At 46.5% G+C, this 144,179-nt stretch overlaps 1 protein-coding gene across 1 annotated transcript; it reads right to left on the reverse strand.

The window, feature by feature from the left end:
- Positions 1-37,427: 37,427 nt before the first annotated feature.
- Positions 37,428-117,537, reverse strand: smtlb (somatolactin beta). Its single transcript, XM_070892815.1, has 6 exons — positions 117,430-117,537; positions 105,162-105,245; positions 102,680-102,898; positions 67,123-67,230; positions 54,261-54,440; positions 37,428-37,622 (listed from the first exon to the last, which is right to left on the reverse strand). Exons 1-6 carry the CDS (start codon positions 117,535-117,537, stop codon positions 37,428-37,430), a joined length of 894 nt encoding a protein of 297 aa, XP_070748916.1.
- Between the last annotated feature and the right edge of the window lie 26,642 nt (positions 117,538-144,179).

The following is a 144,179-nucleotide window of genomic DNA, read 5'->3' on the forward strand; positions in this document are numbered from 1 at the left end:
AGCTCCTGGTCCTTTCGCACTGTCCCTACTCGAGTGGTCTCACCTTCCCACCCTTCACCTGGGGCTTTGTTATGGACCGTTGTCCAGCCAACGGTTGCTATCTTTCTCTCAGTCGGATTAGTTGTGGCTTGCCATTTAATCATTTGGGAACACTTGCTGCGTCCCATTTCTGGTCCTTTTGTCTCATTACTCACTAGGCATATTATACCCTCAGGATTTCTTATTCTGGGAGTAATGCTTAGGAAGGGAGGCTGATGGTTATTATCATAATTGGGCTGGTACCATCCCTGGAAGGCTGTAAGTTTATACCCTGCCGACCTCCATTCTGTTTGCTCCTTCGTTTCTGGCCCCTTAGTTAGTTTTGTCCTGTTTTGCACTGTCAACCATTCTACCATTTCTGATTCGTTAAAGGGGACAGATCTCAGGGGAATACCCCCCCTGGAGTGGACAGGTACATGGGAACATATCCAGCAACTCGACAAGTTTCTTTCTTGAGCATACCTATGACTCAGTGCCATAAATACGTTTACGTGCAATTCCCTTCACTGGTGGGTCTGTACCCCTGGTGTAATCAATAATGCGAAGTAAAACCCTGTCAAGCCCAGCACCATCAGTCCCCATAGTCCATACAGTTCTTTATTCAGTCTTCCTTTTTCTGTTCCTCTGATTCCTTCGTCCCTTCCTCCTGGTCGGGTGCCCGTTTGCAATGGGATGCGTGGATCCATGTTGGTCTTTCCTTTACCTTGATTGCAGTATTGGTCGCCAGCAGGACCTGGTATGGTCCTTCGAATCTTGGCTGTAGACTGCTTTTCCTTTTAAAAATCTTGATGTAAACGAATTCCCCTGGCTCCAGGTTATGACACTTCCCTTCCGCTGGCTTGACTTGGGCTTCCTTTACCTGTGAATGAAAGCTGGAAATACATTTGGTTAGTGCAATACAATAATTCAACATATTTTCCTCCATTTTGTGGATGTCCATCTGTTTTGCAGTAAATGGTGCTGTAAAAGGTAGTCGTTGGGGACGTCCCATAACTATCTCATGTGGTGACAAGCCTGTTGTTCTGTTGGTTGCAGATCGCATTACCATCAAAGCTAAGGGCAGCAGTTCTGTCCATTTCAGTCCAGTGTCATTGCATAGTTTTGCCAGCTTATTTTTAAGCATTCCATTATATCTTTCAACAAGTCCAGCTGATTGTGGATGATAACTGCAATGAAAACGTTGATTAATCTGTAAAGCTTTACACATTTCTCTTATGACAGTTCCCGTGAAATGTGACCCGTTATCACTGGAAAGCTTAGCAGGGATTCCGAAGCAAGGTACAATTTCTTTTAACAAACATTTAGCAACAGTAGTGGCATCGGCCTTTTTACATGGAAAGGCTTCAATCCATCTAGAGAACACATCTACAATAACTAATACATACTTGAATCCCATACACATAGGTAATTCAATAAAATCCATTTGTAAATGTACAAAAGGCCCGACTGGATTTGGGTGGGAGGCAGATTCTACTTTTTCCGTCTTACCCGGATTCATTGTCTGACAGGTAACACAATTTTCACAGATTTGTTTTGCAATTGCCGAAATACCTGGTGCATACCAAGTTGCCAAAATATAATCTGCCAATCCCCCTTTGCCTGCATGTGTGAATGTATGAACACATCGGGCAATCCATGGAAGTAAGGATCTAGGGGCCACCACGCGGCCGTCATGGTGAACCCATATTCCTTCTGGATTTTTATAACATTGATCCTTCGTCCAGGTCACCACCTCCTCCGTACTGGCCTGTGTCTGAAAGGCCAGCACGTCATTAATAGTGGGTGGCGGGTCTGAGCAATTATTTTTCCTTAGTGGGAACAATGACACCTGCATCCCCCCTTTCGACAGAGCTGCTGACTTAGCTGCATTATCAGCTCTGGCATTCCCAAGTGCCACCTCATTCGACTGGCCTGTATGTGCCTGGCATTTGATAATGGCAAGTTTTAAGGGGCATTAAATGGCTCGCAGGAGATTTTCCACTTGTTCTGCATTTTTGATTGTCTGAGCCTGTTGCATAGCATAATAAGCTGCTGCCAACGAAGGAAGACATCCCGATAGTCCGCGTGCCACTGGGTCTAGTTGGGTACTGAAATGCCTGTCCCCATGTAACTGAGTCAAAACAGATTGTGCAAAACCCGACTTGTGATGCACAAATAAGTTGAATAGCTTAGTGTAATCTGGTAATCCCAAGGCTGGTGCTGAAGTGAGGGACTGCTTAAGGTTCTGGAAAGCATTCCGGGATACTTCATTCCACATCCTTTAAGCATTGTGAGAATATAGTAGATTCATTCACAGCTCGTAGGTCATGGACAAACCTCCATTTGTGTGGGCTTCTGAACTGGACAAATCTGTGTGTTACACGGACTTCTCATTTATGCTTATAGTGATTCACAGATCACAGAATGTAAAGTACTTGTTTTCTAATTTTATTAAAAGGCTTCCAAACCCAAGATTTTTTCCCAATACACCCAAAATGTTGATCAAGAGATCACCTGAAATATCTCAAAATCCCAATTCAACTGTTTTACTGCCACTCTTTATCAAAAAAAAATCCTCTTACTGAGCTAGAAGCTTTTGTACCAAGAATTTACACCAAGGACAATGAGAGTGTACTCCCCCAGCCTGCACCTCGAGAGACCCACAAAGGCTTTTTAAAAAAAAAACATTACAACTTTTAACCACCGGGACCATGTCTCAACAAACCTATCCTTTGTGCATTTCCTAGCTCCGTAACCTCTCATCCGAATAAATCCACACCTGCGCTTCTAACTTAAAATGTCTTAAACTTCCCACATACAGGACAACACTATGAAGGGTTAAAAAACTTCACTTTGCTTGAAAAAGTGGGCGGAGCTAAAACAAACAGGCAGCTCCACAACTTTTCCAAACAGGTTTGCAGACACAAGGAAAAAAGACAGAAGCACTCTCATTCAAAGACAAGACATTCACGCACTCTCATTCAAAGACAAGACATTCACAAGTCTCTCTCCATTCAATAAAGCTTTTTCTTTTACTAGCTTCATTTTTTTTTTTCATAAGTCACTATCAGGTTCTCTTTTTTTTTTTACATTTGATTTACTTCCTCTGTTAATTTTACATGGGCTTGAAGAATCGGAACCCAGGCCTTTTCTATTACTTTCCTTTTTTTTTTTTTTTGATCTCTGTTTATAAGACATTCCTCTAGACAAGTTGTTCTCTCTAAATTAAATGAACCATCGGGTGGAAATGGCCTGTTTTCACCCTTAGTCCACTTTACTGGTTTTTGTTTCTTTGGTCAATTGAAGACTGACCACAATTCTGGAGCATGACATAGGCTGGTGTGCCTTTTGTGGTGTTTTAACTTGCTCCGGCACCCATTCTGGATGATTAAGATTTTCCCACAGTTTCTGATCTCACAATCCTTTCGGCCAACCGAGTTCTCTACGCCCACTTCTCCTGGCCGTTACGTGGCCTGAAAAGGCTCTTAATTCGGGCTCAGTCTGGGTGTGTGAGATATGTTGGCACGAACCAACCGTAGTTGATCAATCAGTCACTGTTTCTTTTCCTAATCAATCCTTGTGTTTTTTTTTCGAATCACAATTTTCCCTAGTGACTCTTCCCGTTTCTCTAATGGCAATGACTCACAAAGGTATTGCACACAACAGTAATACAAGGACAACAAACAATATTCCCGTGAGTACACAAATCATAACCTCTAAACAAATTCTCAGTCTGCGTTGTACGCCACTACAGACCGAGTCCTTAACTTATCCTAATAACAGCTGATAAAACTTAAGGTTCCGTACCCAAACTCTTTGATCGATTGCGCTCTTTTTTTTTTAATAGTCTTATCACAAAAGAACCCCTTCCGAATTAAAAACAATAAAAATCTTATCACATAAGAACCTTCGATCGATTATTAGCGCTTTCTTTTTTTCTTTTCTTTTAATAGTCTTATCACATAAGAACCCCTTCCGAATTAAAAACAATAAAAATCTTATCACATAAGAACCTGGAACCCTTTTCGATCGACTAGCGCTTCCTTACCTACTGAAACCTTCCCCGGGCTGTCTCGAGATTTTTTTTCAGAACCTGTTCTCTTCTGCTGGCGAGCTGAGAAAGAAATGGTTATAAAAAAAAATACCTTTAACTTTTAAATGCCGAGTCTTGTAGATGCAGTACCTCAGCTGTGGACAACAGATTACATCTGCGATTCAACAGTGAAGAAAACCTCTTGTGAGCAAAGGCTCACCTTGTTTGGCCACTGAAGCCTTTCACTGGAGAGGCACTATGCCTGTATCCGTTTTACTCACAGAACAGAGAGTATGCATCTCGGTGGAACCTCCAATAACTGTCGAAATCTCGACCTCAGAAAAGAATGACTCCGACACTTACAGCTCCGATGGAAGTTTCCCTTTTAATTTACTTGCTCGCAAGGGGTAAGTTTCACTCAGTCAAGGGCTAAAATGAAACCTCCGCAATGGTACAGCTTCACAAGATATTTATACAGTAAAACCCAAGTTCTGGCCTCTCCCTGTGTATTGCTCTGTCTCACAGTCAGTGAATACAGATAAAGAGTTAATTACTATATCCTGGTACTGAAATGGTGTCAAGATATTCCCTTTTGTCAGGGTTATCAGAAAGCCAAACGGCCATTACTCCATGAGTCATAGGTAATGGGCTATCACCTGTCTTGTATTGTGAATACAGATTATCCCATTTCCTGGTCAGTTTACCTGTTTGCTTCAAATGGATGAGGTAAAGGAAAGAGATAATGGCTAGAAGATAAGGGTGGGGTGACATGGAACTCCTGTAGTGTAGACAATAGGAGAGCACCATGGGGGTTACTTGTCTCAGCATGACTTGTCTCCTAGCTGTCTGATAACCATCAGCCATCTAACAGCAGGTTTAGCTGTTCATAATAAGCTGGCTGCTAAAATGCAGAAAGTTCTGGAAGGGCCAGGACTCCATTTTAATCAAAAGGCACACAAATACCGTTTGGTATCAGCTTAGATAAAAATACATTTCCACAGGCCCCAGCACAGAACCTTGCGGTACCCCACTAGTCACTGCCTGCCATTCTGAAAAGTACCCATTTTCTCCTACTCTTTGCTTCCTGTCTGACAACCAGTTCTCAATCCACGTCAGCACACTACCCCCAATCCCATGTGCTTTAACTTTGCACATTAATCTCTTGTGTGGGACCTTGTCGAAAGCCTTCTGAAAGTCCAAATATACCACATCAACTGGTTCTCCTTTGTCCACTTTACTGGAAACATCCTCAAAAAATTCCAGAAGATTTGTCAAGCATGATTTCCCTTTCACAAATCCATGCTGACTTGGACCTATCATGTCACCATTTTCCAGATGCACTGCTATGACATCCTTAATAATTGATTCCATCATTTTACCCACTACTGAGGTCAGGCTGACCGGTCTATAATTCCCTGTTTTCTCTCTCCCTCCTTTTTTAAAAAGTGGGGTTACATTGGCTACCCTCCACTCCATAGGAACTGATCCAGAGTCAATGGAATGTTGGAAAATGACTGTCAATGCATCTGCTATTTCCAAGGCCACCTCCTTAAGTACTCTGGGATGCAGTCCATCAGGCCGTGGGGATTTATCGGCCTTCAATTCCATCAATTTCCCCAACACAATTTCCCGACTAATAAAGATTTCCCTCAGTTCCCGCTCCTTACTAGACCCTCTGACCCCTTTTATATCCGGAAGGTTGTTTGTATCCTCCTTAGTGAATACCGAACCAAAGTACTTGTTCAATTGGTCTGCCATTTCTTTGTTCCCCGTTATGACTTCCCCTGATTCTGACTGTAGGGGACCTACGTTTGTCTTTACTAACCTTTTTCTCTTTACATACCTATAGAAACTTTTGCAATCCGCCTTAATGTTCCCTGCACGCTTCTTCTCGTACTCCATTTTCCCTGCCCTAATCAAACCCTTTGTCCTCCTCTGCTGAGTTCTAAATTTCTCCCAGTCCCCAGGTTCGCTGCTATTTCTGGCCAATTTGTATGCCACTTCCTTGGCTTTAATACTATCCCTGATTTCCCTAGATAGCCACGGTTGAGCCACCTTCCCTTTTTTATTTTTACGCCAGACAGGAATGTACAATTGTTGTAATTCATCCATGCGGTCTCTAAATGTCTGCCATTGCCCATCCACAGTCAACCCGCGAAGTATCATTCGCCAATCTATCCTAGCCAATTCACGCCTCATACCTTCAAAGTTACCCTTCTTTAAGTTCTGGACCATGGTCTCTGAATTTACTGTTTCATTCTCCATCCTAATGCAGAATTCCACCATATTATGGTCACTCTTCCCCAAGGGGCCTCGCACAATGAGATTGCTAATTAATCCTCTCTCATTACACAACACCCAGTCTAAGATGGCCTCCCCCCTAGTTGTTTCCTCGACATATTGGTCTAGAAAACCATCCCTTATGCACTCCAGGAAATCCTCCTCCACCGTATTGCTTCCAGTTTGGCTAGCCCAATCTATGTGCATATTAAAGTCACCCATTATAACTGCTACACCTTTATTGCATGCTAATAAAGAAATAATTTCCTGTTTGATGCCCTCCCCAACATCCCTATTACTGTTTGGAGGTCTGTACACAACCCTATTAACGTTTTTTGCCCTTTGGTGTTCTGCAGCTCTACCCATATAGATTCCACATCATCCAAGCTAATGTCTTTCCGAACTCTTGCATTAATCTCCTCTTTAACCAGCAATGCTACCCCACCTACTTTTCCTTTTATTCTATCCTTCCTGAATGTTGAATACCCCTGAATGTTGAGTTCCCAGCCCTGATCATCCTGGAACCACGTCTTCGTAATCCCAATCACATCATATTTGTTAACATCTCTTTGCACAATTAATTCCAGTAGAGTGGACAAGGGAGAACCAGTTGATGTGGTATATTTGGACTTTCAGAAGGCATTCGACAAGGTCCCACACAAGAGATTGATGTGCAAAGTTAAAGCACATGGGATTGGGGGTAGTGTGCTGACGTGGATTGAGAACTGGTTGTCAGACAGGAAGCAAAGAGTAGGAGAAAATGGGTACTTTTCAGAATGGCAGGCAGTGACTAGTGGGGTACCGCAAGGTTCTGTGCTGGGACCCCAGCTGTTTACACTGTACATTAATGATTTAGATGAGGGGATTAAATGTAGTATCTCCAAATTTGCGGATGACACTAAGTTGGGTGGCAGTGTGAGCTGCGAGGAGGATGCTGTGAGGCTGCAGAGCGACTTGGATAGGTTAGGTGAGTGGGCAAATGCATGGCAGATGAAGTATAATGTGGATAAATGTGAGGTTATCCACTTTGGTGGTAAAAACAGAGAGACAGACTATTATCTGAATGGTGACAGATTAGGAAAAGGGGAGGTGCAAAGAGACCTGGGTGTCATGGTACATCAGTCATTGAAGGTTGGCATGCAGGTGCAGCAGGCGGTTAAGAAAGCAAGTGGCATGTTGGCCTTCATAGCAAGGGGATTTGAGTACAGGGGCAGGGAGGTGTTGCTACAGTTGTACAGGGCATTGTTGAGGCCACACCTGGAGTATTGTGTACAGTTTTGGTCTCCTAACCTGAGGAAGGACACCCTTGCTATTGAGGGAGTGCAGCGAAGGTTCACCAGGCTGATTCCCGGGATGGCGGGACTGACCTATCAAGAAAGACTGGATCAACTGGGCTTGTATTCACTGGAGTTCAGAAGAATGAGAGGGGACCTCATAGAAACATTTAAAATTCTGACGGGGTTAGACAGGTTAGATGCAGGAAGAATGTTCCCAATGTTGGGGAAGTCCAGAACCAGAGGTCACAGTCTAAGGATAAGGGGTAAGCCATTTAGGACCGAGATGAGGAGGAATTTCTTCACCCAGAGAGTGGTGAACCTGTGGAATTCTCTACCACAGAAAGTTGTTGAGGCCAATTTACTAAATATATTCAAAAAGGAGTTAGATGAGGTCCTTACTACTAGGGGGATCAAGGGGTATGGCGAGAAAGCAGGAATGGGGTACTGAAGTTCAGCCATGAACTCATTGAATGGCGGTGCAGGCTATGTTTTCTATGTTTCATCCACCTTATTGCGGATACTCCTTGCATTAAGACACAAAGCCTTCAGGCTTGTTTTTTTAACACCCTTTGTCCTTTTAGAATTTTGCTGTACAGTGGCCCTTTTTGTTCTTTGCCTTGGGTTTCTCTGCCCTCCACTTTTCCTCATCTCCTTTCTGTCTTTTGCTTTTGCCTCCTTTTTGTTTCCCTCTGTCTCCCTGCATTGGTTCCCATCCCCCTGCCATATTAGTTTAAATCCTCCCCAACAGCACTAGCAAACACTCCCCCTCGGAAGTTGGTTCCGGTCCTGCCCAGGTGCAGACCGTCCGCTTTGTACTGGTCTCACCTCCCCCAGAACCGGTCCCAATGCCCCAGGAATTTGAATCCCTCCCTGCTGCACCACTGCTCAAGCCACGTATTCATCTGCGCTATCCTGCGATTCCTACTCTGACTATCACGTGGCACTGTTAGCAATCCCGAGATTACTACTTTTGAGGTCCTACTTTTTAATTTAGCTCCTAGCTCCTTAAATTCGTTTCGTAGGACCTCATCCCTTTTTTTTACCTATGTCGTTGGTACCAATGTGCACCACGACAACTGGCTGTTCTCCCTCCCATTTCAGAATGTCCTGCACCCGCTCCGAGACATCCTTGACCCTTGCACCAGGGAGGCAACATACCATCCTGGAGTCTCGGTCGCGGCCGCAGAAACGCCTATCTATTCCCCTCACCATTGAATCCCCTATCACTATTGCTTTCCCACTCTTTTTCTTGCCCTCCTGTGCAGCAGAGCCAGCCACAGTACCATGAACTTGGCTGCTGCCCTCCCCTGATGAGTCATTCCCCTCAACAGTACTCAACTTGCTTGTTATCTCACCGGTGCTTTCTTTAACAGTTATACCGGTAGATTCTTATTACTCCCGGGTGTTACCGAGCCTGTGCCTCTTTTAATAGCTGCACAGGTAGATTCTTTTCCTTACCCCAGTAACTAATACATATATACTTGTCATTACACATAATTTTACACTACTCTAAATTACTCACTAGACATTCTTAAATTCCTATTGTACTACAAATGTACATCTGCCACCTGTCTCCGGGTGGCCAGGTTAATTCTTGACTTCTTTTTTTCTTCTTTTGCCTCCGGTTGTCGAGCGGGGCCTGTAGTAAGTCGGCTTGTACCTCCAGAGCAGGAGTGTCCTGACTGGACATGGGTTTGAGTCCCACACTATCGTGGGAACGTCCCCTCTGGTGCTACAGCACACCGCTCCTTTGGGGGTGGCTGTCTGGTTTATTTCTTCCCTGGGGCTTCTGCCTGGTTGAGGGCTACGGGCTGGGGCTTCTCACTTGGTGGCTGGTCCACCACTATCTCTTCTGGGGATCCCTCATTGCCCGAGGCTACCGGCTGGGTGTCACTGCTCGCGGGCTGGTCTCTGACCTTAGGTACCCTTTTGCGGCTGGTCCCTCTCCCGGGGCTGAACCATTCAAATTGGAGCACTGGTGACTACGGTGTCTTTAGCCGTGGTGTGCGTGGAGTCCTTCTTAAGGCTCCTGCTGCTGGGGGTGCGTCCGATTCCCAAATGATTGGGGGGACAGCTCCTCCAGTAACACAGTCCACTGCCCCTCTAGGTGCAGTCTGTGGGTCTGCCACATCCCCTGTGGGATTTCCACAGTCGAGGGCTGCTGGCTGGGGGTCCCTGTCTTTAGTACGGTTTATGATTTTTGGCTGTCCCTTACGTTTAGCTGCAGCCCCGGGGTTGAAAAGTTTGCACTGATTTATGTGGAACCACTTTGTTCGGCGGGGCAATTTTATGGCATAGACCATGGGGCTTGCCTTGTTGACAATGTGGTACAGTCCCATGTACAGTGCCTCAAAGACCCCTACTCTAGCGTAGTTCTTTACCTTAACCTGGTCCCCTATCTCCCACTCATGGTGTTTGCGGGGCTCCAGCAGCAGTCGGTTGCTCCAATACTGTTTTCCCATGTTGTTAGCAGCCTGCCAGTGAAACTGTTTAAGGTGTTCAAACAGATTCCTGACAAAACTGTCCCAGTTCGCTTCCCTAAGCTGACCTTCCGTGAGTCCCAGAGCTAACACATGGGTGGGGGTTCGCATGGCTCTGCCGGTCATGAGCTCGTACGAGGAGTACCCCGTGCTCTTTGACTGGCTGGCCCGGATCCCCATGAGGACCAGTGGTCGGACCTCTACACACCCTTTGGCTGAGTCCCCTGTCTCTTTGCACAGCCTTTCTTTGATGGTGCGGTTTAAATGCTCCACAGGCCCGGATGACTGCGGGTTGTGGGCGACATGCCATTTTCCTTTGATGCCGAGCACCTTAAGGGTCTCCTGCACCACCTGCTCGGTGAAGTGACTCCCTTGGTCGGACTCCACATATTGTGGTAGTCCCCATCGGGAGAACACTTCTCTGACCAGGATCCTGGCTGTTCCCAGGGCAGTGGCTGTTTGGCATGGGAAGGCTTCCACCCATTTGGTGAATACATCCACCAATATTAGGCAGTATTTGTAGCCTCCCTGGGCAGTGGGTAGGGGCCCGATATAATCGATTTGGATCGACTGCCAGGGTCCCTCTACCCTCCTGATATGTCCCACAGACACCTTTCTTTTCTGGCGGTCGGGGTTGTTGACCGCGCACACCAGACAGCTAGCACAGAACACATGGACGTTTTCCGTGAGTCCTGGCCACCTCTCTGCCTGTTCCACTCATTGCCAAGTGGCCTCAGGTTCGGGCAGTCGTGCTCCTGGACCCTCGTGGGCCAGTTGGAGGAATTTTCTCCAGTGTTGTTGCGGTACTACCCATTGCTCCCCCTGAACAGCATGACTTCTTTAATGGCAATTGCTGCAGTGCCGTATGGGCTGTCTATCTTTTCCCCTTTAGCTAGCGTGTTCAGGACAGTTTTGAGGACGGCGTCTTGGGTTTGAACCGTTTTTAGGTCTGGGGGCAAAGCTATCCCTGCCTACCCTACGGTCCCCATTCTGCCCCTGACTGCTGCAATAGGTCCTGGGTTGTACGGATCCCAGAGCTTGCCTGTGCGGGCCCCCTGCTTGGCCAACATGTCAGCCTGCTGGTTTCCCTTGCAACGGGGTTCGGTGGTGGAATGAGCCTTTACCTTATGTATATAGATATTCCCTTCCTCCCCTATGGCTTTCATGATCTTTTCCAGTAAGGGCTTACTTGCCAGGGGTCTCCCGTCTGCGGGTGTGTATCCGCGACAGGACCAGATGGCCAGGTACCACAAATTCTTTCACTTTTGCTCCACTTCAGAATGATAAGCATTTTGTAAAGTACAAATGAAAAATTAATGTAATTTATTCACAATAAAGTCCGAGGCAGTGCAGAGCTCCCAGTAATGCTGGCAAACATTAAAAGATAACAACAACAACTATATTTATACATAGAAACATATAGAAACAGAGAAAATAGGTGCAGGAGTAGGCCATTCGGCCCTTCTAGCCTGCACCGCCATTCAATGAGTTCATGGCTGAACATGCAACTTTAGTACCCCATTCCTGCTTTCTCGCCATACCCCTTGATCCCCCTAGTAGTAAGGACTTCATCTAACTCATTTTTGAATATATTTAGTGAATTGGCCTCAACAACTTTCTGTGGTAGAGAATTCCACAGGTTCACCACTCTCTGGGTGAAGAAGTTTCTCCTCATCTCGGTCCTAAATGGCTTACCCCTTATCCTTAGACTGTGACCCCTGGTTCTGGACTTCCCCAACATTGGGAACATTCTTCCTGCATCTAACCTGTCTAAACCCATCAGAATTTTAAACGTTTCTATGAGGTCCCCTCTCATTCTTCTGAACTCCAGTGAATACAAGCCCAGTTGATCCAGTCTTTCTTGATAGGTCAGTCCCGCCATCCCGGGAATCAGTCTAATGAACCTTCGCTGCACTCCCTCAATAGCAAGAATGTCCTTCCTCAGGTTAGGAGACCAAAACTGTACACAATACTCCAGGTGTGGCCTCACCAAGGCCCTGTACAACTGTAGCAACACCTCCCTGCCCCTGTACTCAAATCCCTTGGCTATGAAGGCCAACATGCCATTTGCTTTCTTAACCGCCTGCTGTACCTGCATGCCAACCTTCAATGACTGATGTACCATGACACCCAGGTCTCGTTGCACCTCCACTTTTCCTAATCTGTCACCATTCAGATAATAGTCTGTCTCTCTGTTTGTACCACCAAAGTGGATAACCTCACATTTATCCACATTATACTTCATCTGTCATGCATTTGCCCACTCACCTAACCTATCCAAGTCGCTCTGCAGCCTCATAGCATCCTCCTCGCAGCTCATACTGCCACCCAACTTAGTGTCATCCGCAAATTTGGAGATACTACATTTAATCCCCTCGTCTAAATCATTAATGTACAGTGTAAACAACTGGGGCCCCAGCACAGAACCTTGCGGTACCCCACCAGTCACTGCCTGCCATTCTAAAAAGTACCCATTTACTCCTACACTTTGCTTCCTGTCTGACAACCAGTTCTCAATCCATGTCAGCACACTACCCCCAATCCCATGTGCTTTAACTTTGCACATTAATCTCTTGTGTGGGACCTTGTCGAAAGCCTTCTGAATGTCCAAATATACCACATCAACTGGTTCTCCCTTGTCCACTCTACTGGAAACATCCTCAAAAAATTCCAGAAGATTTGTCAAGCATGATTTCCCTTTCACAAATCTATGCTGACTTGGACCTATCATGTCACCTCTTTCCAAATGCGCTGCTATGACATCCTTAATAATTGATTCCATCATTTTACCCACGACCGATGTCAGGCTGACCAGTCTATAATTCCGTTTTCTCTCTCCCTCCTTTTTTAAAAAGTGGGGTTACATTGGCTGCCCACCACTCGATAGGAACTGATCCAGAGTCAATGGAATGTTGGAAAATGACTGTCAATGCATCTGCTATTTCCAAGGCCACCTCCTTAAGTACTCTGGGATGCAGTCCATCAGGTCCTGGGGATTTATCGGCCTTCAATCCCATCAATATCCCCAACACAATTTCCCGACTAATAAGGATTTCCCTCAGTTCCTCCTCCTTACTAGACCCTCTGACCCCTTTTATATCCGGAAGGTTGTTTGTGTCCTCCTTGGTGAATACCGAACCAAAGTACTTGTTCAATTGGTCTGCCATTTTTTTGTTCCCCGTTATGACTTCCCCTGATTCTGACTGCAGGGGACCGACGTTTGTCTTTACTAACCTTTTTCTCTTTACGTATCTATAGAAACTTTTGCAATCCGTCTTAATGTTCCCTGCAAGCTTCTTCTCGTACTCCATTTTCCCTGCCCTAATCAAACCCTTTGTCCTCCTCTGCTGAGTTCTAAATTTCTCCCAGTCCCCGGGTTCGCTGCTATTTCTGGCCAATTTGTATGCCACTTCCTTGGCTTTAATACAGCGCCATGTACGTAGAAAAATATCCCAAGGTTCCTCACAGAGACAAAAATGGACACTGAGTCAAAGAAGGAGAGGTGAGCCAATGCTTGGTCAAATACGTAGGCTTTAAAGAGGGTCTTAAAGTGTAATGGTGCTGCTCAGGTATAAAAGGCCAGCCATTTTGAGAGCCAGGCACTTTGGGCCTAAATAAAGCAGAAGTAAGTTTGTACCTTGCTTAGTTGAACAGTACTCAGTTTGAACCTTTATTGCATACGTAACATTAGGCGACGAGAATACAAGAATCTTTGTTTACAAAATGAACACGATTGGATTTTTATAGCGATTCGTGGAGGGAGAAGATTGGGCAGACTTTGTGATCCATTTGAACCAGTACTTCATGGCCAACAAAATGAACGGGGTCGACGATCAGATCGGCACCGGGCCATTTTCCTCACTGTGTTCAAAGATCTATGGTCTGATAAAGAATCTACTCATGCCTAGTGATCCAACAGAGACAACGTATGAAGAGTTGTGTACATTTGTACAGGAGCACCGTAAGCCAAATGACGGCATCATCATCTCGAGATACAGGTTTTGTACACACGTTCGATCGGAGGGCCAGAGTACGGCGGAATTTGTTGATTTAGATGAAGGAATTGAGTGTAATATCTCCAAGTTTGCAGATGACACTAAGCTGGGTGGAAGTGTGAGCTGTGAGGAGGATGCTAAGAGGCTGCAGGATGACTTTGACAGGTTAGGTGAGTGGGCAAATGCATGGCAGATGCAATATAATGTGGATAAAGGTGAGGTTATCCAGTTTGGTGGCAAAAACATGAAGGCAGAATATTATCTGAATGGCGTCAGATTAGGAAAAGGGGAGATGCAATGAGACCTAGGTGTCATGGTACACCAGTCATTGAAAGTTGGCATGCAGGTACAGTAGGAGGTGAAGAAGGCAAATGACATGTTGGCCTTCATAGCTAGGGGATTTGAGTCTAGGAGCAGGGAGGTCTTACTGCAGTTGTACAGGGCCTTGGTGAGGCCTCACCTGGAATATTGTGTTCAGTTTTAGTCTTATAATTTGAGGAAAGACATTCTTGCTGTTGAGGGAGTGCAGAAAAAGTTGACCAGACAAATTCCCGGGATGGCTGGACTGACATATGAGGAGAGAATGGATCGACCGGGCCTGTATTCACTGGAGTTTAGAAGAATGAGAGGGAATCTCATAGAAACATATAAAATTCTGACGGGACTGGGCAGGTTAGATGCAGGAAGAATGTTCCCGATGCTGGAGAAGTCCAGAACCAGGGGTCACAGTCTAAGGATAAGGGGTAAGCCATTTAGGACCGAGATGAGGAGAAACTTCTTCACTCAAGAGTTGTCAACCTGTGGAATTCCCGAACGCAGAGAGTTGTTGATGCCAGTTCATTGAATATATTCAAGAAGGAGTTAGATATGGTCCTTACAGCTAAAGGGATCAAGGGGTATGGAGAGAAAGCAGGAAAGGGGTACTGAGGTGAATGATCAGCCATGATCTTATTGAATGGTGGTGCAGGCTCAAAGGGCCGAATGGCCTACTCCTGCATCTATTTTCTATGTTTCTATATTTCTATGTTGCCGACCTGAGACGTCAAGCTGCATCTCTCAATAGCAAGAATGTCCTTCCTCAGATTAGGAGACCAAAACTGTACACAATATTCAAGGTGTGGCCTCACCAAGGCCCTGTACAACTGCAGTATGACCTCCCTGCTCCTATACTCAAATCCTCTCGCTATGAAGGCCAACATGCCATTTGCCTTCTTTACCGTCTGCTGTACCTGCATGCCAACTTTCAATGACTGATGAACCATGACACCCAGGTCTCGTTGCACCTCCCCTTCTCCTAATCTGTCACCATTCAGATAATATTCTGCCTTCCTGTTTTTGCTACCAAAGTGGATAACCTCACATTTATCCACTTTATACTGCATCTGCCATGCATTTGCCCACTCACCTAACCCGTTCAAGTCACCTTGCAGCCTCTTAGCATCCTCCTCACAACTCACACTGCAACCCAGCTTAGTGTCATCTGAAAACTTGAGATATTATATTCAATTCCTTCGTCCAAATCATTAATGTCTATTACAAATAGCTGTGGTCCGAGCACTGAACCTTGCGGGACCTCATTAGTCACTGCTTGCCATTCTGAAAAGGACCCATTTATTCCTACTCTTTGCTTCCTGTCTGCCAACCAATTCTCTATCCACATCAATACATTACCCCCAATACCATGTACTTTAATTTTGCACACTAATCTCTTGTGCGGGACCTTGTCAAAAGCCTTTTGAAAGTCCAAATATACCACATCCACTGGTTCTTCCTTGTCCACTCTACTAGTTACATCCTCAAAAAATTCTAGAAGATTTGTCAAGCATGATTTCCCTTTCATAAATCCATGCTGACTTAGACCGATCCTGTCACTGCTTTCCAAATGCGCTACTATTACATCTTTAATAATTGATTCCAACATCTTCCCCACTACCGATGTCAGGCTAACTGATTTATAATTCCCTGTTTTCTCTCTCCCTCCCTTTTTAAAAAGTGGGGTTACATTAACTACCCTCCAATCCATAGGAACTGATCCAGAGTCTGTAGAATGTTGGAAAATGACCACCAATGCATCCACTATTTCTAGGGCCACTTCCTTAAGTACTCTGGGATTCAGACTATCAGGCCCTGGGGATTTATCGGCCTTCAATCCCATCAATTTCCTTAATACAATTTCCTGACGAATAAGGATTTCCTTCAGTTCCTCCTTCTCACTAGCCCTCTGTCCCCTAGTATTTCCGGAAGGTTATTTGTGTCTTCCTTAGTGAAGAGAGAACCAAAGTATTTGTTCAATTGGTCTGCCATTTCTTTGTTCACAATTATAAATTCACCTGATTCTGACTGCAATGAACCGACATTTCTCTTCACTAATCTTTTTCTCTTCACATATCTATTGAAGTTTTTGCAGTAAGTTTTTATGTTCCCTGCAAGCTTACTCTCATATTCTATTTTCCCCCTCCTAATTAAACCCTTTGTCCTCCTCTGCTGAATTCTAAATTTCTCCCAGTCCTCAGGTTTGCTGTTTTTTCTGGCCAATTTATATGCCTCTTCCTTGGATTTAACACTATCCCTAATTTCCCTTGTTAGCCACGGTTGAGCCACCTTCCCCATTTTATTTTTATGCCAGAGAGGGATGTACAATTGTTGAAGTTCATCCATGTAATCGTTAAATGTCTGCAAGTTTGGGACGGTGTTGGCAGACATGTTGCGGGACTTCTTTGTTATCGGTATCAGCCACGAGGTGATCCTGCGCAAACTTCTGGCGGTGGAGGAGTTGGTTTTAAAAAGGGCCATCCAGATCGCTCAATCATGTATGATGACGGACAGGAGTCTAAAGCAAATAGCGGTGAAGAACTGAACCTCGGCAAGTTCTGTAAATGCGACTGATTCGGCGTTCGGCAGAGTGGCACATGGCAGGGCCTATCCGGCTGCGTTCGCGAAACCTGTGGCTGCCCAAAGTCTGCCAGCGGGAATGCATCTGATTTCTACGTGTTGGCGTTGTGGTGGAAATCATCGGCACAAGCAGTGCCGATTTAAGCAATTTAGTTGCAAAGGCTATCTGAGAGTGGGGAATTTCCAGTGCAAGAGTCCGCAGATGACCAAACGAGCTGCGACACACCAGGATGAGAGTCAGACTAGCGCAGATCCGAATACGCAATCTGAGATGCCAGAGGAGGAAGTGTATGGACTGTACTCCTTCATAACCAAGAGTAAACCAATTTTGATTAACGTGAAGTTTAATGGGATACCTGTTTCAATGGAACTGGAGACGGGGGCGAGTCAATCGATTATGAACGAGAGGGCAATTTATAAGCTGTGGAATACTAAGACTGTGAGGCCCAGTCTGAGCCCTGTTAATGCCAAGCTGTGCACATACACCAAAGAACTGATAAAGGTGATTGGCAGTGCACCAATTAAGGTGTCATATAATGGTGGGGTTCATGAGTTACCGCTGTGGATTGTTCCAGGCAATGACCCAACGCTGCTCGGCAGGAGCTGGTTGGAGAAAATCGGATATGATTGGAACAACATAAAGGCGTTGTCATCGGAGGAAGATACATGTGCCCAAGTATTAAGCAAGTTCCCCTCGCTGTTCGGGTATTGGCAATTTCACAGGAACCAAGGTGCAGATCCATGTGGACTCAGATGCAAGACCCGTCCATCATAAAGCTTGGGCAGTGCTGTATATGATGAGGGAAAAGATAGAAATTGAACTGGGCAGATTTCAGCGTGAAGGGATCATATCACTGGTCGAATTTAATGAATGGGCCAGCCCCATTGTTCCTGTGCTGAAAAATGATGGCACAGTCAGAATCTATGGAGACTACAAGGCTACGATCAACAGGGTTTCGAAACAAGATCAGTACCTGTTACCGAAGGCTGATGACTTGTTTGCAACGCTAGCCGGAGGGAAGTCGTTCACAAAACTGGACTTGATGTCAGCCTATATGACACAGGAGTTGGTCGAGACGTCGAAGAGACTTGCGTGCATTAACACACACAAAAGATTGTTTATTTACCACAGGTGCCCTTTCAGAATTCGCTCGCTGTAGCAATATTCCAAAGGAATATGAAAAGTCTACTGAAGTCTTTTCCCAGAACCGTCGTGTTCCAAGATAACATCCTGGTCATTGGTCATGACTCCAAGGAACATCTGAACAACCTGGAAGAGGTTCTACTGAGTTTGAATAGATTGGGACTCAGACTGAAATGCTCGAAGAGCGTCTTCATGGCACCAGAGGTAGAATTCCTCAGGAGGAAAATCGCCACTGATGGCATCAGACCTACTGACGTGGAAACCAAGGCCATCAAGAATGCACCCAAGCTGCAGAATGTGACGGAGCTGCATTCGTTCCTGGGTCTACTCAACTACTTTGGTAACTTCCTACCTAAATTGAGTACCTTACTTGAACCACTGCACATGCTATTGAGAAAAAGCGACAACTGGGTGTGGGGCACATCGCAAGACAGAGCTTTCAGGAAAGCCACCAGTCTGCTTTGCTCGAACAAGCTGCTGGTACAGTATGACCCATGTAAACGTTTAGTTTTGGACTGTGACGCATCGTCATATGGAAATGGCTGCGTGTTACAACAAGCCAATGAGTCGGGGAAACTTCAACCTGTTGCGTATGCATCTAAAAGTTTGTCTAAAGCGGAAAGAGCCTACAGCATGGTAGAAAAAGAAGCTTTAGCATGTGTGTACAGTGTTAAAAAGATGCATCAATACCTGTTCGGTCTGAGGTTTGGAGTAGAGACCGATCACAAGCCGCTCATTTCATTGTTTTCCGAGAGCAAAGGTATCAATACCAACACTTCATCCCACATCCAAAGGTTGGCACTGACATTATCTGCCTATGATTATGTCATTCGCCACAGACCTGGCACAGAGAATTGTGCCGATATTTTGAGCCAGTTGCCGTTGCCCACACCGGAGGTGGAAACGTCACAACCAGCGGATCTAAAGTTAATCATGGATGCTTTTGAGAGTGAAGGAACCCCTGTCATGGCTCAACAAGTTAAGACCTGGACCAGCCAGGACCCGATTTTATCAGTGGTAAAGGGTTGCATCCTCAAAGGGGATTGGTCTGCCATATCTAAGCAAATGTGTGAGGAGGCCAAACTGTACAGTCGTCGCAAGGACGAACTGTCTATTCAAGCAGATTGCATATTGTGGGGCAATCGCATTGTAATGCCCAAGAAAGGGAGAGAGATGTTCATGCGTGAGTTACACAGCACACATCCAGGTATAATGATGATGAAGGCCATCACCAGGTCCCATGTATGGAGGCCAGGAATTGATTCTGAGCTGGGCGCATGCGTGCATCAGGGCAACACCTGCATGCAGCTCAGCAAAGCACCAACGTAATCGCCACTGAGTCTGTGGTCATGGCCATCCAAACCTTGGTCCAGATCCATGTAGATTTTGCAGGTCCCTTCCTGGGCAAGATGTTTTTAGTGGTGGTGGATGCTTATTTGAAGTGGATAGAATGCATAATCATGTGATCCAGCACGTCCACGGCAACCATAGAGAATCTCAATGTCATATTCGCGACACATGGTCTGCCTGACATAATGGTGAGCGACAATGGGTCGTGCTTCACCAGTCAGGAATTTCAGCAGTTTGTGAAACTTAATGGCATAAAACATGTAAGGTCAGCACCATTCAAGCCTGGTTCCAACGGGCAAGCAGAACGTGCAGTACAAATTATCAAGCAAAGCATGAGGAGATTAACCCAAGGGCCACTGCAGACCCGCTTGTCTTGCATACTGCTGAGTTAGAGGACAAGACCCCACACACTCACAGGGGTCTCGCCTGCTGAACTCATGATGAAAAGAGGTCTTAAGACCAATCCATCTCTGGTACACCCGGATTTAAATAATCATGTTGAATATAGAAGACAAAGTCAACAAGGGTACCACGATCGCGCACTGTGTCACATGATGCTGTATATGTGTTGAACTATCGTCAGGGTCCCAAATGGATCGCTGGTACGGTCATGGCCAAGGAGGGCAACAGAGTATTCATTATAAGCTCAAGAATGGGAAAACTTGCAGGAAACACATGGATCAGACAAAGCTGAGGCACACAGACGAGCCAGAACAGTCGGACGGAGAAACCATTGAAGATCAACCAACCTACCAGCAGTCTTTAGAGGACTCAAGGGTCATCAGTGTACCCAGAATTTCCATCACGGATTTGTTCAATAAAAATGGACTTGCAATTCCTGACATGGCCACTACCACCCCCAACAAGTCAGTCATCGAGTCTTCAGCCACAACAGACCCCGCACACTCACCCAAGGCTGGAATCGAACTGAGATGGTCAACCCGGGAGCGCAAAGCACCAGACCGTCTCAGCCTGTGAAAGACTTTGATAAGATCTCAGAGGGGGGGGGCGAAGTGTGTTGGAGGGGCGGGCCTGGGGGCTCTGTGCCTCGGTGCGGGGAGTGTTCAGAGTGGGGTGGACGGGTTGACTGCGCAGATGGCGGTTGGTGGATGTGGTGTGGTTGGCGTCGCGGGGGCGTGGCTCCGGGGTGGCCGGGGCTGGGGGCTCGACATCCGGAGGTGTTCGGCATTTGGGAAGGATTCTGATGGGATGGGGCGGGTTGGGTGCGGGGGGAGTGTTCCCGGTGTTGGGTGGGTCTGGAGCCAGGGGTTGACACGCTCTTGGGATGGGGGGGTGGGCTGTTTGGGGCCGGGATTGGGAGACTTCTTCACTCGGGGAGTTGTTGGCCTGTAGGGTTCCCTGCCGCGGAGAGTTGTTGATGCCAGTTCATTGGATGTGTTCGGGAGGGAGTTGGATGTGGTTCTTGCGGCTGGGGGGCTCGGGGAGATGTGGAGGAGGTGTGGAGGGGGCGCAGGGGTGAGGTGTGGAGGGGGCGTGGGCGGGAGGTGCTGGGGGGGTGATCAGCCATGATCTTGTTGAATGGCGGTGCAAGCTCGAAGGGCCGAATGGCCTACTCCTGCACCTATTTTCTATGTTTCTATGTTTCTATGTCATGTATATATATTCTGTTTGTAGTCACCAGATGGCGTCATTGTTGGAGGCCACTGAGCAGCACACACATGGTGCTGATCAGGTCTAAAAGGCCAGCCATTTTGAGAGTCAGGCACTTTGGGCCTAAATAAAGCAGAAGCAAGATTGTACCTTGTTTAGTTAAACAGTACTCAGATTGAACCTTTATTGCATACATAACATAAAGGAAGTGAGAGAAGTGGCGAGACGGAGAGGTTTAGGGAGGAAATTCCATAGATCAGGGCCTAGAATGCTGAAGGAATGGCTGATAATGGTGGGGTGAAGGAAATCCGGGATGCACAAGAGGCCAGAATTGGAGGAATGCAGAGATCCCAGAGTCAGAGGAGGTTATGGAGATAGGGAGGGGCGAAGTCATGGAGGGATTGCAAATGTATCTTTGCTTCCATTTGTCTTATTTCTCCACAGCCTACTGGCTACTGGCTTCATGAGTATTCTGCAATAATGGAGGCAGAGGGAGGGGGAGAGGTAAAGGGGTTCAGGGAGGGAATTGTAGAGTGTGAGACCAAGGCAGCTGAATAGTGGGGCAAAGGGAAGAGATGCACAAAAGGCCTGAATCAGAGAATGGAGAGTTTGACAAGGTAGCGGTGGGTGGCAGGGGGTGGGGAGGGGGGAAGCTTTGGGGAATAGGGTGGAGCGTACAGTGATATGGAGAGACAAGGCAAGACAGAAGGTGCAATTACGTAGCATCTTATCTCATCTCTTCGGACTTCACAAAGCACTTCACATTCAATGAATTATTTCCATGGGCATTCATCATTGCGATGCAGAAGATTGCAGCAGCCATTCTGTGAACAGCAAGATCCCACAAATGGCAATGCTCCCTTGGCCTGACCCTGGGGTAAAACATGACACCAACTGAGTCAAACTGACAGTATCTGGGGAATTTTAACCTAAAGAAATGGATGGGTCGGGCGCGTGGGAGTAGTTAAATTATTAAAAATGGGATTCTCGACTGGAACCCGCCTGCAACCCGTTCACTTCAGGTTTTAACGGAGGTGGGATGGCGGGGGGGGGGGGGGGGGGGAATGTGTGGAATGTTAATTTAAATATTATAATGCGGCTGGAAGCCTCATCTTTAACCGCCATTATTTTTTTAATTTCATGTGGACGGGTTTGATACAATTCATAAAATCCGGAAGTTACAGCGAGGCCAAGACTGCTGGATCCAGAAGGTAAGTGGCTTTATCCATGGATCTAGGGTCCCTGCTTAACCCATCTCCCATGATCGGAGTCGTCTTTGCCAGGCCTCCGATTGCCTTCCCAGACCGACCACCCCCTCCCCCCACCCACTGATGATGCTGAGGCCAGCCACGATCTTCCCTTCACCCACCCTGATCATCCGGCTCCGATCCTCTATTCCCACCTCCCCCGCTCCCCGCCGATCCTTGGCCGACAACTCCCCACCCCCCCTATCCTATTAATGGGCCAGCACAATCCCTCCCTCCCTCCTCGCAAATAAAAAAGGTAAGAAAACAAGCTTAAAACTCTTTATCTAAATGCACGCAGCATTTGTAACAAAATAGATGAGTTGATGGCACAAATAGATATAAATGCATATGATCTGATAGCCATTATAGAGACGTGGTTGCCCGGTGACCAAGGCTAGTAACCAAAGATTCAGTGGTATTTGACAACTCAGAAGAATAGACAGAAAGGGAAAGGAGATGGGGTAGCATTGTTAATAAAGGATGAGGTCAGTGCATTAGTGAGAAACAATACTGGGTCAGAAGATCAAGATATTGAATCAGTTTGTGTGAAGATAAGGCATAATAAAGGGAAAAAGTCGCTGTTGGGCGTAGTCTACAGGCCCCTAACATTTTGACACTGTTGGACGGAGTATAAATTAACAAAATGATGGAGGCTTGTAAAAAAGGAACGGCAATAATCATGGGTGATTTTAACCTTCATATTGATTGGATAAAACAAATTGGCCAGGGTAGACAGAAACATAGAAACATAGAAAATAGGTGCAGGAGTAGGCCATTCGGCCCTTCAAGCCTGCACCGCCATTCAATGAGTTCATGGCTGAACATGCAACTTCAGTACCCCATTCCTGCTTTCTCGCTATACCCCTTGATCCCTCTGGCAGTAAGGACTACATCTAACTCCTTTTTGAATATATTTAGTGAATTGGCCTCAACAACTTTCTGTGGTAGAGAAGTCCACAGGTTCACCACTCTCTGGGTGAAGAAGTTTCTCCTCATCTTAGTCCTAAATGGCTTACCCCTTCTCCTTAGACTGTGACCCCTGGTTCTGGACTTCCCCAACATTGGGAACATTCTTCCTGCATCTAACCTGTCTAAACCCTTCAGAATTTTAAAAGTTTCTGTGAGATCCCCTCTCATTCGTCTGAACTCCAGTGAATACAAGCCCAGTTGATCCAATCTTTCTTGATATGTCAGTCCCGCCATCCCGGGAATCAGTCTGGTGAACCTTCGCTGCACTCCCTCAATAGCAAGAATGTCCTTCCTCAAGTTAGGAGACCAAAACTGTGCACAATACTCCAGGTGTGGCTCCACCAAGGCCCTGTACAACTGTAGTAACACCTCCCTGTACTCAAATCCCCTCGCTACAAAGGCCAACATGCCATTTGCCCTCCCAACTGCCTGCTGCACCTGCTTGCCAACCCTCAATGACTGATGTACCATGACACCCAGGTCTCATTGCACCTCTTCCAATCCTGTCCATTCCCACCCTTCTGCCTGGCCCTGAAATTCCAGAAAAACCATTTTACCCATATTCACGGCTACCCCCTTGACCTTGCAATCTCTCGTGGCCTTGCTGTTCCAACCTTATCAATTAAAGGTAAAGCCATGCCTAACTATTTTCTTGTATCGCTCTCGACCCACATCCTCCTTCCCCAATTCAAACCTACTTCCTTCTGCACCTGCCCCTGAAAAAAAACTCTCCAAACTCTCTTACAACTGCACTTACCAACTCAAAACTGTCCAACCTTTGGCCCTCTTTTAACAATGACATTTCTACAGCCACCGATCTGCTCAACCACACCATCACCACCTCCTTTGATTTCTTAGTCCTTGTTCGAAAGATTACTCTCGCCCATGCTGGCCGTTCCCCCGGTACGGCCCTCATCTTCACTCCCTCAAGTCCAAAAGGCGCAGACTTGAACGGATGTGGCGGACAACTGGTTTAGCCATTCACCGTCAGATCTGGCAGCCTTGAGGAAGAGTGCATAGAGTGTATCCGGGATAGTTTCCTTGAACAGTATGTTGCGAAATCAACCAGGGAGCAGGCTATCATAGATCTAGTACTGTATAATGAGACAGGATTAATAAACGATCCCCGAGTAAAGGATCCTCTAGGAATGAGAGACCATAACGTGGTTGAATTGCAAATTCAGTTGGAGGGTGAAAGTTGGATCTCAAACCAGTGTCCGAAGCTACAAAGTTATGAAGGCAGAGTTGGCTAAAGTGGACTGGGAAAATAGATTAAAGTATGGGACGGTCAATGAACAGTGGCAGACATTTTTGAAGATATTTCATAACTCTCATCAAAAATATATCCCAATGAGAAGGAAAGACTGTAAAAGAAGGGATAACCAACCGTGGCTAACTAAGGAAATAAGGGATGGCATCAAATTGAAAACAAGGGCATAAAAAGTAGCCAAGACTAGTGGGAGGCCAAAGGATTAGGAAACTTTTAAAAGCCAGCAAAGAACGACCAAAAACATAATAAAGAGAGGGAAGATAGATTATGAAAATAAATTAGCACGAAATATAAAAACAGATAGTAAAAGTTTCTACAGGTACATAAAAAGGAAAAGAGTGGCTAAAGTAAATGTTGGCCTCGTAGAAGATGAGACTGGGGAATTAATAATGGAGAACAGGGAAATGGCAGGGACGTTGAACAAATATTTTGCATCGGTCTTCATGGTAGAAGACACTAAAAACATTCTAAGAGTGAATAATCAAGGTGCTATAGAGATAGAGGAACTAAATACAATCACTATCACTAAAGAAGTAGTACTCGGTAAAATAATGGGACAAAAGGTGGACAAGTCCCCTGGACCTGATGGCTTGCACCCTAGGGTCTTAAAAGAGATAGTGGATGCATTGGATATAATTAAAATTCCCTGGATTCTGGGGCGGTCCCAGCGGATTGGAAAACTGCAAACGTAACGCCCCTATTCAAAAAAGGAGGCAGACAGAAAGCAGGAATCTATAGACCAGTTAGCCTAACATCTGTCATTGGGAAAATGCTGGAGTCCATTATTAAGGAAGCAGTAACAGGACATTTGGAAAAGCATAACTCAATCAAGCAGAATCAGCATGGTTTTACGAAAAGGAAATAATGTTTGACAAATTTGCTGGACTTCTTTGAGGATGTAATGAGCAGGATAAGGGGGCACCAGTCGATGTGGTGTATTTGGATTTCCAGAAGTTATTCGATAAGGTGCCACATAAAAGGTTACTGCACAAGATAAAAGTTCATGGGATTGGGGGTAATATATTCGCATGGATAGAGGATTGGCTAACTAACAGAAAACAGAGAGTCGGGATAAATAGGTCATTTTTCAGTTGGCAAACAGTAACTAGTGGGGTGTCACAGGGATTAGTGCTATTTACAATCTATATTAATGATTTGGATGAAGGGACCGAGTGTAATGCAGCCAAGTTTGCTGATGATGCACAAATGGGTGGGAAAGCAAATTGTGAGGAGCACACAAAAAATCTACAAAGGGATATAGACAGGCTAAGTGAGTGGGCAAATATTTGTCAGATTGAATATAATGTGGGAAAATGTATGGTTATCCACTTTGGCAGAAAAAATAGAAAATCAAATTATAATTTAAATGGAGAAACATTGCAGTACAGAGGGACCTGGGGGTCCTTGTGCATGAAACACAAAAAGTTAGTATGCAGGTACAGCAAGTAATCAGGAAGACAAATGGAATCTTGGCCTTTATTGCAAGGGGGATAGAGTATAAAAGCAGAGAAGTCCTGCTACAACTGTACAGGGTATTAATAAGGCCACACCTAGAGTACTGTGTACAGTTTTGGTCTCCGTATTTAGGGAAGGATATACTTGCACTGGAGGCTGTTCAGAGAAGGTTCACTAGGTTGATTCCGGTGATGAGGGGGTTGACTTATGAAGATAGGTTGAGTAGGTTGGGTCTTTACACATTGGAGTTCAGAAGAATGAGAGGTGATCTCATCAAAACATATAAGATAATGAGGGGGCTCGACAAGGTGGATGCAGCGAGGATACTTACACTCATCGGGGAAGCTAAAACTAGGGGACATAGCCTTAGAATAAGGGGCTGCCCATTTAAAACTGAGATGAGGAGGAATTTCTTCTCTCAGAGGGTTGTAAATCTCTGGAATTCTCTGCCCCAGAGAGCTCTGGCAGCTGGGTCATTGAATATATTTAAGGTGGAGAGAGATAGATTTTTGAGCGATAAGGGAATAAAGCGGTATGGAGCGTGGGCAGGGAAGTGGAGCTAAGTCCATGATCAGATCAGCCATGATCTTATTAAATGGTGGAGCAGGCTCGAGGGGCCAAATGGCCTACTCCTGCTCCTAGTTCTTATTTTCTTATGTTCTCTGCGGCCTAGTGCCACAGGCCTACCCGGCCACAGCAAGCCTCTCAACCTGGCTGGCAGGAAACCGAGGCCTCACTGCAGGTAACCCAGCTTCCAGGGTTTCACACCGGCCTCGGAGCATCACAACCTGCCCTCCTCACTAAAATCCAGCCCCAAAAACCCAAGTAGTAAAGCTTCCAATACTTGTTACATACCATTATTTAAATAAGATCCAGTTGGCATTTACAGGTAAACCCTTTCCGATTAACCTTTGCGCAGACTATTATTACAACAAACTAAAACTTCCCCTAAAGTTGATAGATGGGTCTATGGAAAGCTTACCGTTTGGTTCTCTCACGAATAGATTTGTGGCAGTTTTTACTTTAATACTAGAGGATTACGGGTGAAATTGCCCCTTTTTATAGCCTCGTTAATGCCTCTGGGGAGCAAGGCAGTTTTTGCCCCCCGGGGGAAGGGGCGTTATCGCCTCACGGGAAATTGCCCCAGAAGTTTGGTGCAGTTAGTGCCCCTGTCCGCCATGCAACCGGCGATGATATCGCCATGCGCGACGACGGCTCGCCACCCCGCGATAACTCCTTAACGCCCTGCGGGGAAAATGCCCCGCGACTCGCGAGGCTGGCCAACATCCGCTCGGGGGGCGGAACTTAAAGGGGAGGCTTGCAGTGTCCCGGGCCGCCATCTTTGTTGGTCGATCGACTCTTGGTCAGCCCGACCATGGCAGCCCCAACGTGGACTGCGTCACCATTGTGCAGCCTTTAATGGAATGCATTGTAGCACGTCGGTACAACGTGGAGCATCCGTGTAGTGCTGGACTTAGCGCCGTGCTTCCGCTCCGGGACCACCCCCAAAGGACGCAGAGCACCGGTGACAGCACTCCACTTCCTTTGAGGGGCGTAAAGCCCAATTTGGCGTCGGGGGTGGGACTTCCAGGCCGGGCAATAAAAGTCCCAGCCTCGGAAGTTTACCATACCCGATCGGGGCACGGGGTAATTTGTCTCAGAGTATTTTGCAGATTGATCAGGGCTGTATTGATCTTTGAGGATACTTTGAAAATTCCCACTGGCTTTATTAACTTGCTTGGGGCTGAAGGGCTGCTGTTGAATAGGTTCTTAGGCCTTTGGTCAGGGCACACTGTGTTCCTTTGTACTGATGCTGCCCAACAATCCACAACACTGACTGGGTTTGGGGAACTGATCAGTTCTGTGCTGCCAAGTATCCACTTGGAACCAATGGAAACAAACATTCAGGCTATACCTGGGTAACCGGGCCTTCTCACCTGGCCACTGCTGGTCTGTCAACATCCACTCACGGCAAACTTTCTGATGGTACAGAAATCTACTGCCACGTGGAAATTATAACCGCAGCTTAATTTTAGTATTTTAAAATATCTGCAGCCCTTAGATGACAGCTTATACGTGGCTTGAGAGACAGGTTTATAGCAACCTTCACCAAATATTGGCCCCTATTTTCCCCAGTAAAAATTTCTTGCGTCTATTTACCTTTACGTACGTTTTTCTCACCACCGTCAGCGCCAAAAATAAACGGGCAGTTTCCCTGAACTGAAAGCTATTTTTAGCGCCACGCTATCCGAGTCCATTTCGGGAGGCGCGGAAAATTCATTGCATATGCACTTTAAAAAAAAATTTCAGCACGCGTGGAAGACCATCGGCCAGGGATAGCAGCGGATCGGGTCGGCTGCGTTGAAAAGTTTTTCTCTGTCGGAAACATAGAAACATAGAAACATAGAAAATAGGTGCAGGAGTAGGCCATTCGGCCCTTCTAGCCTGCACTGCCATTGAATGAGTTCATGGCTGAACATGCAACTTCAGTACCCCATTCCTGCTTTCTCACCATACCCCTTGATCCCCCTAGTAGTAAGGACTTCATCTAACTCCTTTTTGAATATATTTAGTGAATTGGCCTCAACAAATTTCTGTGGTAGAGAATTCCACAGGTTCACCACTCTCTGGGTGAAGAAATTCCTCCTCATCTCGGTCCTAAATGGCTTACCCCTTATCCTTAGACTGTGTCCCCTGGTTCTGGACTTCCCCAACATTGGGAACATTCTTCCTGCATCTAACCTGTCTAACCCCGTCAGAATTTTAAACGTTTCTATGAGGTCCCCTCTCATTCTTCTGAACTCCAGTGAATACAAGCCCAGTTGATCCAGTCTTTCTTGATAGGTCAGTCCCGCCATCAGGGGAATCAGTCTGGTGAACCTTCGCTGCACTCCCTCAATAGCAAGAATGTCCTTCCTCAGGTTAGGAGACCAAAACTGTACACAATACTCCAGGTGTGGCCTCACCAATGCCCTGTACAACTGTAGCAACACCTCCCTGCCCCTGTACTCAAATCTCCTCGCTATGAAGGCCAACATGCCATTTTCTTTCTTAACTGCCTGCTGTTCCTGCATGCCAACCTTCAATGACTGATGTACCATGACACCCAGGTCTCTTTGCACCTCCCCTTTTCCCAATCTGTCACCATTCAGATAATAGTCTGTCTCTCTGTTTTTGCCACCAAAGTGGATAACCTCACATTTATCCACATTATACTTCATCTGCCATGCATTTGCCCACTCACCTAACCTATCCAAGTCGCTCTGCAGCCTCATAGCATCCTCCTCGCAGCTCACACTGCCACCCAACTTAGTGTCATCCGCTAATTTGGAGATACTACATTTAATCCCCTCGTCTAAATCATTAATGTACAGTGTGAACAGCTGGGGCCCCAGCACAGAACCTTGCAGTATCCCACTAGTCACTGCCTGCCATTCTGAAAAGTCCACATTTACTCCTACTCTTTGCTTCCTGTCTGACAACCAGTTCTCAATCCATGTCAGCACACTACCCCCAATCCCATGTGCTTTAACTTTGCCCATTAATCTCTTGTGTGGGACCTTGTCGAAAGCCTTCTGAAAGTCCAAATATACCACGTCAACTGGTTCTCCCTTGTTCACTCTACTGGAAACATCCTCAAAAAATTCCAGAAGATTTGTCGAGCATGATTTCCCTTTCACAAATCCATGCTGACTTGGACATATCATATCACCTCTTTCCAAATGCACTGATATGATATCCTTAATAATTGATTCCATCATTTTACCCACGACCGATGTCAGGCTGACCGGTCTATAATTCCCTGTTATCTCTCTCCCTCCTTTTTTAAAAAGGGGGTTACATTGGCTACCCTCCACTCGATAGGAACTGATCCAGAGTCAGTGGAATGTTGGAAAATGACTGTCAATGCATCCACTATTTCCAAGGCCACCTCCTTAAGTACTCTGGGATGCAGTCCATCAGGCCCTAGGGATTTATCGGCCTTCAATCCCATCAATTTCCCCAACACAATTTCCCGGCTAATAAGGATTTCCCTCAGTTCCTCCTCCTTACTAGACCCTCCGACCCCTTTTATATCCGGAAGGTTGTTTGTGTCCTCCTTAGTGAATACCGAACCAAAGTACTTTTTCAATTGGTCCGCCATTTTTTTGTTCCCCGTTATGACTTCCCCTGATTCTGACTGCAGGGGACCTACGTTTGTCTTTACTAACCTTTTTCTCTTTATATATCTATAGAAAATTTTGCAATCCGTCTTAATGTTCCCTGCAAGCTTCTTCTCGTACTCCATTTTCCCTGCCCTAATCAAACCCTTTGTCCTCCTCTGTTGAGTTCTAAATTCCTCCCAGTCCCCGGGTTCGCTGCTATTTCTGGCCAATTTGTATGCCACTTCCTTGGCTTTAATACTATCCCTGATTTGCCTTGATAGCCACGGTTGAGCCACCTTCCCTTTTTTATTTTTACGCCAGACAGGAATGTACAATTGTTGTAGTTCATCCATGCGGTCTCTAAATGTCTGCCATTGCCCATCCACAGTCAACCCCTTCAGTATCATTCGCCAATCTATCCTAGCCAATTCACGCCTCATACTTTCAAAGTTACCCTTCTTTAAGTTCTGGACCATGGTCTCTGAATTAACTGTTTCATTCTCCATCCTAATGCAGAATTCCACCATATTATGGTCACTCTTCCCCAAGGGGCCTCGCACAACGAGATTGCTAATTAATCCTCTCTCATTACACAACACCCAGTCTAAGATGGCCTTCCCCCTAGTTGGTTCCACGACATATTGGTCTAAAAAACCATCCCTTATGCACTTCAGGAAATCCTCCTCCACCGTATTGCTTCCAGTTTGGTTTGCCCAATCTATGTGCATATTAAAGTCACCCATTATAACTGCTGCACCTTTATTGCACGCACCCCTAATTTCATGTTTGATGCCCTCCCCAACATCACTACTACTGTTTGGAGGTCTGTACACAACTCCCACTAACGTTTTTTGCCCTTTGGTGTTCTGCAGCTCTACCCATATAGATTCCACATCATCCAAGCTAATGTCCTTCCGAACTATTGCCTTAATTTCCTCCTTAACCAGCAATGCTACCCCACCTCCTTTTCCTTTTATTCTATCTTTCCTGAATGTTGAATACCCCTGGATGTTGAGTTCCCAGCCCTGATCATCCTGGAGCCACGTCTCCGTAATCCCAATCACATCATATTTGTTAACATCTATTTGCACAGTTAATTCATTCACCTTATTGCGGATACTCCTTGCATTAAGACACAAAGCCTTCAGGCTTGTTTTTTTTAACACCCTTTGTCCTTTTAGAATTTTGCTGTACAATGGCCCTTTTTGTTCTTTGCCTTGGGTTTCTCTGCCCTCCACTTTTCCTCATCTCCTTTCTGTCTTTTGCTTTTGCCTCCTTTTTGTTTCCCTCTGTCTCCCTGCATTGGTTCCCATCCCCTTGCCATATTAGTTTAACTCCTCCCCAACAGCACTAGCAAACACTCCCCCTAGGACATTGGTTCCGGTCCTGCCCAGGTGCAGACCGTCTGGTTTGTACTGGTCGCACCTCCCCCAGAATCGGTTCCAATGCCCCAGGAATTTGAATCCCTCCCTGCTGCACCACTGCTCAAGCCACTGCTCAATCTGCGCTATCCTGCGATTCCTACTCTGACTAGCACGTGGCACTGGTAGCAATCCCGAGATTACTACTTTTGAGGTCCTACTTTTTAATTTAGCTCCTAGCTCCTTAAATTCCTTTCGTAGGACCTTGATGTGGTGCTTTGCCTGCAGTTTGGGAGAAGAGGCTACTCTGCATTTTTTGTGATGTGCCTCGAAGTATTTTTAGCAATTTGGATGGAGTTGGAACTTCAAGGGATAAGGCTGCTCTAGAAGATGTGTCTTAAATTTGCCTGCAGTTTTCTCACCCATGGAAGAGGCTTAACAGTAAGTGTTATTTTGGCGGGTTTACTTTTAACCTCCAGTCATTTGCTCCAAGAAGTGTGGAAGGGCTTCAGCCAGGGATCGGAGCGGGCCAGTGCTGATTTCATAAAGTGAAAGCGAGGGTTTTTACAAACAGTCTTCAATATCTCTATGCGCGGTTTAAAAAAAAACAGTGGTGGGGAAAATGGCCTTAATGGCCAGAAACGGCATGTCATCACCTTTTTAACACTAAATTCAGGTGCTGATAGTCGGTGCTGGCGCCCAAGCATTGGGGAAAATTCGAAGTGCCCATCAACCGCAGAAAAATTGCTGGGCGCCGATTGCTGGGGAATATAGCGGCCAAAGTACCTGCAATTCACAAGGGAACGTCGGCCAGTGTGGAGTGTCCAGTTGGTCATGATCTCGTACATCGGTCACTTGCATCTCACTTTTGAACCCTGAGTCTTTTACACGTCATATAAGTGATGGAGGATTGGGTACACCTGAAATGTTGGAATGTAGAGGGTACCAGTAATGAAAGGAATGATATATTGGGTACAGATGCAGTGATTTAATGTAGGGACTGCTGCAATGTAAGGTACACCTGCATCTTAAATTATGATGATCCTTGTCCCAGCGCACGTTCAGTTATACATAGCAACGTTCTTGTGCTGTTTGTTGTTTTAAGCGCTGGGTCAGCTTTTGCTCGGTGCCGAGGTTGCTGTATGAGTAACCGTGGCTGTTTTGGTTAGGGAGGGCACCTCAGATGCGTGGCTCTCAACCAAAAGTTCTCTGCCTGGGATTTGTTTCAGTTCTGAAAGGGAATGACCTGGAGCCTAGTACAGCAGACTCTGTGAAACAGTAACTCTCGTGTGACACCGTATCATAATTCAACCGCTCGTCATTCTCACAACCTGGTTATCATGCGATTTATTCAAATCAGAGGAGCTACAAGGCTTCATCATACAGATACATGATCTATAACAGTGAAAGAAAGAAAGACTTGCATTTATATAGTATCTTTCACGACCATCGAACATCTCAAAGCGCTTTACAGCCAATTAAGTACTTTTGGAGTGTAGTCACTGTTGTAATGTAGTGATCAGAAATATCATCCTTTGTCCTGCCCAAAGTGTATTCTGAGCACCAAAGAGGCCATAGGCATCATTGTGATCCCCTCACTCCCTCTCCTCTGCTGCTCCTGCCCCTGGGTTCAAGGGCCCCTGTGACAAGTAGACCTTCACTATTGGCCGAATGATGATCCGCGCCGTTCTGATGGGAAGCCCAGTGCCACTGCCAACTGAGCGCTAAACATCCGTGGGACGGTTGTTTGTCAGATCCAAAGATGTACAGTCTCCTCCAAAAGGTGGAAATGGTCAAACTGGTTTGGACCCCTCCCTTAGACAAGATGCCCCTCATTAATTCCACAGTATTTCCCCCTCGTGCAGAAAAGTGATGATTCAGGAGGATTGCTCCAGGCATCATCGGAACAACAACTGCAGACCAAGTGGGCAGTCCTGTGCTTCCCCTCCTGCTGCCCCAAAGGCGGTCACTGCGTGACACCAGTATCTCTAGGTAGGACCACGCTGACCAATTCATTGTCTCCGTGTCCGCTCCCTCAATACTCTGCAACCAAAATTCACCACCATGTAAATGGAAGAGAAATGTGAACACTGGTTCATCTGTCTTAAGCACCCACGGCTTTTTTATTATTCATTCTAGGGACGTGGGGGATGCTGGCAAGGACAGCCTTTGTTGCCCCTCCCCTAATTGCCCTCGAGAAGGTGTTGGTGAGCTGCCACCTTGAACTGCTGCAGTCCGTGTGGTGAAGGTGCTCCCACAGTGCATTAGGGAGAGAGTTTTAGGATTCTGACCCAGTGACGTTGAAGGAATTGCGAAGTCCAAGTCGGAATGCTGTGTGACTTGGACAGGAACTTAGAGGTGATAGTGTTCCCATGCACCCGCTGCCCTTGTCCTTCTAGGTGATTGATGCTTGGTATATGCTGATGAAGAAATCTTGGTGAATTGTTGCAGCGCATCCTGCAGCCACGGTGCACCTGTGGTGGAGAGAGTGAATGTTTAAGGTGGTGGGTGGGGTGCCAATCAAGCGGGCTGCTCTATCCTGGATGGTGTCGAACTTCTTGAATGTTGTTGGAGCTGCACTCATCCAGGAAAGTATTCCATCACACTCATAACTTGTGCCTTGTAGATGGTGGAAAGGCTTTGGGGAGTCAGGAGGTGAGACACTCGCCGCAGAATACCCAGTCTCTGACCTGCTCTTGTTGCCACAGTATTTATGTGGCTGGTCCAGTTAAGTTTCTGGTTAATGGTGACTCCCAGAATGTTGATGATGGGGGATTGAATGATGGTAATGCCATTGAATGTTAAAGGGCGGTGGTTAGACTCTCGCTTGTTGGATATGATGATTGCCTGGTACTTGTGTGGCGTGAATGTTAATTGCCACATTTCAATTCAAGCCTGGTTGCTGTCCAGGTTTTGCTGCTTGCGGACATAGACTTTATTATCTAGGGAGTTGCAAATGGCACTGAACACTGCGCAGGCACCAGTGAACATCCCCACTTCTGACCTTATGATGGAGGGAAAATCATTGATGAAGCAGCTGAAGATCGTTGGGCCTTGGACACTGCCCTGAGGAACTCCTACAGTGATATCCCAGGGCTGAGATGATTGGCCTCCAACAACTGCTACCATCTTCCTTTGTGTTAGCTATGACTCCAGTCACTGGAGAGTTTTCCCCCTGATCTCCATTCTCTTCTTGTACTAGGCCTACATGATGCCATACTCGGTCAAATGCTGCCTTGATGTCGAGGGCAGTCACTCTCACCTCACCTCTGAAATTCAGCTCTTGTCTCCATGTTTGGACCAAGGCTGTAATGAAATCTGGAGCTGAGTGGTCCTGGTGGAACCCAAATTGGGCATCGGTGAGCAGGTTATTGGTGAGTAAGTTCTGATTGATAGCACTGTCGACGACACTTTCCATCGCTTTGCTGATGATTAACATTGGTCTGATAGGATGGTAATTTGCTGAGTTGGATTTATCCTGTTTTTTCTGGACAGGATATACTTGGGCAGTTTTCCACATTGTTGGGTAGATGCCAGCATTGTAGCTGCATTGGAACAGCTTGGCTAGAGGCGCAGCTAGTTCTGGAGCACAAGTCTTCAGCACAACAGCCGGGATGTTGTCGGGACCCGTAGCCTTTACTGTGTCTAGTGCACTCAGTCGTTTCTTGATATCACATGGAATGGATTGAATTGGCTGAAGACTGGCTTCTGTGATGGTGGAAACCGAAGGAGAAGACAGAGAAGGATCATCCACTCAGCACTTCTGGCCTAAGATGGTTTCGAACGTTTCAGCCTTGTCTTTTGCACTCATCGTGGAAGGGGATGTTCATGGAGCTTTCCCCTATCGTTAGTTGCTCAATTTACCACCACCATTCATGATTGGATGTGACAGGACTGCAGAGCTTTGATCTGATTCGTTGGTTGTGGGATCACTTAGCTCTGTCTATAGCATGCTGCTTCTGCTATTTATCATGCCTGTGTTATAGATTCACCAGGTTAGCACCTCATTATCAGGGCTTTTGCCTCACGTTGGTATTGTCACCAGCTCCAGCAAGCCCGGTCTCGAAGTTCTATCCCTCAGGATTCGGCCAGCTCAGTCAGTGGTGGTGCTACCGAGCCACTCCCAGTGCACTTACACTAACATCTGGGTAACAGGCTGTGCGTCTTTAGTGACACCAAATACTGAAAGAACTTAGGAGTGTATTGAATATAAACTACTTGCCCACATGTATTCCAGATGAAAGTTCTGAAAATAGCTCTGAATGCTGGAGTAAGTCTCAGTCCATTCAATGCCTGGTCAGAAGCACGGAGCTAAGGCTGAGCTCTGAGCCAGGGGAACGGGAGCAAGGCAGGGGGGAAACTGAAAGTGTGTGTTATTCCTGTACTGTCCCATGTGCTCCTTGGCAGCTAATATAGGGGCCACTGGCACCCACTTCGGTTGCACAAGTGTCAGGCCAGATGGAGGAAGGAAAGGGAAACATGCACTCAAAATATGCCCCTCGCCCATGAAACAGAAATTAAAATACTTCCAATCTAGTATTGAAATCCTTGGTTTAGGAGGAACAGTTCCTATGGCTAAAATGTATAGGGGCCGAAATTGCCTCTTTTTATATCCCCATTAGCACCTCCAGGGGGCGCAAGTGGGGCGCAGTGGCTTTTTCGCCCAGGGGAGGGTGACGTCCTGGAGATTTGGGGAGGGGGAGGTCCCGGAGGTTTGGGGAGGGGGAGGTCCCGGAGGTTTGGGGAGGGGGAGGTCCCGGAGGTTTGGGAGGCGCTGTACAGGTAGCGCAGCGCCCCGCAATTAGCGCCCCGTGCCGATGCGCAACTGGCGATGATGTCATTGCCGCGCACTAAACGCTCACCACCCCACGGTGTCCCCTTTGCGTCCCGAGGCTGGTGGATATCCACTGCCAGGGCGCCCCTTAAAACGGAGGCCTTTATCGGCCCCGGCCACCATTTTATTTTGTCGGCAGACTCTTGGGTCAGCCCGATAATGATGGCCCTCGCATCGACCGGGCCGCCATCATGCAGCATGGCATCCATTTTGGGTACCGGGTCACTGGCCCGATCGGTAGTGTCCCTGACAGCCTAGTGGCAGCCACCAAAGGGCCTGCAGAGTGCGCAGCGGCCCTCCCCTTTAACCATGCTCCGCCTCGATTCAGCGGCGCACGGGCCAATTCTATGTCAGGGGCAAGACTTCCAGGCCAAGCGCTAAAAGTCTCGGCCCTGGAAGATCACTGCCCTCAATCGGGGCGAGGGGTAATTCCAGCCCCATAGTGTTAGTCTTTTTTAGATTTTGTTGGTTTGTTTCCTTTTGAATGCAATTTAAATTTTCCTGAAAACACTGAACAGTGGAAATCTTCTCAGACACTTTTCTACTGCACATAACGACCTGAGAAATTAGTTGACGTTGCCTAGCCAGCATTATCTGACATCAGCACCAATTCAGAAAGGCCTGTATAAAGGCCTATTCCTAAAGAATGGCCCAAGATGGTCAATTATTTTCTTAATTATTCCCCAGAAGGTACCGACCACCTTCCAGCAAGCTGTGAGCCGAAACAACGAGTATTGGTGGGTTATTGGACCATGCCAAGGTGCGTACACCTTCAGCAGGGGTTCACTGCAGAACGATCAGGAACTGTGGTTAATTTTCCCCCTCACTAACCCTTGCTAACAGCAGTGAAGAGAGTTCGATCCTCACACCTTCTGGTGTTAGGTACGGCCCGTGTAAATTTTCTTGAAATCTGAACATGACTTTTGATGAAATATAAAATGGAAGAAATGCAAAGCCAACTGGATTCCAGGCACCAGGACTCAAAGAAAGAATCGAATCCTTCAGCCTGTCAGAGACCCCTCGCACTGTGACTTCCCCTCAGTCCTATCAGGCCATCGTGGCCCAGTTATATAGAACAGCTGACTTTGCCCATCTTCCTGCACTTCAGTATCTTCAGGAATGTCTCCATCTTGTGTGCGTCTTTTCTGAAGCAGTTTAACGTCGCGTATTCTCTCAGGATCGGGTCTAGAACCTTGGGATTCACTTCAAATCTGATCAACGGCTGTTCCAGCTCTGCTCTGGGACGATCGTCATTCAGCATCTTAATAAGAAAGGAACACGGTTAAACTCATGGTAAAAAATCTAATTTCCCCATTCAGACACAGACACTGACTAGGCCCTGACGCCAATCACAAGTCGGTAGATGCAGAGAAGCTATTTCCCCCGGTGGGGAAATCCAGAAGGAGGAGAAACAATCTTAAAATGAGAGCCAGGTGATTCAGGGGTGAAATCAGGAAACACTTTTTCAAACAAAAGTTAGTGCATATGTGAAACTCTTTCCTCCAAAAGGCAGTAGGTGCTGGGTGACAATTGGAGCTTTTCAGACTGAGATATCGATTTTTGTTGGGTAAGGGCTTCGAGGGATATGGAGCAAAGGCAGGTCAATGGAGTTGAGGTACAGATCAGCCATGATCTAATTAAGAACATAAGAACATAAGAAATAGGAGCAGCAGTAAGCCATACAGCCCCTCGAACCTGCTGTGCCATTCAACACGATCATGGCTGATCTGATCATGGACTCAGGTCCACTTCCCTGCCCGCTCTCCATAACCCCTTATTCCCTTAACGTTTAAGAAACTATCTATTTCTGTTTTAAATTTATTCAATGTCCCAGCTACCACAGCTCTCCGAGGCAGCGAATTCCACAGATCCACAACCCTTCTCCTCATCTCAGTTTTAAATGGGCGGCCCCTTATTCTAAGATTATGTCTTCTAGTTCAAGTCTCCCCCATCAGTGGAAACATCCTCTCTGCATCCATCCTATCAAGCCCCCTCATAATCTTATACATTTTGATAAGATCACCTCTCATTCTTCTGAATTCCAATGAGTAGAGGCCCAACCTACTCAACCTTTCCTCATAAATTAACCCCCTCATCTCCAGAATCAATCTTGTGAGCCTTCTCTGAACTGCCTCCAAAGCAAGTATATCCTTTCATAAATATGGAAACCAAAGCTGCATGCAGTATTCCAAGTGTGCCCTCACCAATAGCCTGTACAACTGTAGCAAGACTTCCCTGCTGTTATACTCTATCCCCAAGATTCCTTTGGCCTTCCTGATCACTTGCTGTATCTGCATACTAACCTTTTGTGTTCCTTGCACAAGTACCCCCAGGTCCTGCTGTACTGTAGCACTTTGCAATCTTTCTCTGTTTAAATAATAACTTCCAATTAAATGGCGGAACAGGTTTGAGGGGCTGAATGGCCTCCTCCTGTTCCTGTGTTTCTATAGAAGTAATAACGAGGTGATGCAACAAAAGATAACCCAGTAAAGTTGTGGACAAAGCATTGTGCGATGTGCTACTGAGCACACAAACGAGGAAGGTTGCGTAGTTTGCACAGTTAGCTGTTCTGAGGCGAGGCAGTGGGAGGGAGAGCCAGCAAGAACCCCCGCATCCCCGGGAGAGGAAGAGACAGAGCTGTCCACAGTTTCTGCTCCCGGTCACTGCCCCAGTGAATATGAGTCAGGCTGAGTAATCAAGGGCGGTGGGGCTCAATAATGATATTAATAATTTTAGATTAATAAGTATTGGTATAGAAGGAAAGACTTGCATTTCTACAACACCTTTCACAACCTCAGGACTTCCCAAAGCGCTTTACAGCCAGTGAAGTACATCTTGGCATCTAGTCACTGTTCCAATTTAGGAAATGTGGCAGCCAATTTGCTTCCACCATCAGCAATGTGATAATGACCAGATAAGGTTTTAGTGGTGTTGGTTGAAGAACAAATATTGGCCAGGTCACCGGGGAGAACTCCCCTGATCTTCTTCAAAATAACACATGTGATCGTTTACATGCACCTGACAGGGCGGACGAGGCCTTGGTTTAATGTCTCAACTATAAGACAGCACCTCCAACAGTGCAGCACACTCTCAGTACTGCATTGAAGTGTCAGCCTAGACTTAGTCCCACTCCAGAGAGTTGAGAACAATGAACTCACAACCTTCTGACTCAGAGGCGACTGCTCAGTTTTACTACTAATAGTCATAGTAACCACGAGGATAACGACTAGTTACAGGTATGATATCGGGGCATTACACCAATTACTACCAGTTACATATCAGTGAGTTATTGCACTACTGTTGGTTATGAAGGGAATCTGATTGCTACAATACTACGATTAGTTATCGGTGCAATTTCAGTGAGTTACCATTAGTTACTGATAGAATCAAAGTTCCTCCCACCTCTGGTTTTCCCTCTTCACCTGCTCATGGATGACCTCCTGGTTCTTGGAACTTCTCGCATAACAGTTGCTGGCGCCAAACTACAATTAAACATTCTCAATAACAGGGGACAGAACCGTTTTAAGGGACATGCACTAACATTTGTAGAAGTCATGTGATCAGGTGTCATGTGATCATGCATCATATGGTCAGATGGCATTTGGCCAGAACATCAAATGATCCAACCTCCAGGAATGCCTCCAACCAGTGTTGCCAACCCTAGTCTCGGCGGTCTGATATTCAGCGATGCTTCGCTGGGGGAGATGCCTCTTAATCTGCACAGCTCACCCATGAGGCCTGAGACATAATATTGGGCAACCTCGGGCCTCACCATTCAGATGCAAGGATTGAACCCACATTTCTAGGCCATTGGGCCCTAGAGAGATTGACAGAACCTACAATGGTTTAAACTCTGGCCTTTCACCTCCAGGATCAAATCCAGCTCAGTTTGATTGGAATGTTACCTGTAGTGATCTGGGAGTGCGGAATACTCATACTGGCTGTATGAATGGGAAGTGTCCCATTATCAAGCACTAACATCCCTCACCTGGATGAGCAAAGAATTCACAAGAGAAAGGCCAGAACTATGTTGGCCAAACTTGAAAAGTACCACAAGCTGACCAACACCTTCAGAGAAGCTGTTACTGGCCCTCACTCAAAAACATCCAGAACTCAAAAAGAACCCGAATGGGGGGCATAACATGGAGACAGTGCAGCACACACATCTCTCAATCTAATCTATAGCCAACATTTCATTACTTGTATCACGCCAAAGAAAGAAGATATATTGGCCGAGAAAATCAGATGCTTTGCGCCATCCATTAGCAGAGCATAATGTGGAGGGACCAAGGGAATGGGAGGAATGTCGCCTCCTCCCTCCCTCCCTCGATGCCATTCCACCACGGAGCAGCGTGCGGCGGCCCGGCCCAGAAATTGGTGCGGTCCCGGCCTGCAAGACCATCAGCAGGCCGAGGGCCATTGGAGGGAGCAGCATGTGGTGGCATACCACTGCAGGGAGCAGCGCGTGCTGCTGCAGGAGGGTGACGGCTGCGAAGGCAGGTCGCTAATTGCAGTGCGGGCAGGAACAGCAGAAGGGACAAAGGAGCAGCAAGTGTCTGTAGAGGGATGTAATTGGGGCCCAGGAGGGGCATGAGTTTGGGACCCAGAAGAGGCGAGGGCCCAGGGGCAGCACTGGCCAGCCCACACTGCATGTGTGCGCAGTAGGTCCGTGCAGCAGAGCTGGTCTCCAGTCGGCTTGGGTAACCTTTGCCACTGGACCAAGACCTAGCTCTGCCAAGTCCATGTGGTGGCTGGTGTGCAATGGCCACCACACGTTAAAACAATCAACACATGGGCATCTTCCATCCTTCAACATGTAGTTTGGGATCTGGAATATTAGGCCCTCATTGAAATATCTGTGAACTCATCCTTTTTTGGCGTGGAAGCAAGTCATCCTCATTTCGAGGGACCTGTCCATGATGATGATGATAATATGGAGAAAGAGGTATTGGCTGCCCTCCCACCAGCTGATGGAGGGTCCTGAGGCACCCTCCATTCTCGAAGGCCCGGTAGCACTGCTGATATGAAGTATCACCCTGCAAAGAAAAATGGCGGAGTCGTGACGTCAAACGACGACTTAATGTCACTACGGCGAACTTCAACCTGAGCACTAAGTTCAGCCCTGGATCCTAAGCAAAGCAGCTGAACCAACATGCAGGCAGACTCACAGAGGCACTGTCAGCAGCTCTTAAAGGGACACATCTTTCAGGTAAATTTGCATTTAAGCTTTTCGAGTGGTACTTTTTTGATTATATTGAAATAGTGGCTTGCTGCAAAAGTTGTTAAACGTTTTTTCAGTCTGTAGAGAATGCTGATGGATGCTTGCAAGGCCTTGGATGGTGAAGGAAGGCCTCTGCAATGACAGAAAATGCTGCAATACTCAACAGGTCAGGTAACATCTGTGGAGAGAGAAACAGAGTTCACGGCTCAGGTCAAGATGCTGTCTGACCTGCTAAATATTTTCAGTATTCAATGCTGTCATTTCTGATTTATAGCATCCGTTCACAGAGGGAAGAGGAAGCAGCAGAAGGAAAGATACAACCCAGACAGCCCCTTTGTGGCTGGGATACCCGGGATGGAATCATCTTCCTGCAGCCCCAGTGACCACAACCCCAATTCCCCTTTCAACATTAGTCCCACACCTTACCTTCCCTCTGTTACTGACCATCACAGCGCCCTCTTGGCCACAATGCTAGAATAAAAGGCCTCCCAGTGGCTGCAGCATGGCAGCTGGAAGGCTGCTAACTTTCAGCACGGAACACTGCAAATAGCCTTGCTCGTCAACTTGAGAAGCTAGTGGCTGGGATATTCAAATCAAGTGATGGTCTTTCATGTTCTGACGAAAAGTCATCAACCTGAAACGTTAATTCTGTTTCTCTCTCCACAGAACAGCCTGACCGGGTATTTCCAGCATTTTCTGTTTTTATTTCAGATTTCCAACATCCGCAGTATTTTGCTTTTGTATTTGTGATCATGTTCCTCCTTCTCCTCCTCCTCCTCCTCCTCCTCCTCCTCCTTCTCTTCTTCTTCCTCTTCCTCCTCTTTCTCTTTCTCTTCCTCCTCATCTTCTTCCTCCTCTTCCCCTTTCCCCTCCTCTTCCTCCACCCCTCTTCCTCTCCTCTTCCCCTTCTCTTTCTCCTCATCCTTCTCCTCTTCCTCTTCTTCCTCTTCCTCCTCATCCTCCTCCTCTTCCTCCTCCTCTTCCCCTTCCCTTCCTCTTCCTCCTCCTCTTCCTTCTTTTTCTTCTTTTCCTCCTTCTCCTTCTCCTTTTTTTTCTTCACTCTCCTTGTTAAGTCCTGACTCTAATGTACTGACTTACACGAGACATATGCTGAAGTCAAGGTCACTCAGGACCTGCACCTTTAATTCCAGCTCTCCAGTGCTGCACTTGCCTGAGACCTCCCTTTATATACCTCAGTGGGACAGGTATGGAGTGTCTCCTGCAAGTGCACCCCTGGTGGTAAGGTATGCTTATTGTTACAGGTCATATCCAGTTACAGTCATATATAGCATGGTAAGATACAGTTATATACAGTAATGTGAGATACATGACACTCCTTACCCTCTTCTTGGCCAACCACTGACTGGGCAGGCTGCATTTCTTGGGCGTGTGAAATGAGGAAGGCACCAGGGTTGAGTTGTTGTGAGGGTAGAGTAGGAAAGCAAGAGGTGCATGCCAGAAGGAGGATAACATATGAGGATGTCAGCATCTTGTATCCTTTCAGCCCTGCTACTGGCCAAGGGCTCAGCCATGCCCCAGCCAAGAATTGCCTGCGACGTCTCCTCCAAGGGGGTGAGGCGAGGCTAGGAACGGGAGATGTACCTCGTGATTGGTGCAGATTATTGGTAGGTGAAAGGGAGCAGTGTGTGAGACTAGTGATGCAGTTGGTAGGAGACAGCTTTTGAAGATGTCTTTGACCAGTGATCTGAGGTCATGAAGCTTCTTTGGGCACTGTAACCAGGTGGTGGGGGCGACATTTCTGGCAGTGACCGCCTCGGTGATGTGGTCCCACATCATTCTTTCTGGAGGGCCTCTTGGCCCCTGTGGGTAGAGGACCTCTCTTGCAGTGTTGACCCCCTGCACAAAGCTGGAGTGCTGCATAAGAGACCCTGGGTGCCACTTCCTTAATTGCTGAGCCATTTGTGTTGGTGATGAAACACTTTTCCCATTTTTAGAGGTTCAAAAGGGAATCCAGCTTTAAGTGCTGAAGACTCCCATTTGGGACTTCGTTTCAATGTTATTTTTTTAAGGCAATAAGGGCTGAATGCTGCATTTTTTTCATTTCAATTGAAGTTCACTAGTTCTGAACACATTGCTACTTTAATTCATAGCTCTTTAATTGCCCACAATTCCTTGCGAACTCCACCAACTCGTTCCCCGAGGCTGTTAGAAGCTGGAACACTGCTTCAGATCAAGAACTTCGATTTCCAGGCCTGCACCACAGTAAGTTAGTGCTCGGCTAAAAATCTTTAGCCCCCAGTGGAACTTTTTCTTGGGTATCACTGCGTCCGTTTTCAGTGGCAGTGAGCCCAAGTTGCCAGTAATGCCGACAATCCCGGTGCGGCCGTGAATTTCTAAGCCAAAGACTTGCATTTATATAGCACCTTACACGACCTCAAGATGTCCAAGAGCGCTTTACAGCCAATGAAGTACTTTTTGTAGTGCAGTTATAATGTAGCTACATGACTAAAGTATGCAGAAGTATGTTTAGCTGTAGAGGTGCTGTTAGATGTATCTGAAGAGGATTGACAACTATCAGAGGCTCAAGCCCCGATGTTGATTTGGGGCTGGAATCGGGGACTGAAGTGGGTGACAATCGAGCCGGGTGCTTTTAACTCCCAGGCCTCATTTAAATCCTCCCTCACTGACTCCCGCCCAAAGCCAGCGGGGTTGACTTAGATGCCCTCAGGCGGGAGCAGGAAATCGCCCAGCTGCAATCTGACGTCTGGAAGCCATGGAAATGGCCCCTGGCGAGGTAAGTCAGGCTGATAGGTGGGGTTGTCCGGGTCGATCGCAGCCGAATAAGGAGAGGGGAGAGTCTGGCGTGGAGGAGGCCCAATGTTTCCTTGTTGACTAATAGCTCTCTCACCTCTGAGTCAGGTTGTGGATTCAAGCCGCACACCAGGGACTTGAGCACATAATCCAGGTGACACTCCGGTGCAGTGCTGAGAGAGTGCTGCACTGTCGGAGGTGCTATCTTTCAGATGAGAGGTTAAACTGACATCTGCTCTCAGGTGGATGTAAAAGATCCTATGGCACTATTGAAAGAAGATCAGGAGAATTCTCCCCAGTGGCCAATATTAATCACTCATAACAACACCTGAAACATAATTGGGGTTAAATTCGCTCACCCACAAATACGGGCGTGATATCGCGGCACACGATAAGCCGCGCCAAGGGGCAACATGTAGGTGTGATTTAGGAAGCACTTTAAATTGGTGCTGCCTGCTGTTTGGTGTCCCCCAAGGATCAAGCCTTGGCCCCCTCCTATTTTCCATCTACACGTTGCCCCTTGGCGACACCATCCGAAAACACAGCACCAATTTCCACATGCATGCTGATGACATCCAGCTCTACCTCACTACCACTTCTCTTGACCCCTCCCCGGTCTCTAAATTGTCAGACTGCTTGTCTGACATCCGGTTCTGGATGAGCAGAAATGTTCTCCAAATAATATTGGGAAGACCGAAGGCATTGTTTTCGGTCCCCGCCACAAACTCCGTTCCCTGGCCACTGACTCCCTCCCTCTTCCCAACTTCTGTCTGAGGCTGAACCAGCCACAGCATCCACACATTTTTCAGGTGGGTGCTTGAGGGCGGGTGCTGAGGGCGGGTGCATAACTACTTCTGGTTTTCTGCCTCCAAATTGCCAATGCCGGAAGATGGCCAAGGTACGTTGAATAGCTTCCCCCTCCCCAGCCATTAAAAGGGTCTCAGTTACAACACTCTGTTACACACTGCAATGTAAGGCTGCTCACAGGTGAGTTGGGAATGGCTTAGCCAGTCACGTGATGTTCACGAGTCTCAATAAAACCCCAGCCAGTTGGGTTTGGGGATCCACGATGAGGCAGGTGGTTGTGAAGCGGGTGAATGAACTGGTAATGTGTAGTGTGATTGTTAAACATTTGCTAATGAACCAACTAGTTCTTAATAGCCATGTATTGCTATGAATTCTTAAGCAAGAAACCCATGAAGCAAATACATTACACACACCACTTTCATTCTAAACTTCTCTCTCTCTCTCTCTCTCTCTTTCTCCCCCTTTCTCTCTCTGATCAGAGTACTGCACTTTGGTTCCTGAGATTTCATGTCTAATAAAGTGGTTTATAATGCAGCACACAGCTTGTGATACTACGCAAGGACTTATAATAAAAGTGGATCATCCATTTCTTTGATTTGGAAAGTGTTGGTTTAACATGGATTAAGAACAGAATGTGGCTGCCGAATTTAAATTCTAAAATTAGCCCAACTGCATGTAGAGTGTAATGTTAACCCAGATCAAGTATGCCCTCAAGCCATCCTGCGGTACCAATGCAGTTAGGACAAATTAAATCTAACAAACTGATTGGAGTACTTTGAGGATGTAACCAATTTAGTGGGTGAATTGCAATGCAGTTGAGATTACATAGCTTGATTTTCAGACAGCATTTCACAAAGTCTCTCACAAAATACTTACAGCTATCCCCAAAGCCCATGGGACCAAGGAGGAAGTTGTAAATTGGATGGAGAAATGATTGGATAATAGAAAACAGATGGTAATTGTTAATGGGATGAAACCTGCGAGGCAATAATGACCAACAGAGTCTTAGGGAGCAATCCTGGGACCTCGCATGGCTTAGTATCTTTAGTGTTGTCAGGAAAAAATGTGAGTTTGCAGACAATGGGATTGTGTGGGAAAACGGGTTGAGTAAGAAGGATATCTCTGAGGTAAGACACACTGTGCACCTGGACCAGTGAACAACGATTAAATGTAATGGAGATATAGTAGATTTGCAGCTTTCAGACAGGACTGCAGTCGGGACAATTATAGTCGGTCTTGGTTGCCACGTATTGCTGGGTTATCAAGGTAAACATCAGCCAATGTTCTGATGGTTATCCAGTGACTTCCTGTTGGGAAATGTGCAAGTGCAGGCGTTCAATCAATATCCTGTTCCCACTTCCGATGGTGAAAAGCTAAAAACAGTGGAGGGCCAAGGAGACTTGGGGATCTAGGTGCATAGATCATTGAAATGTCATGAACATGTACAGAAAATAATCAAAATGGCTGATGGAATGTTAGCCTTTATATCTAGAAGATAAGAATACAAGGGAGTTGCAGTTATGTTGCAGCTATACAAAGCCTTAGTTAGTACTTGGAGCACTGTGAGCAGTTCTGGGCACCGCATCTTAAGAAGGATATATTGGCCTTGGAGGGAGTGCAGCGTAGGTTTACGAGAATGATATCCGGACTCCAAGGGTTAAATTACGAGGAGAAATTATACAAATTAGGGTTGTATTTCCTCGAACTAAGAAGGTTAAGTGGTGATTTGATTGTAGTTTAAAAATATATTAAAGGGAACTTATAGCGTAGATAGAGAGAAACTATTTCAGCTGATTGGAGGGTCTAGAACTAGGGAGGCATAGTCTAAAAATCAAGCCAGACATTTCAGCAGTGAAATTAGAAACACTTCTAAACACTAAGGGTGGTAGAAGTTTGGAACTCTCTTCCACAAATGGTAATTGATGCTAGATCAATTTAGGCTTTTGATAAAGTCTCACATGGTAGACTGGTCATGAAAGTTGTAATGTCCTTACTCAATGGCACAAAACCCACACGAGGCACATTCTATGGACAAGGTCACTCTATGACCTGAACCTTTATTCACAGGACCAAGAAGTGATGACCCTGTGTGGGACCTCCCTTTATATACCTGGATGACCAGGTAAGGAGTGTCTCCCACAAGTTCGCCCCCTGTGGTCAAGGTGTGCATTGCTTAAGTATATACAGTATTGCAGTGGTGTTATATAGAGGTTACATACATGACAAAAGTAAAAGCCAAAGGCAAGGCAAAGGGTCAAGTTGGATCCAAAATTGGCTGAGAGGCAGGAAGCAAAGGGTAATGTTTGATGGGTGTTTTTGTGACTGGAAGGCTGTTTCCAGTGGGGTCCCGCAGGGCTCAGTACTGGGTCCCTTACTTTTTGTGGTATATATCAGTGATTAAGACTTGCATGTAGTGGTATGTTAAGAAGTTTGCAAATGATACAAAAATTGGCCATGTGGTTGATAATGAAGAAGAAAGCTGTAGACTTCAGGAAGATATGAACTGGCATGTATCCTTATGCCTTCTTAACCATCTTATCTACCTGGCCTGCTACCTCCAGGGATCTGTGGACCCAGAAGGTAAGTTTAAATTCATTTCTAAGTTTCCTTGTAGACTAGGGGTGCTGCTCCAGGCCCCATATCGAAGCATTGGGTCACCCTGGCACTGGGCTCCCCCCCTCACCCCGATCGTGGCCTGTGCCCCTCCCCCCGATCGTGGCCTGTGCCCCTCCCCCAATGGCAGCCTGTGCCCCCTCCCCCAGTAGCAGCTGTGCCCCTCCCCCAATGACAGCCTGTGCCATCTCCTCCAATGACAGACTGTGCCCCCTCCTCCAAAGACAGTCTGTGCCCCCTCCCCCGATGGCAACCTGTGCCCCTCCCCCAATGGCAGCCTGTGCCCCTCCCCCAATGGCAGCCTGTGCCTCATTCCCCAGTAACAGTCTGTGCCCCCTCCCCCAATGGTAGTCTGTGCCCCTCCCCCTCCTCCAGTGACAGCCTGTGACCTCCCCTCTCCCCCAATGGCAGCCTATGACACTCTTTTCCCACCCCGGCCTCCCCGCACCAGCAGTTGCCGACTGGTCCCACCTGTCTCGGCAGTCGCCTCCTATCTTAAATTCCCTCTCCCGCTCAGGCTGTCAATGTGGTTGTCGGGAGGGAGCGAGTCAGAAAGCAGAGAGTAGTGTTCAACGCTTGTTTATCAGGCTGGAGGGTATTGGGACCACTACTCTTTTTGCAATATATTAATGACCTGCACTTGAGTAACTAGGGAATAATTTCAAAATTCAGAAATACACTAACCAGTGAGGAACATCGTAACAGACTTCAGAAGGACATAGACTGACTGGTGAAATGGTTAGATACATGGCTGATGAAATTTAATGCAGGGAAGTGTGAATTGATTAATTTTGTTAGGAAGAATGAGGAAAGGGTTTTTTAACGAAATGGTACAGTTTTAAAGGGGGTGCAAGTACAGAGAGACCTCACGGTGTACTACACAAGTCCTTGAAGATGGCAAGACAAGTTGTTAAAAAAGCATACAGGCTTCTTGGCTTTGTAAATAGAGACAAAGGGGCTGAAATGCAATGCCGACAGAAAGCTGGCTCTCTCCCGCCTTTTTCCTGCGATTACCGCTGGTATGGTTGCGGCGGCCAATGGATCGATTTTCACCTTAAAAAAAAAAAAAAAATGGCCTCCAGTGGTAATGACCCTTCTGAATTGGTACTTTGCAGCGGTGTGGGTAGGTTGATTGGGGGGCTATTCACTCAGTGAAATTCACCCTTATGGTGATTTCCAGCCAACCAGTCAACTGCTCCCCAGTATTCTTAAGGCCCGGGTTTGTCGCTAGGCCCTGAGGAGGAAAGGCCTTGCAGTGAAGGTCATGCTGTACCAAGGAGGGCTACCCGATTTTCGGAACCAGAGCTGAAGACCCTCTTGCAGGATGTAGAGGGAAGGAGGGGAGTCTTGTACTCACACGCAAGGAGACCAAGTTGCCGAGCCTTTAGTAATGCCTGGAGGGAGATCGCTGTGGAGGTGTCGGGGACATCCATCTATGATTGGACAGTGACCCAATGTTAGAAAAGGCTGAATAACATCATTCATCTGATGAAAGTGAGGACCTGTTCCACCAACTATTGACCTTCCATCTACGAGCCTCTCCTTCATCCTTCTCTCATTTCCCACCTTCACTCATTAGTCACAAGCAGCATTTCATTGCTGAGGCCTACACACACACACATATATATATATATTTGTGTGTGTGTTTTTGCAATGGAGGCCCTCTCATTCAACAGTTACAGCTGCATGTCATGGACACACACTTGTGCTCTCATTTCTGATGCATCATCATGCTGCTACGAACCAACCATTCTTTGTTTGGAGGCCGAAGTTGCTCATAATCGAATGGAGCAAAGGAGGACGGGTGGTGGCGAGGCTGACCTCTAAATCCTCACACTTTTGGAGGTGAGGATCGAGGTACTCGTGGGCAGACATGGTGCCTTCCCTGCGCCCATGGCACTGCCGATGTGGGGGTGAAGGTCCTTCTTTAATGCTATCGTTCCCTGAATGCTCCAGTGATTACTGTGCCTTTCCCTCTGAAAGTGTGCAAGTTGCAGCCTCCATGCATCAATCCCCACCTCCCCCTCACGGCATCCCTTCTCCCATTGATGCTCGCAGGTGAGAGGCCAAGTGACAGCCGAGGCGAGGGAGAGGATGCTCCTGAGACACAGTCCCCAGGCCTGCAGGGGACCCTTGATGACAATGAGAGACATCTATGTCCTGACAGCATTGAGGACATTGAGGGCTCCAGCCTTGCTGACACCCTGGATCACACTCCATCTTTAGGGAATATGTCCCATGAGGAAGAGGAGGACACTGCTGGCAGCATCGCGTCACTGCTTCCACCCATACGTGCCAGCTCAGATAACGGGAGTGCGCGGTCCGATCTATTTCAGATAGAAGAGGGGTCTGCGGTGGGTGTTGAAACAGGGCCTAGCGGGCTGCAGCATGGTGACGGGCAGAGGGAACCTCGGGTGCCATCTCTCCGGGGGGTGAGTCCGCACTGGAGTTCTGCGGAGGAGGACTCAGACGAGCTCATCGATGTTGGGGCTTATGAGAGAAGTGTGGGGGCCATGCATTCCCAGATGTTGGGGGCACTGGCAAGGGTGCCCGAGAGGCTGTCAGAATGGTGAGGAGCATGGAGGAGTCTGCCTCCCGCACTGTCGACAGCTCTGCGCACAGCCATGGAGACCATCATTGCCAGTGTGCAGGCGATGGTGGACTCCCAGAGAGACCGTGTGGCTCCAGCTGTGATGCTGCAGCTCTTCGGTGATGTGGCAGCTGCCATTACAACACAGGCACAAGGGAACGAGCATGTCGGGGCTGGTTTGGAGAGGATGGCCGTGGCCCTGAAAGCTCAGAATGCTCTTATGCACTCTGTGCAACAGGCCACGGAGCATCTAACTCTGTCATCTCTGGTGGCTTTGAGACTGTGGCTGCTCTCATGCAGTTCCAGCTGGATGCCACCCGACACCTCAGCGTTGCCTTCGCAGCTGGATCCACCACGGGCCACGGAGTGGTGCCACAGCATTGACCTGAGCTCCCTCAGATTGGTGGTGGTGGTATCGTGCCGCTTCCAGTGAGTAACTCAGGCTCCTCGGGCCAGGATATGGATGATGCGCTCCCTCAGGATCACAACATTCCTGGCCCAAGACCTGTCACTTCGCCAGTACCTCCACTCATGGCCTCGCCCGAGCCAAGCCAGACTGAACACTCCCAGGAGGGTGCTGCCCAGTCTGCAGCCGGGCCTTCCAGGGCCAAAGCTGGTCAAGAGCATCCAACAGAGAACACAGCAGCCTTCCCAGACCCATGAGGCAGCCACAGGGGAGTCACTGAGGTGCAGTAGTAGGATAGGCACGCGTAAGAGAGGTTATGTGGAAATGCATAAGGGTGGCAAATGTTTTTTGTTGTGTTGGTTGTTTGGAGTGATTTTGATGATTAAATCTTTTTTTTGCACCGATATCTGGGCAGGTGTATTAATGTAATGGTGAGCAATTATATATCAATGCACTCATTGGGATGGCCATGGAAAGTAAAAGCTGAAGGGTCATGTGGGGATGAATTTATCTGAATCGAGCAGCAATCAGACATGTCTGCACTTCGCTTGCAGGGTTGGGATGGCGATGACGTCTCCTGGGTGGCTGGCGACATGCATGCTGCTCCTCCTCCTCCTCCTGGTCCTCCTCTTTATACTGCTCCTCCTCCTCCTCCAGCTGCTGTCCCCTCATGACAGCCAATTTATGCAGCATGCAGCAGCTGACCACAAAGATGGCGACCCGTTCAGATGAATACTGTAATGCGCCACTAGAGCACAACGGAATCTTTGTTTCAGCATCCCAATGCAGTGCTCAGTGATGCCCCTGGTGTCAGAATGAGCGTCGTCATAGACATGCTCGGCTGCATTCCTGGGGTTGTGAAGTGGAGTGAGCAGCCAAGTGGACAGGGGATATCCCTTGTCCGCAAGCAGCCACCCACAATCCTGGTTTGGGCCGGTGAAGGTGGCGGGCAAACTGCACTGGCACAGGATGAATGCATCGTGGCTACTGCCTGGATACCGGGCATCAACTGCCAGGATCCTTTGCTGGTGGCCGCACCAGCTGGACGTTCAGGCAATGGTATCCCTTTCTGTTGATGAATATTTCTGGATGGTTTTGTGGTGCCCTAATCCAACGTGTTCATAGTGAATGGCCCCCTGCAGCCTGGGGAACCCGGCAATCTGGATAAATCCGGCTTGCCGCTCCACCTGCTTCTCCCTGGTCATCGGAAAGGAGATATATTGGAGTCTTCTCTTGTATAGCGCATTGGTGACCTGCCGGATGGAGCAATGGGCGGAGAATTGAGAGAAATTAGAGAAGTTTGCACTTGCAAACTGGAACAAGCCAATAGCGTAAAAATTCAGAGCTATGGTCAGTTTTGTCTCAACGCTGTCCTCAGCCTTGTGTGAGGCTCCAGATCTGGCCACAGGATATTGCAGAGCTCTGTCATGATGTCCTTCGTGTATCTCAGTCTTCACACACTGCTCGTTGCTGAGCTGCAGGAAGGAGAACTGACGCCGGTATACTCTTGGACGGTAGGGCCTCCTTCCCCCAGGTCTGTGCTGGGCCCCTCCTATGGCAGCTGGCTGAGCATCTTCTCCCTCTTCCTGCTGATATTCCTGAGTCTGTGCAGGCTGCTGCTGGCAAGGCTCCTCGCCCACTATCTGGTATGGGGGGTCAGCGTACCACACCCTCCTCCTCACGCCAGCTCCCTCCTGGTCAACCTCTCGATGTTGAGGTCTGCAGCCATCTGTAGGCCCTTCTCCATGTTGGGCAGCCATGGCTGCTGCCTCCCTTGCCCGCTGCCTCAGGACCCATTGATGATGGCGACGCCTTCTCCTGCGTGCCTCCCTGCCTCTGACAATGTAGACAAGGCTGCCAACACTGAGCCCATTGTGGTTGCAGGCTGGACTCTCACTCGGTAGCCTCTGTGGAGCAGTGAATTACTCCCACTGGCCACGACTAATGAGTGAGAGTAAAAAAGGTTTGCTCACTCTGAAAAACTTCACACAAGGCTGCTGCTATTTTTCCAAAGTTGCACAAAAATCCGCGAAAAATTCTGCTCATCAAAAACCTGACCGCAACACACCAGCTGGCGGTTTCCAGCAGCACACTGACCCAAAAGGCTGGCGAGGGCACTGTCACAAACCAGCCAGCCTTTTTTATGGTGAAAATAGGTTCGGGGCGGCAGCGGTGCGCACTTTGATTGCGTCATCACTGCCGCAAGCCCCATACTGCCCCGGAAGTCGGCCGATCAGGCGTAAATGGACAACGCCCCAAAAACTCCCGTGGTAAATTTTGGTCGTGGCGGCCAGTTGACGGCAAAGCGGCGGCCAATGGATTCTGTCACATGGCCGCCGCAAACGGGTGATAATGGGCCTTAGCGGGAACCTGAATTTCGGCCCCATAGACTACAAAGTCATGGAAGTTATGCTGAACCTTTATAAACCACTGGTTCGGCTCCAGCAGCAGTATTGTGTCCACACTTTAGGAACGATGTCAAGGCCTTAGAGAGGTTGCAGAGGAGGTTTACTAGAAAGATACCAGGGATGAAACGATTTAGTTACGTGGAGAGACTCAAGAGGCTGGGTTGTTCTCCTTAGAGCAGAGAAGGTTCTGGGGAGATTTGGTAGAGGTATTTAACGAATTTTGATAGAGTAAATAAGAAGAAACTATTCCCAGTGGCAGAAGGGTTGGTAACCAGAGGACGCAGATTTAAGGTGATTGGCAAAAGAACCAAAGACGAGATAAGGAGAATTTGTTTTTTACTCCAGTGAGTTGTTGTGATCAGGAATGCACAATTTGAAAGGGCGGTGGAAACAGATTCAGTAATAACTTTCAAAAGGGATTTGGATAAATGTTTTGAAGTGAAAAAAATTGCTGTGCTACAGGGAAAGATTAGGGGGGGTGGGACTAATTGGATAGCTCTTTCAAACATCCGGCATGGGCCGAATGGGCCGATGGCCACCTTGTGCGCTATACTGTGGAAACCGGGACAATGAATAAATTTAAGACAGAGATAGACAACTTCTTAACCGATAAGGGATTAAGGGGTTATGGAGAGCGAGCAGGGAAGTGGACCCGAGTCCATGATTGGATCAGCCACGATTGTATTAAATGGCAGAGCAGGCTCGAGGGGCCGTATGGCCTATTTCTTATGTTTTCTTATGTTCTTATATCATTCTGTGCTTCTATGAGATCCCAGAGGTGTGAGCCCAATGTCTTAGCTATTGCACCATTCAGTCAACCTACCCTGTTTACTTTCCTGATTGGATTCCAATTTAAAGTATATTAAAGAATCAACTCCCATTCATGTTCCATGTTAATAACAGAATGGTTCTGTGATCAGGCATTCTCAGTGAGAGCTGTGGGCCCATGTTATTTTCTTGCTTTGTCCTGCCCGTGAGCTCAACCCTTGTTGACAGAGCGCGACTATTGAATCGGATTAATATGCCGTGCGAACATGCACTATCAAACACACAATGACATATAATTCATAAAGTAATCTTACCTTCTGAATTAAAATGTTGATTCCTTTCTCTAACCTGGGCAGTTTGGCTGCCACCCACTTGATTCTGTTGACCAGGGAGCGAGGCACAGTGTTGTTCTGCTCCAAGCTATTGTGGAGATAAAGGACTGGTTCAACCCAGGACTGGACCATCACCAACACTGCGTGCAGCAGCCATTGATCCTGTAAGATGAGTTATTAAATAGGTCGTCATGTTCGGTTAGCACTGAGAACGAGTACAGCTTAACCCACTCCATTAAGGTAAGTTTATTTTTAGCCCTGTTAAAATATATTTTACCCTACGTAAACTAGAGGTGATCCAAAACTTTGCTGCCCGTGTCTTAACTTGCACCAAGTCCCGCTCACCCATCACCCCTGAGCTCGCTGACCTACATTGGTTTCCGGTTAAGCAATGCCTCGATTTCAAAATTCTCATCCTTATTTTCAAATCCCTCCATGGCCTCGCCCCTCCCTATCTCTGTAATCTCATCCAGCCCCACAAGCCCCCCGAGATGTCTGCGCTCCTCTAATTCTGCCCTCTTGAGCATCCCTGATTATAATCACTCAACCATCGGTGGCCGTGCCTTCTGTTGCCTGGGCCCCAAGCTCTGGAACTCCCTGCCTAAACCTCTACCTCTCTTTCCTCCTTCAAGACACTCCTTAAAACATAGCTCTCTGACCAAGCTGTTGGTCACCTGCGCTAATTTCTACTCATGCGGGTCGGTGTCAAATTTTTATGTCAATACTCCTGTGAAGCACCTTGGGCCATTTTACTATGTTAAAGGCGCTCTATAAATATAAGCTGTTGTTGTTGATGTTCAACTCGCAGGTTAGACAGTGAAAACAGTGGAATGTCTGGTTTAGGGAGATAGTCTCAAGAAATGGCAACGTAATGACAGTGCTGATGATAGGAATCTGAGCTTATTCCTCATCCTTCCCCTGTGGCCTCAGTGGTTTGATGCTCCGTGTGCCTCTGGGCCTATATTCATTGCCAAAACTGTGAGGTGTGACTGATCAAAAATTGAGGTTTATATAGCACATGAAAGGACCCAACTAAAATACAACACTGAGGCCACAGGGGATTAAGCTCAGATTCCTATCATCAGCACTAGTGTAAGACTGTCATTACATTGCCTTTATTTCAAAGGGGATGGAGTATAAAAGCAGGGAAGTCTTGCTACAGCTGTATAGAGTATTGGTGAGGCCACACCTGGAATACTGCGTCCAGTTTTGGTTTCCATATTTACGAAAGGTTATACTTGCTTTGGAGGCAGTTCAGAGAAGGTTCACTAGGTTAATTCTGGGGATGAGGGAGTTGACTTATGAGAAAAGGTTGAGTAGGTTGGGCCTCTACTCATTGGAATTGAGAAGAATGAGAGGTGATTTTATCGAAACATATAAGATAATGAGGGGGTTTGACAAGCTGGATGCGGAGAGGATGTTTCCACTGATGGGGGAGACTAGAACTAGAGGGCATGATCTTAGAATAAGGGGCCGCCCATTTAAAACTGAGATGAGGAGGAATTTCTTCCCTCAGAGGGTTGTAAATCTGTGGAATTCGCTGCTTCAGAGAGCTGTGGAAGCTGGGACATTGAATAAATTTAAGACAGAAATAGATCGTTTCTTAAACGATAAGGGGATAAGGGGTTATGGGGAGCAGGCGGGGAAGTGGAGCTGAGTCTATGATCAGATCAGCCATGATCATATTAAATGGCGGAGCAGGCTCGAGGTGCCATATGGCCTACTCCTGTTCCTATTTCTCATGTTCTTATGTTAGGTTAACAGAGCAATTGGTCCGATGGTCTATTCCATCTATGTGTTCCTTTGGGGACATGCCTGTCTGACAAGTGAAACTTTGCGCTAGAAATTTAGCATTGCTGGTCTACTTTATAAGGTGCTCCAGCTGGTCAAGGGCTGTTGAATCACGTTTATTTATGTGTATCTGTGTACGTGCGAGTCTGAGATACAACACAAAATAAGATCAACAGAGAAACAGGGGATGGGGTGTTATGTATTTAACCCCTTGTAACCTGTATAACACCTGACCATCAGAGGGCCCACCTGTTGGAGTCCCAAGGGATCCCAGCATCCCTAGGGAGCATGGTATATAAGCAGGCCACCCACAAGGTGCACTCTGGAGTCTTATCAAAGGAGCTAAGGTCACACTTGCTCATTGTACACAGTACTCAGTTTCATCCTTTATTGTCAGTGTATCAATTGGTGACGAGGTAATGAACAACAGCGCGAAAATGCAAAGAACAGTCGGTATCCTGGAGAAGTTCTCAGAAGGGGACGGTTGGGAGGCCTTCGTGGAGAGACTCGACCAATACTTCGTGGCCAACGAGCTGGAAGGGGACGAGAATGCTACCAAACGAAGGTCCTAACCGTCTGTGGGGCAACAATCTATGGCCTCATGAAGAATCTCCTAGCTCCGGTAAACCAACAGAGAAATCCTATGAAGAATTGTGTACGCTGTTCCGGGAGCACCTAAATCCTAAGGAAAGTGTTTTGATGGTGAGATACGTGTAAACGATCGGAGGGCCAAGAAGTGGCAAGACATGTCGCCAAACTAAGGCGCCTCGCAGGACATTGTGAGTTTGAGGGATTCCTAGAACAAATGCTTAGAGACTTTTTTGTACTGGGCATTGGCCATGAGACAATCCTTCGCAAACTGTTGACTGTAGAAACTCCGAATCTAAGTAAAGCCATAACGATAGCCCAGACATTTATGTCCTTCAGCGACAGCACCAAACAGATTTCGCAGAGTAAAGAAGTTTCGGCCAGTACTTTGCGTAAAGTAACGTCGGTTTCGAGCAGAAATGTACATGGCAGAACGTATACGCTGTCTGCTGCTGCCCGATCTCAGATGACCCAGAGTCTGCCATCAATCGTTAATGCGAGGCAGTTGGCATTGTAGAGGTGATCATAGGCCCCATCAATGCTGCTTCAAGCACTATGCGTGCAACGGCTGCAGAACAATGGACACCTCCAGCAAATGTGCAGGTGAGCTGAAAATCCTGCAAACCCTGCAAAACCTGCAAACCTCTACGTTGCAGAGGAAGATCGATCCACTGTGGATCAGGCTGAATTGGAAAGTCGTACCGAGGAGGCAGAAGTGTACGGGTTACACACATAAACTACGAAATGTCCACCAATAATGTTGAAAGTTGAACTGAATGGTATTCCAGTATCTATGGAACTGGACACGGTGCAAGTCAGTCCATAATGAGTAAAAAAGCCTTCGACAGACTGTGGGGTAAAAAGGCACACAGGCCCAAGCTCAGCCCCATTCACACCAAACTAAGGACTTACATCAAGGAACTAATTCCTGTAATTGGCAGTGTAGAAGTCAAAGTCTCCTACGATGGAGCAGTACACGAACTCCCGCTGTGGATTGTGCCAGGGGATGGCCCTACGTTGTTTGGCAGAAGCTGGCTGGGAAAAATCCGCTGGAACTGGGACAACATCTGAGTGCTTTCGTCTGTCGACGACGCCTCGTAGGCCCAGGTTCTGAGCAAGTTCCCATTGTTGTTCGAGCCAGGCATTGGAAGCTTCTTAGGGGCGAAGTGCAGATCCATTTGGTTCCTGGTACGCGACCCATCTACTACAAGGCATGGACGGTACCGTACATGATGCGTGCACAAGTGGAAATTGAGCTGGACAGGCTGCAACGAAAAGGCACCATCGCGTCGGTGGAATTCAACGAATGGGCTAGTCCAATTGTCCCGGTAGTTAAAGCGGATGGCACAGTTAGAATTTGTGGGGACTATAAAATAACGATTAACTGTTTTTCGGTACAGGACCAGTACCCGCTCCCCAAGGCAGACGACCTATTTGCGACCCTGGCTGGAGGGAAGATGTCACCAAGCTGGTCCTGACCTCGGCCTACATGACGCAGGAGCTGGAGGAGTCTTCGAAAGGCCTCACCTGCATCAACATGTACAAAGGTCTGTTCATCTGTAACTGGTGCTCGTTCGGGATTCGGTCGGCCGCGGCAATCTTCCAGTGGAACATGGAGAGCCTGCTAAAGTCGGTTCCTTGCACTGTGGCCTTCCAGGATGACATACTGGTTACAGGTCGGGACACCATTGAGCACTTGAAGAATCTGGAAGAGGTTCTTAGTTGGTTGGATCGCGTGGGGCTCAGGTTGAAACGCTCAAAGTGTGTTTTCCTGGCGCAGGAGGTTGAGTTCTTGGGAAGAAGAATCGTGGCAGACGGCATCAGACCCATTGACGCCAAGTCGGAGGCCATCAAGAACACGCCGAGACCACAGAACGTGACGGAGCTGCGGTCGTTCCTGGAATTCCTTAACTATTTCAATAATTTCCTACCTGGGTTAAACACCCTGCTAGAACCCCTACATGCACGACTGCGCAAGGGAGATGACTGTGTATGGGGGAATTCACAAGAGGCTGCCTTTAAGAAAGCCAGAAATCTGTTGTGTCTTGTATAACCCTTGTAAACGATTAGTGCTAGCTTGCGATGCGTCGTCATACGGGGTCGGGTGTATGTTACAACTGGCTAACGAATCGGGGATTTTGCAACCGGTCGCTTATGCATTCAGGAGTTTGTCCAAGGCCGAAAGGGCCTACAGCATGATTGAAAAAGAGGCTCTGGCTTGCGTCTACAAGGTGAAAAAAATGCACCAGTAATTATTTGGCCTCAAGTTTGAGCTTGAAACTGACCACAAGCCGCTGTTCTCTGAGAGCAAAGGGATTAATACCAATGCCTCTGCCCGAATCCAAAGATGAGCGCTCACGCTGTCGGCATACAACTATGTAATCCGCCACAGACCGGGCACAGAGAACTGCGCAGATGCTCTCAGTTGGCTGCCATTGCCTACCACCGGGATGGAAATGGCATAGCCAGTGGACTTGCTCATGTCATAGAGGCATTCAAGAAAGAAAAGTCCCCTGTTACGGCCCGCCAGATCAGGATCTGGACCAGCCAGGATCCTTTACTGTCTTTGGCAAAAAACTGTGTCCTCCATGGGAGCTGGTCCGGTGTCCCAGCGGAGATGCAGGAGGCAATTAAGCCATTCCACAGGCGCAAAGACGAATTGTCCCTGCAGGCAGACTGACAGTTGTGGGACAATCGCGTGGTCTTGCTCAAGAAAGAGAGATACGTTCATATGTGAACTGCACAGCACCCAGCCAGGCATTGTAATGATGAAAACCATAGCCAGATCCCATGTGTGGTGGCCCGGCATCGACTCAAATTTAGAGTACTGCGTGTGCCAGTGCAACACTTGCTCTCAGCTGAGCAATGCACCCAGAAAGGCACCGCTTTGAGGTTGTGGTTGTGGTTGTGGCCCTCCAAACCATGGTTGAGGATCCACGTGGACTATGCGGGCCCATTTCTAGGCAAAATGTTTTTGGTTGTCGTGAACGCTTACTCAAAATGGATTGAATGTGCAATAATGTCTGTAAGCACATCCACGGCCACTATTGAAAGCCGACGAGCCATGTTTGCCATGCACGGCTTGCCTAATGTCCTCGTCAGCGACAATGGGCCCTGCTTCACCAGTGCTGAATTCAAGGAATTCATGACCTGCAACGGGATCAAACACGTCACATCTGCCCCGTTCAAGCCTGTATCCAACGGCCAGGTAGAACGGGCAGTTCAGACCATCAAGCAAAGCTTGAAATGTGTGTCGGGTGGCTCCCTGCAGACCCGGCTGTCCCGAGTGCTGCTCAGCTACTGCACCAGACCCCACTCACTTACCGGGGTTCCCCCAGCCGAACTGCTCATGAAAAAGGCATTAAAGACAAGGCTCTCTCTTGTCCACCCTGATCTCCATGATCACGTAGCAGACAAGCGGCATCAACAAAGTGTGTACCATGACCGCGCAAATTTGTCACGCAATATTGAGATCAATGATCCTGTGTTTGTGTTCACTTATGGACATGATCCTAAATGGCTCACTGGCCCGGTCACAGCCAAAGAGGGGAGTAGGGTGTTTCAGGTCAAATTGGTCAATGGATAAACGTACAGACAACATTTGGACCAAATCAAATTGAGGTTCAGCAACAGCTACGAACAACCTGAAGAAGACACCACCAACTTTGACCCTCCAACACATACACAAGTGGCAACTGACATCATGGTTGACCACGAAGCCGAACTCACCATCCCCAGCAGCCCGGCAAGGCCAGTTGCCCAGTGAAGAACTGATCAACTCACACCTGCATTTGTACCGAGACGATCGACAAGGGAGCGAAAAGCCCCAGATCGTCTCACCTTGTAAATAAGTGTATTGTTGACTTCACGGGGGAGTGATGTTATGTATTTAACCCTTTGTAACCTGTATAACACCTGACCACCAGAGGGCCTACCTGTTGGAGTCCCAAGAGATCCCAGCATCCCTTGGGAGCATGGTATATAAGCAGGCCACCCACGCGGTACCTGCACTCTGGAGTCTTATTAAAGGAGCTAAGGTCACACTTGCACATTGTACACAGTACTCAGTTTCATCTTTTATTGTGAGTGTACCAGGGTGCTCCTGAACAAAACCATGAGTAAATGGGGAGGTCTGGATGGAATGTGCTGAATATAGACATGGTATATAAACAGGAAACCTTTGGTAACAGTGAATTCTATTGCAGAGCTATTTAGCGAAGAAGGAGGAAGTTACTTCAATATTTTCTAATCATATGTTCTCTGTGGAAGATGCTGTAATATTTAAATAAGTTAGGCCTGACTCGTGCCTCAACTCGGTATTAATGACAAAACCCTGGCGTGCGGGCAGTTGGTCTCCGGTAAAGGTAAGTCTCGAGGGGGCAGTTTCTGAGGGTGATCGCAGCAGGAGGGAAGCCTGAGGCAAGGGAGGCTCTAGGTTTCTCTGTGTGACCCAGAGGAGTATTCCTAGTACAAAGCACACTCAGTTGCAAATCCAACTTTGGATCCAAATATCCCACACCTTACTCTTGTTGAGCTCCTAAACATTACGTACTTAGGACAATCAACAAGGAAACTGAGGGGGAAGATACAGGAAGTGAGTAACACTGTTTGCACAAAAGCCCGATCAGCCCAACTCTCACACTGGCTAGCTTTACTGAGTCCTCTCGATGAGTATGGTGGTCTGGTAGTCACGGCACTGGGCTAACAATCCTTGACAAGTTGTGAGATTTATTTCAATAAATCTGGTAATTTGTGGGTTGACAGCAGGAAAAAATAACCATAAAAGCTTCTGTTTTGTTGTTAAAAATCCAACTGTTTCGCGAATGTCCTTTGGGAACAGGAGCTTGCACAACCAGAGGCAGCAGGAACTAACCAGAGGGGGAGAGGCCTGCCTGCATGGACTAACCCCCTTGGAGGAGATGGTTGTTGTGTACGTAAATAAACAGACTAACTGAAATAGGAGAAGTGTAACTTAACTGTGTCCTTTATAACAACTCCCAAAATGGTGTCCCAAATCCTGCATAAACCAGCATGTTTACAGCAGGTGTGAATAACTTCCACAGGGTCCTAATGCCTGTCTGGTGAGAGTTCATGTACCAAACAAAGAGAGTATGAACACAACGGTGCTGGCCTTTATGGGAACAACCATGGTGGAGGCCGTGGCCAGCAGCAGGGCTGAATGCATTGAAGATGATGGTATCCATACCTAATCCTGTTTTTCACATCCAATTTTCCCCTCATGCCACTATCTCTTCTGACTTACAAGCTTCTGATGGTGTAAGCATACACTTCTTACTTTCCCCTCACCCTGCACCATAACCTTACGCTTGCCCTTTTTTCCTTTCAGAGTGGAACCTGCACAGGTAGTGGAAGAAGACAGAGAAGAGAGCGAAGATGAAGACACACCGTCACTCGATTTCACACTCACAGCCACCAGCTGAGATACTGACACCGTGCTTACTTTAGAGATAGTATAGAGGTGGGATATGTATGTGGTGAGACACTGCAGCCACGGCAGGGGGCAAGGCTAGTGCAGGTGCCAGCTCGTTGTAGGATGAGTTCGCACATGAGTTCTTCTGCAGAGGACTCAGGTGACTTCAGTGGGCCAGGGTAGAGAGAAAGCTGAAAGGTATACACACAACAAAATGCTTGGTGCATTGGGAACCAGCCAGAAAGCCTGCGTTCAATGTCAAGCAGCATGGAGGAGTCCAGCACCAACTTAGCACAGGGCTTTGGGCAGAGCTTGAAGACCATCCTTTCCAGCATGGAACTGGTGGCCAACTCTAACAACACACTAGTGGAACCAATTGTAATATATGCACCTGTGAGTATACTCACAGGTTTGTGGAGCTGTTGCATTGTGAGTGGCTTAGCCAGTCACGTGATATTCACAATACTCAATAAAACCCCAGTCAGTTGGGTCTAGGTCATCCACGATGAGGTGCAGTTGTGAACCTAGTGGATGAACTGGTCATGTGTAGTGTGATTGTTAAATCTTTGATAATAACTCAACTATTTCTTAATAGCAATGTGTTGCTATCAATTCTTAAGCAAAGAACCCATGAAGCAAATACATTACACCAACCATGAAGCAGCGTCTGATGGCCGATGTCTCAATTTGCAGCACAAGCAGCAGCCACCCACATCTGAGGGCTGCAGTGAAAGCCTGGACTATTGCCAACCTGGCTGCGGATAGCAGTGTCCAGCAATCTCTCCTCCAACAGGTCATTAGGATTGCTGAGGCATCGCCCCAGGGGAATGGCAGTGGCTCCATTGAGCACGACCCTGCTGTCCTAGCTCAGGATCCCACCACTGCCACTCCAACAGTGCCCTTGCTGTTGCCCATCAGCCAACCATCCCAGACTGCTGCCGCCCATGCCGAGATGGTGCAGTCTACAGCCGGGCCTTCGAGGCCCAGAGCTGCTCGAGGTCATCCTCCAAGGCCATCTGCAGTCTCCTCTACTGAAAATTCAGCAGCATTCCATTCTGCAGCAGTCCGCTGTGCTAGCTGTAAACCAAACCAAACGGTGGATGCTGGGTGGCAAGGGCTGTCCGCTGATGACATGGCTCATGAATCCAGTCCGCAGCCCCTGCACACATGTGCACAGCATGCATACAATAAGAGCCATGTGGGGTTGCATTTCGCAGGAGCACTACAGGCAAAGGCACACGGAAAACAGGCACTAAGGGAATGCAGAAGAGTGATTAGTTTAATTTTGTATGCAATATGGAATGATTTAATTTATATATTTTGTTTAGAATATTTATTTTGTGTTGGCTTTTATTTCTGCTTTGCAGCCAAGAGGACGAGGTGATGGTTAGTGAAAGAGGGAAGTTCAGGAGTGTGGGACTGTTGGTGAATGGGGAATTGGGGTTGAGTTTAATGGTATCGCACTTGAATTAGTTCTTCATGTGCAGTTGGGAAGAAAGGGAATTTCTAAGTTGCAGCTTCCCTTCCTCTGCCTCCTCCTCCTCCTCCTTCTTGTTCCTCAGCTTCTCGTCTGAGAGGTGGTGGAAAGAGCTGTTCCCCCATCATGGCAAGGTTGTGGAACTTGCAGCATACCACCACAAATCCTGAGATCCGCTCCGCTGAGTACTGCAGGGCTCCTCCAGAGCTGTCCAGGCAGTGGAATCCTTGCTTCAGCACACCAATGGTCTACTCTATCACATTTCTCGTGACAGCATGGCTCTCAGTGAATGAATGCTGCGCACGTGTGCGGGAGGCTGGAGTCATGGGCTATGTCATTAGCGGATAGCCTTTTTGCACAGTAGCCACCCTTTGGTTTGGTTTGGTTTGGTCTACAGTTGGCACAGCAGACTGCTGCAGAATGGAACATGGCCCGCACGATGCTCGGCCTATAGTCACACACCAGCTGGATGATAAGGGAGGGGAACCCCTTTTGGTTCAGTTACACGGCAGGGTTGACATGAGGCACACACAAGGCGATGTGTGTGCAGCCAATGGCAGCCTGCACCATGGGGAAGCCTGCAATCCGAGCAAACCCTTGTATTTGCTCCTCCTGCTTCTCTCTGGCAAGAGGAAAGGAAATGAAGTTATCTCTCCGTGTATAGAGAGCCTCAGTGAGCTCCCTTGCACAGCAGTGCACTGCAAACTGCCACATGTTGCTAATATGTCCAGAGCCAGCCGGGAAGGAGCCAGGCACATAAAAGTTCATGGTCACGGTGACCATCACGGTTTCTGGCAATGCGGTCCTTCCCTGCTCTGAGGTGGGAGTGGTGGCTGCAGATTTCACTGGCGACCTCCTGGAATGTGGTGCTCTAAACGAACATCATGATCTGCCTGGTCTGCATACTGCCGACAGACGTTACGTGTGCGCTTACCAATATGATGTTCTGCGCGCTTTGCATCAAGTGTGCGCGCGCACCGCAGACGCCATTTAGGAACCCTAAGGGTACCTATAGTGTCCGTAAATCGTGCGCTGTCAAGCCCAATTCCCCCCCCCCTCCGCCCGCCATTGGGTTTTGATAGAGTACGTAGGGAGAAACTGTTTCCTCTGGCATGCGAGTTGGTAACCACAAATTTAAAATCATTGGCAAAAGAACTCGAGGGTTAATGAGGAGAACTGTTCTCACACAGAGGGTTGTTGTGATCTGGAATGCATTGCCTGACAAGGCAGTGGCAGCAGATTACATAGAAACTTTCAAAAAGTAATTGGACATGTCATTGAAGGGAATTAATTTTTCAGGGTTATGCAGCAAAAGTTCATGTGTGGGACTAAATTGGATTGCTCTTTCACAGGCATGTGCAATAAGATTCTGTGCAATAAGATTCTGACCTTCATTCTATGATTTTAGGTCAGAGAGTGGATGGTGGAATGCGTTTAATGGCACTTGGGTTCAATTCCAGCCAGGAATGATGAGACAAACATTTTGTTTATCTGTCGCTGTAAGGGTCCAATGTGAAATGAGTTTGACCAGTGGTAATCAGCTCTTGGCTGGGATAGGTCCACATCACAAAACTAGTAATAATTAGGAACTTCAGTGAGGCTGGGAAATGGAAAAATGTTGGTACAGTAACGGGTGCCCACTGAAGTTAAGGCATTGTTTGATGGAGTTTAACTCTGCATCTGACCCAGAGTGAACTTGACCTGGGAATGTCAAATGAATTTTACTCTGTAACTGCCTCATGCTGAACCTGACCTGGGCATTCTTAACCCTGGCACTGGGAGACCAATGATGCCACCCTTGCACCATGCCATCGGTATTGGTGCTGTTCAGGTGTTCTGTGTGCCTGAGCAAGAATGAACAGACCTCAGCCAAGAAGAAAAGTTTGGCGCGATCAATAATTTTGTAGTGCTCTGTGTCATCATCATCATCATCATCATCATCATCATCATAGGCAGTCCCTCGAAATCGAGGAAGACTTGCTTCCACTCCCAACGTGAGTTCTTTGGTGGCTGAACAGTCCAATACGAGAGCCACAGACCCTGTTACAGGTGGGACAGACATTCGTCGAGGGAAGGAGTGGGTGGGGCTGGTTTGCCGCGGGCTCCTTCCGCTGTCTGCGCTTGACCTCTTCACGCTCTTTGCGTTGAGATTCAAAGAGCTCAACGCCCTCCCGGATGCACTTTCTCCACCTCGGGCGGTCTTCGGCCAGGGTCTCCCAGATGTCAGTGGTGATGTCACACTTTACCAGGGAGGCTTTGAGGGTGTCCTTGTAACGTTTCCGCTGCCTACCTTTGGCTCGTTTGCCACGAAGGGGCTCCGCATAAAGCATTTGCTTAGATAGCTTCATATCTGGCATGCGAGCTATGTGGCCTGCCCAACGAAGCTGATCGAATGTGGTCAGTGCTTCATTACTGGGGATGTTAGCCGAGACGAGGACACTAATGTTGGTGCACCTGTCCTCCCAGGGGATTTTCAGGATCTTTCAGAGACATCATTGGTGATATATCTCCAGCGACTTGAGGTGCCTTATATACATCGTCCATGCCTCTGATCCATACAGGAGGGCGAGTATTACTACAGATCTGTAGACCATCAGCTTGGTAGTAGATTTGAGGGCCACGGTGCTCTGGGTATATTGCTCATGAACTGTGAGGCAGGTTGGGAGAAGATTTGCTGGCTACCTATGGGCTACTGATAGTTCTGTCTGGACATGGACCAGATCGGGGAGAGGAGGCAAAGGTGCAGGAGAAGTGATGGGGAAATCAATTTGTTTTACTAGGGCTTCAGCCTTAGCACCCATAATGCAAGTGCTACATTTGCATTATGGAGAGGCTCTATATTTCAAATATTTTTCATCAGCACAAAAAACCTTGTATGCAGCCTTAGTGTCCTATGCACAAGCCACCAGCAATGGAACACACTGGGTACCCTGTGAGTGTTATCACCTCATGCACTCCATAATGCATTATTGGGCCCTGGGTGTCTGAAATAGGAAAGATTCCATTTTCAAACACTGACATCACTCATTGTGAGTAGCACACAATGTTAACACAAGTAAAGCAGTGTCAGCTGTGGCTCAGTGGGTAGCACACTCACCTCTGAGTCAGAAGGTTCACGTCCCACTCCACGGTCTTGAGAGTGCTGCACTGTCGGAGGTGCCATCTCTTGGATGAGACATTAAACTGAGGCCCCATCTGCTCTCTCTAGTGGACATAAAAGATCCCATTGCACAATTCCGAAGAAGAGCAGGGGAGTTGTCCCCGATTTCAGGCCAATATTTATCACTCAATCAACATAACAAAAAAACTGATTATCTGGTCATTATCACATTACTGTATGTGGGAGCTTGCTGTGCGCAAATTGGCTGCCGCATTTCCCATATTCCAATAGTGACTTCACTCCAAAAGTACTTCATTGGCTGTAAAGTGCTTTGCGATGTCCAATGGGTGTGAAAGGCACTATATAAATGTAAGTTTTTCTTTTTTAAACGTTAACAAATGGATGAGAAGTGTAAAGGAGTGGTGGGTGAGATCTGATACAGCATCAAATACCTTACCGAAATGTGGCGTATTTCTGATTTGGATCGAGGCATCGAGATTGCCCTGGCATAGCAAGACACAGCCCTTCTCCTTTTCTGGGAACAGACAGCGATAAAACTCTCCTCCTGAAACAAAAGTCCCACAGTTAATGATTGGCAGTTTATCAGAACCTCTTCACTGTCCTCTGCCCTCAGACTCAATCTCTGTGAAACAGAAAGCAATAAACAGGGAGGACGAGCAAGTACTTTGCTGATACCATTTTAGTTATTTTATTGGAACATGTTCTCCCTTAACAGCTGAGGAGCTGGTCTGGTTAGTGGACCCTGTCCTCAATGATTCATAAGCGGTGCATTTTGCAGTTATCTGCTCTTGCACAGCTGTCAAGAATGAATCATTTCTATTAATATTGAGTACTCCTCAGGCAGAAGAACATCTCAGACTGCAGTGGGGAGAGGCGGATGTAGAAATGGAGTGAAGGAATTTAAGAGGGAGCAGAGATCAAAAGTATTGCTGAAGATGCAACTTTTTAGAAATCTGTTGAAAGGAGTTGGAGAAGAAGCCATTGATTTTGCTAGAGAATTTTAGATGGAAGGGGTGTAATGGCTTAGAAATTGGTCTCTGATTGTTCAGTGGAGTGAACGATGGACAAGTAATACTCTGGAGTCCAGAGTTTGGGGTCAGAGGCAAGGTGAGTTATGGCTGCAATGTATGTGTTGTGTATGCAATAACTGTGAGACTGAGTACTGTTTAACTCCAAGAGATATGACCTTGGCTCTACTTTATTAAGGCCTAAAGTGACTAATATACAAAATGACTGGCCTTTTATTCTTGCGCTGTGCAATATCTTCACAGAACACAGTACACACAGCTCCTAACATGCAGGCTGCTCTCTCGGAACTCTCCGGAAAGCCTGTTCTGTTTAATGATTAACTATACAGTTGCAGTACACAATACATCCACATCCACAGTGTGGCGCTACAAGCATTACAAGCTTACAGACATTACACTTCTCCCTCCTTAATGAAAAAGCCATCATAACAAACATCAGAAATAATTTTCATTTTTATACATATTTACAAATTTAACTTTACAACCTGTTTCCTGTTTCGAAGAGGATACCTTCGCTCTCGAACAGAACCTTCCAAACATGGTGTTGATTTCACACTCATTTGAGGCTCATCCTGAGGAACATTTTCCTCCATGGAATTTCCTTGATTTTCATTTGCACTATACTCATACTTCTTTGACATGACTGGGTCACATTTAGTTGCTCCACCAATCTCTTCAGCTGTGACTGGCAGTTCATCAATATATGAAAAATAAAACACTTCTTCCCTATCAGGTGTAACCTGTGACGAGGAAGGCAATCGAGACATTGCATCAGCATTACTGTGATCAGCTGAAAGTCTGTATTCAATATCATATGTATATGCTGACAAAATCAAAGCCCATCTCTGCATTCGGGCTGCAGCTAATGTTGGAACTGGGGACTTTGGATGGAGGATGGAGGATTGCTGTTAGGGGCTTATGGTCCGTAGCGATGGTAAATTTACGACCATACAAGTATTTGTGAAACTTCTTGACCCCAAAAATTAATGCCAAAGCTTCCCTTTCAATTTGCGCATAATTTCTCTCACTGGCACTGAGAGTGCGTGAAGCAAAAGCAATTGGTCCCTCCTCCCCACTACTTAATACATGAGAGATTACTGCTCCAACTCCATATGGAGAGCTTAATTTCCTTAGATATGTCACAGTGAACTACCAATTTGTTTTTACACTCCTTGAATGCTGTTTCGCATTCTTTTGACCACTTCCACTGGACCTGTTTTTTCAAAAGTTAATTCTGTGGATGTAATACTGTAGCCAAATTTGGTAGGAACTTCCCATAATAGTTCAAAAGACCCAAGAATGAACAAAGTTCAGTGACATTCCTGAGAGTGGGTGCATTTCGAATTGCATCCAATTTTTCCATGGTTGGATGTAAATCATCTTTGTCTACTCTGTACCCTAAGTACTCCACTGAGTTTTTAAATAACTCACACTTATGAGCAGACATTCATACTCTGTGCTTCTCTAGCCGTTTGAGGACTTCATTCAATATTTTATTATGAATTTGCCTATTTGGTGCTGAAATGAGTATGTCATCCAAATAACATACAACCCCTTCAATACCTTGCAAAATCTGGTTCATCACCCCTTGGAATATGGCAGGGGCGGAAGACACTCGAAACGGTAGCCTATTAAACTGATATAGGCCTAGATGAGTATTTATAGTCAAACATGACTTGGACTCCTCATCTAGATCAAGCTGTAAGTAGGCATTCGTAAGATCCAGTTTTGAGAAGATTTGACCACCTGTCAGTGTTGTGAACAAATCTTCTATATTCGTCAATGTATTGGGGACATTACCCTCTCGAACCTGGTTTACAGTTACCTAATAATCACCACACAATCTTACCTTACCATCAGACTAAGGTACAACAACAATGGGTGAAGCCCAATTACATCGATCGATCTTACAAATAATGTTCTCAGTCTCTAATCTTTAGAGTTCTTGCTCAACTTTTTCCTTGAGTGCATATGGTACATAGAAACATAGAAACATAGAATATAGGTGCAGGAGTAGGCCATTCGGCCCTTCTAGCCTGCACCGCCATTCAATGAATTCATGACTGAATATGCAACTTCAGTACCCCATTCCTGCTTTCTTGCCATACCCCTTGATCCTCTTAGTAGTAAGGACGACATCTAACTCCTTTTTGAATATATTTAGTAAATTTACCTCAACAACTTTCTGTGGCAGAGAATTCCACAGGTTCACCACTCTCTGGGTGAAGAAGTTTCTCCTCATCTTGGTCCTAAATGGCTTACCCCTTATCCTTGGACTGTGACCCCTGGTTCTGGACTTCCCCAACATTGTGAACATTCTTCCTGCATCTAACCTGTCTTAACCCATCAGAATTTTAAACATTTCAATAAGGTCCCATCTCATTCTTCTGAACTCCAGTAAATACAAGCCCAGTTGATCCAGTCTTTCTTGATAGGTCAGTCCCGCCATCCCGGGAATCAGTCTGGTGAACCTTCGCTGCACTCCCTCAATACAAGAATGTCCTTCCTCAGGTTAGGAGACCAAAACTGTACACAATACTCGAGGTGTGGCCTCACCAAGGCCCTGTACAACTGTAGCAACACCTCCCTGCCCCTGTACTCAAATCCCCTCGCTATGAAGGCCAACATGCCATTTGCTTTCTTAACCGCCTGCTGTACCTGCATGCCAACCTTCAATGACTGATGTACCATGACACCCAGGTCTTGTTACACCTCCCCTTTTCCTAATCTGTCACCATTCAGATAATAGTCTGTCTCTATGTTTTTACCACCAAAGTGGACAACCTCACATTTATCCACATTATACTTCATCTGCCATGCATTTGCCCACTCACCTAACCTATCCAAGTCACTCTGCAGCCTCATAGCATCCTCCTCGCAGCTCACACTGCCACCTAACTTAGTGTCATCCGCAAATTTGGAGATACTACATTTAATCCCCTCGTCTAAATCATTAATATACAGTGTAAACAGCTGGGGCCTCAGCACAGAACCTTGCGGTACCCCACTAGTCACCGCCTGCCATTCTGAAAAGTACCCATTTACTCCTACTCTTTGCTTCCTGTCTGACAACCATTTCTCAATCCATGTCAGCACACTACCCCCAATCCCATGTGCTTTAACTTTGCACATTAATCTCTTGTGTGGACCCTTGTCGAAACCCTTCTGAAAGTCCAAATATACCACATCAAATGGTTCTCCCTTGTCCACTCTACTGGAAACATCCTCAAAAAATTCCAGAAGATTTGTCAAGCATGATTTCCCTTTCACAAATCCATGCTGACTTGGACCTATCATGTCACCTCTTTCCAAATGCGCTGCTATGACATCCTTAATAATTGATTCCATCATCTTACCCACTATCGATGTCAGGCTGACCGGTCTATAATTCCGTGTTTTCTCTCTCCCTCCTTTTGTAAAAAGTGGGGTTACATTGGCTACCCTCCACTCAATAGGAACTGATCCAGATTCAATGGAATGTTGGAAAATGACTGTCAATGCATCCGTTATTTCCAAGGCCACCTCCTTAAGTACTCTGGGATGCAGACCATCAGGCCCTGGAGATTTATCGGCCTTCAATCCCATCAATTTCCCCAACACAATTTCCTGACTAATAAGGATTTCCCTCAGTTCCTCCTCCTTACTAGACCCTCTCACCCTTCTTATATCCGGAATGTTGTTAGTGTCCTCCTTAGTGAATACCGAACCAAAGTAATTGTTTAATTGGTCCGCCATTTCTTTGTTCCCCGTTATGACTTCCCCTGATTCTGACTGCAGGGGACCAACATTTGTCTTTACTAACCTTTTTCTCTTTACATATCTGTAGAATCTTTTGCAATCCGTCTTAATGTTCCCTGCAAGCTTCTTCTCATACTCCATTTTCCCTGCCATAATCAAACCCTTTGTCCTCCTCTGCTGAGTTCTAAATTTCTCCCAGTCTCTGGGTTCACTGCTATTTCTGGCCAATTTGTATGCCACTTCCTTGGCTTTAATACTATCCCTGATTTCCCTTGATAGCCACGGTTGAGCCACCTTCGCTTTTTTATTTTTATGCCAGACAGGAATGTACAATTGTTGTAGTTCATCCATGCGGTCTCTAAATGTCTGCCATTGCCCATCCACAGTCAACCCCTCAAGCATCATTCACCAATCAATCCTAACCAATTCATGCCTCATACCTTCAAAGTTACCCTTCTTTAAGTTCTGTACCATGGTCTCTGAATTAACTGTTTCATTATCCATCCTAATGCAGAATTCCACCATATTATGGTCACTCTTCCCCAAGGGGCCTCGCACAATGAGATTGCTAATTAATCCTCTCTCATTACAAAACACCCAGTCTAAGATGGCCTCTCCCCTAGTTGGTTCCTCGACAAATTGGTCTAGAAAACCATCCCTTATGCACTCCAGGAAATCCTCTTCTACCGTATTGCTTCCAGTTTGGTTAGCCCTATCTATGTGCATATTAAAGTCACCCATTATAACTGCTGCACCCTTATTGCATGCACCCATAATTTCCTGTTTGATGCCCTCCCCAACATCACTACTACTGGCTAGAGGTCTGTTGACAACTCCCACTAACGTTTTTTGCCCTTTGATGTTCTGCAGCTCTACCCATATAGATTCCACATCATTCAAGCTAATGTCATCCTAATTATTGTATTAATCTCCTCTTTAACCAGCAATGCTACCCCACCTCCTTTTCCTTTTATTCTATCCTTCCTGAATGTTGAATACCCCTGGATGTTGAGTTCCCAGCCCTGATCATCCTGGAGCCACGTCTCCGTAATCCCAATCACATCATATTTGTTAACATCTATTTGCACAGTTAATTCATCCACCTTATTACGGATACTCCTTGCATTAAGACACAAAGCCTTCAGGCTTGTTTCTTTAACACCCTTTGTCCTTGTAGTGTGGCTTAGATGAGGTCCTTACTACTAGGGGGATCAAGGGGTATGGCGAGAAAGCAGGAATGGGGTACTGAAGTTGAATGTTCAGCCATGAACTCATTGAATGGCGGTGCAGGCTAGAAGGGCCGAATGGCCTACTCCTGCACCTATTTTCTATGTTTCTATGTTTCTAAACCAATCGAGCATCCTTCTGTAACCTGACACTCGCTTTGAAGCCTTGGATCGGACTGCCCTTTTCGCAGAACACCTTCGGATACTGCTTGATAACCTCATCCGTTGACGAAAATCTCGCTTCCACACAGAAAAGCTTACTCCAATCCAGCTTCAGTGAGCTCAACCAATTTCTTCCAAGTAAAGCAGTCTTGTCTCCTTTCACTACTATTAGAGGCAAGTTCTGAAATTGATCTTTATATTTCACCGGTACGGTGATACAGCCTACTGCAGGAATTTTCTCTCCCAAGTAGCCTCGCAGCTCTATCTTGGATTTCTCCAGTTGGAAATCACGCAATTTGTCGCAGTACAGTGACTCCGTACTACACTCACGGAGGCACCCGTGTCAATTTCCATTGGTATCTTGAATCCCGCAACATCTATGTGGATTTTGATGCTTTCAGAATCGCTGTCCATTAACCTCGTGCTCCTGATGACGTATAACTCTAACATCTCCTTGTCCTGTTGTTGTTCTTCCATGCTATGAAGTTTCTTTGGATTTCTACTCATAGCTTTGAACGCTGGACTCATAGCATTAAAAACCTGATTTACCCTTCAGTCGGCATGCCTTTGCAAGATGCCCAGTCTTTCTGCAGAAGAAACACTCTGCCTTCACGTATGGACAACTTTGAGCAATGTGTTGTCCCAGGCACCTATAGCAAGACTTCAGTGCTCTGGTAGAATTTCCAGTGTCTGAGACTTTCGGCCATGCCCGTCTTTTACTTTGAACTTGCAGGTGATTTACCTCGATTGACTGACGACCATAATCATTATTTAATTCTCGGGAATATTGTTCAGCCATGCTCATCGACCTCGCTGTCTGACAAGCAATCTCAAAAGTTAAATCATCTGTCGTCAATAACTTCCTTCTGATCGCATCATTTTTCACCCCACAAACAAAACGATCCCGTAATGCTCGGTTTTGAAAGTTTCCAAAATTACAGTGCATCGATAGCTTTTTTTAATGCTATGATGTAATCAGCAATATTTTCATCCGCCTTTTGATTCTGAATCTCGAAACGCTAGCTTTCAGCAATTTCTAACGGTTTGGGGTTGTAGTGTTGCTCCAGCTTCATTAAAATCTCTTTAAGCATTGTGTCCTTTGGCTCGTCAGGCACAAGCAGATTTACAAGGGTTTCGTATAATACCGGACCTGCCACTGTTAAGAAGATCACTTTCTTACGTTCTAATACAGCCCGGTTCTGGACTGCATTGTCTGGAACTTAGATTATGTTATTTGCAGTGAAATACATTTCTAGCTGATCCACATACACTTTAAAATGTTCCTGGTCGTGTCTATAGTCACCCAAATATCCGATTAAACCTGCCATTTTTAATCTCTAGTGGTTCACACCATGTGTTGTTTTTTTACCTCGGATTTTGTAGCTTTTTTTTCAAAGACAGAAATTTCCAAAATCTTCTGTCGGCTGGCTGAATTCTTCACCAACAAAATTTAAGCTTTAAACATCCAAAAAATCTCCCATCTCGCTGCCAAATGTGATATCTTCACAGAACACAGCACACACAGCTCCTAACATGCAGGCTGCTCTCTCGGAACTCTCCGGAAAGCCTGTTCTGTTTAATGATTAACTATACAGTTGCAGTACACAATACGTCACATCCACAGTGTGGAGCTACAAGCATTACAAGCTTACAGACATTACAGGCTGCACACACGTGCATGCAGCCCAATGGCCTCCAACAGTGACGCCATCTAGTGATCCCAAAAGTACATACATAACAGTATGTCTGCAGACGATTACCAGAATAGGGTGAGGTAAGGCTATATTGAGATCTGAAAATGAGGACACAGACCCTGAAGTTGAGTTGTTAGGGCACAGGTAGTCAGCGGAGCTGTATGAGAACAGGAGCATCTGAAATCATTCCTCCAGGTGATGAAGGTTTGGAAAAAACTCAGCTCAAGGTTGAACAGAATGCTGAGGTTGTGCATCAACTGGCTCAGCCTGAGAAAGCAACCAAAGACATTGATGGAATCAGCAACAGAGACACCAGGAAAACCAAAAAGGATGGCTTCAGTTTTGTTAATATTGAACTGCAGGAAGCTAAGTTTCATCTGGGACATGATGTCAGGCAGATGGTCAGATAGCACAACAACAGCTCGAGAATCAAGGAAATGATAGTATTGGATGTCATTGGTTTACATACTTGTAAATTATTTCATCAAAGGGTACGAAAGAAGGTACGTTCTGGCTCTGATAATATCTTGGGCACAGTAACTGAAGCAATATGAACAGATATAATGACTATTGGGATCGGTAAGAGTGGGACTGGAGTATTGTGTGCAGATTTGGTCTCCTTACTTAAGAAAAGATATACTTGCCATAGAGGGAGTGTAGCGAAGGTTCACCAAACAGATTCCTGGGATGACAGGACTATCGTATAGGGAGAGATTGGGTCGTCTAGACCTGTATGCACTAGAGTTTAGAAGAATGAGAGGGGATCTCATTGAAACGTATAAAATTCTGACGGGGTTGGACAGACTGGATGTGGGGAGGATGTTTCCCCTAGCTGGGAAATCTAGAGCAAGGGGTAACAGTCTCAGGATATGGGGTAGGAAATGTAGGACTGCGATTGATACGTCCTTACTATACAGTATAAATGCACACGAGGCCCATGCTTGAGAGAAGGTCAGTCTGTGACCTGTCCTTTATTCCTTAGCACTCAAGTGATGAAGGTGGGTGGAGCTTCCCCTTTTACACCTGAAGGTCCAGGTTAGGAGTGTCTCCCACAAGTTCACCACCTAGTGGTCATTGTTCTCACAGTGTACAACTTAGGTCAGATTTTATATGGGTTACAATGCTTGTTGAATACATGACATCAGCTCCCCCCCAAAGTCTTATTGGGATCACAGGTTGAGTCTCTCTGGTGGTTTACGCTCTCTTGTAGAGTGCCTGAGTTGGGGCTCCGGTTGTTGGGCGCTGGCCTGAGTGTCTGCTGTTTGCGGTGCCTCAGGCCTATCCAGACTGCCCACAGTGATTGGGCTCTCCTCCCTTTGGTTCCGGTGTTCGGTCACTTGTGCTGGAGTGACCTCTACATCGTGTTCTTCCTTTGCTTCTTCTATGGGGTTGCTGAACCTCCTTTTTGTTTGATCCACGTGTTTGCGGCAGATTTTTCCATTGGTAAGTTTAACTACCAGAATCCTATTTCCCTCTTTGGCAATCACAGTGCCTGCGAGCCATTTGGGCCCTGCAGCGTATTTGAGGTCAAAAACAGGATCATTTACATCAATACATCGCGCCCTCGCATTCCTATCATGGTAGTCATATTGTGGCTGGTGCCTGCTCACGACAATTTCTTTCATGGTGAGGTGTATAAGGGATAGCCGGGTTTTGAGCGTCCTTTTCATTAGCAGCTCTGTGGGTAGAACCCTTGTGATCGAGTGTGGTCGGGATCTATAGGCCAACAGGAGGCGTGGTAAGCGGGTTTGTAGGGAACCCCCTTGGATTCTGAGCATCCCCTGTTTGATTATCTGCACTGCTCATTCTGCCTGGCAGTTTGAGGCCGGTTTGAACGGTGACCTTCTGACATGGTTAACTCCATTGCCTGCCATGAAGTCCTGGAATTCAGTGCTTGTGAAGCATGGGCCATTGTCGCTGACCAAGACATCCGGTAGACCGTGGGCGGCGAACATTGCCCATAGACTTTCTACCGTGGCAGACACTGTGCTTGAATTTAAAATGACACACTCGATCCATTTGGAGTAGGCGTCTACTACAACCAAAAACATTTTTCCCATGAAAGGACCTGCGTAGTCCACATGGATGTGTGACCAAGGGCCATGGCCAGGGGCTAAGGGGGGCTTCCCTGGGCGCATTGCCCAGCTGGGCACACGTGTTGCACCTGCGAACACAAAGTTCCAGATCTGCGGCTATCCCTGGCCACCAAACGTGTGACCTGGCAAATGCCTTCATCATGACAATGCCCGGATGCTCATTGTGGAGTTCTCTGATGAACACCTCTCTGCCCATCTGGGGCATGACTACGCGGTTTCCCCACAGTAGGCAATCGGCCTGAATCGAGAGTTCATCCCTGCGCCTGTGAAATGGTTTAAATTCCTCAGGGCATGCCCTGTACGTGGCTGCCCAGTCCCCATTCAGGACACATTTCTTGACTAGAGACAATAGCGGGTCTCTATTTGCCAGACATTAATCTGATGGGCTGTCAGCAGCATGCTCGGTAGCCCCCTCAGTGGTGGCTAGTGGGAGCCTGCTGAGTGCATCGGCGCAGTTTTCGGTGCCCGGTCTGTGCCAAATTGTATAGTCATAGGCGGCTAACGTGAGTGCCCACCTCTGTATGCGGGCCGATGCGTGTGCATTTATGGCCTTGTTGTCGGCCAAAAGGGATGTTAGGGGTTTGTGATCTGTCTCCAGCTCAAATTTCCTGCCAAACATGTACTGGTGCATTTTCTTTACAGCATATACACATGCGAGCGCCTCCTTTTCTTCCATCCCGTAACCCCTTTCTGCCTGGGACAGACTCCTGGAGGCATAAGCTACTGCCTGTATCTGACCCTTGATGTTGACATGCTGCAACACACACCGACACCATAGGACGACGCATCGCACGTTAACACAAGTTTCTTACATGGGTCGTATAGTGCTAACAGAATGTTGGAACATAAAAAATTGCGTGCTCTATTAAAAGCCCTTTCCTGTCTGTCTCCCCAGATCCATTCGTGACCTTTGCGTAGGAGCACGTGTAGCGGCTCTCGCAGCATGCTCAATTTGGGAAGAAAGTTACCAAAATAGTTCAGGAGCCCCAGGAACGAACGCAGCTCCGTCCTGTTACGGGGTCTGGGTGCTCTCTAGATTGCTTCCGTCTTGGACGCAGTCGGGCTGATCCCGTCTGCTGCTACCCTCATCCCCAGGAATTCTACCTCTGGAGCAAGGAAAACTCACTTCGCCTTTTTCAGTCGCAGCCCTAACCAGTCCAGTCTGCATAGCACCTCCTCCAGGTTGTGGAGGTGTTCTTCAGTATCGTAACCCGTGATGAGGATGTCGTCCTGAAAAACCACCACCCCGAGAATTGACGTGAGGAGGCTTTCCATATTTCGTTGGAAGATCGCGGCGGCCGAGCGATACCCAAATGGACATCTGTTGTACTCAAACAATCCCATGTGTCGTAATGGTGGTCAGCTTCTTCGACTCACTTGCCAGCTCCTGGGTCATGTAAACTGAGGTCAGGTCCAATTTTGAAAGAAGTTTTCCACCGGATAGCGTCGCAAAGAGGTCCTCTGCTCTCGGTAGCGGGTACTGGTCTTGGAGTAACACCCGATTGATGGTGGCCTTGTAATCACCACATATCCTGACCGACCCATCCGCCTTGAGCACTGGCACGATCGGGCTCGCCCAGTCACTGAATTCGACTGGCGAGATGATGCCTTCCCTCAGCAGGCGGTCCAATTCGCCTTCTATCTTTTTCCGCATCACATACGGCACTGCTCTAGCCTTGTGGTGTACTGGCCTGGCATCCGGGTTTATATGAATCACTACCTTGGCCCCCATGAAAGTGCCGATGCCGAGTTGAAATAATGAGTCAAATTTGTCCAGGATCTGTGAGCATGATACTCGCTCCACAGAGAAAATTGCATTGACATCGCCCCATTTCCAATTCATGACAGCAAGCCAACTCCTCCCCAGTAGTGCGGGACCGTCCCCTGGGACAATCCAGAGTGGCAACCTGTTCTCCGAATCTTTGTAGGTCACGACTACCGTGGCGCTGCCTAGCACCGGAATGATCTGCTTTGTGCAAGTTCGTAGCTGTGCATCAATCGGCGATAATTTTGACCTCCTGGCTGTGGACGCCCACAACTTTTCGAACTATTTGATACCCATCAGGGACTGGCTGGCCCCCGTGTCTAGCTCCATTGATACTGGGATGCCATTGAGGAGCACTTTCATCATTATCGGTGGCGTCCTGGTGTATGAACTGTATACGCGCTCCACATGAACTTGCTGAACTTCAGCTTCCAGCGATTTCTCCCAGCGTTCACTTCTGCAATTTCTGCAAGTATTTTGCTCATCTCTGCAAACTTCGGCTGAGTGTGTGCCTCCATGCTTCCAACATGAGCTGTTGTTTGAAACAAAAGGTCCCTTGCCAGTCGATCGTCCCTGACTGCCCCTGTGACTGCCCTTGAATGCGCCATTAACAGGTGTTGATGGCCCCATTACTGGCCGCATTGTCCCTTGCAATGGCGTGAATCGCCATTCAGCTTGCCATTGTCTCTGTCGAACTCCCCCTCTGGGTTCGACTATATGTTGGGGCATGCCCGACTGCCCTTGTCTGCCTGGAGAACTGTGTGCTGCTTTAACAATGATGAATCTTTGTCCCAACCATTCCTTAACACAGTACCTCTCATCTGTTCTGCTAGTGGCCATGCTCGCGTGGTTTATATCCCAGTTTCTCGTCGCCATTGATACGTCCTTACTATACAGAATAAATGTACACGTGGTCCATGCTTGAGAGAAGGTCAGTCTGTGACCTGTCCTTTATTCCTTAGCACTCAAGTGATGAAGGTGGGTGGAGCTTCCCCTTTTATATCTGAAGGTCCAGGTTAGGAGTGTCTCCCACCTAGTGGTCATTGTTCTCACAGTGTACAACTTAGGTTAGATTATACATGGGTTACAATGCTGTTTGAATACATGACAGCGATGAAGAGAAATCTTTTCACTCAGAGGGTGGTGAACCTGTGGAATTCTCTACCACAGAAGGCTGTGGAGGCAAAGTCACTGAATATATTTAAGAGGGAGATAGATAGATTTCTAGACACAAAAGACATCAAGGGGTATCGGGAAAATGCAGGAATCTGGAGCCCAAGTTTCCCCAGGAGTTGCTCCGGTTTTTTTTTGAGCAACTAGATTTTTTTGGAGTATCTTAAAAATTGCAATTCTGCCGATTTAATTTGCTCCAGTGTAAGTGAGTTAGATTTTTCTTTAAGTTTAGTTTTTTTTTCAAAAGGGGGGTTATCAGACAATTATGGCTATTTTGGCTAGTTAAGCAAGTTTAGACAGATAATAGTAACTCCAAACTAACTTAGGCCAAGTGGCCACACAAAAAGACCCTGCGGTGAATTAAGAAATCAGCGCAGGTAGCCAGAGATAGGGCGGGGGAAGGGAAGTGAGAGGACCTTGCAAAGCACTAAACACCTTCACAACAACATTAAAGAAGCATTAGTGCATTTAAAGCACCAAGCACTAAACAAAGCACAAAAATAAGCATTCAATAACAAATAAAAAGTACAAGGCAGCTGAGGGGACCTGCACCTAGCACCAAGGCTTACAAAGCATGAAACAACTAGATTAAAAATGGATTGGTATACCAGCAAATACATTATAGCATGTCCTGTAAATAAGAGTTTTCCGAAGGACATTTTGATGAGCAGGTTTATTCTATCCACTGAAGCACAGTGTGTTTTATTTCCTTGCAGAATGTTTTTATATGGTATTCTTGTACCATCAAAGGCACCTTTATCAAAAGGTTACAAGAATGTTTTATATAACATTTAAACTATTTTTTGTAGAATTTTACACTCTAAATCTCTGTGTTTGTTGTTTGTCTTTAGTTCCAGTCTGACAGGCTTTGCTGTTGGATTTGGCTTATACTACCTCTCCCAAGATCTAACAATAAAGCTTTGTTTTTTTTTAATATTTGCTGTATATGAGCAGATGCAGTTTCTGCTTTGTAATGTGAAAAAGAAATGTTCATGGGGAGGGAAATTTAATTTATCCAGAGCAATGTAACTTTTCTTCTTAAATGTGAAGCCATTGAGATAGATTTACATAATTGTGATCTAGATTAGTTTTATTCCAATTCCATTTTTAACTCTCATCAATTATCTGAAAATATTATACTCAACATTATGACTGGCTTGATTTTGGGGTTTTATTTTGGACTGAGCATTTATGTTAGACAAAATTATGCACATTCAAGAACTACGTACTCTAGCAACTGTGCCAGAGGATTTCTAGCAGCATGCTGTCCAACCTTCAAGTACTTTGCAATATAGAAACATAGAAACATAGAAAATAGGTGCAGGAGTAGGTCATTCGGCCCTTCGAGCCTGCACCACCATTCAATAAGATCATGGCTGATCATTCCCTCAGTACCCCTTTCCTGCTTTCTCTTCATACCTCTTGATTGCTTTAGCCGTAAGGGCCATATCTAACTCCCTCTTGAATATATCCAATGAACTGGCATCAACAATTCTCTGCGGTCAGGAATTCTACAGGTTAACAACTCTCTGAGTGAAGAAGTTTCTCCTCATCTCAGTCCTAAATGGCCAACTCCTTATCCTAAGACTGCGTTCCCTGGTTCTGAACTTCCCCATCATCAGGAACATTCTTCCCGCATCTAATCTGTCCAGTCCCATCAGAATCTTGTAAGTTTCTATGAGATCCCCTCTCATCCTTCTAAACTCCAGTGTATAAAGGCACAGTTGATCCAGTCTCTCCTCAGATGTCAGTTCCGCCATCCCAGGAATCAGTCTGGTGAACCTTCGCTGCACTCCCTCAATAGCAAGAATGTACTTCCTCAGATTAGGAGACCAAAACTGAACATAATATTCCAGGTGAGGCCTCACAAAGGCCCTGTCCAACTGTAGTAAGACCTCCCTGCTCCGATACTCAAATCCCCGAGCTATGAAGGCCAACATACCATTGGTCTTCTTCACTGCCTGCTGTACGTGCATGCCAACTTTCAATGAGAGATGAACCATGACACCCAGGTCTCGTTGCACCTCCCCCTTTCCTAATCTGCCACCATTCAGATAATATTCTGCTTTCATGTTTTTGCCCCGAAAGTGGATAACCTCATATTTATCCACATTATACTGATCTGCCATGCATTTTCCCACTCAAATAACCTATTCAAGTCACCCTGCAGCCTCTTAGCATCCTCCTCACAGCTCACACCGCCACCCAGTTTAGTGTCATCTACAAACTTGGAGATATTACACTCAATTCCTTCATCTAAATCATTAATGCATATTGTAAAGAGCTGGGGTCCCAGCACTGAGTCCTGCGGTACTCCACTAGTCACTGCCTGCCATTCTGAAAAGGACCCGTTTATCCCGACTCTCTGCTTCCTGTCTGCCAAACAGTTCTCGATCCACGTCAGTACATTTCCCCCAATACCATATGCTTTGATTTTTCACACCAGTCTCTTGTGTGGGACCTTGTCAAAAGCCTTTTGAAAGTCCAAATACACCACATCCACTGGTTCCCCCTTGTCCACTCTACGAGTTACATCCTCAAAAAATTCCAGAAGATTTGTCAAGCACGATTTCCCTTTCATAATCCATGCTGACTTGGACCAATCCTGTCACTGCTTTCCAAATGTGCTGCTATTTCATCTTTAATAATTGATTCCAACATTTTCCCCACTACTGATGTCAGGCTAACCGGTCTATAATTACCCGTTTTCCCTCTCCCTCCTTTTTTAAACAGTGGTGTTACATTAGCTACCCTCCAGTCCATAGGAACTGATCCACAGTCGAGAGACTGTTGGAAAATGATCACCAATGCATCCACTATTTCTATGGCCACTTCCTTAGTCTGCATCCCAGAGTACTTATCAGGCCCCGAGGATTTATCGGCCTTCAATCCCATCAACTTCCCGAACACAATTTCCCGCTTTATAAGGATATCCTTCAGTTCCTCCTTCTCGCTAGACCCTCGGTCCCCTAGTACTTCCGGAAAGTTATTTGCGTGTTCCTTCGTGAAGACAGAACCAAAGTATTTGTTAACTGGTCCGCCATTTCTTTGTTCCCCATTATAAATTCACCTGAATCTGACTGCAAGGGACCTACGTTTGTCTTCACTAATCTTTTTCTCTTCACATATCTATAGAAGCTTTTGCAGTCAGTTTTTATGTTCCCAGCAAGCTTGCTCTCATACTCTATTTCCCCCCTCCTAATTAAACCCTTTGTCCTCCTCTGCTATATTACAAAATTCTCCCAGTCCTCAGGTTTGCTGCTTTTTCCGGCCAATTTATATGCCTCTTCCTTGGATTTAACATTCTCCTTAATTTCCCTTGTTAGCCATGGTTGAGCCACCTTCCCCGTTTTATTTTTACTCCAGACAGGGATGTACAATTGTTGAAGTTCATCCATGTGATCTTTAAATGTTTGCCATTGCATATCCACCGTCAACCCTTTAAGTATCATTCGGCAGTCTATTCTCACCAATTCACGTCTCATACCATCAAAGTTACCTTTTCCCAAGTTCAGGACCCTAGTCTCTGAATTAACTGTGTCACTCTCTATCTTAATAAAGAATTCTACCATATTATGGTAACTCTTCCCCAAGGGGCCTCGCACTACGAGATTGTTAATTAGTCCTTTCTCATTACACATCACCCAGTCTAGGATGGCCAGCCCTCTAGTTGGTTCCTCGACATATTGGTCTAGAAAACCATCCCTAATACCCTCCAGGAAATCCTCCTCCACCGCATTTGGTTAGCCCAGTCAATATGTAGATTAAAGTCGCCCATGATAACTGTTGTACCTTTATTGCACACATCCCTAATTTCTTGTTTGATGTTGTCCCCATCCTCATTACTACTGTTTGGTGGTCTGTACACAACTCCCACTAGCGTTTTCTGCCCTTTGGTATTGTGTAGCTCCACCCATACTGATTCCACATCATCCAAGCTAACGTCCTTCCTTACTATTGCATTAATTTTCTCTTTAACCAGCAACGCCACCCCACCCTCCTTTTCCTTTCTGTCTATCCTTCCTAAATGTTGAATACCCCTGTATGTTGAGTTCCCAGCCTTGGTCACCCTGGAGCCATGTCTCCGTGATGCCAACCACATCGTATCTGTTAACTGCCATCTGCGCAGTTAATTCATCCACCTTATTCCGAATATTCCTCGCATTGAGGCATAGAGCCTTCAGGCGTGTCTTTTTAACACCCTTTGCCTCTTTAAGATTTTGCTGTAATATGGCTCTTTTTGCTTTTTGCCTTGGGTTTCTCTGCCCTCCACTTTTACTTTTCTTCTTTCTATCTTTTGATTTTGCCCCCATTCTACTTCCCTCTGTCTCCCTGCATAGGTTCCCACCCCCCTGCCATATTAGTTTAACTCCTCCCCAACAGCACGAGCAAACACTCCCCCTAGGACATTGGCTTCCGGTCCTTCCCAGGTGCAGACCGTCCAGTTTGTACTGGTCCCACCACCCCCAGAACCGGTTCCAATGTCCCAGGAATTTGAATCCCTCCCTTCTGCACCACTCCTCAAGCCACGTATTCATCTGAGCTATGTTACGATTCCTACTCTGACTAGCACGTGGCACTGTTAGCAATCCTGATATTACTACCTTTGACGTCCTACTTTTTAATTTAGCTCCTAGCTCACTAAATTCGTCTTGTTGGATCTCATCCCGTTTTTTACCTGTATCGTTGGTACCTATATGCATCACGACAACTGGCTGTTTACCCTCCCCCTTCAAAATGTCTGCATCAGCTCCGAGACATCCTTGACCCTTGCACCAGGAAGGCAACATACCATCCTGGAGTCTCGGTTGCGGCCGCAGAAACGTCTATCTATTCCCCTTACAATAGAATCCCCTATCACTATAGCTCTCCCACTCTTTTTCCTGCCCTCTTGTGCAGCAGAGCCACCCCCGGTGCCATGGACTTGGCTGCTGCTGCCCTCCCCTGATGAGTCACCCCCCTCAACAGTACCCAAAGCGGTGTATTTGTTTTGCAGGGGGATGACCACAGGGGACCCCTGCACTACCTTTCTTCCACTGCTCTTCCTGTTGATCACCCATCCCCTATCTGGCTGTGTAACCTTTACCTGCGGTAAGACCAACTCACTCAACGTGCTATTCACGTCATCCTCAGCATCATGGATGCTCCAGAGTCAACATCATTTCAATTTTACTGACAAATACTTGCAAATATAGATATTCTGGTAGCTAATCTAGCCGCCGATGGAGGGAGCCCATTCGGCCAGGGCTAGTGGCGGCATGCTTCAGGCCCCACCCACACAGCCCGCAAAGCACATGCAGAGATTGTGGGGGCGAGGAGCTATTGCACATGTGCACACACTCTAGCGCGCATGTGCAGAGGTCCAGGCACTTTTTTCAGCGCCGGGACCTAGCTCTGTCCTCCACTGCTTGTGCTGCACCACGCCAAGGGCCTGCAATGTTCCAAGGAGCGGGGCGAATTCCTAGGTAAGTTTTCGGCGCCGTTTGAACCGGCGGGGTGCGAGGTGGGGGGACAAACTTGGGCCCATGATGTTGAGAGAGAGGATCAGCCATGATCATATTGAATGGCGGAGACTCGAAGAGCCGAATGGCCTACTACTGCTCCTAATGTCTGTTTCTATGTTTCTATGAACCATGAGGGAGAGATGGGTCATGCTGGAGATGCAGTGGACAAGAATGCATTGGTCAACAGTACTGAATATTGTGAAGAGGTTAAGGAGGATGAGAAAAGGGACAACAAGACGCAGTAGCAGTGACAGTGGGTGTGTTTGGTAAATGTGCTGCTCAGTGTTCACAACACCCTTGAGGACTTTGAACAGAAAGGATAGGTTGGGGATAGGGAAGCCGTTTTCAAGGATAGAGGCTTTGGGAATGGGGTGTATAAGGAAGGGGAGGCAATTGCAATTTTTAAAAGTGATTGGAGAAAGGGAAAGAGAGAACAAAAGAAAGGGCAGTTGGGTGGCCATGAGATGGATTGGAAGGTGGTGAAGGTGGTGAGCTACAGAGAGGAAATTAGTTCAATCAGTGTTGCAAGTGGAGATGAGGAGAAGCTGCAGAATACAGGGGGTGGTGGATTCAGAGGCAGGTGAGAAAGATTGGACCGGAGGAAGAGAAAGATGCAAACTGCGACCCTGTATGCCAATGCACTCAGCTTGAATGAGGCTGAGGATGGGAGGACTTTGCAAGAAGTAAAGATTTAGCTGGGTTATACGGAGAGGATGATAGCTGAAGACTCAGTGAGATGCCTAGAGAAGGTGCACTCAGTGTGGTTTCAACACACGGTGTGCTGCCAGGCCAGGCTCTTGCTAGTTTCACACAGGTCATTGATAAATTAGATCATATATCTGAATAATGCAATCCTGTTGTAGTTTCTCACAATAAGTGCCGTCAGCTATTTCAGAAAAAGAGTTCAGCAGCATTATCACTGTCAAGCCAAAAAACTTCTCAATTCTTTTCCCCCTTTCCCAGCTTTGTCATCTTTTCTATTCTCTCAATTTTTTCATTTGCTATTGGGCCAATATTGCACCATGCCCTGTCTGGGGGGCGGTAACAATCGCGAGACGGGGGTTCCTGCGCCAGGCGCGACAGTTCCGCCCCACAACCTGTATTCGGCTTATCGCCCCAGAGAGCAAGTGCAGCTCAAAATATCACACTCCACTTGCTCTGTGGGTGGGGGCGGGGGGGGCGAGCAGGGCGGAAGGACTCATTAAAGGGGAGGGTCAAGCTGCTGAATCTGCGGGCGGGAAACGGGGCCGTCCCTGGACAACCGGGGAGTGGAGGGCGCGGCAGCAGCCCGGCACACAAGTGAAGTGTCGGGCTGCAAGATCATGGCACGAACCTCGCGATGGAGGAGGAAGAAGGCCGTGACTGGTAAGTTGGCCATTTTTTTTTACATTCCCAACCTCCCGTTTAATTTTCGCACCACAAGTTGTCGACAGCCCGATACATGCTCCGTGAATCTGTTGCGAGCACCGTCATCCCGGGGGTTCTATCAGGAGGCATAAATGCCCCGAATTTCTCCCCTTATAGCTCTTCTTCATTTCCTGATATCCTCCTGCTCAGACCTCAAATTAATATTGCAGTAGGGACCCAATGACATCATCGAAGCCTGAATTGCATATTTAAAGAAGGATTGGGTGTGTTTTGTATGTAATAACTCAATAGACTGAATACTGTAAACTAACACAGGTACAAACCTGGCTCTGCTTTATTCGGGCCCAAAGTGATTAAATTAAATGATGGTTTGCCTTTTATACCTGGGCCACACACATGTGCGTACAGTCCAATGACCTCCGACAGTGGCGCCACCTGGTGGCTAGTAACCCCAAGCATACTACATGATAATATCCCCCTTTAAGATATTAGTAACAATCTTTTTACAAATTGAGATGGTTCGGGGCTTTCCGCTCCCAAGTTGATCGTCTCAGTTCAACTCCAGCCTCGAGCGAGCGTTCTGAGTCTGTTATGATTGGGAGCTGGGTAGCCGATCTGATGGGAGTGGCAATGACCATGTCAAGGATTGAAAGTCCAGATTCATTGATGACAGCAGAGTCCTCTGATGACTGAGGGTAGGTTGCTTGGTCACTGATTGTGTCTTCCTCAGACTGTTCCGGTTCATCCGTGTGCCGCAGCTTTATCTGATCAACATGTTTCCTGCATGTTTGCCCATTCTTGAGCTTGACGATAAACACTCTGTTACCCTCCTTGACCAAAACAGTACTGGCGATCCACATGGGACATTGACCATAATTTAGTACATACACAGGATCGTTAACAGAAATGTTGCGTGACACAGCAGCGTGATCATGATACCACTGCTGACTTTGACGTCTGTATTCAACATGATCATTCAAGTCAGGGTGGTCAAGAGAGAGCTTGGTCTTGAGATCTCTCTTCATTAGTTCAGCAGGGGGGACCCCGGTAAGCATGTGGGGTCTTGTCCTGTAACTAAGCAATATGCATGACAAGCGAGTCTGCAGTGAACCTTGAGTTACACGTTCATACTCTGCTTGATGGTTTGGACCGTATGCTCTGCTTGACCATTGGATGTGGGTTTGAATGGTGCTGACCTCACATGTTTGATACCATTGAGTTTCATGAACTCTTGAAACTCCAGACTTGTGAAGCAAGGTCCGTTGTCGCTTACAACGATGTCGGGCAGACCATGAGTGGCAAACATGACACGAAGACTCTCAATGGTAGCTGTGGATGTACTGGATGACATGATTATATACTCGATCCACTTCGAATATGCATCCACCACAACTAAAAACACCTTTCCCAGGACGGAACCTGCAAAGTCGATGCGGATCCTGGACCATGGTTTAGATGGCCATGACCACAGACTCAGCGGAGATTCCACTGTTGCTTCACTTAACTGCATGCAAGTGTTGCACTGATGCACACATGATTCCAGATCAGAGTCAATTCCAGGCCACCTGGCAATGGCTTTCATTATGACAATACCGGGATGAGTGCTATGTAGATCGTGTACAAATTTCTCTCTGCCTTTCTTCGGCATAACAACATGATTACCCCACAGTCTACAATCTGACTGAATGGATAATTCGTCTTTGCGACAGTTGTAAGGTTTGGTCTCATCATCCATTTGCTTGAATATGGCAGACCAATCACCACTAAGGACACAATGTTTCACAACCGATAATATCAGTTCCTGGCTGGTCCAGGTCTTAACTTGTTGAGCCGTGACAGGGGTTCCTTCATTTTCAAAGGCATCCATAACTAACAGTAGGTCTGCAGGTTGTGTATTCTCCACCTCCGGTGTGGGCAATGGCAGACGGCTCAGTAAATCGGCACAATTCTTGGTGCCAGGTCTATGGCGAATGACATAATCATAGGCAGATAATGTCAGAGCCCACTTCTGGATGCAGGACGATGCATTGATATTGATACCTTTGTTTTCCGAAAACAATGAAATGATTGGCTTCTGATCTGTTTCCAGTTGAAACCGAAGACCAACAGGTACTGATGCATCTTTTTAACCCCGTACACATAGGCTAATGCTTCCTTTTCTACCATGCTGTAGGCTCTTTCCACCTTTGATAAACTTTTAGAAGCATACGCAACAGGTTGTAATTTACACGACTCATTAGCTTGTTGGAGCACGCAACTAATTCCACATGACGAAGCATCACAGGTCATTACTAGATGCTTACACGGATCATACTGTACCAGAGCTTGTTAGAGCAAAGCAGATTAGTAGCTTTCTCAAAAGCTCTATCTTCATACGCACCCCAAACCCAGTTATCGCCTTTTCTTAGCAGGCTGTGCAGTGGCTCTAATAAAGTGCTCAATCTGGGTAGGAAATTACCGAAGTAGTTGAGTAGACCAAGGAATGAACGCAGCTCCATCACTCTGAGGCTTGGGTACATTTTTGATGGCCGTGGTTTTCAAGTCCGTTGGCCTGATGCCATCAGCAGCAATTCTCCTACCCAGGAATTCAACTTCCGGTGCCATGAAGACGCAGTTTGAACATTTCAGTCTGAGTCCCGCTTTGTCCAGATGATGTAGAGCCCCTTCCAGGTTGTTCAGATGTTCGGCTGTGTCACGACCTGTGACCAGGATGTCATCTTGGAACACGACGGTTCTAGGACTTCTGTAGACTCTCCATGTTCCTCTGAATTATGGCTGCAGCCGAGCAAATTCCAAAAGGACACCTGTTGTAGATAAACAGTCCTTTATGAGTGTTGATGCACGTAGGTTTCTTCGACGTCTCGACCACGTCAGATCTAGTTTAGTGAATGACTTCCCCCAGGCTAGCATTGCAAACAGGTCATCAGCCTTCTGTAACGGGTATTGATCCCATTTTGAAACTTGGTTGATCATAACCTTGTAGTCTCCAAATATCCTGACAGTGCCATCACTCTTCAACACAGGAACAATGGGGCTGGCCCATTCGTTAAATTCAACCAGTGATATGACCCCTTCACGCTGGTTCTGTCCAGTTCGATTTCGACCTTCTCCCTCATCATGTACAGAGCCACCCGAGCCTTATGATGGATGGGTCTTGCATCTGAGTCCAAGTGGATCTGCACATTGGCTCCCGTGAAATTGCCAATGCCTGGTTCAAACACCAAGGGGAACTTGCTCAGACCTTGAGCACATGGAGTCTCATCCTCCGACAACAAAGCTTTGATGTCGTTCCAATTCCATTTGATTTTTTCTAGCCAATTCCTGCCGAACAGCATTGGACCATTGCCTGGAACAATCCATAACGGTAAATCATGAACCGCACCATCATACGACACCTTGACTACTGCACTGCCAATCACCGTTATCAGTTCTTTAGTGTATGTACGCAACTTGGCATTGACTGGAAGGTCAAAATCGAACTAGACAGACTACAGCATGAGGGGTTCATATCACCAGTCGAATTTAACAAATGGGCCAGCCCCATTGTTCCCGTGTTGAAGAGTGATGGCACTGTCAGGATTTGTGGAGACTACAAGGTTACGATCAACCGAGTTTCTATTTTTCGATGATATCTGCTTTAAGTTTTTGTCCATCGTCATGCATGCCTGGGCAATCGTGATGACCTTGCTCAAATCCAGCCAGTAGCTTATGCAGGATCACCTCGTGGTTGATGCCGATTACAAAGAGTCCTGCAGCATGTTTCCCAACGCATTTTCGAACTTACACGGTCCAGTTAGATGTCTTAGGTCGGCAACAAATTCTGATACATCCTGGCCTTGAGAACGAACGTGCGTGTAGAATCGATAGCTATTCTATTCTACTCTATTCTATTTGAGATGATCACGTACCAGAGCACACAATTCGTCATAGTCCTTGTCCGTTGGACTTGCAGGCAAGAGAAGATTCTTTATGAGTCCATAGATTTTCGGACCGCAAACCGTGAGGCAGACTGCCCTGCGCCTAACTGCGTCAGTGGGTTCATCCATTTTGTTGGCCATGAAGTACTAGTCCAGGCAAGCTACAAAATCTGTCCAGTCCTCTCCCTCCACGACTCTCTCCAGAATTGCAATTTTGCTCATTTTTGCATGCGAAGGTTCTTAAGTTACCTCGTCGCCAAATGTTGTGTATGTAATAACTCGATAGACTGAATACTGTAAACTAACACAGGTACAAACCTGGCTCTGCTTTATTATGGCCCAAAGTGATTACATTACATGATGGCTTGCCTTTTATACCTAGGCCACAAACAAGTGCGCACAGCCCAATGACCTGGTGACTAGTAACCCCAAGCATACATACATGACAGGGTGGGTGTCCTTATCACTTGCAATTTAAAACTTTGGTAAGACAATGAATAATGTCCGACTCCATCTTAACAGATTCCAGTAAGCAGTGTGTTAACACTATCCCTGGGAGTCACACCTTGTGATGCTGAGAACAACATCAGAAGACACTGGAGAAAATGTCTTCTCTGCTGCACTGCGTGTCTCAATCCTAAAGCAACTGGAGAAATTGACCACCAACAATTCATACTCACTGCATTCAACCATTGTCTATATCATCAGATTTATTCCATTTATATAGCGCCTTTAAAGTAGTAAAAACATTCCAAGTCACTTCACAGGAGCGTTATCAGATAAAATTTGACACAGAACTCCATAAGGAGATATTAAAACAGGTGACCAAAAGCTTAGTCAAAAAGGTAGGCTTTAAGAATCATCTTAAAGGAGGAGAGGCTGATAACAATGTTCCCTTTAAACCGCACAGCTGTCTGGAGCTGTCTGGTGGCTCACACGCACGGATTTTTGAATGGGCTGCAAAGCCTCTTAAAGGGGCCCTGCAGTCCCCAAAAAATTAGAGGGAAAATTAGTAGAGAGGTAGAGAAGTGTAAAGAAGAAATTGCAGAGCTTGGGGCCTAGGCTGCTCAAGGCACGGCCACCAATGGTGGAGCAATAAAAATTGGGGATATGCAAGAGGCCAGAATCGGAGGAGCACAGCGACCTCTGAGGGTTGTGGGGCTGGAGGAGGTTACAGAGATAGGGAAGGGTGAGGGCCATGGAGGGATTTTAAGACAAGGATGAGAATTTTAAAATAGAGGTGTTACTGGACCGGAAGCCAATGTACAGGGCACAGGGTAATGGATGAATGGGATTTGGTGTGAGTTAGGACACAGACAGCAGAGTTTTGCATAAGCTCAAGTTTAGGAAGGGTGCAAGGTGGGAGGTTGACCAGGAGAACATTGGAATAGCCAAGTCTTGAGATAATAGAGGCATGGATGAGGATTTCAACAACAGATGTGTTGAGATAGGGGCAAAGCATAGCAACATACAATAAAGGCATTAATAGCACAGGAATGTACATTTTTGTTTGTGAAGATTCAGTTGATTCACAAGTTTCCTGACAAATAGGCCTTTTAGCTAAGGTGTAATTCTATATTTACAATGGATACACAATTAACATGTTTACATTTCAGGAAATCGCAGCTCATTAGCAAGTTACATCAGGGAACCAATTTGATCTGCATTTTAAACCCTGAGGTTAAGAAAATTAACCCCCTTTGAACTCTGAATCAAAATCCTCTTCTTTGAATTCTAAGAATGAAATGATCAAATCCAAACATTTATGACATTTGTTTATCAATACAAATTGTATAAATGCTTGGTATATAAATAATATAGCTTGTTTTCCCTCCTTTGCTCCCTTCCTCTCCTGAAGGTGTTGCGCTGATACTCCCAAAGCAAGCGCTCCACTTGGAACTCCTTCACGGCAAATGAACCAAAGGTGGGCAGCGGAAATGTTACAAGGACTTCACTGATAAAGTGCAACATCCCCACTGACACCTGGGAGTCCCTGGCCAAAGACCGCCCTAAGTGGAGGAAGTGCATCCAGGAGGGCGCTGAGCTCCTTGAGTTTCATCGCCGAGAGCATGTAGAAATCAAGCGCAGGCAGCGGAAAGAGCATGCGGCAAACCTGTCCCACCCACCCTTTCCCTCAACGATTGTCTGTCCCACCTTTGACAGAGACTGCGGTTCTCGTATTGGACTGTTCAGCTACCTAAGGACTCATGTAAAGAGTGGAAGCAAGTCTTCCTCGATTCTGAGGGACTGCCTATGATGACAGGATGACATAGGAACTGGAATAGGTCATTTAGCCCCTTGAGCCTGATCTGTCAGTCTACTAGATCATGGCTGATCTGTACCTCAACTCCATCTGCCACCTTTACTTTATCCCTTGATACCCTTACCTAACAAAAATCTATCGATCTTAGTTTTAAACATTTCAATTGGCCCAACATTCACAGCCACTGTGCGTTCCAGATTTCACTCCCCTTTGTGTGACAAAATACGTTCTGAGTCCACTCCTGAATGGAACAGCTCTCATTTTAAGTTTATGCCCCCTTGTACTGGATTCCTCCATCAGAGGAAATAATTTACCTGTATCCACCCTGTTATATATGTGGACTTGTATTTATTCTGTACAGCAACCAGCGGGCTCATCCTCGGGAGTCCCAAGGGATCCCATAATCCCTTGGGAGCACAGGTATTTAAGGAGGCTTCACATGTTGGAGCGGCACTCTGGAGACCTGCAATAAAAGACTAAGGTCACATTTTACTTTGAGCTCACAGTGTTTAATCTGACTCTTTCTCCATAGACAACAACTGGCGGTGAGATACTGATAGCGAAACCAAAGATGCAGAGAACAGTGGGCATCCTGGAGAAATTTTCAGAGGGAGATGATTGGGAAACCTTCGTGGAGCGACTCGACCAATAATTCGTGGCCAACGAGCTAGATGGGGAAGAGAGCGCTGCCAAATGAAGGGCGATCCTCTCACCGTCTATGGGGCACCAACGTATGGCCTCATGAAGAATCTGCTCACTCCAGCAAAACCCACGGAGAAATCGTATGACGATTTGTGCACACTGGTCCGGGAGCATTTGAACTCAAAGGAAAGCGTTCTGATGGCGATGTACCGGTTCTACACCTACAAAAGGTCTGAAGGCCAGGAAATGGCGAGTTATGTCGCCGAGCTAAGATGCCTTGCAGGACATTGTGAATTTGAAGGACATTTGGAGCACATGCTCAGAGACTTTTTCATACTTGGCATTAGCCACAAAACCATACTTTGCAAACTTTTGACTGCAGAGACCCCAACCTTGAGTGAGGCCATAGCGATAGCCCAGGCGTTCATTGCCACCAGTGACGATATGAAGCAAATCTCTCAGCACACAAGTGCTGCTACAAGTACTGTGAACAAAGTGATGTTTTTTTCGAATCGTAACGTACAGGGCAGGTCACACATACCTGCAGCTGCACATCTGCAGATGACTGAGAATCTGCCAGCAAGGGTGATGAATGCAAGGCCATTAACAGCTTGTTGGCGCTGCGGGGGTGATCATCGTTTCCATTCATGCCGATTCAAAAGAGTACATTTGTAAGGGCTGTGGAACAATGGGACACCTCCAACAAGTGTGCAGGCGAGCTGCTAAGCCTGTTAAAACTGCAAACCACCATGTTGTAGAGGAGGACAGATCCACGGAGGATCACGACCAACCAGAGCCTGAGAGAGGAGGCAGAGGTACATGGGGTGCACATATTCACCATGAATTGTCCCCCGATAATGCTGAATGTTGAACTAAATGGACTCCCGGTGTCAATGGAGCTGGACACGGGGGCAAGCCAGTCCATCATGGGCAAAAAGACTTTCGAAAGGTTGTGGTGCAACAAGGCTCAAGGCCAGTCTTAACTCCATTTCGCATGAAACTAAGAACTTACACGAAAGAACTGATTCCTATAATCGGCAGTGCTACCGTAAAGGTCTCCTACGATGGAGCGGTGCACAAGCTACCACTCTGATTGGTACCAGGCAATGGTCCCACGCTGCTCGTTAGGAGCTGGCTGGGAAATATATGCTGGAACTGGGACGACGTCCGAATGCTATCGCCCGCTGACGACACTTTGTGTGCCCAGGTCTTAAACAAATTTCCTTCGCTGTTTGAACCAGGCATCGGAAATTTCCAAGGAGCAAAAGTGCAGATCCACCTAATTCTGGGAACGTGACCCATCCATCACATGATGAGAGAAAGGGTAGAGTTCGAGCTAGACTGGCTGCAAAGAGAGGGCATCATTTCACCGATCGAGTTCAGCGAGTGGGCCAGTCCAATTGTCCCAGTCCTCAACAGAGATGGCACCGTCAGAATTTGTGACGATTACAAAGCAACTATCAATCATTTCTTTCTGCAGGACCAATACCCACTACCAAAGGCTGACGACGTCTTTGCAACACTGGCGGGAGGAAAGAAGTTCATGAAGCTGGATCTGACTTCAGCCTACATGATGCAGGAACTGGAGGAATCATCGAAGGCCCTCACCTGCATCAACACGCACAAAGGTCTTTTTGTTTATAACAGATGCCTGGTTGGAAACCGATCAGCGGCGGCGATATTTCAGACAAACATGGAAAGTTTACTGAAGTCGGTCCCGCACACCGTGGTCTTCCAGGACGACATCTTGGTCACAGGTTGGAACACAGTAGAGCAGCTGCAGAACTTGGAGGAGGTTCTTAGTCGACTCATTGTGTGGGGCTCAGGCTAAAACGCTTGAAATGCATTTTCCTGGTGCCTGAAGTGGAGTTCTTGGGAAGGTGGATTGCGGCGGATGGCATCAGGCCCACCAACGCGAAGACGGAGGCAATCGAGAACGAACCGAGGCCATAGAACGAGATGGAGCTGCGGTCGTTTCTGGGACTCTTGAACTACTTTGGTAACTTCTTACCAGGTCTCAGCACACTGCTAGAACCACTGCATGTCTTACTACGAAAATGGAGCGAATGGGTTTGGGGCAAAAGCCAAGAAAATTCCTTTGTAAAAGTGAGAAAATTGTTATGCTCAAACAAATTGCTTGTGTTGTATGATCCATGTAAGCGTTTGGTACTAGCATGTGATGCGTCGTCATATGGCGTCGGTTGTTTATTGCAACAAGCTAATGATTTCAGGAAACTGCAATTGGTTGCTTATGCATCCAGGAGTCTGTCTAAGGCTGAGAGAGCCGACAGCATGATTGAAAAAGAAGGGTTAGCGTGTGCCTATGGGATAAAAAAAATGCATCAATATCTGTTTGGGCTAAAATTCGAATTGGAAACTGACCATAAGCCACTTATATCCCTGTTTTCCGAGAGTAAAGGGATAAATATCAACGGATCGGCCCGCATCCAGAGATGTTATCCGCATACAACGATGCCATCCGCCACAGGCCAGGCACAGAAAACTGCACCGATGCTCTCAGTAGGCTGCCATTGCCCACCACGGGGATGGAAATGGCGCAGCCCGCAGATCTTGCCATGGTTATGGAAGCATTTGAGAGTGAGCAATCATCCATCACTGCCCGGCAGACCAAAACCGCTAGTCAAAAGCTGTGTGCTTCATGGGAGCTGGTCCAGTGTCCCAGTGGAAATGCAGGAAGAGCTAAAGCGATTCCAGCGACGCAAAGATGAATTGTCTATACAGGCAGACTGCCTTCTGTGGGGCAATCGAGAAGTGGTCCCCAAGAAGGGCAGAGACACCTTCATCAATAACCTCCACAGTACCCACCCAGGCATCGTAATGATGAAAGCGATAGCCAGATCCCACGTGTGGTGGCCCGGTATTGATGCGGATTTAGATTCCTGCATTCACAGATGTAATATATGCTCGCAGTTAAGCAATGTACCCAGGGAGGTGCCGCTAAGTTTATGGTCTTGGCCCTCCAAACCGTGGTCTCGGGTACATGTTGACTATGCTGTCCCGTTCTTGGGTAAAATGTTCCTTGTGGTTGTAGACGCGTACGCCAAGTGGATTGAATATGAGATAATGTCGGCTAGCACGTCTGCTACCACTACTGAAAGCCTGCGGGCCATGTTTGCCACTCACGGCTTACCCGATGTCCTGGTGAGCGACAACGGACCATGTTTTATCAGTGCTGAGTTCAAAGAATTCATGACCCGTAACGGGATCAAACATATCACATCTGCCCCATTTAAACCAGCGTCCAATGGTCAGGCAGAGAGAGCAGTGCAAACCATCAAGAAAGGCTTGAAGAGGGTAACTGAAGGCTCACTGCAGACTCACCTATCCCGAGTCCTGCTTAGATACTGCACGAGACCACACTCGCTCACTGGGATCCCACCTGCTGAACTGCTCATGAAAAGAGCACTTCAGACAAGGCTCTCATTAGTTCACCCTGATCTACATGAACAGGTAGAGAGCAGGCGGCTTCAACAAAGTACATACCACGATAGCGCAAATGTGTCACGCGAGATCGAAATTAATGATCTTGTATTTGTATTGAATTATGGACAAGGTCCCAAGTGGCTTCCCGGCCCTGTCGTGGCCAAAGAGGGGAGCAGGGTGTTTCGGGTCAAACTTTCAAATGGACTTATTCACCGGAAACACTTGGACCAAATAAAACTCAGATTCACGGACTATCCTGTGCAACCCACCTTGGACCCTACTTTTTTGATCCCCCAACACACACACCAGTGGCAACCGGCACCACGGTTAGCCACAAAGCAGAACCCATCATCCACAGCAGCCCAGCAGGACCCAACACACCAAGCAGCCCAGCAGGGCCAGCTGCACAGCAGCCCAGCGAGGGCCCAACAAATGATTCAACAACACCAGTTTTCACACCGAGACGATCAACCAGGGCAAGAAGGGCCCCTGATCGACTCACATTGTAAATCGTTGCACTATTGACTTTGGGGGTGGGGAGAGTGTTGTTATATATGTAAACTTGTATTTACTCTGTACAGCCACCAGAGGGCTCATCCCCTGGAGTCTCAAGGGATCTCATAATCCCTTGGGAGCACAGGTATTTAAGGAGGCCTCACAAGTTGGAGAGGCACTCTGGAGACCTGCAATAAAAGACTAAGGTCACACTTTACTTTGAGCTCACAGTGTTCAGTCTTTCTCCATACATAACAAAACCCATAAAAGTAAATGATGATATTATTTCTGGTGTCGATAAGACTCTCCATTCCCTGCGGTGCCCAGCGATCGCGGGAGGTCTCGAGTGTATCGCTGGGCACTGCCCGCTCCTACCCAGGGAGGCTGGTGTGCAAACACTCGCAATCCAATGGGTTTTCCAGAAGCTTCTACATGTGCCCGAGCCGGACGGGATCATTGTCTCAGTGATGCGGATCGAAACGTGGACCTAAACCAGTTAATATGTACTGTGGGACATTAGGTCACACTGACTGTTGGGTCTTGTTAGTGGTGTCCTTTCCTTTGTGGGGAGGGCCCCTTATAGATGGTCAGTATGGGACTGAGCTTCACCCACTGCCCCTAACCCGTAGTCTGCAAAACACCACAAGCTCTCGTGCCCCCGCTGATAACTTCCTCTTCTTTCGTATGGGAGGAGCAAAGACAATCAAATGTCAGTATTTAAGTCCGATATCCAGGGCAAAACTTCCGGTATAACAGCGTGGAGATCTTGTAGGCTGCCTGCCAATTTCCTCGGAGGGCAGTGCCCAACGATGTGTTCCAAGGTGCGATTAGGAGCTCCACAGTCGCCTGATGGGGGATTCTCCACCTATATAGAGGGTGGAGCACCGACCATGACTGATCTGAGGAGGTCGAAGGTTGTCCACTGTTTGCGAGGAAGATTTGATAACTAACAGGACATCATGAGGGGGAAAGAGTCTGTCCAAACTAAAAGCCCAAAGTACAGCAAAGTAACTCTGATTCTAAGTGTCGTGTTTTGTGCAGACTGATACATGGTGCGATGGGCATTGGAGTCTGTCACATTAGTACAACAACAACTTATCATCATATCACACCTTTAATGCAGATTCACATCCTAAGGTGCTTCACACAGGTGCAATGAGAGAAGAATGGATGTTGAAGCAAAGACGGAGATATTAGGAAGGGAGCCAGAAACTTGGTCAAAGGCCTGGGTTCTAAGCAGGGTCTTAAAGGAGGAGAGCGTGATGTAGGGGTTTAGGGAGGGAATTCAAGGGGGTGGGGCTTATTTGGCTGAAGGCACGGCCACCAATGGTGGGGTGAAGGAAGGAGAGAATGCACAAATGGCCAGTGCTGCGGGAACTTGAGTTCTGAGCGGGGGGGGGAGAAATAGGAAGTGATCTTCTGAGGTTGGGATATGAGAGAGTTCTGCTGTACCTGCTCTGGGAGTGTTTGATGGGACAGTGCAGAGGGAGCTTTACTCTGTATCTAACCCTTGCTGTACCTGTCCCGGGAGTGATTGATGGGACAGTGTAAAAACATAAGAACTTAATAAAAAGGAGCAGGAGTAGGCAATTTGGTCCTTCGAGCCTGCTCCGCCATTCAATAAGATTATGGCTGATCTGCTCAGCTTCACTTCCCTACCCACTCCCCATGACCTTTTATTCCCTTATTGCTCAAAAATCTGTTTATCTCCGTCTTAAATATATTCAATAACCCAGCCTCCACAGCTCTCTGGGTCAGGGAATTACATAGATTTACAACCCTCTGAGAGAAGAAGTTCTTCCTCATCTCAGTTCTAAATGGGCGGCTACTTATTCTAAGACTACGTCCCCTAATTTTAGTTTTCCCTATGAGTAATATCCTCTCTGCATCCACCTTGTCTAGCTCCCTCATTATCTTGTATGTTTTGATAATATCACCTCTCATTCTTCTGAACTCCAATGTGTATAGGTCCAACCTACTCAACCTTTCATCATAAGTCAACACCCTCATCTCCAGAATCAACCTAGTGAACCTTCTCTGAACAGCCTCCAATGTAAGTATATCCTTCCTTAAATACGGAGACCAAAACTGTACGCAGTACTCCAGGTGTGGCCTCACCAATACCCTATACAGTTGTAGCAGGATTTCTCTGCTTTTATACTCTATCCCCCTTGCAATAAAGGCCAATATTCCATTTGCCTTCCTGATTACTTGCTGTACCTGCATACTAACTTTTTGTGTTTCATGATGAAGGACCCCCAGGTCCCTCTGTACTGTAGCACTATGCAATTTTTCTCCATTTAAATTATAATTTGCTTTTTTATTATTTCTGTCAAAGAGGATAACCTCACAATTTGCCACATTATCCTCCTTCTGCCAAATTCTTGCCCACTCACTTAGCCTGTCTGCATCCCTTTCAGATTTGTTGTGTCCTCATCACAATTTGCTTTTCCACCCATCTTTGTATCATTAGCAACCTTGGCTACATTACACTCGGTCCCTTCATCCAAGTCATTAACATAGATTGTAAATAGTTGAAGACCTAGCACCGATCCCCACTAGTCACTGTTTGCCAACCGGAAAATTACCCATTTATCTCGACTCTCTGTTTTCTGTTCGTTAACCAATCCTCTATCCATGCTAATATATTACCCCCAACCCCGTGAGCTTTTATCTTGTGCAGTAACCTCTTATGTGGCATCTTGTCAAATGCCTTCTGGAAATCCAAATACACCACATCCACTGGTTTCCCCTTATCCACCCTGCTCGTTACATCCTCAAAGAACTCCAGCAAATTTGTCGAACATGATTTCCCTTTCATAAAACCATGCTGCCTCTATTTGATTGAATCCTACTTTTCCAAATGTCTCGCTACTGCTTCCTTAATAATGGACTCCAGCATTTTCCCAATGCCTGATGTTGGGTTACCTGGTCTATAGTTTCCTGCTTTTTGTCTGCCTCCTGTTTAAATATGGGCGTTACATTTACGGTTCTCCTATCCACGGGAACCTCCCCAGAATCCAGGCAATTTTGGTAGATTACAACCAATGCATGCATTATTTCTGCAGCCACTTCTTACAAGACCCGAGGATGCAAGCCATCAGGTCCAGGGGACTTGTCTGCCTTTAGTCCCATTATTTTACCGAGTACTACTTCATTAGTGATAGTGATAATATTAAGTTCCTCTATCACGATAGCCCCTTGATTATCCACTATTGGGATGTTTTTAGTGTCTTCCACCGCAAAGACCAATACAAAATATTTGTTCAACGTCTCTGCCATTTCCCTGTGTTCCATTATTAATTCCCCAGTCTCATCCTGCAAGGGACCAACATTTTTACTTTAGCCACTCTTTTCCTTTTTATGTACCTGTAGAAATTCTTACTATCTTTTTTTATATCTTGTGCTAGTTTACTTTCATAATCTATCTTCCCTCTTTTAATCATGAAAAGAGCACTTAAGACATGAACAGGTAGAGAGTAGGCGGCTTCAATAAAGTGCATACCATGATAACGCAAATGTGTCTTGCGAGATTGAGAACAATGATCCTGTATTTGTATTAAATTATGGATAGGATCCCAAGTGGCTTCCTAGCATTGATGTGGCCAGAGGGGAGCAGGGTGTTTCGGGTCAAACTTTCAAATGGACTCATTCACCGGAAACACTTGGACCAAATCAAACTAAGATTCATGGACTATCCTGAGCAACCTACCTTGGACACTACCTTTTTTGATCCCCCAACATTCACACCAGTGGCAACTGGTACCACGGTTGACCACGAAGCAGAACCCATCATCCACAGCAGCCCTGCAGGGCTCAACACACCAGGTAGCCCATCAAGGCCAGCTGCACAGCAGATTGATTCAACAAAGCAGCTTTCACACTGAGACGATCAACAGGGCAAGAAGGGCCCCAGATCGACTCACATTGTAAATAGTTACACTATTGACTTTGGGGGCGGGGGGGGTGTGTTGTTTTATATGTGGACTTGTATTTACTCTGTACAGCCACCAGAGGGCTCATCCCCTGGAGTCCCAAGGGATCCCATAATTCCTTGGGAGCACAGGTATTTAAGGAGACTTCACAGGTTGGAGAGGCACTCTGGAGACCTGCAATAAAAGACTTCGGTCACACTTTACTTTGAGCTCACTGTGTTCAGTCTGACTCTGTCTCCATACACAACACACCCTTACCAAAACTCTATCATTTTATGCACCTTGTTTAGATCGCCCCTCAATCTTCTAAACTCAAAGGAATACAAACTGAGTTAGGGCTGGATTTCCGGCTTGCTGCTGCCTCTGTTTTTGCCCCAGAGGGGCGGCAATGTCGGTGGTGAGCTCTTCCGGTCGGACAGCCAGCTTCCAGTGCCTCGCTGGGACTTCCAGTGCTGGTTTCGGTGGGGCGTGGAGCATTTCCACCTGGAAGAGGCGAGCCAGTGTGCAACGCCCCTGGTTGCGACACCGGCTCGATTTTTGGCTCCCGACTGATCCATTGAGCGACCTGAAGCCCTCTGAAAGTGGGTGGCCCAAGCTGTAATGGCTGCAGTGAGGTAAATAATCTCCACCTCAGGTCAGTGTGATTGTTTTGTGATTTATGTTGTGGTGGTGTGGGCTACGTATTGGGAATGTTTTTAGTTTTTTTTCCCCCAGATTTTTCTTTTCTCCCCAGGGCTCTCTTAGAGCACTCCGAGGCCGGCTGTTTAGCTCGGGATTTTCACTTGCTCAGCCGGTCTAACGCCCTAAGAGTGGTGTACAACACCTCCCTTAGCGGCCCGCCCCACACTCAGGGCCCAGATGCCCAATTTTGCTGACTGAGGCGCAAACTGTTCCAGGTGCAAGCTTTACCGCCCCGCCACCATTACCGCCCTGACATGAGCAACGCTGAAAATCCAGCCCACATAATTTAACCCTTTAAAGCCTGGTACAGTTCCACAGGTGCTCAGGGACAGGGGTAGACTGCCTCCCCCCAAAATGGCACAGGATTCTCATGGAAGAACAAGGTTGTCGATAATACAGTACTTTAGAACCATTTACAGGGGCAATCAAGAAATCTCCTCATTTCCTCTTGGCCTGTCTGCCCCCGCCGAGGGACCGTACTCAACTGTGCCTTCTTCATGTGTTAGCTAGGCAGTGAGCAGCAACAGGCTAGTCAACTGTGAGAAACATCACATCTAAAGTCAGGCTGTCCTCAGCTGATGTACACACCACACCCCCACACTTTCCAGCTGGAATCACTAAGTAGAGATCAGGAGCAGGAACCTTGGCCAATTCTTCCTCTCCCTATCATAAAGCTAATGGCGGCAGTCCAACTGCTATCATGGATAAGGTAAGCTAACAGCACAGACCAGGTTTCAAACCCAAGATCTTCTGGTTTATTTGGATTAGCATAATACTGGGTGGCACCTTTCTCCATTAAACCATTGTCAGAGCTTAGGCAATCTTAAAATTATATGTTGCACCCAACACGCCGGTTACTCACAAAGATGGTGTATGACTCTTCAGACATCTTGTAGATATGTTCTGAGTAATGGATGACTCGGTTCAGAATCTTCTCCAATGAGATGACTGGACGAGGTCTGTGAGGGCTCTGTGCATCTTTACAATCCACTGAGGGAGATGGTGCACACATAAAATGGTAGAGAATGACAGCGAAGAATCCGATCTGCAATACTGAAACAATAAATACCAGCTCAATCAACTTTTCCAGAAGTAAATATTAGTTAACTCTCAAACTGAGGCATGCTACAACATGAGGAGGAACAAGAAAAGGTCAATTAAGCAAACATTTGCTTTCTCTCAGGGATTCTTCCCACCTACTCACATTCTCCTCACATCCCTCAATCCCTTCCCCCTTCAGAAACACATCCAAATCATAACAACATAAGAATTAGGAGCAGGAGTTGGCCATACGGCTCCTCGAGCCTGCTCCGCCATTCAATAAGATCATGGCTGATCTTCTACATCAACACCACTTTCCCACCCTATCCTCACATCACTTGATTCCCTTAGTGCCCCAAAATCTATCGATCTAAGTCTTGAAAATACTCATCGACAGTGCATCTACAGCTCTCTGGGGTACAGAATGCCAATGATTCACAATCCTGAGTGAAGAGATTTCTCTTCATCTCTGTCCTAAATGGCTGACTCCTTATACTGAGACTATACCCTTTAGTTCCAGCCAGAGGAAACATCCTCCCTGCATCTACCCTGTCAAGCCCTCTAAGAATGTTTCAATTAGATTGTCTCTGATTCTTCTAAACTCCAGAGAATATAGGCCCATTCTACTCAATCTCTTTTCATATGGCAGCTCTCTCATCCCAGGAATAAATCTCGTGAACCTTCATTGCACCCTGTCCAAGGCAAGGATATCCATCCTTAAATAAGGTGACCAAAACTGTACACGGTACTCCAGATTGAATCTGTTGAATCCATTTATACTGGCCCCTTGAAAGTGCCCATCAAGTGCTGTTCCCAGGCAATTTATTCCATGATTTGATTACCTTCAGGGTGAAAACATTCTACCTGACTTATTTTCATAATTTCCTAACAGTTAACTTCTGACTCCTGCTGAAAAACAGAATCAAATCTGAGCGAATACAGATGGCAGAACAAGTCTCCCTGTATGTCATTCATTTTTGTGATTTATTTTTGGACATTTACAGGTGTGGACCTTCAATTTCACCCATGTTAATGACAGGGATCTGACCTTCTATTTGGCCAGCCGTGTATTTCGCTCAAACCTCAATTACTCTGGTGGAGTGGGTCATTGGAATTTCAAAAGAGAAGAAAAGTAAACTGGTATTGATAAATTAACGCCAATCTGAGTTGAATAATTGGAATTTCTGACCATTAGCAACAGAATTTAGACTGCTCCAAATTCCTTCACTTAACCTGCTGAATAAACAGTATCACAGCACAGTTACACTTTGAGTAACCCTTACTCTGTTAAATAAGCAACTTCATACAGTTATATACCGAGTAACCATTACTTGTTGAATAAACACCTCTGCACATTTACATAATGAATAACCCTTAATTGGCTGAATAAACTGTAACTCCGTACAATTGTACAAGGAATAACCTTTACTTTGATGATTAACCAGAGCTTCCCTATATAGTGTGTGATGTTAGTCAGGAGGAACCTGTCAACAGCTGAGGTAGAAGAGCTGGAATTGCACACCACAGGAGAAGGATGAAGTAGTGAAAAAAAGAACTCGCATTTATATAATGGCTTTCAGAACCTCATGACATCCCAAAGAGTTTTACAACCAATTAAATATTGTTTTAAGTGTAGTCACTGTTGTAATATAGGAAATGTGGCAGTCAATTTGCGCACAGCAAGCTCCCACAAGCAGCAATGAGATAGTGACCAGATAATCTGTTTTAGTGCAATTGCGGTAATTACAGAAGAGTTTCCCTGCGGTCTGCCACAGGGAAAGTCATCTCAAGAATCCTCCTCAATCGCCTTCTCCTTGTGGCTGAAGAGCTCCTGCTTCACGATGACATGCAAGCCGTGATCCTGACCAATGGATCCACCACAGACCCATTACACGTGTGGAACGGTGTCAAGCAAGACTGTGACAGCGTAACAACGCTCTTCTTGATCTTCCTTGCTGTAATGCTCCATCTCAGCCTCAGCGAGCTCCCCGCTGGAGTGGAGCTAATCAACAGAACAAACGGGAAATTGTTCAACCTCCGTTGCCTCCAGTCCAGATCCAAGGTCGTCCCATCCTATGTCATTGAATTACAATATGCAGACAGCGCTTGCATCTGCGCACACTCGGAGGGCGAACTCCAAACCATTGTCAACACCTTCACTGAAGCGTACGAGAGAATAGGCCTTACATTAAACATCCATAAGACAAAGGTTCTCTGTCAACCTGCCCCCGCCAAACAGTACTGTCCCCTGATTATCAAGATCCATGACGAAGCCCTTGGACAACATGGGCCATTTTCCATACCTCGGGAGCCAACTGTAAACAAGGGCAGACTTCGATGACGAAGTCCAACACCACCTTCAGTGTATCAGTGCAGGCTTTGGTCGCCTGAGGAAGAGAGTGTTTGAAGACCAGGATCTCAAACCCGGCACCAAGATCATGGTCTACAGAACAGTGGTGATATCCGCCCTCCTATATGCTTCAGAGACATGGACTATGTACAGCAGGCACCTCAAAGCACTGGAGAAGTACCACCAACACTGTCTCCACAAGATTCTGCAAATCCATTGGCAGGATAGGTGCACCAATGTCAGTGTTCCCGCTCAGGTCATCATTCCCAGCATTGAAGCATTGACCATGCTCGATCACTCTGATCAATGGGTCACATCGTCCGCATGCCCGATACTAGACTGCCAAAACAAACGCTTTACTCAGAGCTCTGACAAGGCAAGCGAGACCCAGGCGTGCAGAGGAAACACTTCAAGGACACCCTCAAAGCCTCCTTGAAGAAACATAGAAACATAGAAAATAGGTGCAGGAGTAGGCCATTCGGCCCTTCGAGCCTGCACCACCATTCAATATGATCATGGCTGATCATGCAACTTCAGTATCCCATTCCTGCTTTCTCTCCATACCCCTTGATCCCTTTAGCCGTAAGGATCACATCTAACTCCCTTTTGAATATATATAACGAACTGGCCTCAACAACTTTCTGTGGTAGAGAATTCCACAGATTCACAATTCTTTGAGTGAAGAAGTTTCTCCTCATCTCGGTCCTAAATGGCTTATCCCTTATCCTTAGACTGTGACCCATGGTTCTGGACTTCCTCAACATTGGGAACATTCTTCCTGCATCTAACCTGTCCAATCCCGTCAGAATTTTATATGTTTCTATGAGATCCCCTCTCATTCTTCTAAATTCCAGTGAAAATTAGCCTAGTTAATCCAGTCTTTCTTCATATGTCAATCCTGTCATCCTGGGAATCAGTCTGGTGAAGCTTCGCTGCACTCCCTCAATAGCAAGAATGTCCTTCCTCAGATTAGGAGACAAAACTGAACACAATATTCAAGGTGTAGCCTCACCAAGGCCATGTACAACTGCAGTAAGACCTCCCTGCTCCTATACTCAAATCCTCTCACTATGAAGGCCAACATGCCATTTGCCTTCTTCACCACCTGCTGTACCTGCATGCCAGCTTTCAATGACTGATGTACCATGACACCCAGGTCTCGTTGCACCTCCCCTTTTCCTAATCTGCTGCCATTCAGATTATTGTGTTTCTAACACAGATGAGAATGCACACAGGGAGGTTAAAGTAACAGTGACCTCAGTCTTTATTAAGAGTGAGGAACAGGCCTTAGGGGCCGGCTTATATACAGTGCTCCCAAGGGATGCTGGGATCCCTTGGGACTTCCAGGGATGCGCTCCCTTGTGGTGCAACATGGGAGTGCATGCTTTACAGAAACATAACATCACTCCCCCGCCAAAGTCAAAGTGAAAACTATTTACAAGGTGAGACGGTTGGGAGCCTTTCTTTCCCTGGTGGACTGCCTCGGTACAAATGTCTGTTCTGGTGTGTTGGCTCTGCCTTCGCTGGGCTGGCATGTTGTTGGCCCTGCAGGGCTGCTAGGTGAGCCTGGCCTTGCTGGGCTGTTGGGCGTGATGGGTTCAATTTCCTGGTCGAGGGTGGTGTCGTTGATCCTTTCGGTGCGTGTTGTGGGCTCGAAAAAGGTGGTGTCTGCTGTGGGTTGTTCAGGGCAGACTGTGAACCACAGCCTCGTTTGGTCCAGGTGCTTTCTGCAAATTTGTCCATTGTCTCGTTTGACTACAAACACCCTATTCCCTTCTTTAGCTATCACCGTGCCCGCGATCCACTTGGGACCATGTCCATAGTTTAGCACATACACGGGGTCATTTAAATCAATTTCCCGTGACACAGTGGCGTGACCATCGTTTACATTTTGTTACGGCCGCCTGCTCTCTACCTGATCATGCAGGTTGGGGTGAACCAGCGAGAGTCTGGTTTTAAGTGTCCTTTTCATGAGTAGCTCAGCCGGGGGCACCCCCGTGAGCCAGTGGGGTCTCGTGCGGTAGCTGAGCAGTACTCGGGACAGGCGGGTTTGGAGTGAGCCTTCTGTGACTCGTTAAAGGCTCTGTTTGATTGTTTGTACTGCCCGCTCTGCCTGACCATTGGAGGCTGGTTCAAACGGGGCCGAGGTGACATGTTTGATCCCATTGCGGGTCATGAATTCTTTAAATTCAGCACTGGTGAAACATGGCCCATTGTCACTGACCAGTATGTCAGGCAGGCCGTGGGTGGCAAACATGGCCCTCAGGCTTTCAATGGGGGTGGTGGAGGTGCTTCGCGAAATTATTTCACATTCAATACATTTTTAAAAAGCATCCACCAATACCAAGAACATTTTACCGAGAAACGGGCCCGCATAGTCGACATGGATCCTCGACCATGGTCTGGAGGGCCTCTCTGGGCGCGTTGCTCAACTGAACACACATGCTGCATTGCCGTACACAGGACTCGAAGTCAGAGTCGATACCGGGCCACCACATGTGGGATCTGGCTATCGCTTTCATCATTACTATACCCGGGTGTGTGCTGTGGAGATCCGAGATGGACGTCTCCCTGCCCTTTTTGGGTAGCACTACGCGGTTACACCACAACAGGCAGTCTGCTTGAATGGACAGCTCATCCTTTTGCTGCTGGAATGACTTGATTAGCTCTTGCATTTAAATGGGGATGCTGGCCCAGCTCCAGTGCAGTACACAGTTTTTTTACCAGGGACAGCAGAGGATCTTGGCTCGTCCAAGTCCTAATTTGACGGGCCGTGACAGGTGATTTATCATTTTCAAATGCTTCCATGACCATCAACAAGTCTGCAGGCTGCACCACCATCAACAGGTTTGCAGGCTGCGCCATTTCCACCCCTGTGGTGGGCAATGGTAGCCGACTGAGAGCATCCGCACAGTTCTCGGTGCCTGGCCTGTGGCGTATGGTATAGTTATACGCTGATAGCGTGAGTGCCCACCTTTGTATGCGGGCTGAGGCATTAGTATTTATCCCCTTGTTTTCAGCGAACAGGGCTATGAGGGGCTTGTGATCGGTTTCGAGCTCAAATTTGAGTCCAAACAGATACTGATATATTTTCTTTACCCCGAACACACACGCTAATGCCTCTTTCTCAATCATGCTGTAGGCCCTCTTGGCCTTCGACAAGCTCCTGGAGGCATAGGTGACAGGTTGCAACTTCCCCGCAACGTTAGCTTGTTGTAATACACACCTGACTCCGTATGACGATGCATCACATGCTAGCACAAGTGTTTTACACGGGTTATACAATACAAGCAACTTGTTGGAGCATAAAATGTTTCTGGCTTTCTCAAAAGCAATTACTTGGTTTTTTTCCCCATACCCAGTCCTCACCTTTATGCAATAATACATGTAGGGGCTCTAAGAGGGAGCTTAACCCCGGTAGGAAGTTACCAAAATAGTTGAGGAGTCGCAGGAGCGACCGCAGCTCTGTGACATTCTGTGGCCTGGGCGCATTCCTGATAGATGCCAAGACAGAGGCTGTAGGCCGAATGCTGTCCGCCGCGATCTTTCTCCCCAAAAACTCCACTTCTATTGCCATGAAGACGCATTTCGACCTCTTCAGCTGCAGCCCTACGCGATCCAGTCGCTGGAGGACCTCCTCCAGGTTTTGTAGGTGCTCGATGGTGTCCCGGCCCGTGATCAATATGTTGTCCTGAACCAACTTGAGTAGACCCTCCATGTTTCGCTGGAAGATCGCTGCAGCCGACCGAATTTCAAACGGGCATCTGCTGTAGATGAACAGTCCCTTGTGCGTGTTGATGCAGGTGAGGCCCTTCGAAGACTCCTCCAGCTCCTGCGTCATGTAGGCCGAAGTCAGGTCGAGCTTGGTGAACGTCTTGCCTCCTGCCAGCGTCGCAATTAGGTTGTCTGCCTTAGGTAGCGGGTATTTGTCCTGTAGCGAGAAACGATTAATACTTACTTTATAATCACCGCAAATCCTGGCCGTGCCATTACTTTTGAGTACGGGAACAATCGGGCTGGCCCACTCGCTGAATTCCACTAGGGAGATGATGCTCTCGCGTTGCAGCCTGTCCAGCTCGATTTTCACTCTCTCCCTCATCATGTGAGGTACCGCTCGCGCCTTGTGGTGAATAGGTTGTGCCTTTGGGACCAAGTGGATCCGCACCTTCGCCCCGGAAAAGTTTCCAATGCCTGGCTCAAAAAGGGAAGGAAATTTGTTAAGAACCTGGGTGCATGAGGCTTCATCGACATGTGATAGCGCTCGTATGTCATTTCAGTTCCAGTGGATTTTGCCCAACCAGCTCCTTCCAAGTAATGTGGAGCCATCGCCCGGGACAATCCAGAGTGGCAGTTCATGCAGCGTGCCCTCGTAGGTGACCTTGACCATGGTGCTGCCCAGGACAGTGATGAGCTCTTTGGTGTACGTTCTTAGTTTCGTGTGGATGGGGCTCCGGACTGGTCTGAGTGCCTTGTTGCACCACAGTCTCTCCAACATCTTTTTACTCATGATGGATTGGCTAGTGCCAGTGTCCAGTTCCATGGCTACGGGTAAGCCATTCAATTTTATATTTAGCATTATTGGTGGACATTTCGTCAAAAATGTGTGCACCCGTGTACTTCAGCATCTGTCTCGTCTCTCTGAGGCTCGAAATTGCTTTGATCCACCATGGACCGATCTTCCTCTGCCACATGATGGTTAGCAGGTTTTGCAGAGCTTGTGGCTCGTCTGCAAGCCCGTTGGATGTGCCCCATTGTTCCACAGCTCTTGCAAACATACCCTTTGAAGCGGCATGAATAGGCTGAATGAAAGCCTCCACAATGCCAACAAGGTGTGAATTGCCTTGCATTCATCCTTTTTTGCGGACTCTGAGTCATCTGGGTCACCTGAGGCCTGCTGGTAGTTGCAGACTCGTGGTTTCTGCCCTGTACATTTCTGCTCGTAAACTCAGTTCCAGTTAATTTATGAGCATTGCTAGCACTTGTGTGCTGAGAGATTTGTTTGGTGTGATCACTGGTTGACATAAATGCCTGTGCTATCGAAATGGCCTTACTAAGAGTCGGTGTCTCTACAGTCAAAAGTTTTCATTGGATGGTCTCGTGGCCAATGCCCAGTACAAAAAAGTCTCTGAGCATCTGCTCCAGGTAGTCATCAAACTCACATTGTCCTGCAAGTAGCCCTAGCTCGGCGACGTAGCTCACCACTTCCTGACCTTCAGATCGCTGGCACATGTAGAACCGATACCTCACAATCAGCACGCTCTCCCTCGGGTTAAGATGCTCCCGACCCAGTGTATACAGCTCCTCATACGACTTACCTGTGGGTTTCACCGGAGCCAGAAGATTCTTCATGAGGCTGTCGGTCGGGTCGGTGCCCCGCAGACCGTGAGGAGGACCGCTCTCCTTTTTGCAGCGCTTCCTTCTCCGTCCAGCTCGTTGGCTACAAAGTACTAGTCGAGCCGTTTGACACAGGCTTCCCAGTCCTCACCCTCGGAGAACTTCTCCAGGATGCCCACAGTTTTCTGCAGCTTTGCGTTGGATTCGTGTACTCGTCGCCAGTTATTGTGTTCCCAACACAGTTGAGACTGCACACAGGAAGGTTAAAATAACAGTGACCTCAGTCTTTATTAAGACACTCCAGAGTGAGGAACAGGCCTTAGGGGCCGGCTTATATACAGTGCTCCTAAGGGATGCTGGGATCCCTTGGGACTTCAGGGGATGCGCTCCCTGGTGGCACAACATGGGAGTGCATGCTTTACAGATACACAACACAGATAATATTCTGCCTTTGTGTTTTTGCCACCAAAGTGGACAACCTCATATTTATCCACATTATACTGCATCAACCATGCATTTGCCCACTCACCTAACCTGTCCAAGTCACCCTGCAGCCTCTTAGCATCCTCCTCACAGCTCACACTGCCACCCAGCTTAGTGTCATCTGCAAATTGGAGATATTACATTCAATTCCTTCGTCTAAATCATTAATGTATATTGTAAATAGCTTGGGGCCCAGCACTGAACCTTGCGGTACCCCACTAGTCTCTGCCTGTCATTCTGAAAAGAACCCATTTATTCCTACTCTTTGCTTCCTGTCTGCCAACCAGTTCTCTATCTACGTCAATACATTACCCCCAATACCATGTACTTTAATTTTGCACACTAATCTCTTGTGTGGGACCTTATCAAAAGCCTTTTGCAAGTCCAAATACACCACATCCACTGGTTCTTCCTTGTCCACTTTACTAGTTACATCCTCAAAAAATTCTCGAAGATTTGTCAAACATGATTTCCCTTTCATAAATCCATGTTGACTTGGACCGATCCTGTCACTGCTTTCCAAATGCGCTGCTATTACATCTTTAATCATTGATTCCAACATTTTCCCCACCACCGATGTCAGGCTAACAGATGTATAATTCCCTATTTTCTCTCTTCCTCCTTATTTAAAAAGTGGGGTTACATTAAATACGTTCCAATCCATAGGAACTGATCCAGAGTCTACGGAATGTTGGAAAATGACCACCAATGCATCCACTATTTCTAGGGCCACTTACTTAAGTACTCTGGGATGCAGAATATCAGGTCCCGGAAATTTATCAGCCTTCAATCCCATCAATTTCCATAACACAATTTCCTGACTATTAAGGATTTCTTTCAGTTCCTCCTTCTCACTAGACCCTCGGTCCCCTAGTATTTCCGGAAGATTAGTTGTGTCTTCCTTAGCGAAGGCAGAACAAAAGTATTTATTCAATTGTTCTGCCATTTTTTTATTCCTCATTATAATTTCACCTGACTCTGACTGCAAGGGACCTACATTTGTCTTCCCTAATCTTTTTCTCTTCACATATTTATAGAAGCTTTTGCAGTCAGTTTTTATGTTCCCTGCAAGCTTACGCTCATACTCTATTTCCTCCCTCCTAATTAACCCCTTTGTCCTTCTCTGCTGAATTCTAAATTTCTTCCAGTCCTAGATTTGCTGCTTTTTCTGGCCAATTTATATGCCTCTTCCTTGGATTTAACACTTTCCCTAATTTCCCATGTTCACCACGGTTGAGCCACCTTCCCCTTTTTCTTTTTAAGCCAGACAGGGATGTACAATTGTTGTAGTTCATCCATGTGATCTTTACATGTCTGCCATTGCCTATCTACTGTTAGCCCTTTAAGTATCATTCGCCAGTCTATCCTAGCCAATTCAAGTGCAACATTCCACCGATACCTGGCCCAAGACCGCTCAACGTGGAGGAGAAGCATCCCGGAAGGCGTCGAACACCGAGTCTCTTCGCCGAAGGCATGCAGAAGCTAAGCACAAACAACGGAAGGAAGACATGACAACCCAAACATCCCACCCACCCATCCCTTTAACCATTGTCTGCCCCACCTGTGACAGAAGTGTGGGTCCTGCATTGGTCTCTTCAGTCATCTAAGAACTGATATTTGTGTGGAAGCAAGTCATCCCCGAGTCCGAGGGACTGCCGAAGAAGAAGTGTTTTAGTGATATTGGTAGAGGGATAAATATTGGCCAGGACACGGGAGAGAACTCCCCTGCTTTTTATAATGCCACGGGATCATTTATTTTCATCTGAGAGGGCAGGTGGGGCCTTCGTTTCGCAAATCATCTGAAAGATTACACCTCTGACAGTGCCGCACTCCCTCAGTACCACACTGATTGCCAGCTGAGATTATGTGTTCAAATCTAGACATTTAGAGACCGCATGGATGAATTACAACAATTGTACATTCCTGTCTGATGTAAAAATAAAAAAGGGAAGGTGGCTCAACCGTGGCTATCTAGGGAAATCAGGGATAGTATTAAAGCCAAGGAAATGGCATACAAATTGGCCAGAAATAGCAGCGAACCTGGGGACTGGGAGAAATTTAGAACTCAGCAGAGGAGGACAAAGGGTTTGATTAGGGCAGGGAAAATGGAGTACGAGAAGAAGCTTGCAGGGAACATTAAGGCGGATTACAAAAGTTGGAAATAGCGGATGCATTGACAGCCATTTTCCAACATTCCATTGACTCTGGATCAGTTCCTAACGAGTGGAGGGTAGCCAATGTAACCCCACTTTTTAAAAAAGGAGGGAGAGAGAAAGCAGGGAATTATAGACCGGTCAGCCTGACCTCAGTAGTGGGTAAAATGATGGAATCAATTATTAAGGATGTCATAGCAGCGCATTTGGAAAATGGTGACATGATAGGTCCAAGTCAGCATGGATTTGTGAAAGGGAGATCATGCTTGACAAATCTTCTGGAATTTTTTGAGGATGTTTCCAATAAAGTGGACAAAGGAGTACCAGTTGATGTGGTATATTTGGACTTTCAGAAGGCTTTCGACAAGGTCCCACACAGGAGATTAATGTGCAACGTTAAAGCACATGGGATTGGGGGTAGTGTGCTGACGTGGATTGAGAACTGGTTGTCAGACAGGAAGCAAAGAGTAGGAGTAAATGGGTACTTTTCGGAATGGCAGGCAGTGACTAGTGGGGTACCGCAGGGTTCTGTGCTGGGGCCCCAGCTGTTTACATTGTACATTAATGATTTAGATGAGGGGATTAAATGTAGTATCTCCAAATTTGCGGATGACACTAAGTTGGGTGGCAGTGTGAGCTGCGAGGAGGATGCTATGAGGCTGCAGAGTGACTTGGATAGGTTAGGTGAGTGGGCAAATGCGTGGCAGATGAAGTATAATGTGGATAAATGTGAGGTTATCCACTTTGGTGGTAAAAACAGAAAGACAGACTATTATCTGAATGGTGACAGATTAGGAAAAGGGAAGGTGCAACGAGACCTGGGTGTCATGGTACATCAGTCATTGAAGGTTGGCATGCAGGTACAGCAGGCGGTTAAGAAAGCAAATGGCATGTTGGCCTTCATAGCGAGGGGATTTGAGTACAGGGGCACGGAGGTGTTGCTACAGTTGTACAGGGCCTTGGTGAGGCCACACCTGGAGTATTGTGTACAGTTTTGGTCTCCTAACTTGAGGAAGGACATTCTTGCTATTGAGGGAGTGCAGCGAAGATTCACCAGACTGATTCCCGGGATGGTGGGACTGACCTATCAAGAAAGACTGGATCAACTGGGCTTGTATTCACTGGAGTTCAGAAGAGTGAGAGGGGACCTCATAGAAACGTTTAAAATTCTGACGGGTTTGGACAGGTTGAATGCAGGAAGAATGTTCCCAATGTTGGGGAAGTCCAGAACCAGGGGTCACAGTCTAAGGATAAGGGGTAAGCCATTTAGGACCGAGATAAGGAGAAACTTCTTCACCCAGAGAGTGGTGAACCTGTGGAATTCTCTACCACAGAAAGTAGTTGAGGCCAATTCACTAAATATATTCAAAAGGGAGTTAGATGAAGTCCTTACTACTCGGGGGATCAAGGGGTATGGCGTGAAAGCAGGAAGGGGGTACTGAAGTTTCATGTTCAGCCATGAACTCATTGAATGGCGGTGCAGGCTAGAAGGGCTGAATGGCCTGCTCCTGCACCTATTTTCTATGTTTCTATGTTTCTATCTCTGGAATGCGACTTGAACCCATGACATTCTGACTCAAACAAGAGAGGCATCGCTGACAGTAGTGAGTATGCATAATCCGAGACTTGGGTGCCAGAACATCCATTTTTACTGCCCTGATGCTACATAGCATGAAAAAGTGGGCAATTTAATCTGAATAAGGTGGAGCCCCATCTGAGGACAGCTCTGGTCTGGCGAGAAACTGGCATCAGTGTAGTGCTCTCCCAAACACAACAGGCAGATTTAGTGCAATTCATTGAAGGACAGCATGGAGAAGCAGCCCACAGCAGACAAGGAGAACAATGGAAACTCAGTATCGCATGAAGGTGATGAGCGATGTTGGTATCCTGGTCAAATGTTCAATAAGTGCAGCAGCTGACCTTGATAGATAGAAAGGTAGCGCTGGCATTGTGAGAGTGACCCTGCATCTATCGACAGTGCTTAGCTAAAGAATATTGTATTTGAGAAGGTACAGAATTATAGCAACAGTGAAACATGCGAGTGTGTGTCACTGCTTAGGCTGTCCCAGGTCATATAAGAATGAGTAAAGGAGAGTCACATTCCACGGTTCAAATATTGGAGCTCACACTGAACAAATATTCTTAGTGCACAACCATTCCCACTCATGTAAAATATTAGTGTAAAGATGCCAAAGTGTAGAAGAGACAGAGGAGGAAGCCTGTTAGCAGGCAGTGCCATAAGATGGTAAGAACAGAGATGGGCCATTTAGCTCCTCGAACCTGTTCCCATTCAATTAGATCATGGCCGACCTATACCTCAACTTCATTTCATAGAATTATAGAATCGTTCAGCATAGAAGGAGGCCGCTCGGCCATTCAGCCCATCGTGTCCAATTACTTCCATTCGCCTGCGTTTTCCCCGTAGCACTGAGAATGTTTTCTTTTCTGGTCCAGAATTTTCTGAGAAAGGCGTGTGCCCTGTTTGTTAGACTCGTCCCCGTACCCTTCAGCTCAAAACATTTTTTCCCACAAGGTTTGCTAGAATTGTGAGCTTATAAAAGAGCATCTGGGATGTTGATGCACAACGGGACAAAAATGTACATCTCCTTAACCAATGAGATGGAAGTTTTGAAAAATCTCCCCTTAGCCTTCTCTGCTGTAAGGACATCGATCCTAAAATGTGGTGCCCAGAATTGGACACAATGCTCCAGCCAAGGCCTAAGCAGTGATTTATAAAGATTTACTATATCTTCCTTGCTTTTGGATTCTATGCCTCTATTTATAAAGCCAAGGTTCCCATAGGCTTTTTTTTAACAGCCTAATCTATTTGACCTGCCACCTTCAGAGATTTGTGTACGTAAACCTCCAAGACTTTCTCATTCTTCCTTCCAAAATGCATCACTTCATGCTTCTCTGCATTAAATTGCATCTGCCATGTGCCTGCCCATGTCACCAGTCTGTCTAGGTCCTCCTGAAGTCTGTTACTATCCTCCTCACTGCTTACTGCTTTTCCAAGTTTTGTGTCACCTGCAAAGTTTGAAATTGTGCTCTGTGTATTCAAGTGGAGGTCATTAATATATATCAACAAGGGCAGTGGTCCTAATATCGACCCCTAGGGGACACCTCTAGAAACTGTGGAGCAACAAAGAGATTTAGGTGTCGATTTAGATGTTGTATAGAGCCTTGGTCAGACCCCATCTGGGGTACTGCATTCATTGAGGTGTTTGAAATAATAAAAGTATTCGATACAGAAAAGTTATTTCCTCTGGTGGGGAATCCTGAACAAAGGAGCACAATCTTAAAATTAGAGAGGCTGTTGAGAGGCGAAATCAGGAAACACTTTATTACGTGATACTTTATCAAATGCCTTTTGGAAGTCCATATACACAACATCAACTGCAGTACCTTTATCAACCCTCTCTGTTATTTCATCAAACTCAACTAAGTTGGTCAGACCTTAAACAAATCTATGTTAGCTATCATTTATTAACCCATGTTCTTCAGGTGACAATTAATTTTGTCCCGGATAATGGTCCTTGAAGTCTCTCCACCACCGATATTTACCTGCCTTTTGATCCATTGTTCTTTGAAACCCTTAGCTAATAAAAATCTATCTAACTGAGTCTAGAAAATTTAAATTGAACCTCAGCATCCACAGCCTTTTGGGGAGCAAATTCCACAATTCCACTATCTTTTGTTTGAAAAGGTGCTTCCTGATTTCACCCCTCAACAGCCTAACTCCAATTTTAAGATTGTGGCCCGGTGTTCTGGATTCCCCACCAGAAGCGAATCTTTTTATATTTTAAACACTTCAATGGTTGTAATACTCCAGCTGGGTTCTGACCAAGACTCTATATAACACCTAACAATGTGGCCCGTCCAACGGAGCTGGTCGAGTGTGGTCAGAACTGCGATGCTGGGGATGTTGGCCTGATCGAGGACGCTAATGTCGGTGCGCCTGTCCTCCCAGGGGATTTGCAGAATCTTGCGGAGACATAATTGGTGGTATTTCTCCAGCGATTTGAGGTGTCTACTGTATATGGTCCATGTCTCTGAGCCTTACAGGAGGGCGGGTATCACTACAGCCCTGTAGACTGTGAGCTTAGTGGCAGATTTGAGGGCCTGATCTTCGAATACTCTCTTCCTCAGGCGGCCGAAGGCTGCGCTGATGCACTGGAGGTGGTGTTGAATCTCGTCATCGATGTCTGCCCTAGCTGATAATAGGCTCCCGAGGTATGGAAAGTGGTCCACATTGTCCAGGGCCGTGCCGTAGATCTCTATGACTTGGGGGCAGTTCTGTGTGGTGAGGACAGGCTGGTAGAGGACCTTTGTCTTGCGGATGTTTAGTGTAAGGCCCATGCTTTCGTACGCCTCAGTGAAGATGTTGACGATGACTTGGAGTTCAGCCTCTGTATGTGCGCAGACGCAGGCGTCGTCCGCGTACTGTAGCTCGACGACAGAGGTTGGGACGTTCTTGGATCTGGCCTGGAGATGATGAAGGTTGAACAGGTTCCCACTGGTTCTGTAGTTTAATTCCACTCCAGTGGGGAGCTTGTTGAGTGTGAGGTGGAGCATTGAAGCGAGGAAGATTGAGAAGAGGGTTGGCATGCTGACGCAGCCCTGCTTGACCCCGGTCCGGACGTGGATTGTGTCTGTGATGGATCCGTTGGTCAGGATCATTGTTCACATGCCTGACACAAGACTCACAAAGCAAGCGCTCTACTCGGAACTCCTACACGGCAAACGAGCCAAAGGTGGGCAGAGGAAACATTTCAAGGACACTCTCAAAGCCTCCTTGATAAAATGCAACATTCTCACCGACACCTGGGAATCCCTGGCCAAAGAGCACCCGAAGTGGAGAAAGTGCATCTGGGAGGGCGCTGATCACCTCGAGTCTCATCGCCGAGAGCATGCAGAAACCAAGCGCAGACAGCGGAAGGAGCGTGTGGCAAACCATTTCCACCTACACTTTCCTCCAACAACTGTCTGTCCCACCTGTGACAGAGACCATAATTCCTGTATTGGACTGGTCAGTGACCGAAGAACTCACTTTTAGAGTGGAAGCAAGTCTTCCTCGATTTCGAGGGACTGCCTATGATGACGATGATGATGATTAAATGGACACCTAATCTCCGAGCTTCCGGTCACCTGTCACTTTAATTCTCTGCTCCACTCCCACTATGACCTCTCTGTCCTCGGCCTCTTACACTGTTCCAATGAAGCTCAACACAAGCTCGAGGAACAGCACCTCATCTTTCGATTCGGCACTTTACAGCCTTCTGGACTCAACATCGAGTTGAACAATTTCACACCATAACCTCTGCCCATTTTTTGTTCACTTTTTTTTACAAACTCCCCGCCCTCTTTTTTTCTCTTTCCCATGGCAGTTGGGACGATTCCGCCATTCACACCCTATCTAGACCCATCTTTGGTTTTTTCACATGTTCCATTACCGTCTCATTTTTGTCCACCATCCCTTTGGTCTCTTAATCTCTTCTGCCTTCCACCCTATCATAGACCTTCCCTTTTATTCTTTCCTCCACTCCCCCTTTCACTGCCCCTGCACTTGCTTCAGAATCTGTTACATCTCGAACTTTTCCAGTTCTGACGAAGGGTCACAGTCCTGAAACGCTAACTCTGTTTCTTAGAATCATAGAAGTTTACAGTACAGAAGGATTCAATTTCGGCCCATCATGTTCGCACCAGCCAACAAGAGGTTACCCAGCCTAATCCCATTTTCCAGCTCTAGGTCTGTAAACCTGCAGATTACGGCACTTCAAGTACCCATCCAAGTACCTTTTAAATGTGGTGAGGGTTTCTGCCTCTACCACCCTTTCGGGCAGTGAGTTCCAGACTCCCACCACCCTCAGCGTGAAGAAATTTCCCCTCAAATCCCCTCTAAACCTCCTACCAATTACTTTAAATCTATGTCCCCTGGTTGTTGACCCCTCTGCTAAGAGAATAGGTCCTTTCGATCCTTTATATCTAAGCCCTTCATAATTTTATACACCTCAATGAGGTCCTCCTCAGCCTCCTCTGTTCCAAGGTAAACAAACCCAGCCCATCCAATCTGTCCTCATAGCTGAAATTCTCCACTCCTGGCAACATCCTCATAAATCTCCTTTGTACCCTCTCCAGTGCAATCATGTCCTTCTTGTAATGCGGTGACCAGAATGGCACACAATTTTCCAGCTGTGGCCTAACCAATGTTTTATACAGTTCAAGTATAACCCCCCCACTGCTCTTTTAAGAACACAAGAACATCAGAAATAGGTGCAGGAGTAGGGTATACGGCCCCTCGAATCAGCCCCGCCATTCAATCCGATCATGGCTGATCCGATCATGGTCTCAGCTCCACTTCCCTGCCAGCTCTCCATTACCACTTATTCCCTTATCGGTTAAGAAACTGTCTCGCGCTGTCTTAAATTTATTCAATGTCCCAGCTTCCACAGCTCTCTGAGGCAACGAATTCCACAGATTTACAACCCTCTGAGAGAAGAAATTCCTCCTCACCTCAGTTTTAAATGGGCAGCCCCTTATTCTAAGATTATGCCCTCTAGTTCTAGTCTCCCCTATCAGTGGAAACATCCTCTCTGCATCCACCTTGTCAAGCCCCCTCATAATCTTATACATTTCGATTAGATCACCTCTCATTCTTCTGAATTCCAATGAGTAGAGGCCCAACCTACTCAACCCTTCCTCATAAGTCAACACCCTCATCTCCGGAATCAACCTAGTGAACCTTCTCTGAACTTCCTCCAAAGCAAGTATATCCTTTCGTAAATATGGAAACCAAAACTGCCCCGCCTGCCCTCTCAGATGAAAATAAATGATCCCGTGGCATTATAAAAAGCAGTATTCCCCAGGTGTGGCCTCACCAATACCCTGCATAACTGTAGCAAGACTACTCTGCTTTTGCAATATCCCCTTTGCAATAAAGGGCAAGATTCCATTGGCCTTCCTGATCACTTGCTGTACCTGCATACTATCCTTTTGTGTTTCATGCACCAGGACCTCCAGGTCCTGCTGTACTGCAGTACTTTGCAATTTTTCTCCATTTAAATAATAACTTGCTCTTCAATTTTTGCTGCCAAAAGTGCATAACCTCACACTTTCCAACGTTATAATCCATCTGCCAAATTTTTGCCCACTCACTTAGCCTGTATATGTCCCTTTGCAGGTTTTTTGTGTCTTTCTCACACATTGCTTTTCCTCCCATCTTTTTTTGTATTCTCAGCAAACTTGGCTACGTTACATTTGGTCCCTTTCTCCAAGTCATTAATAGTTGGGTCCCAACACTGATCCCTGCGGCACCCCACTAGTTACTGATTGCCAACCCGAGAATGAACCATGTATCCCGACTCTCTGTTTTCTGTTCGTCAGCCAATCCTCTATCCATGCTAATATATACTATCCCCAACCCTGTGAACTTTTATCTTGTGCAGTAACCTTTTACGTGGCACCTTGTCAAATGCCTTCTGGAAGTCCAAATACCACCACACCTACTGGTTCCGCTTTATCCACCCTGTACGTTACACCCTCAAAGAATTCCAGCAAATTTGTCAAACATGACTTCCCCTTCATAAATCCAAGCTGACTCTGCTTGACTGAATTTTGCTTTTCCAAATGACCTGCTACTGCTTCTTTTATAATGGGTTCCAACATTTTCCCAACCACAGATGTTAGGCAAACTGGTCTATAGTTTCCTGCTTTTTGTCTGCCTCCTTTTTTAAATAGGGGCATTATATTTGCAGTTTTCCAATCTGCTGGGACCTCCCCAGAATCCAGGGAATTTTGGTAAATTACAGCCAATGCATCCACTATCCTTGCTGCTACTTCTCTTAAGACCCCAGGATGCAAGCCATCAGGTCCAGTGGATTTATCCACCTTTAGTCCCATTATCATACTGAGTACCTTAGTGATTGTGATTGTGCTGCGTACCTCCCCCGCCTATTGTCCCTTGACTATCCACTGTTGGGATATTTTTAGTGTCCTCTACCATAAAGACTGATACAAAATATTTGTTCAGTGTTTCTGCCATCTCCATGTTCCCCATTACTAATTCCCTGGTCTCGTCCTCTCAGGGACCAACATTTACTTTAGCCACTCTTTTCCTTTTTATATGCCTGTAGAAACTCTTGCTATCTGTTTTTATATTTCGTGCTAGTTTGCTTTCATAGTCTATCTTCCCTTTCTTAATCATTTTTTTAGTCATTCTTTGCTGGCTTTTAAAAGCTTCCCAATCTTCTGTCCTCCCATTAGTTTTGGTCACTTTGTATGCCCTTGTTTTTAATTGGATGCCATCCTTTATTTCTTTAGTTAGCCACGGATGGCTATCTTTTCTTTCACACCCTTTCCTCCTCACTGGAATATATTTTTCTCGAGAATTATGAAATATCTCCTTTAATGTACGTACACCACTGTTCATCAACTTATAATTCCATGCCTTGGCGAATAAAAGCAAGTATTCTATATGCCTTCTTAACTACCTTATCTACCTGGCCTGCTACCTTCAGGGATCTGTGAACATGCACTCCAAGGTCCCTTTGTTCTGCTACACATCTCAGTGTCCTACCACTTAATTTTATATTCCCTTTCTGTGTTTGCCCTCCTCAAATGCATTACCTCACACTTCTCCAGATTAAATTTCATTTGCCACTGTTTGCCCACCTGACCAGTTCATTGATATCTTCCTGCTTTCTTATTCATTATCAACCATACGGCCAATTTTAGTATCATCTGCAAACTCTTTAATCATATCCCCTATATTCAAGTCTAGATCATTGATGTATAGCACAAAAAGCAAGGGACCTAGTATTGAGCCACTGGATACAGCCTTCCATTCACAAAAACACCCATCAAGCATTACCCTTTGCTTCCTGCCTCTGAACCAATTTTGGATCCAACTTGCAACTTTGTCCTGGATCCCATGGGCTTTTACTTTCATGACCAGCCTACCATGTGGGACATTATTAAAAGCTTTGCTAAAATCCATAAACACTACATCATACGCACTGCCCTCATTGGGCCCAAGTTTCCACAAGAAAAAAAACGGGCGTCCCTCCGAGCTGGGCGCCCGTTTTTCGCGCCGAAAACGGCGCCTAAAAAAATCCTCGGTAGTCTCCACCGACTTACAGGTCCTGTGGCACTCGGCGCAGCCGGCACGAGCTGTGGGGGGGGCGGAGCCAGGTACCTGCGCTGAAAACAGTGCCGGGACCTCTGCACATGCGCGCTACAGTCGGCACGCAAGTGTAGTGGCTCCAGGTGCCGAACTGTGTGGGAGGGGCCCAAAGCACGCAGCCCCTAGCCCTGGCCCAATGGCCTCACTGGGGCTGCGTGAATGAGGCTCCTCCCATGGCCAGCTCCTGCTCCCCGCCCGACCAGACCCAACACTCGCTCCCCCCGCCCCCCCCCCCGCCGACCAGAACCGACCCGACCCGACACCCGCTCCCCCCCGCCCCGACCGAGACCCGACACCCGAGACCCGCTCCCCCCCCCCGCCCCGACACCTGAGACCCGCTCCCCCCCACCCCGACAGAGACCCGAGACCCGCTCTCCCCCCCCCCCCCCCGCCCCGACCCGAGGCCCGCTCCCCGACCCGAGGCCCGCTCCCCCCCCCCGACCCGACACCCGCTCCCTCCCCCCGACCCGACACCCGCTCCCCCGACCCCCCCTCTCTCTCTCCCTCCCTCCCCTCTCTCTCTCCCTCCCCTCTCTCTCTCTCTCTCCCTCCCTCCCTCGCTTGCTCAGCGGCACGAACAGCTGCAGAATTCTCCCTGGCTGAAGCACTTTCACACAGGTAGGAAGATGGTTTATTTAATCTTTTCTTGGCTTATAAATGTTTATTCAGGTTGGATTTATTTGTATAATATTTGTAGAAGCATAAATAAGGATTTATTGTCAAATTTAATGAGTTCCCTTCCCCCCCACCTCGTTCTGGACGCCTAATTTGTAACCTGCGCCTGATTTTTTAATGTGTAGAACAAGTTTTTTCAGTTCTATAAAAATCTTCACTGGCTCCATTCTACTTCAGTTTGGAGTACATTTTCACTGTGGAAACTTTCAAATCAGGCGTCAGTGGCCGGACACGCCCCCTTTTGAAGAAAAAATTCTGTTCTAAACTAGAACTGTTCTACCTGACTAGAACTGCAGAAAAAAAAATGTGGAGAATTGCGATTTCTAAAATAGTCCGTTCTCCACCAGTTGCTCCTAAAAATCAGGCGTGAATCATGTGGAAACTTGGGCCCATTGACCCTCCTGGTTACCTCCTCAAATATTCAATCAAGTTAGTCAGACACGACCTTCCCTTAACAAATCCGTGCTGACTGTCCTTGATTAATCCAAGTGTTTCTAAATGAAGATTTATCCTGTCCTTCAGGACGTTTTCCAATAATTTTCCCACCAGTAAGGTTAGGCTGACTGGCCTGTAATTACTCAGTCTACCCCTTTCTCCCCTTTTTAAACAAAGGCACCACATTAGCGGCCCTCCAGTCCTCTGGCAGTACACCTGAAGCCAGAAAGGATTGGAAAATGATGGTCAAAGCCTCTGTTATTTCCTCTTTTGCTTCACGTAACTGCCTGTGATACATTTCATCCGGGCTTGGGGACTTATCCACTTTCAAAGCTGCTAAACCACTTAACACCTCTTCTGTCACTATGTTTATTTCATCTAATATTTCACACTTCTCCTCAATAGCAGTGTCTGCATCGCCCCTCTCTTTTGGAAAACAAACACAAAGTATTCATTAAGAACCATACCTATATCTTCCGCCTCCACACACAAATTATCCTCGTGGTATCTAATAAGCCCTACCTTTTCTTTAGTGATCCTCTTGCTCTTAATATATTTATAAAACACCTTTGGGTTTTCCTTGATTTTACTTGACAAGAATTTTTCATGATCTCTCTTTGCTTTCCTAATATCCTTTTTAATTTCACCCCTGGACTTTCTATACCCCTCTAGAGATTCTGCAGTATTTAGCCCTCGGTATTCGTCATAAGCTTCCTTTTTTTTATCCTACCCTGTATGTCCCTAGAAATCCAGGGGGCTCTAGATTTGTTAGTCACAGCCTTTTTGTTTAAGGGCACATATTTGGCCTGAACCCTCCGGATCTCCTCCTTGAATGCCTCCCACTGCTCTGACACTGGTTTACCTTCAAGTAGCTGTTCCCAGTCCACTATGGCTTAATCACTTCTTAGCTTAGCAAAGTTGGCTTTTCCCCAATTTAGAACTTTTATTCCTGGTCTATCCTTGTCCTTTTCCATAACTACCTTAAATCTAATTGAATTATGGTCCTAAATGCTCTCCCACTGATACCCCTTCAACCTGCCCAGCTTCATTCCCTAAAACTAAATCCAGAACCGCCCCCTCCAGTGTTGGGCTTGATGACAAGCCCTTAAGAGTGAATATACCCTTACCATTTTGACTTTAGCAGCTCGCCCATGGCTTCCATGCTGCTCCTGGAGTCTGTGACTGTGAGGTGGACGTTGAGCGGCCATTGAATCAGCTGATGAGTGACAGCTTGAAATGCAGCATAAACGCTCCCACCACACCTGTTCACTTTCCAGTCACAGAGGTAGTTGCTTTCTCCCTTTGGACCACAGTTTTCTGCAGGCTGCAAGTGTTTGAAGCAAAGTCTCCATCCAGTGTCACCTCATTGCAGCAACCTCTCTCACCATTGACGGATTGCTTCTGTCATCTCAACTTCAACTGCTATCTACTCCATCAGCATTAGTACCATTAACACTCTCTCACCTTGGTCCTCAGAATCCCACCACGATGAGCCCCAACATCATTATCATAGGCAGTCCCTCGAAATCGAAGAAGACTTGCTTCCACTCTAAAAGTCAGTTCTCAGGTGACTGAACAGTTCAATATGCGAATTACAGTCTCTGTCACAGGTGGGACAGACAGTGGTTGAAGGAAAGGGTGGGTGGGGAGTCTGGTTTGCCGCACGCTCCTTCCGCTGCCTGCGCTTGGTTTCTGCATGCTCTCGGCGATGAGACTCGAGGTGCTCAGCGCCCTCCCGGATGCCCTTCCTCCACTTAGGGCGGTCTTTGGCCAGGGACTCCTAAGTGTTGATGGGGATGTTGCACTTTATCAAGGAGGCTTTGAGGATGTCCTTGAAACATTTCCTCTGCCCACCTGGGCCTCACTTGCCGTGTACGAGTTCCGAGTAGAGCGCTTGCTTTGGGAGTCTTGTGTCGATCATCAGCATCACCAGCAGCAACACCAACCTTCTCTGCAATCAACTGATGCTGCACAGGACAGAGGGCATCAGCACCTGACCACATTTCTGCCCGGGAGGCCAGGGTGGCCTCACCATGGCCAAGTTTACTTCACTGAACGCTATACACCCTGGCTGCCACTTGATGCACCAGGTTGCTGCCACCCCGCACCAACACCATAAAGCATCCCTACAATGCCCACGCCATTCCTTTCACACTCATCATCATTGCAGGGGGAGTGGGGTACCATTATGTCTCACCATTCACTGTAACTCACTAAGCCACTTCTAAAGGTGCACTCAAATCTGGCCAAGAATAGAAAATTTTGAAAATAAAGGTTTCAATGTTTGACAGCACATTAACAGAAACTTTACATGAACATTGCATAAAGCACCCAAGTGTCTACCCTTGTGTGTTGTTAGTTGGTATGATTGGACTAGGATGAGGGTGTGTGAGGGGTGGCTAGTGAGATGGGGATGTGATAATATAGATAGAAAGGGATGGGTGGAGATGCATGGTAAGTTGGTGTGAGTAAGGATGTGCAGGAGTAGGGTAGGGAAGATAGAGTGATGGGGATGTGATGAGAGGCACAGCAGGATGAGGTTGAGTGTGGCTTTGTACTAAAGTTTTGTGATCCACTGAGATCATTGAAATGTTTTTGGCACTGCAGCCAGGTCCTCCTGACGACATCCCTGCTTGTGTCCTCCTCTGCAATGTGCAACCAGGCTGTGTTGGTCTCCTGAGGAGGTCTCTTCTACCCATGGAGGGAAGAGGACCTCCCTGCTTGCTGTGACTCCCTCCATAAGCATATGCAGGGAGTCATGGGAGAACCTGGCTGCAGCCATGCACCTCTGTGCTGTGATTGTCAGTGTTTGTAGCAGCTCAATTCTGCAGAACACTGACAACACAAATATCAAAATAAAGTTGGTCATGGTCCCTTTAAGGAAACTGGCTAATGACGCATCATCAAATGACGTCACCAAACCCGCTTCCTCTAATTGTCTGGGAAACGCGCTGGGCGAGCTTAACAAGTCCCATTGAGGTAAGTTCCTTTCACAGATTGAGTTGGAGCAAGCAGCGGGGTCTCAACCCGCCACCGATGTTGCCTGCCATAGACCCGCCGAGGTCAGCTAAGTCGCGGCCTCTGTCTCCTATCTACCAATCAACTTCCAGCCTCGATCACAAAGTTACGTCCAATTCTATGCGCTTACATATTTGCTAATAACCACTTGTGTGGAACCTTATCAAATGCATGCTGGAAGTCCATAGCGACAAGATCCATAGACACTCCCCTATCCACCATGCAATTGTTCTCCTCAAGGAATGCGACTACATTAGTCAGACACGACTTACCCTTCATAAATTCAATGCTGACTTTCTTTGATACTGGTCCAAATGTTCAGTCAACCTGATCAAAGATTCCAACAGCTTCCCGCAACTGATGGTAAAGTGAAAGGTCTGTAGTTTTCAACATTGTCCCTCTCTCCTGTCTTAAATAATGTAATGGCATTTGCAAATTTCAAATCCAAAGGCACAATTCAACACATCTGCAATTTCATCACCCATTTCTTTTAAGACCCTAGGGTGGAAACCATCAGACCTTGGTGATTTGTATATCTTCAGTCCCTCTATTTTCTCCATTATGTTATATTTACTTATATTAACTCAACTAAGTTCTTTCTTTCTTTCTTGCTTTCTTTCTTGCTTTCTTTCTTGCTTTCCCATTTGACACTATCACCCAAAGTCACCAAAATGGGTATGATTTAGTGGGTGTTACAGAAACGTGGTTGCAGGGTGGCCAAGACTGGGAATTAAACATACAGGGGTATCTGACAATTTGGAAAGATAGTCAAGAAGGGAAAGGAGATGGGGTAGCTCTGTTAATAAAGGATGATATCAGGGCAGTTGTGAGAGATGATATTGGCTCGAATGAACAAAATGTTGAATCATTGTGGGTGGAGATTAGAGATAGTAAGGGGAAAAAGTCACTGGAGAGCGTAGTTTATAGCACCCCAAATAATAACTTCACGGTAGGGCGGACAATAATCAAGGGAATAATGGAGGCTTTTGAAAAAGGAACGGCAGTAATCATGGGAGATTTTAACCTACATATCGATTGGTCAAATCAAATCGCACTGGGTAGCCTTGAGGAGGAATTCATAGAATGCATACAGGATTGTTTTTTAGAATAGTATGTTACAGAACCTACAAGGGAGCAAGCTATCTTAGATCTGGTCCTGTGTAATGAGACAGGAATAATAAACGATCTCCTGGTAAAAGATCCTCTCAGAATGAGTGATCACAGTATGGTTGAATTTGTAATACAGATTGAGGGTGAGGAAGTAGTGTCGCAAACGAGTGTACTATGCTTAAACAAAGGGGACTACAGTGGGATGAGGGCAGAGTTGGCTAAAGTAGACTGGGAACAAATGGTGGCACAATTGAGGAACAGTGGAGGACTTTTAAGGAGCTCTTTCATAGTGCTCAACAAAAATATATTCCAGTGAAAAAGAAGGGCGGTAAGAGAAGGGATAACCAGCCGTGGATAACCAAGGAAATAAAGGAGAGCATCAAATTAAAAACCAATGCGTATAAGGTGGCCAAGGTTAGTGGAAAACTAGAAGATTGGGAACATTTTTAATGACAGCAAAGAATGACTAAGAAAGCAATAAAGAAAGGAAAGATAGATTACGAAAGTAAACTTGCGCAAAACATAAAAACAGATAGTAAAAGATTTTACCGATATATAAAACGGAAAAGAGTGACTAAAGTAAATGTTGGTCCTTTAGAAGATGAGAAGGGGGATTTAATAATGGGAAATGTGGAAATGGCTGAGACCTTAAACAATTATTTTGCTTTGGTCTTCACAGTGGAAGACACAAAAATCATGCCAAAAATTGCTGGTCACAGGAATGTGGGAAGGGAGGACCAAGAGACAATCACTATCACTAGGGAGGTAGTGCTGGACAGGCTAATAGGACTCAAGGTAGACAAGTCCCCTGGTCCTGATGAAATGCATCCCAGGGTATGAAAAGAGATGGCGGAAGTTATAGCAGATGCATTGGTTATAATCTACCAACATTCTCTGGATTCTGGGGAGGTGCCATCGGATTGGAAAGCAGCTAATGTAACGCCTCTGTTTAAAAAAGGGGGCAGACAAAAGGCTGGTAACTATAGGCCGGTTAGTTTAACATCTGTAGTGGGGAAAATGCTTGAAGCTATCATTAAGGAAGAAATAGCAGGACATCTAGATAGGAATAGTGCAATCAAGCAGACGCAACATGGATTCATGAAGGGGAAATCATGTTTAACTAATTTACTGGAATTCTTTGAGGATATAATAGAAACATAGAAACATAGAAAATAGGTGCAGGAATAGGCCATTCGGCCCTTCTAGCCTGCACCGCCATTCAATGAGTTCATGGCTGAACATGCAACTTCAGTACCCCATTCCTGCTTTCTCACCATACCCCTTGACTCATTTTTGAATATATTTAGTGAATTGGCCTCAACAACTTTCTGTATAGAAACATAGGAAATGAGCATGGTGGATAGCGGTGTACCGATGGATGTGGTGTATTTGGATTTCCAAAAGGCATTCGATAAGGTGCCACACAAAAGGTTACTGCAGAAGATAAAGGTATGCAGAGTCAGAGGAAATGTATTAGCATGGATAGAGAATTGGCTAACTAACAGAAAGCAGAGAGTCGGGATAAATGGGTCCCTTTCAGGTTGGAAATCGGTGCTTAGTGGTGTGCCACAGGGATCGGTGCTGGGACCACAACTGTTTACAATATACATAGATGACTTGGAAGAGGGGACAGAGCGTAGTGTAACAAAATTTGCAGATGGCACAAAGATTAGTGGAAAAGCGGGTTGTGTAGAGGACACAAAGAGGCTGCAAAGAGATTTAGATAGGTTAAGCGAATGGACTAAGGTTTGGCAGATGGAATACAATGTCGGAAAATGTGAGTTCATCCATCTTGGAAAAGAAACAGTAAAAGGGAATATTATTTGAATGGGGAGAAATTACAACATGCTGCAGTGCAGAGGGACCTGGGGGTCCTTGTGCATGAATCCCAAAAAGTTAGTTTGCAGAAGCAGCATGTAATCAGGAAGGCGAATGGAATGTTGGCCTTCATTGCGAGAGGGATGGAGTACAAAAGCAGGGAGGTCCTGCTGCAACTGTACAGGGTATTGGTGAGGCCGCACCTGGAGTACTGCGTGCAGTTTTGTTCGCCTTACTTAAGGAAGGACATACTAGCTTTGGAGGAGGTACAGAGACGATTCACTAGGCTGATTCCGGAGATGAGGGGGTTACCTTATGATGATAGATTGAGTAGACTGGGTCTTTACTCGTTGGAGTTCAGAAGGATGAGGGGTGATTTAAAATAATGAAAGGGATAGATAAGATAGAGGCAGTGAGGTTGTTTCCATTGGTCGGCGAGACTAGAACTAGAGGGCACAGCCTCAAAATACGGGGGAGCCAATTTAAAACCGAGTTGAGAAGGAATTTCTTCTCCCAGAGGGTTGTGAATCTGTGGAATTCTCTGCCCAAGGAAGCAGTTGAGGCAAGCTCATTGAATGTATTCAAATCACAGATAGAAAGATTTTTAACCAATAAGGGAATTAAGGGTTATGGGGAGCGGGCGGGTAAGTGGAGCTGAGTCCACGGCCAGATCAACCATAATCTTGTTGAATGGTGGAGCAGGCTCGAGGGGCTAGATGGCCTACTCCTGTTTCTAATTCTTATGTTCTTATGTAAAATTGCAGTTTGACAATTTGAATTAATTTTAAGAAACTAAATCCAGTAAAAGTGACAATGAGTCATAAATGTCATAAAAATCTTACAATGTCACTCATTTTCTTAAGGGATGGGAACCTTCTATCTTTACCTGGCCTGTACTATATATCATTTCAGTCGCACACCAACATGGTTGATTCTTAACTGCCCACTGAAATGCGCGAGCAAGTTGAAGAAGGCTCACCACAACCTTCTCAGGTCAACTAGGAATGGGCGATAAACGCCAGCGATGCCCACAAACTGAGAATGAATAATACAAAACATTGTCTCTGTTGTTGAATGACCTCATTCATTTCTGATTGGGGGTGGAGTGCACTGTTTGTGATACCCAGAGACAGATGAGTTCATATGAAGGAATTGGAGCAGCCATGAGTGAGAAGTTGTGATGGGTGTGTGATCAGCGGAGTGATGCCAGTCCAGAACATCTGACTAATAATTTAGCTACGTATCTCCCTAGCAGTTGGGACAATGGCCTCTTCTGTATCAATATCCTCTTGATGTTGACTTCCAGGTGCCTCCATCACCAGTTCGCATCCCTTTTTAATTGTGAAGTTGTGTTGTCGGGCACAGCAAGCAAACATTCTGTGAAAGACCTGTTTGTGAGTATAGTCCAAAACTGCTCCTGTTCTATGAAGGAAGCAATCATTATCCAATGACCATTCTAATTGATGAATGGGCCTCATTACGCTGATGTTCCACTGCTGAAGGTAGCACTCAAAGCGGAGTCATAAGCCATGAACTGATATGCTTTGACACCTTGAATCCACACCAGACACATAACTGTCGAACCCGAATACATTGGGATGCTGAACTGCCTCATTACAAAAGTGTTACGACCACTCCTAGCAAATCTGCCATTCAAAGAGAATTTTTTACTGCTGGTTTTGAATTATTTGAACACTCAGGGAGTGGCATCTCTTTCAATGAAGGAAATCCAAAGAGTTGGGTTCCATCTATAGCTGCTGAAATTTGGAGGAATGCAAGAACATTGTAGAACTGAATGACCCTTTCATGCTGCTGCCCTGATGCCAATCCAAAATGGATGAATTACCCAGCCTTCATAATGGCAGTATCCATGACCTGGTGCATGTCGGCCTAGATGGCACACTGGGTCCCCTGTTACAAACTGGACGGAGCCGGTGACATAAAAGTTGAGAGTGGTGCTAACATTGACTGCCACTGGCAGAACTGATTGGGCAGTCGAAGGGATGTAAGGCTTTCTTGGTGAATCTAATTCTATAATTGGCAGATGTCCCATTCATTCCCTCATAAGAGCTGTAGGGCTTATCGATTCACACTGGGGGACTGAGGTTCGTGGCGGAGGCGGGGGTGGTTGGGGCGGGAAGAGTTGGTCTTACCCTTATCCTATACAGCCACACTCTCACTTGTTCCTCCTCCTCTTCCATCAACATGATATATAGGGGAATTGCTACAGGAAAACTCATGGGGTTAGACTTTCCGTCTTCTGCTGCCCCTGGTTGTGCCCTGGAGGGGCGGCAATGGCGGTGGTAAGTACCTCCGGGCGGGCAGCCACCTTCCAGCGCCCCGCCAGGACATTCGGTGCCGGTTTAGAGGTGATACGGAGCAGTATTGCCCGGACGTGGAGAGCTGTTGTGCAACACCCCTGGTTGCAACACCGGCTTGATAGTTGGATTGCACCCTACACGTATCACTGTGGAAGCTGGTGTTCCAAGCTGTAGCGGCCACAGTAATGTCAACCTGAGGTAAGTGTGATTTGCTTTTCTTTTGTGATTTATGCTGTGGTGTCGTGAGTTATTTATTGGGAATGTTTTTGCTGTTTTTTAAAAATATTTTTGTTTTTCACCCCAAGGCCTCTCTTAGGTCGCTCTGAGGCCGGCTGTTTAGCTCGGGGTTTTCACTTGTTGAGCCGGTCGAGCGCCCTAAAAGAGGTGTGCAACGCCTCCCTTAGTGCTCCGCTCCAAACTCAGGACCCAGCTGATCAATTTTGCAATGCAAACCATTTTCCAGCACAAAATTTACTGCTCCACCCAGGGTAACGCCACAACAAGGTGTTAAATATATAAACTTGTATTTACTCTGTACAGCAACCAGAGGGCTCATCCCCTGGAGTCCCAAGGGATCCCATAATCCCTTGGGAGCACAGGTATTTAAGGAGGCCTCTCAGGACATCTTGGAAAAATTCTCGGAGGGAGATGATTGGGAAACTTTTGTGGAGCAACTCGACCAATATTTCGTGGCCAACGAGCTAGATGGGGAAGAGAGCACTGCCAAATGAAGGGTGATCCTCCTCACTGTCTGTGGAGCACCAACGTATGGCCTCGTGAAGAATCTGCTCTCTCCAGCAAAACCCATGAAGAAATCGCATGACAATTTGTGCACACTGATCCGAGAGCATTTGAACCCGAAGGAAAGTGTTCTGATGGCGAGGTATCGGTTCTACACCTACAAAAGATCTGAAGGCCAGGTAGTGACGAGTTATGTCGCCAAGCTAAGGCGCCTTGCAGGACATTGCGAATTTGAAGGACATTTGGAGCACATGCACAGAGACTCTTTCAGACTTGGCATTGGCCACAAAACCATACTTCACAAACTTTTGACTGCGGAGACCACAACCTTGCATAAGGCCATAGCAATATGAAGCAAATCTCTCAGCACACAAGTGCTGCTACAAGTACTATGAACAAAGTGATGTTGCTTTCGAATCGGAACGTACAGGGCAGGTCACACATAACTGCAGCTGCACATCCGCAGTTGTCTCAGAGTCCAGCATCTGGTGCTGCGGGGGTGATCATCGTTTCCATTCATGCTGATTCAAAAGGTACGTTTGCAAGGGTTGTGGAACAATGGGACACCTCCAACGAGCTGGTGAGCTGCAAATCCTGTTAAACCTGCAAACCACCATGTTTCAGAGGAGGACAGATCCACGGAGGATCACGACAAATCAGAGCCTTAGACCGAGGAAGTAGAGGTACATGGGGTGCACACATTCACCATGAATTGTCCCCCGATAATGCTGAATGTTGAAATAAATGGACTCCCGATGACAATGGAGCTGGACACAGGGCGCGAGCCAGCCCATCATGGGCAAAAAGACTTCCAAAAGGTTGTGGTGCAATAAGGCCTCAAGGCCAGTCTCAACTCCAGTTCGCACAAAACTAAGAGCTTACACAAAAGAACTGATTCCTGTAATCGGCAGTGCTACCGTAAAGGTCTCCTATGATGGAGTGGTGCACAAGCTACCACTCTGGGTGGTACCGGGCGATGGTCCTAAGCTGCTCGGCAGGAGCTGGCTGGGAAAGATACGCTGGAACTGGGACAACGTCCGAGCACTATCGCCCGCTGACGATACTTCGTGTGCCCAGGTCTTAAACAAATTTCCTTCGCTGTTCGAACCAGCATTGGGAAATTCCAAGGAACAAAAGTGCAGATCCACCTAATTCCGGGGGCGCGACCCATCTATCACAAGGTGAGAGCAGTACCGTACATAATGAGAGAAAGGGTAGAGATCGAGCTAGACCGGCTTGCAAAGAGAGGGAATCATTTCACCGATCGAGTTCAATAAGTGGGCCAGTCCTATCGTCCCAGTCCTCAAGGGAGACGGCACCATCAGAATCTGTGGCGATTACAAAATAACTATCAATCGTTTCTCCCTGCAGGACCAATACCCAATACCAAAGGCCGACAATCTCTTTGCAATGCTGGCGGGAGGAAAGACATTCACAAAGCTGGATCTGACTTCAGCCTACATGAAGCAGGAACTTGAGGAATCATCGAAGGCCCTCACCTGAATCAACACGCACAAAGGTATTTTTGTTTATAACAGATGCTTGTTTGGAATCCGATCAGTGGCGGTGTTATTCCAGAGAAACATGGAAAGCTGACTGATGTCGGTCCCCCACACCGTGGTCTTCCAGGACGACATCTTGGTCACAGGTCGGAACACAGTCGAGCATCTGCAGAACATGGAGGTGGTTCTTAATCGACTCAACCGCGTGGGGCTCAGGTTAAAAGGCTCAAAGTGCGTTTTCCTGGTGCCTGAAGTGGAGTTCTTGGGAAGGAGGATTGCAGCGGATGGCATCAGGCCGACCAACGCGAAGATGGAGGCAATCGAGAACGTACTGAGGCCACAGAACATGACATAGCTGCGGTCGTTTCTGGGACACCTGAACTATTTTGGTAACTTCTTACCTGGTCTCAGCACACTGTAAGAACCACTGCATGTCTTACTACGACCGCAACCAAGACTCCAGGATGGTATGTTGCCTTCCTGGTGCAAGGTTCAAGGATGTATCGGAGCGGGTGCAGGACATTCTGAAAAGGGATGGTGAACAGCGTGTTGTCATGGTGCATATAGGTACCAACGATATAGGTAAAAAATGGGATGAGGTCCTACGAGATGAATTTAGGGAGCAAGGATCTAAATTAAAAAGTAGGACCTCAAGAGTAGTAATCTCCGGATTGCTACCAGTGCCACATGCTAGTCAGAGTAGGACTCGCAGGATAGCTCAGATTAATTCGTGGCTTGAGGAGTGGTGCAGAAGGGAGGGATTCAAATTCCTGGGACATTGGAACCAGTTCTGGGGGAGGTGGGACCAGTACAAACCGGACGGTCTGCACCTGGTCAGGACTGGAACCAATGTCCTATGGGGAGCGTTTGCTAGTGTTGTTGGGGAGGAGTTAAATTAATATGGCAGGGGGATGGGAACCTACTCAGGGAGACAGAGGGAAATAAAATGGAGGCAGAAGCAAAAGATAGAAAGGAGAATAGTAAAAATGGGGGGCAGAGAAACCCAAAGCAAAAAGCAAAAAGGGCCACATTACAGCAAAATTCTAAAGGGCCAAAATGTGTTAAAAAGGCAAGCCTGAAGGCGCTGTGCCTCAATGCGCGGAGTATTCGGAATAAGGTGGACGAATTAACTGTGCAGATAGCAGTTAACAGATATGATGTAATTGGCATCACGGAGACATGGCTCCGGGTGACCAAGTCTGGGAACTCAACATCCAGGGGTATTCAACATTTAGGAAGGATAGACAGAAAGGAAAAGGAGATGGGGTGGCGTTGCTGGTTAAAGAGGAAACTAATGCAATAGTAAGGAGGGACATTAGCTTGAATGATGTGGAATCGGTATGGGTGGAGCTGCGGAATACCAAAGGGCAGAAAACGCTAGTGGGAGTTGTGTACAGACCACCAAACAGTAGTAGTAGTGAGGTTGAGGACAGCATCAAACAAGAAATAAGGGATGTCTGCAATAAAGGTATAGCAGTTATCATGGGCGACTTTAATCTGCATATTGATTGGGCTTACCAAACTGGTAGCAATGCGGTGGAGGAAGATTTCCTGGAGTGTATTAGAGATGGTTTTCGAGACCAATATGTCGAGGAACCAACTCGAGAGCTGGCCACCCTAGACTGGGTGATGTGTAATGAGAAGGGACTAATTGGCAATCTTGTTGTGCGAGGCCCCTTGGGGAAGAGTGACCATAATATGGTAGAATTCTTCATTAAGGTGGAGAGTGACATAGTTAATTCAGAAACTAGGGAGCTGAACTTAAGGAAAGGTAACTTCGACGGTATGAGGCGTGAATTGGCTAGAATAGAATGGCAAATGATACTTAAAGGGTTGACGGTGGATAGGCAATGGCAAACATTTAAAGATCACATGGATGAACTTTAATAATTGTACATCCCTGTCTGGAGTAAAAATAAAACGGGGAAGGTGGCTCAACCGTGGCTAACAAGGGAAATTAAGGATAGTGTTAAATCCAAGGAAGAGGCATATAAATTGGCCAGAAAAAGCAGCAAACCTGAGGACTGGGAGAAATTTAGAATTCAGCAGAGGAGGACGAAGGGTTTAATTAAGAGGGGGAAAATAGAGTACGAGAGGAAGCTTGCCGGCAACATAAAAACTGACAGCAAAAGCTTCTATAGGTCCCTTGCAGTCTGATTCAGGTGAATTTATAATGGGAACAAAGAAATGGCAGACCAATTGAACAAATACTTTGGTTCTGTCTCCACGAAGGAAGACGCAAATAACCTTCCAGATATACTAGGGAACCAAGGGTTTGTGAGAAGGAGGAACTGAAGGATATCCTTATTAGACAGGAAATTGTGTTAGGGAAATTGATGGGATTGAAGGCCGATAAATGCCTGGGGCCTGATAGTCTGCATCCCAGAGTACTTAAGGAAGTGGCCCTCGATATATTGGATGCATTGGTGATCGTTTTCCAACCGTCTTTCGACTCTGGATCAGTTCCGATGGACTGGAGGGTAGCTAATGTAACACCACTTTTTAAAAAAGGAGGGAGAGAGAAAACGGGTAATTATAGACTAGTTAGCCTGACATTAGTTGTGGGGAAAATGTTGGAATCAATCATTAAGAATGAAATAGCAGCCCATTTGGAAAGCAGTGACAGGATCGGTCCAAGTCAGCATGGATTTATGAAAGAGAAATCATGCTTGACGAATCTTCTGGAATTTTTTGAGGATGTAACTAGCAGAGTGGATAAGTTAGAACCAGTGGATGTGGTGTAGTTGGAATTTCAAAAGGCTTTTGACAAGGTCCCACATAAGAGATTGGTGTGCAAAATCGAAGCACATGGTATTGGGGGTAATGTACTGGCGTAGATAGAGAACTGGTTGGCAGACAGGAAGCAGAGTTGGGAAAAACTGGTCCTTTTCAGAATGGCAGGCAGTGACGAATGGAGTGCCGCAGGGCTCAGTGCTGGGACCCCAGCTCTTTACAATATACATTAATGATTTAGATGAAGGAATTGAGTGTAATACCTCCAAGTTTGCAGATGACACTAAATTGGGTGGCGGTGTGAGCCGTGAGGAGGATGCTACGAGGCTGCAGGGTGACTTAGACAGGTTAGGTGAGTAGGCAAATGCATAGCAGATGCAGTATAATGTGGATAAATGTGAGGTTATCCACTTTGGGGGCAAAAACACGAAGGCAGAATATTATCTGAATGGCGGCAGATTAGGAAAAGGGGAGGTGCAACAAGACCTGGGTGTCATGGTACATCAGTCATTGAAAGTTGACATGCAGGTACAGCAGGTGGTGAAGAAGGAAAATGGTATGTTAGCCTTCATAGCTAGGGGATTTGAGTATAGGAGTGTTTGGTACTAGCATGTGATGTGTCGTCATATGGCGTTGGGTGTGTATTGCAACAAGCGAATGATTTCGGGAAACTGTATCCAGAAGTCTATCTTAGGCTGAGAGAGCCTACAGCATGATTGAGAAAGAAGCGTTAGCATGTGTCTATGGGGTAAGGAAAATGCATCAATACATGTTTGGGCTAAATTTCGAATTGGAAACTGACCATAAGCCACTTATATCCCTGCTTTCCGAGAGTAAAGGGATAAATACCAACATATCAGCCCGCATCCAGAGATGGGCGCTCACGTTGTCCGCATACAGCTATGCCTTCCGCCACAGGCCAGGCACAGCAAACTGCGCCGATGCTCTCAGTCGGCTGCCATTGTCCACCACGGGGTTGGAAATGGCGCAGCCCACAGATCTAGCCATGGTTATGGATGCATTTGAGAGAGAGCAATCACCTGCCACTGCCCAGTAGATCAAAACCTGGACAAGCCAGGACCCCTTATTATCTCTAGTCAAAAGTTGTCTGCTTCACGGTGTCCCAGTGGAAATGCAGGAAGAGACAAAGCAATTTCAGCGGCGCAAAGATGAAATGTCTATACAGGCAGACTTCCTTTGTGGGGCAATTGAGTTGTGGTCCCCAAAAAGGGCAGAGACACCTTCATCAATGACCTCCACAGTACCCACCCAGGCATCGTAATGATGAAAGCGATAGCCAGATCCCACGTGTGGTGGCCCGGTATCGATGCGGACTTAGAGTCCTGCGTTCACAGATGTAATACATGCTCGCAGTTAAGCAATGTACCCAGGGAGGCGACGCTAAGTTTATGGTCTTGATCCTCCAAACCATGGTCTAGGGTACATGTCGACTATGCAGGCCCGTTCTTGGGTAAAATGTTCCTTGTGGTTGGAGACGCATATTCTAAATGGATTGAATGGATAATGTCGACTAGCATGTCCGCTGCCACCACTGAAAGCCTGCGGGCCATGTTTGCCACTCACGGCTTACCTGATGTCCTTGTGAGTGACAATGGGCCATGTTTTACCAGTGCTGTGTTCAAAGAATTCATGACCCATAACGGGATCAAACATATCACATCTGCCCCGTTTAAACCAGCGTCCAATGGTCAGGCAGAGGGAGCAGTGCAAACCATCAAGCAATGCTTGAAGAGGGTAACTGAAGGCTCACTGCAGACGCGCCTATCCTGAGTCCTGCTAACCTACCACACGAGACCCCACTCATTCACTGGGATCCCACCTGCTAAACTGCTCATGAAAAGGGTGCTTAAGACAAGGCTCTCATTAGTTCACCCTGATCTACATGAACAGGTAGAGAGCAGCCAGCTTCAACAAAGTGCATACCATGATAGCGCAAATGTGTCACGCGAGATTGAAATCACTGATCCTTTATTTTATTGAATTAATATGGTGGAATTCTGCATTAGGATGGAGAATGAAACAGTAAATTCAGAGACCATGGTCCAGAACTTAAAGAAGGGTAACTTTGAAGGTATGAGGCGAGAATTGGCTAGGATAGATTGGCGAATGATACTTAGGGGGTTGACTGTGGATGGGCAATGGCAGACATTTAGAGACCGCATGGATGAAGTACAACAATTGTACATTCCTGTCTGGCGTAAAAATAAAAAGGGGAAGGTGGCTCAACCGTGGCTATCTAGGGAAATCAGGGATAGTATTAAAGCCAAGGAAGTGGCATACAAATTGGCCAGAAATAGCAGCGAACCTGGGGACTGGGAGAAATTTAGAACTCAGCAGAGGAGGACAAAGGGTTTGATTAGGACAGGGAAAATGGAGTACGAGAAGAAGCTTGCAGGGAACATTAAGGCGGATTGCAAAAGTTTCTATAGGTATGTAAAGAGAAAAAGGTTGGTGAAGACAAACGTAGGTCCCCTGCAGTCAGAATCAGGGGAAGTCATAACGGGGAACAAAGAAATGGCGGATCAATTGAACAAGTACTTTGGTTCGGTATTCACTAAGGAGGATACAAACAACCTTCCGGATATAAAAGGGGTCAGAGGGTCTAGTAAGGAAGAGGAACTGAGGGAAATCTTTATTAGTCGGGAAATTGTGTTGGGGAAATTGATGGGATTGAAGGCAGATAAATCCCCAGGGCCTGATGGCCTGCATCCTAGAGTACTTAAGGAGGTGGCCTTGGAAATAGCGGATGCATTGACAGTCATTTTCCAACATTCCATTGACTCTGGATCAGTTCCTATGGAGTGGAGGGTAGCCAATGTAACCCCACTTTTTAAAAAAGGAGGGAGAGAGAAAACAGGGAATTATAGACCGGTCAGCCTGACCTCAGTAGTGGGTAAAATGATGGAATCAATTATTAAGGATGTCATAGCAGTGCATCTGGAAAATGGTGACATGATAGGTCCAAGTCAGCATGGATTTGTGAAAGGGAAATCATGCTTGACAAATCTTCTGGAATTTTTTGAGGATGTTTCCAGTAAAGTGGACAAAGGAGAACCAGTTGATGTGGTATATTTGGACTTTCAGAAGGCTTTCGACAAGGTCCCACACAAGAGATTAATGTGCAAAGTTAAAGCACATGGGATTGGGGGTAGTGTGCTGACGTGGATTGAGAACTGGTTGTCAGACAGGAAGCAAAGAGTAGGAGTAAACGGGTACTTTTCAGAATGGCAGGCAGTGACTAGTGGAGTGCCGCAAGGTTCTGTGCTGGGGCCCCAGCTGTTTACATTGTACATTAATGATTTAGACGAGGGGATTAAATGCAGTATCTCCAAATTTGCGGATGATACTAAGTTGGGTGGCAGTGTGAGCTGCGAGGAGGATGCTATTAGGCTGCAGAGTGACTTGGATAGGTTAGGTGAGTGGGCAAATGCATGGCAGATGAAGTATAATGTGGATAAATGTGAGGTTATCCACTTTGGTGGTAAAAACAGAGAGACAGACTATTATCTGAATGGTGACAGATTAGGAAAAGGGAAGGTGCAACGAGACCTGGGTGTCATGGTACATCAGTCATTGAAGGTTGGCATGCAGGTACAGCAGGCGGTTAAGAAAGCAAATGGCATGTTGGCCTTCATAGCGAGGGGATTTGAATACAGGGGCAGGGAGGTGTTGCTACAGTTGTACAGGGCCTTGGTGAGGCCACACCTGGAGTATTGTGTACAGTTTTGGTCTCCTAACTTGAGGAAGGACATTCTTGCTATTGAGGGAGTGCAGCGAAGGTTCACCAGACTGATTCCCGGGATGGCGGGACTGACCTATCAAGAAAGATTGGATCAATTGGGCTTGTATTCACTGGAGTTCAGAAGAATGAGAGGGGACCTCATAGAAACGTTTAAAATTCTGACGGGTTTAGACAGGTTAGATGCAGAAAGAATGTTCCCAATGTTGGGGAAGTCCAGAACCAGGGGTCACAGTCTGAGGATAAGGGGTAAGCCATTTAGGACCGAGATGAGGAGAAACTTCTTCACCCAGAGAGTGGTGAACCTGTGGAATTCTCTACCACAGAAAGTAGTTGAGGCCAATTCACTAAATATATTCAAAAGGGAGTTAGATGAAGTCCTTACTACTCGGGGGATCAAGGGTTATGGCGAGAAAGCAGGAAGGGGGTACTGAAGTTTCATGTTCAGCCATGAACTCATTGAATGGCGGTGCAGGCTAGAAGGGCTGAATGGCCTGCTCCTGCACCTATTTTCTATGTCTATGTTTCTATGTCCCAAGTGGCTTCCCGGCACTGTCGTGGCCAAAGAGAAGGGCAGAGTTGCAATGTGTGTAAGCTTGTAATGTTTGTAGCTCCATACTGTGGATTGGACGTAATGTGTACTGCAACTACAGAGTTAATAATAAACAGAACCAGGCATGTTCCGGAGGCTTCCGACAGAGCTGCCTGCCATGTTAGAAGCTGTGTGTGCTGTGCTCTGTGAATATATCACATTTGGCGGCGAGATGGGATTTTTCGGATGATTTAAAGCTGACATTTTGTTGGTGAAGGATTCAACCAGTGACAGAGAGACTTTGGGAGCTTCTATCTCTTTGCAAAAAGCTACAAGATCCGAGGTAAAATACAGCACATTGTGTGAACAGCTAGAAATCAAAATGGCAGCACCCGCAGGTGTAATGGGACATTTGGTTGAGTATAGACACGACCGGGAACCTTTTAAAGCATATGTGGATCGGCTAGAAATGTATTTCACTGCAGATAGCTTAATGGAAGAAGAACAACAGGACATGGAAATGTTAGAGTTACACATCATCAGGAGCACGAGGTTAACGGACAGCGAATCAAAAAGTATCAAAATCCACATAGATGTTGTGAGATTGAAGATACCAATGGAAATCGACATGAGTGCATCCATGAGTATGGTACCGGAGTCGCTATACCTTAACAAATTGCGTGATTTTCCATTGGAGAAATCCAAGATAGAGCCGCGAGGCTACCTGGGAGAGATTATTCCTGTGGTAAGTCATATCACCGTACCGGTGAAATACAAGTATCAATTTCTGAACTTGCCTCTTATAGTAGTGAAAGGAGACAAGCCTGCCTTACTCGGAAGAAATTGGTTGTGATCACTGAAGCTGGATTAGAGTGAGATTTTCCGTGAGAAGCGAGATTTGCATCAACGGATGATGTTATCAAGAAGTATTCGAAGGTGTTCTGCGAGCAGTCTGATCCACGGCTTCAAGGTAAGTGTCAGAGTGCAGAAGGACGCTAGATCAGTTTACTACAAGCCATATGCATTCAAGGAGAAAGTTTGAGCAAGAACTCAAAAGACTAGAGACTGAGAACTTTGTTTGTAAGATGTAATTGGGCTACACCCATTGTTGTTGTACCTTAGTCTGATGGTAAGGTAAGATTGTGTGGTGATTATAAAGTAACCGTAAACCAGGTTCTAGAGGGTAATGTCCCCAATACATTGCCAAATATAGAAGATTTGTTCACAACTCTGACAGGTGGTCAGGTTTTCTCAAAATTGGATCTTACGAATGCCTACTTACAGCTTGAACGAGATGAGGAGTCCAAGTCATGCTTTACTATAAATTCTCATCTAGGCATGTATCAATTTAATAGGCTACCGTTTGGAGTGTCTTCTGCCCCTGCCATATTCCAAGGGGTGATGAACCAGATTTTGCAAAGTATTGAAGGGGTAGTATGTTATTTGGATGACATACTAATTTCAGCACCAAATAGGCAAATTCATAGTAACATATTGAATGAAGCCCTCAAACGGCTAGAGAAGCACAGAGTACGAGTGTCTGTTCGTAAGTGTGAGTTATTTCAAAACTCAGTGGAGTACTTAGAGTACAGAGTAGACAAAGATAATTTACATCCAACCATGGGAAGACTGGATGCAATCAGAAATGCACCCACTCCCAGGAATGTCACTGAACTTTGTTCATTCTTGGGTCTTTTGAACTATTATGGGAAGTTCCTACCAAATTTGGCTACAGTATTACATCCACCTAATGAACTATTGAAAAAATAGGTCCATTGGAAGTAGTCAAAAGAATGCAATACAGCATTCAAGGAGTGTAAAAGCAAATTGGTAGAGAGCACCATGTTAGTTCACTATGACATATCTAAGGAGATTAAGCTAGCATGTGATGCCTCTCCGTATGGAGTTGAGGCAGTGATCTCTCATGTATCACGTAATGGGGAGGAGAGACCAATTGCTTTTGCTTCATGCACTCTCAGTGCCAGTGAGAGTAATTATGCGCAAATTGAAAGGGAAGCTTTGGCATTAATTTTTGGGGTCAAGAAGTTCCACAAATACTTGTATGGTCATAAGTTTACCATCGTTATGGACCATAGCCCATAACAGCAATCTGCCATCCAAAGTCCCCAGTTCCAACATTAGCTGCAGCCCGAATGCAGAGACGGGCTTTGATTTTGTCAGCATATACATATGATATTGAATACAGATGATCAGCTGACCACAGTAATGCTGATGCAATGTCTAGATTGCCTTCCCCATTACAAGTTACACCGGATAGGGAAGAAGAATTTCATTTTTCATACATTGATGAACTGCCAGTCACAGCTGACGAGATTGGTAGAGCAACCAAACGTGACCTAGTGATGTCAAAGGTGTATGATTGTATTGCAAGTGGATGGCCAAACCAAGTAACAGACAAAGATACACATCCATTCTTAATTCATAGGAATGAATTATCAGTCGATAAAGATTGTATCATGTGGGGTGCAAGAGTGGTTATACCAAATAATTTCAGGTCCAAATTATTAAAAGATCTCCATGACCAGCACCTGGGAATGTGCTTGACCAAAAGTTTTGCACGCAGTTATTTATGGTGGCCAGATCTTGATAAAGATATACAGTACATCGTGAATCAGTTTACGACATGTCAATCGGTAAGCAAGCAACCATCATCAGTACCATTACAGCCATGGAAATGGCCTCTCAGGGTGTAGCAAAGGCTACATATTGATTTTGCTGAGTTAGAAGGACAACAATTGTTCATTGTGATTGATAGCCATTCGAAGTGCGTTGAGGTGTTCCCAATGTAGAAAATAACAACAAGTAAAACATTGGACATTTTATGAAAATTATTTTCTTAATTTGGCCTCCCAGAAGAAATTGTTTCGGATATTGGACCATAATTTCATTTAGAAGAATTTGCACAGTTCACGAGCAAAAATGGTGTGAAACATACCAAGGTTCCATCATACCACCCTGCCTCAAATGGTGCAGCAGAGCGCACTGAACAAATTGTAAAACGTGCCCTCATATCCAAATCCAAGGAAACAAAAGTTATCATCGGATCACAAATTGGCTAATTTTTTGATTACGTATCGTAATATTCCTCACACAACTCACAACTACTGGTAGAACACCAGCAGAGTTGTTTCTCAAACGACAGCCACGAAGCAGA

This window comes from Pristiophorus japonicus, chromosome 11, assembly GCF_044704955.1.
Source record: "Pristiophorus japonicus isolate sPriJap1 chromosome 11, sPriJap1.hap1, whole genome shotgun sequence".
In the NCBI taxonomy this organism is placed as follows: domain Eukaryota; kingdom Metazoa; phylum Chordata; class Chondrichthyes; family Pristiophoridae; genus Pristiophorus; species Pristiophorus japonicus.

Excerpts from the sequence above, each read along its gene's own strand:
- smtlb (XM_070892815.1), bottom strand. The coding sequence starts at position 117,537 with ATGGGCCTTACACTAAACATCCGCAAGACAAAGGTCCTCTACCAGCCT. Across the intron at positions 102,899-105,161 it reads GTTTACAGTTGGCTCCCGAG|TTGATTGAGCTGGTATTTAT; the intron begins GTATGGAAAATG and ends CTTCTGGAAAAG. Across the intron at positions 37,623-54,260 it reads TCAACATTTTAATTCAGAAG|ATGCTGAATGACGATCGTCC; the intron begins GTAAGATTACTT and ends TTTCTTATTAAG.